This window comes from Mus caroli, unplaced genomic scaffold, assembly GCF_978045245.1.
Source record: "Mus caroli unplaced genomic scaffold, Mus_caroli_1 scaffold_17, whole genome shotgun sequence".
In the NCBI taxonomy this organism is placed as follows: Eukaryota; Metazoa; Chordata; class Mammalia; order Rodentia; family Muridae; genus Mus; species Mus caroli.
In genome coordinates, this window is record NW_028227272.1 from 32,051,616 (window position 1) to 32,195,794 (window position 144,179).

General features: G+C 44.2%; 1 protein-coding gene across 1 annotated transcript; it reads left to right on the forward strand.

Moving 5' to 3' along the window:
* Positions 1-490: 490 nt before the first annotated feature.
* Hacd2 (3-hydroxyacyl-CoA dehydratase 2) lies at positions 491-91,796 on the forward strand. Its single transcript, XM_021185030.2, has 7 exons — positions 491-710; positions 3,905-4,022; positions 24,381-24,399; positions 55,448-55,536; positions 82,341-82,462; positions 84,536-84,714; positions 88,925-91,796. Exons 1-7 carry the CDS (start codon positions 556-558, stop codon positions 89,005-89,007), a joined length of 765 nt encoding a protein of 254 aa, XP_021040689.1. The 5' UTR covers positions 491-555; the 3' UTR covers positions 89,008-91,796.
* Positions 91,797-144,179: the final 52,383 nt, after the last annotated feature.

The window sequence follows — 144,179 nt, forward strand, 5'->3', positions numbered from 1 at the left end:
TCCCCAAGTTGGCTACAATTAGAAGAGAAAGATAATATGTTACAAAAATGCTGGTTCCTTCTGCTCTCTGAACAGGACACGCAGCTTAACTGACGTCAATCACCCTCTAGCTACTTGGGCAACTGTGTACAGGGGTAAAGATATGGTACCTGGGAGAGGCTAAAGTTACCGAGGACCAGGACATATCATTTGGATCCAGCAGGAAGAGATGGTCATAAGATAGCAAATGACCAGAGACAAATTATCCGTAAGAACAGGCCTGGCAAGTGAGGCCCAGGTTCACATTAACCTGATCAAACCTGGCGCTGGATAGCCACACGGATTGTGCGCCGGAAGTTGGGAGGAAATTACCCCTATCCAAGATGGCGGCGGTTACGGAGACCAGCGCCTGGAGAGTCTTTGCCCTCATCCAAGATGGCGGCCCCCGTGGGCGCTGTCCCGGCTCCGCCCCGTGCCGCGGCCCCGCCTCTCCCTCGTCCCTTCCTCCGCCCCCTCGCAGAGCCCAGTCGGGTCTGAGGTGCAGGCGCGAGGAGAGCGGGGCTGCGGGCGCTTGACATGGCGGCAGCGGCGGCGACTGCAGCGACCAAGGGGAATGGGGGCGGCAGTGGCCGAGCCGGGGCTGGCGACAGTAGCGGTGCGCGGAAGAAGAAGGGCCCCGGGCCTGTGGCCACGGCGTACCTGGTCATCTACAATGTGGTGATGACGGCGGGGTGAGGCTGGAGCTCCCTCCCCGGGGAGGCGGGGAGCGAGCTCTGTGGCCCGCGGGGTCGGACCCGCAGCCCGGGGCGGCCGCGGGGCGAGCGTGGGGCAGGCTGGCCGCAGAGCTGCCTGGCCAGGGCCGCGGCGGGGCGAGCGAGCGGGCGGGCGGGCGGGCGAGCGGGCCACAGGTGCGGTGCGGTGCGGCGCGGCGGAGGCCAGCCCCGGGCGGCCGGTCAGCACTGCCCCAGCCCGGCGAGGAAGCCGGCCTGGCTGCGGAGATCATTCATTTAGGCGGCCGCTTTCAAAACCCAGGCGGGAGCGTTCGTCTGGGAGGCGGTAGGAACGCGGTCGAAGTTTTCCGCCAGCCGCCCGAGTCGGAGCGGTCCGAGACCCGGGCGGAGACTTTGGAGGGGGATTACGTAGACTTTCTTGGGGCAAGTTGAGGTAGGGAGAGAATCGACTCTGGGGATGGTGTCTACCCCATTTCAAGTCTGTCTCTTCCTAGCAGGGTGTTTAGTTCCAGTTCTCACACAACTCGCCCTAGGACTTTGAAGAAACCTGCTTCTTTCTCTGGGTCTCTAAGTGGGTTTGGTTTTTTTGTTTTTTGTTTCCCCCCAGTTAGGTAGAGTTGGGCTAGGTGAATCCAGTTTCGCAATCCGGTGGTTTTGGTGAGCTGGATCATCATATAAATTTAAATTGTCAGGAAACTCCTAAGTCGTAAAACTATTTAGGTGCACTTTCTCCTGCCTTCTGTTACCCCTTTCTTCTTTCTTTTCCCGTTTTGTTTTGTTTTTGTTTAAAAAAAAAAAAAAAAAAAAAGACCAGAACTCATTATGTAGTCCTGGCTCGCCTGGAACTTGTGATTCTCCTGCCTCAGTCTTGTGACTGTTGGAATTAGAGGCCTGTGCCACTCTTGACTCCCTAGCAAGCATTCATCCGTTTGTTTACTGGTGCTGGCGATTGAACTTAGGGCCTCACACTTGCTTGTACTCTACTACTGAGCTATCACTATGGCTTTTTTTTTTTTTTTCTGTAAGACTTTCAAGTATACAGAAAAAATTTAAAACTGTATTTTGAAAATCCAGTCTTAATTGTCTTTTACAGTAGGAAATACGTTGGCAGGGATCAAAACTTAAAATATACATCAAATCACTTTACTTGAATCAGCTAATTTTGTATGTTCCTCAGATGCTGGTATTAGCACAGGCCAATAATACATACTTGCACAAACGTTGTAAGCCTAAAGTTATTATGTTGCTTTTTAATGAAGAAATAGGCTTTGGAGGGTGGTAAGCTGATTGTTAGTATTCCAGATAGGAGGTGTTGAAACATAGGCTCAGGCTGGGCATGGTGGATCTCTGAGTTAAAGAACAGCCTGGTCTACAGAGCAAGTTTCAGGATAGCCAGGGCTACACAGAGTAATCCTGTCTCAAAGAAAAACAAAAAGAAAAAAAGAAAAAGAAAAGAAAGGAACACAGGCTTGCATATGATTATACAAGTTCTCAGAATCCCTGGATCTAAACTTAGGTCAATAGAGAATTGTTGCAGATACAAGTTGTTGTTCTCATAAATGTTCCCAGATTTTTTTTTTTAGAAGAACATTTAGGACTCTCTCTATACACATATATGTAAGATTCCTGTTCTAGCAAAGATGTTGGTAGAAGCATTGTATTGAAGAGGGATGTCACAGTCCTCTGATGAGGAAAGACCTCCTTGCTGGGCGATGGACACAAGAATGAGGAGTAGGGTCTTTCTTATTTATGTTTGTGAGTATTCTGTCGCTTTCTTCAGACCCACCAGAAGAGGGCATCAGATCTCATTTACAGGTGGCTGTGGGCCACCATGTGGCTGCTGGGAACTGAACTCTGGAAGAGCAGGTCAGTGCTCTTAACCACTGAGTCATCTCTCCAGCCCAGAAATCGGAATTTTGAGAGGGAAGTTAATGCTTTAATCAACTTGAGCATTAATTTATTATAGACTTGATAATAACATTATATCAAACATTAGTTAAAAACTTGAACATTAATTTGTTACTGCCCATGCTGGCCAGTTAAGCTAGTAAGGAATTTATTTCTTCTATTATAAACCCTTATTTAATGTCCCTCTATGATAGTTTGTAGGCGTAAAACATATATACTGTTGCCTAGTTGAGTGTGTACATTTAGTTGAATCTGCTCTTTCTGAGGTGGGCCTTAATGACCAGGTTCCATTTGCTTCCTTATAGAATTTAACAGGAAGCCACAAGGCCTAATATTAATTTTTGAGGAGGAAGGTCAAGCAGAAAGGTAACACCCACAACTGGATGTCCTGGTGCTTTCTGGTTTCGTGGGTTTCTAATCAATACACTCATTGATCTCTTCTCATTTGGTCTTGAGAAATTGAAAACTATCTGTTTTCAAGGGCAACTTTTATTCATATTTTGTATGTAATTTAAATAAGAAAGATCACGACATATGGACCTGTCCCACTGAGGCACTTGTATAAAATAGTTTAAAGTATTTTTCCGTCTAAATATTATTAAAGACCCTTTAACAGCATAAATCAATTAAAATTGAGCCCCTCGTTCCATTAGGCTTCCTGGGAGCTGATTGCACTGCACAAAGACCATAATAACTTACTCCCTTTGCGTTGGCCTTGTTCTCAGCAGGCAGGTTTATCAGAGCCAAGTTCTAGACAAGTGAGCTGCCGCCATGTAGTTTTATTTTACAGATGCTGTAGGTAGTGTAACACTTATTTGTGTTACAGTGTGGCCTTGGTGAAGGACACTTGATTTCTATACCACACTTGAAATAATCCACATGCAAAAAGGGAAGGTTGGTTTTGGTGCAAAGTTTGGCGATTGCGTCCCGTCTCACAGTTGAGGGCCTCCTTACATTGGGTCAGTGACACAGCAGGGACAGAACTGTTCACCTCATGACCATGCCACAGAAGAGAGAAGGAAAGAGGTCTGGGGTCCCACAGGCTCTGTCAGGGCATGTCCCTGATGACTTAAATACATCTCACTAGGTCTCAGCTCTTAATGGTGCCACCTCCCAATAATGTCACTCGGCACCATGCCCTTCATGTGGGCAGCACACCACAGCACTTGGTAAATCTCGGGTCTTTTTCATTCTTTTGAACTTGCTCTGCTATTCCTATGTCTTTATTGTCTTGAGTCCAGCATACTCTTGTTTTCCTCTCCTAATTGTACTTTGTTTTTTACTAGGTGGCTGGTGATAGCAGTTGGGCTGGTGAGAGCATACCTGGCTAAGGGGAGCTACCATAGCCTTTATTATTCAATAGAAAGGCCTTTGAAGTTCTTCCAAACAGGAGCCTTACTGGAGGTACGTTTGAGATTTTTGTCACTAATTTCAAATGTTATAAGTAGAAAATATGATACTTATAACCATTACTAAGTATGATAAAATATGCTGAAACAGCCCTATCCTTATTGGATTTGCTTTAAATTTGGAAATTTTGTTTTATGAAATTGATGGTCTTTGAAATACTAAGGAAAAAAATTAAAATTCCATGTAATGTATTGCTTGGAATATGTTTTATCGCCAGCTTTATAGGAAATCAAATGATGCAAACTTCTTTGAGGATTTTGAGAGATTCTAGAAGTGCCCTGGGAAAGTGTTGACAGGCTCAGATACTTTCAGGGTCCATATAACAGGAACGGTGAGCATATTTGGTGGAGGTGGTGTATTGATGATAATAGACAGGAGATTGAACTGAACCTGTCCGAGGCATCCACATTATCGAAGGCTTTTGAAGGACACTAGAGATTCGCAGTGAGTTTGGTGGTTCTGTGCTTGCCTTGGTCCTCTTTCCTGAGTCAGTGTAGTCTGCGTTGTAAGTGCAGCTGAGAGAAATCCAACTCAAACAATTTTAGGAATAAAGGGATCTTCTGGTCTGAAGCTGATAAAGAAAACTATGGGCTGGAGAGATGGCCCAGCAGTTAAGAGCCCTCGCTGCTCTTTCCAGAAGCCCTGGGTTTGATTCCCCCAACACCCACATGGCGGCTCACAACTGTCATGTCCCCAGCTCCACGGGATCTGATGCCTTCTTTTGACCTCCAAGGGCACCTGTCACGCACATGGAAAAACAGTCATAAAAATAAGTTAGTAAAATAATTTTTTTAAAAGATAAAATGTTAACATACAAAATGGAAGAAATAGCTCAGTATTGAGAAGCAATGTTTGACTTTGTTTCTCTTTGTGATTGTCTGAGGCTCTGCTAGTGGTGATAGTCATGATGGGAGGAGGGTCCGGTTTCAGAGCATCTGTGTCAGACAGAGCATCTGTGTCAGACAGACAGAGCACTAGGCAGGGCTGCGGTTGGCCCTTTCTATACCAACTTAGACTCTTGCTTGTGGTGTTCAGGGCTTACCCACAGGTGTTGAGCACAGGCCCGTTTTTCTGGACTATAGATTTTGGTAGTGGGAAGTGGGGCTGAGGACAGTTTGAGACATGCAAAATCAAAAGCTCTGCATTTGTTGTGATGAAATCCTTTGGGTAGTCCAGAGGACATGATACACAGTTTTATTTCCTCGTTCTCCAGGACAAACTCAGCGTGACATTTGTGTCTCAATGGCAGTTTAAAACCCGAACTAGGGAGCAGTGTTTAAGAAAAAAATAACTTATCCCTGAGAGGTATTCTCATCCTCACTGTCAAAAGCAGAAAGTAGAAAGTAAGCTCTCTGTCCTTGTGCCTTGTGCCTGTCGGGGTGCCGAGGCCACTTGGGCATCCCCTCCAGCACTCGCACCCACCAGCCGCGGGTACCAGCTTAGCAGACTGGCCTTTTATTCCTGGCCCACCATTTTGATTTGGAAAAGAATTAGGTTGCAGTGAGTTTCTCGGTTTTTTTCCTGCTCAAACAGTGTGAGCCCAAGAAAACCAGCAGATGCTAGTGTGCATCCTCTTTAAGCTTAGAGCCTTGGGGTTCTGTGAAAGGGGGAGAAATAAATAAGTAACACTTTGTCACCTAGTCACACATTGTTTCCTCAGCTGCAGAGATCCCTCACTCCTGAGATCAGGGCCATCAGAAACAAAGAAGGGAGCTGCTCACAGTTGGAGCACTTCAGTGAGTCATGAGGGGAGTTCCTTGAAGATTTATAATATCAAAATACAAGTTTTAAAATTTAAGCATGTCTTAGGGAAAGTAAATAAATAGCATAATACAAATTCACTCCAGAGCCGAGCCTTAGACTTGGATGATTAGCCTGTTCATCTCTGCTGAGTTTTATAATAGGGATTTAAGAAATAAATTAATTTTTTTTCTTTTTCTTTGTCAGTCTCCACTAAAAACTTATTACATGACAAATCCTGGATTTGGTTTTAAGAAAAAAATTATGCCCCAAAATGGAAACATCTTTGAACCCACCCTTCCTTAAGAGAGAAAGAGACAATGGAAATGACTGTGTATAATGAAGCGATGGTTCTAGAGACAAGCAGAAGATGAAGGCCGCAGAGGTCGGTGGAGGCAGGAGCCTCTAACTAGGCTGTAGGGAGAGCCGGCTGTGATGCACTTCTTGGATGGTACTTAAGAAGGGCTTCGTGACTTACAGCAAACATGGTGTAATCATCAGATGTGTGTGTGGCTTAATTATTATACTATACTGCATTACATGATAGGATGAGACCATTCATTAATCTAGATAAGTTAGCTACTCTTACCTGTGTGCTGACTGATGTTCTTTAGTGGAGCCTTTGGGGAAGGGCTTAAAAAAGAAATATAAGTCAGTTGTTCCCAAGAAATTCCAGATCTTTTTAGGAATAAGTTCCTTTTTAGGAACTCAGACCTTCGGAAGAGCAGTCAGTGCTTTTAACCACTGAGCCATCTCTCTAGCCCCCCAAAATAGCTTACTTTCTGAGGAACTTTATTTATGTATTTATTTATTTTTGCAGAATGGATACATTGAATTGGTGGTAAAACATTGTTGTTGTTTTTTTTTAGGAGGTATCATGCACATACCAGGCTAATACTCTTAACACTGAGCTATGTCGTTAGCTCAGAGGTTTTAATAAAATTGACAGAAACCTCAACTTTATTTTACCTACTTATCCAAGAACATGTTAAGGTTTTTTTTTTTCCCAATTTTTTATTAGATATTTTCTTCCTTTACATTTCAAATGCTATCCTGAAAGTCCCCTATATCCTCCCCACACCCTGCTCCCCTATCCAGAGTATTTTTTTAATAAATAAATTTCAAAATTATTTTACAGATAGTATTTAAGTGTTTGGTTAATGAATACTGTGAGCCCTTGCTAAAAAGGAACTAACTTAAAGCCTGGAGAGGGCTCTGGCAGTACAGGCACCTAGCATGCACAAGGCCTGGCATGTATACACTCCACAGCAAAACAGAGCAAGCAGACAAACAAAAGCCTACAGTTTTGTTGGGGAGGTGATTGTATGAGGGCTGTTGGCTGGAGATCAGGGAAACCTCCTCACTTAACCATCAAAAGGGACCTGTTGTCTTTAGCATATTCTATAAATAAAAATCAAGGGCAGGAATGTAGCTGGGCTGCAGGGATGGCCCAGACTCGGGCTGAAACAACCTAGTGAGCCCAGGTGTTCATGCTTCATCACTTTTATCTGCCATTCTCCCTGTGCACGCTGGCTTCCTGTTTCCAGTGCCAGGTGATAATAACAATTATGTAGCTCTTGGAGCCAAGATGAGCACAGCTAGCTGGAAGCAGAGCGTTAGTTCTATATCTTAGTGAGGAGCTAGTGGGTTCAGCTTGGATCACTTGTGATCCTAGATGGTCACTTCTAGGCAGGAAGCAAGACTGCAGTGATGATCCAGAAAGGGAGGAGGGGAAGGGAGGGACAGCTTTTAGAGTAAGATACTAGATGAAGCTAAGAAGAATCTTACTAAAGTTTTCACAAGACACACGATAGAATGAACGTGTTGTATCTTATTATATATAATATATACATGTGTGTGTGTATATATAGATATATACACACACACACATATATATCTTGTTTTGTGTGGAAGGGAGCACTGGGAGTTGAACCCAGGACCTTCCACATACCAGGTTAATACTGTTAACAGTGTTGATAATTATATATAATAATGTTTAATTTATTTATCTATGGAGTTTTGCTGTATTTTTTTTTAAGTGGATTTTCCGGCTGGTCTCCCTGTCCTGGGTTTAAGCAATCCTCTGCCTCAGCCTTTCAAAGCACTGGGCCTGCAAACATACACCATCATATCTGGCTTTAGTATGATTTATAAACTGTAAAAGTTAATAATCAGTATTTTAGGCCAAGAGATCAGAGTACACATAATATAATGTACCTCGGGTCAAGTCTTGAGTCATCTGTGCTGGTTAACATGAGCAGCATCAGCATCCTTTTAAATCCCACTCACAGATTACAAAATGTGATAGATGAATTGTTGGTGGATGAGTTATTGGTGGTGTATCCCACTGGGTGAACCGTGAAGCGTGATGTGAGAGCGGAAGGCAGACACAGCGTCAAGGGATGATGTGAGTCCTTTGACCTGAAGTGTCTAGCACACAGTCTGTAGAGGCTGAAGATTAGTGGAAGTGACTGCTAACAGGTACAGGATTTCCTTTTAAAGGGATGGAAATGTAACTAGTGATTGCACAACTGTGTGACTGCAGTGATCAGAGACACTGAATTGCACACTTAGTTTGGGTGGTTGTAGTGTAGTGAATTATATCTGGCTGTAAAGATGCTGCTTGTCTAAAGTGTTCTGTGGGTTGGTTCTTTCTCGTTTTGGCTTTGGATTCATGGTAGTCACACATTGATAAGACAGAATTTCTCCAGCCTGACCAAGTAGAGACTGAATATTAGCATGGGATAATCGAGTTTATGATTGAGTCCCAGGGTCAGTTCCTAGTACTACACACACAAATGCTAGGTTGGAGTTACAGTCGTGGTAGCTTAGTTGTTGTTTGCTTTTTATCATGTTTTGTTTTGGACTGGGATTGAACCTTGGATCTCATGCATGCTACATAAGCACCATACCACTGAATTTTATCTCTAGCCTTCCCTTTAAAACATTTGATTTGGACAAGCAAGATGGCTTAGTGGGTAAAGACATTTACTGCACAAGCTTGGGGACCTGAGCTCATTCCTGGGAACCCACATGATGGAGGGAGAGAACTGACGCCACAAAGTTGTCATCTGACCTTGACACACATGCTCCTACACACTAATATTACAGTTTTTAAAAAACAAAAACCGTTTCTTCTGAGACAGTGTCTTACGATGCCCAGGTTGCCCTTTAGCCCCATCTATAGCCCAGCCATGCCTCGAACCTGAGGCCCTTCTGTCTCATCCTCATGAGTGGAGAGGACTGACTGTAGGCCTGTACGGGAGGTCTGGCCAGAATGGCAGTTTAAACTGGTTCCTAGGCAAAGCTGGATTGCTGAATGCTTTGGGTTAAAATAGGAGTGCTTGTTGGCTGTGTCCCAGGCCTGGGAGTTTGTTTCTTTGCTTAAACCTGTTTGGCTGGTAAAAGCCATGTTGATTGCTATGCACCTCATTTGTCTACCTCTGTCCTGGTCCTTTTGCCTCCTAGTCCCCTCCGGATCCTTCTGCTGTGTAGAACCCCTTTGTCTACAATAAGGGGAAACAAGTAGGTGTTTTCCTTACCTTTTCTTAGAGTTGATCTATGGCTGGTTTTGAAAAGCAGAATTAGTTTGGGGTGCTGTGAGAGACCGCAGACCTTCTGTCACATCTTGAAACCCCACTGGCACATTCTCGGCTCTACTTCTGTATTCTAGTCAGAGTCTACATGCCTCACTTCTCCCCTTCAGATCCCTAATGAAATTGGAAATGGATTTGAATGCCTTTTAAGACAGAGGAACATCTTAACTACAGTGTCTTTAAAAAGAAGGCTTCAGTTTATCCCCCTGAGTGTTTCTGGTCCTGTGGCTCAAACCTTGTCTGTCTGCTGTTCTCATGTTAGCTTCCAAGGTGTGTCCATAAGAGAGCTACATGCTTCAGGCACATTACCAGTTTGCTTCTGTGAACTGGTCTGGGGATAGTTCACAAGAGACCACTTTTTCCTCTTTGTGGGAACCTGTTGATTTTCCAAAACCAGTTTTATGTCTTAAGGGATGTTTGGAACAATCTGCATACACTTGTTAGACTCCCTTTATTCTGAAGATTGCTTTTAAGAGGACAGATCTCTAAACGAGTTTGGAAAGGCTAGCAGAACCAGTTATGTGGGGTCATCTAGTACAAACTTGTCGAACAACCCAGAAAAACCAGCTTCAGAAACGGTGAGAATGGGATGGGAGAAAACGCACTTGGATGTAAAGTGTCACAACATTTGACAGGAAGAGGGAGTCTGTAGGAAATAGGAGCCCACCCACACAGGTGTCATTGCTTGACAACGGAGCAAATAGAAGTTAAACAATACAGTGCTCACAGAAGCGAGGAAGCTAATGACTTTAGAACAGAGTGTGCTAAAATTAAAAAGGAAAGCCAAAACCAACATCAACTACCCTAAATATATTCACAGTGACTGCAGGGCAGGAAGGAGACTGTAGTGAACTAAGCAGTAACCCAAAGGCTTAGGAGAGTGGTTATTTCCAGTCACAGAGCATCAGGTAAAGCAGGCTCAGAGCAGAAGCCATTGAGAGTTGTGTAGAGTTCACCATTTGAGAGGTAAAAAAACCATCATTCGATCTGGGCTGCCTGGCACAGCATAGATGTGTTATACTGATGGACTGGCTAGGCAGTGCATGGCACTAGATCAGGGAGGCGGAAGTCTGTTAGTGTTAGAACCTGTGTGTCCACAGAACTGACAGCAGGAATAAAACCTTTAAATGAGTAAGACTATCCAAAAAATAGAAAAATTAGAATGTATAATTAAAGTAATTGTGAAAGAAAAAAACCATCCAGAGATGTTTCTGAACTAAAAGGCTGGTTATTGACAGTTTATGGCAAACCACAGAGGAGCTTTTCTGCCAGGAAAGAAAACCTTACTCCTTCTGAATTTCTCTTTAAGTTCTTAAACTTAGAACAAAGGTCACAGCTTTAGAAGGAGAGACTTGGAATGAAACAGTAAAAGCAACTAAGAACCGTACACTTGGACCTTTCAGGAAACAGAATCCATGCAGGGCTAGGTGAGAACGCTAGCCTCCTAGCCTCCTAAGGAGACACCGTCTCCTCCAGGTGGAGGCATTCTCATAGCGCCGGACTCGGGGAGAGAATCCAAGTGCATGCAGCTGTCCACAGAAAGAATACATTCTTCAGCTCTGTGTATCTGAGCTTTCTGCTTAACAGTGTCTCAGATCTGTGCTGTTCAGTACAATAGCCACTAGTCACATGGTTGTGGATGAGGCTTGAGATGAGGCTGGTAGGATTGAGAAACTAAAATTTTTTTAAAAAAGATTTGTTTATTTTATATATGTGAGTACACTGTCCCTGTCTTCAGATATACCTGAAAAGTGCATTGGATCCTATTACAGATGGTTGTGAGCCACCATGTGGTTGCTGGGAATTGAACTCAGGACCTCCAGAAGAGCAGTCAGTGCTCTTACCTGCTGAGCCACCTCTCCAGCCCCGAGAAACTAACTTTTAAATTTCATTTCCATTCTGGTAGGCACATATGACTAGTGAGTGATGTCTGCACAGCCCAGGATAAGTAGATCCTGATCTAGATTGCAGACTGCCCAGTTGGAATTTCCTGAGTTTAGATTCTGCCAGAACAGAAGGGAAGGAAGGATGGTGAATGAGGCAAGGGAGAGGGGACTGCTATAAATGGTGTGTCACTTGAACTTTGGAAGCTTCTTTATTCATATGTTTCGAACAACGGGGCGTATATTAAAATATGTGTGTGTGTGTGTTCAGATTAGGGAAATGTGTAGTATAAAAACAAAATCTGTGGGTGCTGGAGAAGGGCTCAAAGGGCATGTGTCAGACCATTGTGGGTGCTGCCCTTGGGGGCGGGAGGTGCAGGGTCTGAATAAGAGATGTCTGAGTCTACTTTCTGTGCTTTATTATACATTTACTTACCTCTCATATGAATCTTGAAAGACACAGTACAACCTATGTAATAGCATGCAATGGAGAACAGGATAGGTGAGGAAAATAGGGTTAAAACAGTGTAAATAAAGACAGCTTAGACAGATCATGAATTCTGTCTGACATCCTGGCTTGAGAGCTTGGGGTCAGGGACACATAACTGAGATCTGTATTTGCTGCACAGATCTACAGAAGTGGAGAATGACAAGGCAGGGGCTGCAAGTCCCAGGTTCAGTCTCAGCACCCATAGCCCACTTACCTCCCAACTGTTTTAACTGTTTTAACTCCAGCTCCAGATGAGCTGTTGCCTGTACCAGCATCTGTGGGCATCAGACATGTATGTGAAGACTAAATTATATACATGGATGCAAAACACTTATACACAGAAAGTAAAAATAAATAAATCTTAAAAACAGAGAGCATGACAGGAGAATTACAAAAAGCTTACCTGACGACAGACAAATAGCATAAATAACTGCTCTGCCATAGTATATCTGACACCCTGGTTTCAACTCTCAGCGCCACAGAAAGGTAGGTGCAAGAGATGGTTTGATGAGCAAATGTTTATCTGAACAGAGAAACACTGTATAGAGAAGATGTTTCTCTGAATAGAGAAACACTGTATAGAGAAGATGTTTCTCTGAACAGAGAAACAATGTATAGAGAAGATGTTTCTCTGAACAGAGAAACAATGTATAGAGAAGATGTTTCTCTGAACAGAGAAACAATGTATAGAGAAGATGTTTCTCTGAACAGAGAAACAATGTGTAGAGAAGCTGGCAGAAGTGCTTGAGAAGTTGCTAGATATAGAACTCTGCAGACACAAGTGTCAGGACTGTAGCCACCCGCCTGCCACAGGAACTGGGTTCCTGAGTGGGAGGCGGGAGCTGTAAAGGAGGAATCGGCAAGAGAAGAAAGGAGACCAAGACAGATTTCTGATCAAGGCCCAATGTTTAACTAAGAGTCTGTGCTTACAAAGTGGGGGAGGCCCATCCCCTGCCAAGCCAGGCTTCTTGATGCTTTGTTGCCAAGTTGTTAGCACTAATCTGCCAGAGCAGTTAGCATTAGGTCTTCAATTCCACAGGTTGTCAGCTATCTCAGGAATATCTCAGGAAGACAGGTTCAGTTCAGCCTCTCAGCTGGTAGGGGCGCTCAGGTAACAGAGCAATAGAATGGAAGACTCCACACCAGGTGGTCTCATTCACAGTGGCCCTTGGGGAGGCTACAGACTTAGGCAGTTTAGGTTGGTTAGCATGGTGACCTGCTCTCTCTGGGCCTACACGTGTTGTGAGCAGTGAGCACACTGGATTAAATTCTCTGTTTCCTTCAGTGTTAAGTTCTGTGAGGCTTTAGCACTCCACTCTCAGAAAATGAAAAGTAAGCAATTAGTCAAGATAGTGCTACAAGATAGTGAAATTAAGTAACAATGAGAAAATATTGGCAACTAGGGAAATTTCACTTGTCTCCTTCAGTGGATGTAAAAGGATTTTGGAAGAACATTTGGGGTCACTGAAGGTGATCAGTAAATGGGCATTGTTTTCTTCCTGCTTATTTTGGCTTTTTGCTTATGTTCTAAACATTTAGAAAGGAGTTGGATGAGAAGGTGAGGAATAACCTGTTACTGAAGGCCAAGTTGGTAGGCATGCTCTCTGCTCCTTGCCGGACCCTGGAAGTGGTTCACACAACCCAGCACATCCTGGCCTGGACAGATCCATGAGAACCTAGGGTTCTTTTTTCAAGAACTTTTTTTTTTTTAAAAACACATTCATTGTTCAAGATACAGGTTTCATTATTGTTAGGTTTCAAAGCTGGGACAACTGGCCTAATTAACATGCCTAATTTAACTGTACCTAATTAACATCAAAGCAGTCCTCTCCAGGTTCACCCTGCATCTGCACCCTAGCTCAGTAGCAACTTGTTACTGGGCTGTCTGTCACCTGCGGGAAGGTAGCTATACATACTATCGCAAAAGCTATACTTTATTATGCTGAGGGCCATCACATAATGTTCACACTCTGAATTCCTAACTACCGCCTGCTAAGCCTATCTCCCCAAGGCTACTTACCTGTGTGATGCATTTTAGCTGAGGGTCTCTGATTTGAGGGTTAGGGTCCTAGGGGGATTCTCCAGCCGCAGGGCAGATCAAGGGTGATGTCTCTCTAGATGTGCAGAGCAGAGCACTGCTCTTGGTCTGCGTATATACTGTCCAGTAGGCATCATGGGGTTCTAGGACTGTGTCAGGTTATCTTGAGTGAGTGATGTTGTAAAAGGCATCTTTTACTGTGCTCATTACAAAGGCCCTCCTAGCTGGAATACTCCACTGCTGACCCTAAACTCTTTTTGTGCAGGTTGCTGGGCAGCCCTTCCCTATATAATCCAACCATTTTGGTTATCTGTCCTTTATATCTTTGGTCTCCTGGCTGCTGCACCTGGTTTCTCCTCTTCTTCCCGTCCCCTCCCCCTCTCCTCTCTTGATTCAGGGTCATGTCCCTGCCTCTGGCTATGCTCTCCCACAGGTCTACAATAAACCTCCTCCATCCTACTCAGGACCAGTCATGTTCCTTTTTCCTTTTATTTCTCTTCTCTTCTCTTCTCTTCTCTTCTCTTCTCTTCTCTTCTCTTCTCTTCTCTTCTCTTCCCTTCTCTTCTCTTCTCTTCTCTTCTCTTCTCTTCTCTTCTCTTCTCTTCTCTTCTCTTCTCTTCTCTTCTCTTCTCTTCTCTCATTCATCTGGTTTCAAAACAAAGGTACAAAAAGAATAACCAAAATGGTTGGATTATATAGAGAGGGCCCTGAGGGATGCTTGGGAGAACCTGGTGGCCAGGTCTGCTTTGATATGTTAATTAGGCATCTCACCCTTTGTCCTAGGCTGGAGACCTAAGGATACCGGTTCATATATGTGTACCACATATACCCACCCTTTCCTCTCCCCCTGCCCCGCTGGTCCCCTTCTATATAAAGGCACTTTATGGAAATTTCTGCTGAGACTGACACCCTAGTCATTCCTTCCAAATTTATTACCAGTTCAAGTCATCCTTTCCTGAGTTAAATAAAAAAGTGAAGAAAGGCCAGCAAGATTTTGAACAAACTCTGCTCATGGCCACCAGAGGAAGGAAAAGTGCTTCCTTCTGACAGAAGCTGCCATGGACACTCATTGTAAAAAGAGATAGAGCAGAAGGTGCATATTGTGTATAAGCTTCATGCCTGAAAGTTGTTCTGTTACCATTTTGCTGTCTGTCCCTCAAGACTACATGTTAGAGCTGGGAGCATAGCTCAGGGCATAGCACCTACTTAGCATAGGAAAGATCTTGGGTTTATTCCTCAGCACTAGGGGAAAGGTTACCTGTTACTGTTATATGCATGGATTTTAGGCAAAAATGGGATACAAATCTGTATATGGCATTATATTTTCCAAAACGAATCAAATTTTGATAAATGTACACAGTTAAGTATGTGCTGCTGCACAGAGGGAAGGACTCTAATAGTAGCTATGACTTGGGAGTGGCCCAGCTCTGGTTTCTGTTCTGTCTGGAAGTTCTGTCTGCTCTTGAGGCTGAACCCCCAGCACCTGCATGTTGAGCTATAGGCAGTTGAACCAGGAGAGCATACCTGACCCATACTGAGCTGGTCTGATTGTTCCCCTCCTCCCTGGGTTCCTGGTCACCTGACACGTGTTACACTCTATGTAGTGCTTTGTTGTTATTTCCTTACCTTAGATTAGGAATGGAATTGGAGGGGCTGGAGAGATGGCTCAGTGGTTAGGAGCACTGGCTGCTCTTCCAGAGGACCTGGGTTCAGTTCCCAGTAGCCACATGGTGGCTGACAACCATCTGTGACTACAGTTCTAAGGAATATGGGATCCTCTTTTGGCATCAGCCATGCATGTGGTGTACAGACAGACTTGTTGGCAAAATACCCATGCTTATTAAATAATGAAATAATTTTTAAAGATGACACTGTCTTTGTTAGGATTTCCGAGGCAACTTGAACTTTACAGCTTCTTGTTCCAATGTCTGGGATCCACATATAATCTGGGCCCTTCTAAAATGTTTGGGCCACTTCTCCAGCTCCGTCATCTGTAGCTCTCTAGGCTCTGGTCAACTGTGCTCCACTGCTGCTGCTGTTCTTTGTGGTCATCCCATGGTACTGATATCGTCAACACACTGGGGTTTTCCACTGCAGCTTTTCCCCAACAGCCTCTCATTGTCTCTTCTTGGTGCTAACCCTCAACTTCTTTGCATGACCCCATCAGTCCTGGCCTTCAACTGACACAGAGGCTGCAGCCTTTCCTGAGCCTCAGCTGCTCTCCATGACCCCTTCAAAGCCATTAGCATCTGGGTGATTCTTACACATTAACAAGTCTGGCTGCCAGCACAGGCCTATCTCTGGAACACAGCTTCTTTGTGCTCTCAGAAAACACTTTCTGAAAGATTTTACCGCAGTGATACTGGTCTCTTTAATCACTGCTGAATTTCTTAGCTTCAGATAACTAGCATCAGCTTACCCAGTAACCTGTTCTATTTTTGACTCTAAAGCCAAAGCAACATGACCCAAACTGCCAAGTTTTGCTGCTTGCTGGAGCTGGAGAATGGTCCCCTTGTTTTATTACATTTTCACCAGCCTTCTTTCTGTTTTCCAACTCCTTCACTGCCTAAGCTTGGCTCTCCTGGCACTTGCTTTGTAGACAGACTTTGAACTTAGAGATCTTCTGGATGCCTCTGTCTTCAGAGTGCTGGAACCAGAGGCATGTTTTACCATGCCTGGACTTAAGATTTAAAAACAAACAGACAAACAAAAAAACCCTGGGGGCTGGAGAGATGGCTCAGAGGTCAGAGGTCCTGAGTTCAATTCCCAGCAACCACATGGTGGCTTATAACCATCTATAATGGGATCCAATGCCCTCTACTGGTGTGTCTGAGGACAGCTACAGTGTGCTCACATACATGAAATAAATAAATAAATCTTTAAACAAAAAAACCCTGGGATTTGCTCTCTAGACTAATTTTGAACTAAGAGATCTGCTTGCCTCTGTCTCCTGGGATTAAAGGCATGTATGTATCTGTTGTTTGTAGTTTTAAATGCACGCTACTGACTTTGCCAGGAAACTGCAATGGCACTCTGGCCCCTCCTGACTCTCTTTTGTTCATCCCAGCTTAGCTCCGCTGCCAGCACTGACCTGGCTTCTCTCTATATACACCTTTGCTCCGAGGATGAAAAACACTCAGACAGCTTTATTACTTTAGAATTTGTCTGCTAGCACAATTGCTGGACTCAAATACCTTCCGCTTGGAAATGCATGCCCTTAACAGTTTATTATCTTCATCTCTCCTTAAGTCCTAAGCTTAATGGCTTATATCAGCTAGCCTCAGCTGACCTCCTTGGCCATTCACTGGTAGCAGAGGCCTCTGGTTCTAGCTTCCTGAGATCTTACTTGATTGCTGTGTCCTCCTTACAAAGCCTGGCCAAAAAGCTCCTCTTTCCCTGCATCTCCCTTTTCCTATTGGGACCCATAAGTCCCACCTGTACCTTCCATCCAGCAATTGCCTCCAGGCCTTCTTTATTGACAAAATCAAGAACCAATTAGGGAACCAGACCTTAGTATCAGCAACACCCCCTTAATGTAATACCATGCCTGGACCTATGCCTCAAAATCTGAATCAAAAGTGTGTGTCATCTCATGTCCAGATCCAAATTTTAAAAGCCTGTGTCTTCAGCCCCAAGGTCTGGATCATAGTTGTGTCCTCCATTTCTGGATTGTAGTTCATTCATTAGCCAAGTTGACAACCAAGAATAGCCATTGTAATATTTCTGTCTTAGTTAGGGTTTTACCCCTGCAAACAGATGCTATGACCAAGGCAACTCTTATAAGAACCACATTTAATTGGGGCTGGCTTATAGGTTCAGAGGTTCAGTCCATTATCATCAAGGAAGGAACATGGCAGTATCCAGGCAGGCATGGTGCAGGCTGAGCTAAGAGTTCTTTCTACATCTTCATCAGAAGGCTGCTAATGGAAGACTGACTTCCAGGCATCGAGGAGTACTAGCCCAGGCCCACAGTGACACACCTACTCCAACATGGCCACACCTCCAAATAGTACCGTTCCCTTGGCCAAGCATATATAAACCATCACACTATCCCTTGTCAATTTAACATACACTCATAGCTCCTTATGTCCAAATGAAAACAATGGTCAGGTCATAATAACACCTAACAGGATACAATTATCGTTCAACTTCAAATGTATAATCAATAAGCTTATCTGGGTGGGATCTTGCCCCAGGCTACCACACCCTTAATTTCATTTAATATCCTTGAACACAGGATTTAGCTCCATTTCACTTCCTGGTGCCCCTTTAATCCTTGAACCATATATTTTGTATTTTTCCATTCTAAGCTTGCTCCACTACTCATAAGAGTGAATTACAGATAAAGTCTATGCTAGGTTTATTTGAGATTTCCTTTGTCAATGCAATTAATCTAATTTTTTTTTTCTCCTTAGCCTAAGGCAGACTCTTCAGACAAGGGCAAAAAGCAGCCACATTCTTCAGCAAATTATGACAAGAACAATCTCTAGGCAACATCCTAAAATCTTTCTCCTCTGAAACCTCTTGTGTCAGGGCCCACAGTTTAAATCACCCTCAGTAACAAACACTGTCTTCCATGCTTCTAGTAGTATGGCCCATTATCCTCCTCTTGAACATTTCCATTGCTTTGCTAATCCAATGTCCCAGAATCTACTTTCCTCCAAACAAAAGCAGGCCTATCACAGCATTACTCCAGTCCCTGGTACAAACTTCTATCTAGGGTTTCCATTCCATGACCAAGGCAACTCTTATAAGGACATTTAATTGGGGCTGGCTTACAGTTTCAGAGCTTCAGTCGATTATCATCATAGTGGGAAGCATGGTAGCATGCAGGCAAAGATAGTACTGGAGGAACTGAGAGTTCTGTCTTGATCCGAAGGCTGTTGGGGTTGGTCTGGTGCTGCTGTGTATTCAAATGCTAAATTCTGTACCCCAAGATCTGGTTGATCAAAAATGAACAAATTCCTACACAAACCTTTGTTGTGCAAACCTTATTCCCCAACTTTAAAACCATTGGTTAAATAAAAAGTGTTACAACCAATTATTGGGCAGAATAGAGAGAAGTGGAGTTTGAGTTACCTGGTTGGGGGTTGCAGGGAGGGTCCACAGGAGAAGAAGTAAGGAGAGAGAGAAGGAGCACAGAGGATAGAGAGACAGGAGGACTTCATTAATCATGATGGACTAGTGGCATGTGCCGGGGTGTTAGATTGAAATGCTCCCCAGAAGAGCAGACTGCTGGAGCAGAGGTAACCCAGAAAGATTCAAACAACAAGTATTTAGGGAGCACAGTTGGGGAGAGTAGCCATTCTGGCGTTAGAGAATTAGATTAGGGGTAATTGCCCAGTAATCATGCAGAGCCTAGTAAATAAATCATAGTTTAAGTCTCATTCATTTGAAGCTAGGTAGGGATAACCAGAATTCATATATTTTATAGAAGGCAGCCAGGGGAGACTCTGTCTTCTCCAGGCAGCCTGGAAGAGGCTCACTTTACACATTGGAAGGAGCTTGAGCACAGAGACCTCAAAGCCCACTCCACAGTGATACACTCCCTCTGACAGTGACACAGCCACTCCAGCGAGGCCACACCTCCTAATAGTGCCACTCCCCATAGGCTAAGTACTCAAACACATGAGTGTGGGGGCCCAAACCTATTCAAACCACCACAAAATGGAAAAATTTGTTGGTAACTCAAAAATTTCCTCAGTTCAAACCTTAAAAATGAATTTCTAAATAGCTATTGTACAAGATGGCTGTACACCTGTACCTATAATGATCACTTTTATAAACCCATTCTTTAGCTCCCTTCAAGCCTGCATATGTTGGCTCTAAGGCTACTGTCCTAGTAAATAAACTGAAGTTAAAATTTAAAAATACATTTAGTATATTTTTTGTAGGTAGATGTTGTGGCGTTCAAGTCCACTGAGAAAGACCAAAGACTTGACTCAGTTCAAAATTAGAGCTTCTTACTAGGGAGACCACTCACTTTATGTCAAAGTGAAGATTTGTTCTGCCTTTTTCCCCACATCCCTCCAGGCTAGCCTCTCATAGGATATACTAATACTGAAAACCTGTTAGATAAAAGGCTTAGAATGATGTTGGCTTTATTGCTGCCCCCTAAGCTCCACACAAAGGTGTTGGCGTGAAGACATCAGGGAGGCTGGCTGGTTTCTTAGTAGGCAGAATCCATTGCCTTATATCTGGTATTTGGGGTTCTTACCTCCTAGCTGTTGGCTGTAGGTCGTTGTCACTCAGGGACTGTTCTGCAGTCCTTGCACAAGCCCCCCACCTCCAACCCCCCAGCCTGCTTGCGTGCTGTACTGAGTCCATGTTACACAGGCCTGGCTTGCCTTGCTGCCGCCTGCCAGAGAAGACTGATGCTCTTTCAGCTCTCTCTTGTCCTCTCTTTCCAGTTCTGAGACTCAAACTGAAGGTCACATACATGCTAGAAAGCTCTTAAAGTGTGCTAGTGGTTGGGCCATAGCCACCCACACCATCTTGTACCTTAAAATCAGTTGACTTACCATGCCTGTAGTTAGCAACTAGGGAGGGAGCTGAGACAGGAGGATTGCTGCAGATTTGAGACCAGTCTGATTATATAGTGAATTCCAGGTCAGCCTGGTCTACAAAGCAAGGTGTTACCTATAAATTCATTAATTACTTTATTAATTGACATTTTAATTACATTAGCAAAATCTCTATTCTACAATACCTAGATTGGGTTTGTAGACAGATAGCCGTAACCTTGGGAGAATGAGATCGCCTTTAATTCTGTGTGCTAATACCCTGAATTTGAAGACTAAAGCTAGTGAGAAGTAAGTTAGTGCCTCATGTGCTAGGGCATTCCTAGCCTGCATACTTGGCTGAGAATGTTTCAGAGTGCTGGTATTGTTACCAAAAACACAGCCGATGAGACTGCCTGGACATAGGGAGTGAGGGGCGGGAGCTTACTACTTAAGACTTAGGTATTAAATCAGCGGGGTAGCCCCGCTGAGTGCTGCACACCTTTAAACCTAGCTTGCAGGAGGATCTCAGTGAGTTCAAGGCCAGCCTGGTGTATGTAGCAAGTTCCAGGTTAGCCAAGGCTATGTGGTAAGACCTTGTTTCCAAAAAATAAATAAATATGAAAAATAAAAAGTTAGGTACACTTTCTTTGACATAGACTAATAACATTTCATGTTATTTGTGTGATGATGAGAAATTTCAGTTGTGAAATAGAAGTTTTAATTGGAGATAGCTTTGGTTTTTAAATTACTATTGTTATTAGTATTATTTTTGTGGTTATATATATATGTGAATAGAAGTACACATGGAAGCTGGAAGCCAGAGGACATGTTAGGTGCCCACCTTTGTTTTTTGACACAGGTTCTTGCTGGTGTGACACTCAACACTAAGTGTGGCTTTCTTCTCACCAGTTCTTATGCATTTATTTATTCTCTGTGCTCTGGGGACTTCACTGGCCGACCTCCCTTCTCAGCTCGGTTTTGAATAGTTCCTGAAAGTGCCTCCAGCCTGCTTTCTAATGACTGTCAGCCCTGCACTCTTCACTATTTAAAGAATGGCATTCAAGGCATTTTTGTATACTAGGCCCAGGATTTCAGGACAGAAGGATAAATTTTCTACACTTCCTTCTTATTTGACCTCTTGGAAGATTACTTTTATGGTGTTTTTTTTTTATAAGTAAATAAGATGTAGCTAATCTGAAATAAAATTCAGTTATCTATTATCTTTCCTTTTCTACTTATTTATTTATTTATTTATTTATTTATTTATTTATTTATTTATTTATTGGAGACAGGGTTTCTCTGAGTAGCCCTGGCTATTCTAGATCTCATTCTGTAGACCAGGCTGGCCTTGAATTTAGAGATAGGACTGCCTCTGCTTCCCAGGTGCTGGGGTTAAAACCTGAGCCATCACTGCCTGACCTTGCTTTGTTTGGTATGTTTCTGTTACTGCTTATCTTAATGATGTTTTTGTTTCTAGTGTTAGTCCTGTTTGTATTTGTTAGTACTTGCTCAGAGTGATTTCTGGAACTTTTATTTAGTTTTTAAATTTTATTCATTATTTTTGTGGATGTAGACACAGGAGGCACAGTGCACGTGATGGAGTCAGGCCCCTCTATCTGCCTTTCCAGCAGGCCATGGGCCCTGCACAGACTTGTTGTCCAACTTGTACAGCGTGCCCTGACCTGCAAAGCCATCTCACTGACCCCTGGAAATTGTGTTTTTAAATCCAAAAGTATTTATCATGAGTTAATATTGTATCTGGTTGTTGTTATATCTTTATGTCCAAGAGCATTTACATACTGAAATACATATTTTTAATGGTTATTTTCTTTTTATTTCTTCTTTGCGTATCATTGAGGATAGTTTTTGAAATATTGTGTAAGTAGTTCATATCAGGTATGAGTTCATCAGGAAGGTGAAAGGGAACATTGCACAATTGTGTGATGAAAGAGGGGAGGCTCAGCCTGGGAGGACAAGACCTAGAAAACAGGGACGCCAACCCCTGTCGTTTTTCCTGCAGTGTCCTGTCCTTAACGAGCAGCCAGCATGTCTTGTCACACACGTGATGGGAACACATGCTGCTTTCTGTCTTGTCCTTCATTTCATCCCTCATTTTAATCTAGATATATCCTCTAGTTTTTCCAATCTGTGTAGCAGGAGGTATTCACACATTTGAGATGTTCAGGGGTGTCCTTTGAAAGGGATAATATAAGGGATGGATATTCTTCTTTTCCCTTCTCACACAGCAGCAAATTTGTACAAGCTCGGGTTTTTAATCCAGGCTCTCTCCCTATACCCTGCCCCCCTCCTTCCTAAAATGGGATGGGAGGACATTTAGAGAAATAGCAGTCTTTCAGCACAGAATTAAACAGGAACATTTTAGCTAACGCCTGTCTTGTGATGTTCTGGTCTCTGGGCCTTATAACTCACTTGCAGTGAAGCAGTAATAGAAAAGGCAAAGACAAAAATCAAGGCTTGGGTCCTTGCCCAAGCCACTCATTGCTGACCACCGTGGGCAAGCTGTGCAGCTTTCTGTGTCCCTAACTGTCCTGTCTACCTGTCAGGGTGACTAGCAGGATCGATAATAAGTAACCGCTAGAGATGTTTTATAAAAGTGATGACAGGAACTCAGCTGTTATCTTGTAGGAGCCTTCAGATCCTTAGCACCAGTGTTAAAGCAGTGTGGATTTGGAAGGATGCGTTTAGCCGAACGGGAGGGTGTGGAGATAGAGTGGAAATGGCCTGCTCCGTCCAGGTGGTGAGAGTGAAAGTAAGACTGATCTGAGCTGCATCCGCAGGAATCGGAGCCAGTTGAGGCTTAGGGGTTAGGGGAAGTTGGCGCAACAGGCCGGGAGCCCAGTGGCCCCACGCCTCACAGAAGGAGGAAGGAAGTGATGTGCTTCCCATTGAGGTAGCCATTTTGAGAGGCTGATACAGTCATGGAGAAGTCGAAGGTGGTTTGGAACATGGACCGGAAGCTGTGTTGTGTGAAATATTAAAAAATGCAATCCATGCTACTCCAGCAAGTACTGGCAAGCATAGCCGACCTGTTCTCATCTTGTGGAGACTGACTCAGAGCTCCAAAGTCTCTGCACTCAGCTCACTAAGTTCCCCTGCAGGTTGATACCACACCAGCCCCATGCTTCCAAGTTCCCAGTGCCTTTGGCGTGCACTTCTTGCAAACCCTCGCTTTGTTGACATACCTTTCTCTCTGGAACCCAGTTGAGTCACCACATGAAGGAAGACATCACACAAACTTAGTTCAGAATCAGTGATCACTCAGTCACTGGGTGCAACAACAACTAGAATCATCTTGTAAGCCATATTAAATATAAAGCCTCCGGTGGTGAATCTGCCGAGGGCCACTTGTAGCTACCATCTTGTCCTCCTACTCTCCCCATCCCAAAGCTGGTCTCTTTCTCCTGCCTCTTCTCTTTGACCCGGAAATCCTGCCTACTCACCCAGTGGTTGGTTTCTTTATTCATTAGAAGGGTCACATGAAGTCCTGAGTGATTCACACCTCCCAGGTAGCCTCTATTGGGGAAGCTGAATTAATATCAAAATACAAACAGCACCATGGCTATGCACAACAAGGGAACGTGTTTAGAAATTAGATCAGAGAACAACTCTACAGCAAGACTATTGATTGAGGCAAAGATAAGGCCTAGGATGGGACTTTGAATAATAAATAGCTTCACTGAAGGGCCTCCTGGGCAGCAGTCGCCAACAAAGGCACTGCTGAGACCACACTGTGCAGCCTGTGATAGTTGTGTTCTGCAGGTTACAGAGATGCCTGGGGTTGTACTTGTGAGCTGGTGGGTTACAAATGAGGTCACTGACATCTAACAAACCACTGTGTGTGTGAGGATTAAATCCTCAGAATCTCTCCCAGAGAAACACAAACAGAAAGAAGCAAACAAAACTAGTAACAGGTTTTCTTTTGTTTGAATAGCCTGAAGCCGGGTTTAAAAGTGGAATGTCTGTTTTTCAGGCTCAATGTTGCGCCTGGTGCTGCTCTAATCTTAACTGAAAGAGCAATTTATGCGCAATAAAACTGTAATATTGGCCTCACTAATTTTCTTTTTCCTTTTTTTCTCTCTAGATTTTACATTGTGCTATAGGTAAGTAGAACCCCCACACACCTGAATACATTGACTTGTGCCTTTTAAAGTCATAGCTTGATTTGATTCTTAAAACTTAGACCATTTAACTATTATATTTAAAAAATTGCTTGTTAAAGTGGTTTTCTTTTCTGAAATAGCAAGTATTAGATGCCACCACTATATACCATTATTTGTTGTGTCTCCTTTTCTGTCAGTTTAGGAAGTGCCTCCCCTTCTCAGCACAACAGGGAAGCTCCCGTGTTTTGAAGTGTGGTTTGGGTTCCGGAGCTGTGCTGAGTTGGAGAACTTCCCTGCGATCCTTACATGGATGTTCTCTGTGTGTATTGTAAAGCAAAAGCTTTTAACACTTAACTCACAAAATTATACTCAAAGCACACAGTGTGTGTGGGCGCTTGGTTGGCTTCTTTTTGTTGGGAGAGTCATCACATTTTGCCCTGGAACTCTGAGGCATAGCTTTTAGTATGGGGTGAATAGACACCTGTAGTTAGACAAAAGTCAATTTTACAAAGTAGACAGGCCCTATAAAGCGAGCCCACAGCACTCTAGGTTTGTCTCTCAAAGGGACAATATGAAGATGATGTTCTTTGAAACATACCGAAAGTGAAAACTTGAACTGTGACTCTAAACCACTGTCACCCCTCAGTTTAACTCGTAGCTAGCACACTATATTCAGGGTGCTGGGCTTGGTGCTGACAGTCAAGGATGAGCAGTCTTGGAGCTGACAAGGCCGTGTAAAGTGGAGACACAGCTGATGCTGCCACGTGGGTCTGCAGAGGTCTCTGTGACCCCCAGACTAACGTTAAGGAAGGCAAGGTGTCTTCGCTCCAGGGCTGTGCCTCTGCTGCTGCAGAACTTGTTGGGCTAAGCACCTGTTTATTTGAGGGGCTCATTGCATTCATTAGATTGGTAAGACTTTTGGTCCCCTGAAAGGCTTTAGAGCACTGCCTTAGAAACTTTGAAAGATAAATTTGAGAGCTCCTGGGGCTGTTACACAATCTCCTTCCCCAGTTTACAAAGGTATTGATAATTATTACTATTATTGTTAATAAATATTACTTATTAATTGAAAATAATGTATCTCATTTATACCCAAATCTGGCTTTAGAGTCTGCCTAACTTATTTTATCTTATGTGATCTTATATCATCCTTTTAGTCTTTTACCCACAGTTTTGGTTTTTTTTTTTTTTTTTTTTTTTTTTTTGAGACAGGGTTTCTCTGTGTAGCCCTGTCCTGGCACTCACTTTGTAGACCAGGCTGGCCTCGAACTCAGAAATCCACCTGCCTCTGCCTCCCGAGTGCTGGGATTAAAGGCGTGCGCCACCACGCCCGGCTTACCTACAGTTTTAAGGCACTACATTGTAGCCCTTCTTAAATGATTTCGTTTTAAGCATGCAAGCTGACAGTTTGCTCAGTGGGAGAGCACATACACACGCAGAAGACCTGGCGTTTAATTTTTAGCATCTCACAAATTAACAATAAAAATTTAATTGATTCTAAGCATAAACTAGCAGATGGGAAATACATTTGGCCAAAGAGCTCTGGACCACTGCAGGCCTACCCCACCCACATAGTCAGGCTGTGTGTGCTATCCTCTTAACCCTCAGTTGTCTGTCTCTCTAGAGCTTCCTCTACCTTTGATGACTTAACTTTGAATCTATGAGATAATATAGAAGAAGTGTGCACCTGGCTGAAGACTGTCCTTCATCTTTTCTGAGCTATTATGATATTCTCTCTCAGTGCCAAGCAGTGGTTGGAAATGCAGCTCAGTCAGCCACATGACCTCACGGGACAGCCAGTACTGTCCAGTGCACACTATTAAGATGCAAAGTAGTAGATGGCAGAAATTCATTTTCCACTGGTGACATTTTCAATTATGACAGAATTAGTGGTGTATTCCCCATCACCAGTCAAAGCACATCTCCCTGTACACTGAGTGACTTATGAATATCTGTTCCTTCTAATTTTGGAGGTTTGGAATTCCAAAGTCAGATGTCTGGTGAATCCCTGTTCTTCAGGCAGTATATGCTTTCCATTATGATGTGATGAAAGGGCCAGATTGGCTCCCGAGCCTTTGTTGTAGCTGGTCTTTGACCAGTTAGTTTTGTTTTGTTTGACACCAGGTCTCAGGTAGCTCAGACTGGTCACAAACTTCCTATGGAGCCAAAGCTGGCCTTGAACTCCTGATCCTCCTTCCTTCACCTCCCAAGGCCTGCGATTATAGGCATGATAGGCTGTACTGCAAAAGGCAGCCTTTCAAGGATCATGGTCACCTTCATCAGAATCTTCATGACCTAATCACTTCCCAAAGTCCTCACCACTTAATACTATTGTGTTGAGGATTCAGCTATTAAATTGAGGAGTGGGGTACAAGCATTCACACTGTATGTTTAAGTATGCATAGTATTTTCATTAATGTTTAACTGTTTCAATGGCCCCAATCACTTTGCTTATTGTAAAATATACTCTTACACCTCTAAAATTTCTATCCCTGGGAGTAATTACCAATGGATATGTTTGTTCATTCATACAAAGCAGACAAACAAACAAACAAGCTTTATCAACTGCCTGGTGGGGCTGGGTCCCAGCTGCTACATGAGACGTCGGGGTTGGAGAGTGAGCAGCTACAGATGGTTAGAAAAGCCATGTCAGCCGAGGCTTCCATCCTGTGACATAATGTGCCCAGAGGGAGGACTGGTGTCTGTGTCACTGTCTTGTTTGTTTATGCTGCTTCCCTGTCAGACTGAGCTCCTCAGGGAGCAGCAGCTGGTTAACTCCTGCCTTCCTGGGGCCTCGGGCCACCTGATACCTGGGCGGGACTTGCAAGGCCCTTCTTGTGCCTCAAGGACCTTTGTTTTGTCAGTGAGGCTTCCCAGCATTAGCAGTGCTGTTTGTCATCATCTTCATTTTTCTTCACAGTCCACAGAATGAGAAAAGAAAAAGATTTCCAGCTCTTGAGAGGCAGAGAGAAGAGGATTTCTGTGAGCTCTAGGCCAGACAGGGTTACATAATGAGACCCTGTTTAAAAAAACAAAACAAAGTTGAATCTAACCTTTGAGTCTATGGTTTCCTCCTCCTCCTGTATAATCTTCCTCTGACCCTTCATGTACACGTATGGCAGATTCCACTTCCTCACTGCTGTTTATGCCTGCTTACACACAACATGTACATACACACACACACACACACACACACACACACATATGAAAGTAAATATGTAAATATATGTTTTTAGGACTGGCCACTTGGGATTGGCTAATCATTTGAGGGGCTCATCCCTAGGGAAGACTAATTTTCTCTCTCAGCAGACTTTAATTGCCCGTAGCTCTTCATCTGTACATAGGGCCCCCTGGAATTTCCCTCCCCTTGTTCAGATCTTGTTTAAAAACAGCTATATTGTTGATATTCTATGAATACAGCTTCCCTGTCACATCTAGAAGACACAGTCTTGCAGCAGACTTTCTAGTTCCTCTGGCTTTTACAGTCTTCCTGCCTGCCCCCTCTTCCTCAGTGTTCTCTAGGCCTTAGGGTAAGTGTTGAGTTATAGATATATTAATTGGGACTGAGCACACACAGTCAGTTCCTCTCTGCCTTTGGACTGGTTGTGGCTTTCTGTAATGGTTTCTGTAATGGTATATCTACCTTACCTGTAGGTATAAGGTGAGCTCCAGTCCTGACACTTTGATGGCCAGTGCTTCCCCCTCTGAGCTGCGTTCCAGTTCACTCTCTATTTCCTTTCTTCCATGGGTGCCACTGTCTCCATGTCCATAGTCAGTGTCCTCGGGTCCTACCCTCGTTTTCGGCATTGTCTTCCCTTCTCATGCTTGAGTTATGCATAGCACCCTCTTAATTCCCAACCACACCTGTGCCCACACTCTAGACTTGCACACTTCTTAGATCTCCCCTCCTTGATGCACACCGGGACCTGCTCCTCAGCAAGACCCCACATCCCCAGACTCACTCTGCCTGTGAATTCTCTTTGTCAGGGGAGCCACCAGCCACAGCCTTTCAGTCACCCATGCTAGACCTAGAGTTTCTCACAGACACCTCCTTCTCTTGCACACTATCCCCAGACTATTACTCACATTTGTCAATTCCATTCCCTAACTGTGTTTCAGATTGTCTTGTTTTTCATCCCTGTGCAAGAGTTCAGAGCATCTTGTCAGACTCCCATGTGGGTTTTCCTGAGGCCATAGATGCACAGTGTGCATAGCTGCAGCCGGCATTCATTTCCTGCCGTGCTCCACTACCTCTGTGTGTTATGTCTTAACTCTCCTCCCCAGGAACAGTTGACAAGACCCAGTGCTAGATTTCATATCTCTATTCTCACCACGAATGAGGTAACACAGATGGTAACCTTCCATAATGTATGTCTCCAACTATGTAATATATTTTGATGCAAAGGTTGTTTTTAAAAAAATCTCAAATATTCTATTTTACCAATAAAGACGTGGGAGTCAGCTGTTGGGGTGAAAGCCTGCTAGCTCAGAGAGGCAGAGAAAGTACCTACTGACCTGTCTTCTCAGCAGACATCCCAAAAGGAAGTTCTCCCTCTCCACAGCATCTCAAAAACCCATCAAACTAAATATCCATCCCTTCTATTTCCTGTATGTCTATCTATCCTCCTGACTTCCTCCTATTCTTCATTGTTCTCCTATGTTCACTCCCTGTCAGTAGGTGCTTGCTCTGCCTCTTGACCTATATGGATGACTTAATGTAATCCTATTTACAATAAACAGATAGCTCTTGGATTAAAGGTGTGTGGTAGGGCTGAGCCACACCACAACTAGAAACAGGTTTTCCAGTAAATAACACAATCTCGAAGTGCTCCTCCAAGGTGAGATCAACCCTTCCCTGCTCTGTTGCCCTCTCTTCATCCTGGAGACTGCCAACTCACAGCAACAAAGTTGCTGCAGCCCATCAGATGGGCCAAGCCGCTCCTGAAGTGACCTTGGTAAAAGTTGTACTGTGTGTACCTAAAACACCTATTTCCCTCAACTGCAGGCAGCCCTCCTGGGGCCCATTTCCTCCTTTCCCTACATGTCTGCTGTATCTCCCTCCTGCAACTTTCTGGTGCATCTTCCACCCTCGTCATGGCGTAATCCCCTCTTCCTTTTCCCTCAGTCCCTTCTGGGGAATCCTAAAAGTCCCGCCTCTGTCTCCCTGCCAGCCATTGGCTGCCAGTAACTCTTTTGGGTAGTCAAAAACCAACTGGGGACAGTTAAATAATTAATGATAACAATAAAATAAGTTGTTTTAGCATTTACCTAAAGAAAGCCTTTCTTTCTTTCTTTCTTTCTTTCTTTCTTTCTTTCTTTCTTTCTTTCTTTCTCTCTCTCTCTCTCTCTCTCTCTCTCTCTCTCTCTCTCTCTCTCTCTTTCTTTCTTTCTTTCTGCTCATAAAACTGCAGTTAGTTCATTTTTGGAATAGTGGTTTATTTTCTCTTGCCATTTTGGGAGTTTACTACAAGCACTTAGTCTTTTAGAAATTTACAGTCTTAAAATGTTGGGTGGTGGTTGTTGTTGTTGTTGTTGTTGTTGTTCTTCTTCTTCTTCTTCTTCTTCTTCTTCTTCTTCTACTTCTTCTTCTTCTTCTTCTTCTTCTTCTTCTTCTTCTTCTTCTTCTTCTTCTTCTTCTTCTTCTTCTTCTTCTTCTTAATTAATGAAAAAAAAATCTGGCTCAATCAGGCTGGGAGTGCTTGTGAGCTCTGTGGCTTGTGGGAGTAATTCAGATCTTCTACACCTTCATTTCTGTCTGAGTAAAAGGAGCTAATGACCTTGCCATTGTGAATGTCAAACAGGGCAGGAGCAGAGCATGCAACAGTGTCTGTAGGTTGAAAATTACTCAGTAAAGTGATGACTGTTATTATTAATATGAGAATAGTACAGTGTTATATTTTTCTGAATCCCGTATAATAGTCAGTAGTCAGATTATTTAAATGTTAGGGTGATAGCTCAGTAGGGGAGACCAATTGCTGTGAAAGTATGAAGATCTGAGTTCAAATCCCCTGTACTCATGTAGAAAGCCAGGCATATTCGTGCATGTCTGTAACCTCAGCTTCGGGAAACAGAGTCAGGCGGATCCTGGAAGCTCTGTGGCCATCCAGACTACTGAAACGGGGAGCTTCAGGCTCAATGAGAAAAACCCTGTCTTAGACGGATAAGACAGATCAGTAGAGGAAGACATAGGACATCTTACCTCCTCCTCCACCCCACCCCCCACCTCCTACAACCCTTACCCCCCTGCCACATGCACACACACCCACATGCCAACAACAACAAAAAAATTAAGGGCTAACAAGATGGCTCAGTGGATAAAAATACTTGTCAGGCAAGCCTGAAGTCTTTTGAGTTCAATCTCTGGAACCCAGGGCAGGAGGAGAAGCAATTCCTTAAGTTGTCCTCTGACTGCCACACATGTGCCATGATATGCACATCCCAGTACTCACACATCCATCCGCCACCCCACCCCCCCACCCCCTGCCCCATCTCAGTTACTTTTCTGTTGCAGTGGTGAGACTCAGGCTTTCCAGGCTCCACCATGGAGAGCCATATGGGTGATAGGTTGCCAAAGCTAGCCTTCTAGCCCTTTCTGGTACTGCCTTTGCCTTTTACTCAAATGCAGTGGTGGACCAGCATCCTCATTGCATAGCTCCGTCAGAATAGTACTAAACAAACTGAGACCTTTGCCAACTCAATTGCTTCCTTCAGACTACACCGGCTTAGCCTCCTTGTTCTAGTTCATTCTGTTGCTTCCTGATATATTTTCCTCCCATGCCCCACAAAAGAAAAAAAGGGGTGTTGGCACCTGCATGTTCTGCTCCTGTTGCACAAGATTTCCATTCTTGTTCTCTGAATAAACTGCTTCGCACCTCTAGCTTTGCACTCTAGCACCTACTTTGCCAGGAACACCCAGCTCTGCTACTTGTTCCCTGCTTTGCACAAACATGCCTCGATGTGGAAAGAGGGGAGAAGTGGAGTGTGCTCTTTAGGACCCCAAGGCAACTGCTCAGGGCTGTGCAGACTGCCTGCACCTCATGAGCATTCGCTATCCAAGGTCTATGCAAAATCTGGGTGTCTGTGCCCACTTGCAGTTTAGAAGGCCACTTTGTGAAAAGAGCCCAGAAGCTTCCTTCTGCTGCCCTTGAAGGAGAAGCCGGAGTTTGTGATTGCAAACATCTTTGAAGGTATTAAAAATTTCTCCTCCTCCTCATCCATGTCATAAGTAAGGTTAGTTAGTGGTCTGAGTGGCGAGGATGTGCTGGAGGTTTCATTGTGCCCATGTGAGTGTCAGGAAGTGCACTGCAAGCATAGTAGTGTCACTGCCATTCTTGGTGCATTTTGAAAGTCATTTAAGAAAGCAGAAATGGGGTAAAATCAACACTATTTTTATGGTTTTTTTCTCTGTGTGTGTGGTTAGTCTTGAGACAGTCTGGAATCACCTGGGAAGTGGGCATCTGGGCATGCTTATAGGAGATTATCTTAAGTTCATTGAAGTAGGAAGACCCACTCCCTGTGGGTTGTACCATTCCCTGGCTGGGCTCCTGGACTGTGTAAAAAGGGAAGAGTGAGCCAGCCATGTACACCATTCATTGATTTCTTCATCGTAACCATAGTCAGTGTAAGTAGCTTTCCTACTGTGATGGACTATACCTTGAACTGAGACAAAATAAACGCTTCCTTAAATTGCTTTTGTTAGTACAAAATTGTTGTTGCAGAAAAGAAACTGAGACAGTGTGTGCATGTCTTTGGGTAGGGGTGCATACATGCACAGAGAGGACAGAGGCTGACATCAGACATCTTCCTCCCTCCACCTTTTTGAGGCAGGGCCTCTCACTGAATCTGGAGCTAACCAGCTCAGCCACACTGGCTGTTTAACAAGCCCTAGGAATCTGCCTGTCTCCTCCCACCTCAGCGTTGAGACTGTAGGCATCCAGCTCCACACACATCCATCTCCACACCCAGCCAAGGACTGATGCAGTTTTATAGAATATTTTCCACTAGATGGCACCGTTGTTTTAAAAGAGGATACCGCTTATTGGTCTTTGGGAAGTCTTTTCTAATAAAAATGTATAGCATGAACCGCTAGCTGAAGCTGATTGAACAGTCAGCAGAGAGAGGGGGTATGGGTAGGTGCTTTTATATTGCTATCTCTTGAGTCAGTCATCAGTGATGGAGATAATGAAACAACTAGAACTTTGTGTATTATCTGGGAGGTCCTTGTCCAATATTTCTTAATTATATCTTTAAGCTGAACACAGCTTGGTTTGTCTATGAAAGCAAGTGTTCTACTTTAGAAATTCCCTATGAGACAGTTTGTGGCAGTCTAAAGTCAAGAAAACATTCTATTTATATTCTTAGTTTCAAAAGCCAGATCAGACCAGTGAAAGTGGAAACACTGTCCAGAGACCAAAATGAGGCATGTAACATCTGTTGAGTCATCTTTCAAAAAAAGAATTATTGGGGTCAGCAAAATGGTTTAGTGAATAGAAGCACTTGCCACCAAGCCTGACCTGTGTCCAGTTCCTGAAACTCATGGCCTTCCGCAGTTGTCCCTGACTTCCATGTACGTGCTATGTCATGCACCTGTCATCCCAAAAGAAATTATGTTTTTTCAACTTTTTAAATTACTTGCTGTTTAATTCTGTGACAGTTGACTAGATAAATCCTGAAATAAAAGGAACACACACTTGATGTGTGAGCAACCTCTCTGCATCTTTGTTCTTGTTGACTAAAGCAGTCTTGCTGTGTTCCAACTTACCTGACCAGGATTATGATGTTTATTATATTCTTGACGCTTTGGCTGTGAGCCTTGCCTTTAACAACCGAGCCATCTTTCCAGCCTAGTTCATTATATTTTTTACTCAATTTGAGAAACCTTTTATCAATTCAGTTTTTACGGATAATTTTGAAGGAATAGATACTTCTTTGTTTACAGATATAAAGTTCAGTATATATTCTCTTTTTTAAAAAGCTATTCTGTATCATTGCTTATATTTTTTGTTCATTTGGCCAATTAAAGTGTCCTAAAATTATCAATGTCATCTCATTTCCCTGGGTTCTTCTGTGGCTTTTGTTTTAGCAAAAACGGTTGCTGTGGGAGGTAGGAGGATTGCCATCAGCTTTTGTTTTGGTTTGTTCTTCACTTTTTGAGACAGGGTTTCTCTGTAGCACTGGCTGTCTTGGACTTTAACTCACAGAGGTTCACCTGCTGGAAGCAAAGGCATGCATGTGCCACCACCCAGCTTTCTTTTGATCTTGGGGGTTTTATTGCAGTAATAGACACCCTAGGACATTCATAGATAAACATTTATATAATAAAATACATCTAAATTCTGTCTCTTCTCTCTCTCTCTCTCTGTGTCTCTTTGTCTCTGTCTCTCTCTGTCTCTCTCTCTCTCGTACACACACAAGGCTTGAACCCCCCAAGGCTTTATACATGTTAAGCAAGTGCACTGCATTAAACTATATTCTCAGCCTCCTTTTGACTTTGATTTTTAGTGAGGTCTTGTAAACAGTTCTTCCTGGCCTTGTATGTGTGATCCTCCTGGCTCTGCAGCCCACGTCGCTTGGGTTGAAGGCATGCACCACTGCAGATGGCACAGTTGACTGCTGTTCCCCTTTCATTGTACTTTGTCTGGTATTAGGATATGACCTACACCTTATTTTGTTTCCATTTGCCCAGTAGCCTTTGTTCATTCTTTTATTTGTGCCCCTTTAAGTGACTTTTTTCTTATTTATTTATTCACTTACATCCTGATTGTGACTTCCTCCCTCCTCCTCTTCTCCCAGCCCCACCCTCACACACTCCTCCCCCATCACACCCTTCCATTTTTCTTAGAGAAAGGCAAGTCCCCCTTGGGTACCACCCCACCCTGGGATATCAAGTCAAAGCAGGACTAAGTGCATCCTTTCCCACTGAGACCTGACACAGCAGTCCAGTTAGGGGAAGGGGATCCAGTGGTAGGCAACAGAGTTAGGGTAAGTCCCCCACTCCAATTGGTAGGGGACCCACATGAAGACCAAACTGCACATTTGCTACAAATGTGTGTGGGGCCTAGGTCCAGCCCCTGGATGCTCTTTGGTTGGTGATTGTGTCTCTGTGAGCCCCCATAGGCCCAGGTTAGTTGACTCTGTAGGTCTTGTAGTGTCCTTGACTCCTTTGACTCCTTCAATTCTATCCTGCATTCTTCCACAAGGCTCCCCAAGCTCTGCCTGAAGTTTGGCTTGAGTCTCTACATCCGTTTCCATCGCCTGCTGGATGGAGCCTCTCGGGAGACAGTTATACTAGGTTCCTGTCTGGGATCATAACAGAGTATTAGCAGTAGTGTCAGGCATTGGTTCTTGCCCTTGAGATGGGTCTCAAGTTGGATCAGACATTAGTTGGCCATTCCCTTAATCTCTGCTCCATCTTTATCCCTGTGCACCTTGTAGGCAGGATAAATTTTGGATTGAGGTTTTGTGAATGGTCTGGTGTCCCCTCACACCACTGGAAGTCCCTCCCATCTGCCTACAGGAGGTGGCCACTTCATTCTCCATATCTCTCAGCTAGGATCACCCCCATAAACTCTCGGGAGCCTTCCCTGTTCCTGGTCTCAAGCTCATCCCAGAGATGCCTTCCCACCAATTTCTGTTCTCTTTCCTAGCCCTTTCTTGAACCCTACCCCCAACCCACACCTGATCTCCATCCCTGTTTCCCTTCTTACCCCCCTCTCCTACCCAGTTTCCTCCCCCATCCACTTCCAGTGTCTATTTTTTTTCCCTTCTGAGTGAGATTCAAGCATCCTCCTTTGGGTCCTCCTTGTTACTTAGTTTCTATGGGTCTGTGGATTGTAGCATGAGTATCCTGTACTTTATGGCTAATGTCCACTTATAAGTGAGTACATAACAATACTTGTCTGGGTCTGGGGTACCTCACTCATGATGATATTTTCTAGTGCCATTCATTTGCCTGCAAATTTCATGATGTCTTTGTTTTTAATAGCTGAGTAGTAGTTCATTGTGTAAGTGAACCACATTATCTTTATCCATTCTTTGGTTGAGGGACATATAAGCTGTTTCTAGTTTCTAGCTATTCCAAATAAAGCTACTATAAACATAGTTGATTGAGCAAGTGTCCTTGTGGTATGGTGGGGCATCTTTTGGGTTTTTGCCCAGGAGTGGTATAGCTGGGTCTTCGGTAGAACTATTTCCAGGTTTCTGAGAAACCACCAAATTGATTGTCAAAGTGGTTGTACAAGTTTGCACTCCCACCAGCAATGAGGAAGTGTTTCCCTTGCTCCAAATCCTCACCTGTTTAGCTCTGTACCTCATTTTTAAATTGGATTATTTTGTTTGTTGGTGTCTAATTTCTTGAGTTCTTTATATATTTTGGATATTAGTCCTCTAACAGATGTAGGGTTGCTGAAGATCTTTTCCCATTCTGTACGCTGCCATTATTTGCTTTTCATGGTGTCCTTTGCCTTACAGAAGCTTTTCAGTTTCATAAGGTCCCATTTATTAATTGTTGTCCTTAGTGCCTCAGCTATTGGTGTTAACGTTCAGGAAGTTGTCTCCTCCTGTGCCAAAGTGTTCAAGGCAGTTTCCCACTTTCTGTGAGATCTATTGTGTCTGGTTTTATGTTGAAGTCTTTGATCTACTTGGACTTGAGTTTTTTGCAGGGTGATAAATATGAATCTATTTCCATTCTTCTACATGCAGACATCCAGTTTGACCATCACCATTTGTTGAAGATGTTTTCATTTTTCCATTGTATTATTTTGGCTTCTTTGTCAAAGATCAAGTATCTTTAGGAGTGTGAGTTTATTTCTGGGTCTTGGATTCTACTCCATTGATCAACATGTCTGTTTTTATGCCAAATGCTTGCATCTGTTGTTCCTGTTCTCTTTCCTAGGTTTTCCATCTCCAAGATTCCCTCAGTTTGTGTTTTATTTATTGCTTCTACTCCCATTTTCTGTTCTTAAACAGTTTTATTTACTTCCTTCACTTGGCTGATTGCATTTTCCTGTATTTCTTTAAGAATTTATTCATTTTCTCTGTAAGGGCCTCTAAGGTTGGCTCTAAGGTCATCTTCTTATGCTTTAGCTGTGTTAGGATATTTAGGGGTTGCTGTAGCAGGGCACCTGGGTTCTAATGGTGCCACATTGCCCTGGCTCTTACTGTGTTCTTACACTCTCCTTTCCCATCTGGTTGTCCTCTGGTGTTGACTGGATGTTTCTGATACCAGCAGGACTCCCACAGGAGGCAGGCAGCCTGACAGTGGATCCCACGGAACAACATGCTGCTCACCTCTTCTGGCTGTGTGCAGTGTAGACACAGTAGGCCTTGAGTCATGTTTATATTGATACACTGTTGAGTCGTCTTTTGTAAGTCTTGATAAATAAATTGAACCCATTTATAGTTACTGATAGGACAAATTCTGTTTGTTTTTGTTTTTTCTTTTGATGTCAGTTTTAAAAAATATCTTTTATTTATTCTTAGACAAGTTTATACAAGTATATCTTTTTTTTCTAATAGTATCCTCCATTTTTTTTAATTTTTAATATTTTTTATTACGTATTTTCCTCAATTACATTTCCAATGCTATCCCAAAAGTCCCCCATACCCCCTCCCAATTCCCTACCCACCCATTCCCATTCTTTTGGCCCTGGCATTCCCCTGTACTGGGGCATACAAAGTTTGCAAGTCCAATGGGCCTCTCTTTCCAGTGATGGCCGACTAGGCCATCTTTTGATACATATGCAGCTAGAGACAAGAGCTCCGGGGTACTGGTTAGTTCATCATGTTGTTCCAACTATAGGGTTGCAGATCCCTTTAGCTCCTTGGGTACTTTCTCCAGCCTCTTCATTGGGAGCCCTGTGATCCATCCAATAGCTGACTGTGAGCATCCACTTCTGTGTTTGCTAGGCCCCGGCATAGTCTCACAAGCGACAGCTATATCTGGGTCCTTTCAGCAAAATCTTGCTAGTGTATGCAATGGTGTCAGCGTTTGGAAGCTGATTATGGGATGGATCCCTGGATATGGCAGTCTCTAGATGGTCCACCCTTTCATCACAGCTCCAAACTTTGTCTCTGTAACTCCTTCCATGGGTGTTTTGTTCCCAATTATAAGAAGGGGCATAGTGTCCACACTTTGGTCTTCATTCTTCCTGAGTTTCATGCGTTTAGCAAAATGTATCTTATATCTTGGGTATCCTAAGTTTTGGGCTAATATCCACTTATCAGTGAATACATATTGTGTGAGTTCCTTTGTGATTGTGTTATCTCACTCAAGATGATGCCCTCGAGGTCCATCCATTTGGCTAGGAATTTCATAAATTCATTCTTTTTAATAGCTGAGTAGTACTCCATTGTGTAAATGTACCATAATTTCTGTATCCATTCCTCTGTTGAGGGGCATCTGGGTTCTTTCCAGCTTCTGGCTATTATAAATAAGGCTGCTATGAACATAGTGGAGCATGTGTCCTTCTTACCGGTTGGGACATCTTCTGGATATATGCCCAGGAGAGGTATTGCTGGATCCTCCGGTAGTACTATGTCCAATTTTCTGAGGAACCGCCAGACTGATTTCCAGAGTGGTTGTACAAGCTTGCAATCCCACCAACAATGGAGAAGTGTTCCTCTTTCTCCACATCTTCGCCAGTATCTGCTGTCACCTGAAGTTTTGATCTTAGCCATTCTGACTGGTGTGAGGTGGAATCTCAGGGTTGTTTTGATTTGCATTTCCCTGATGATTAAGGATGTTGAACATTTTTTCAGGTGCTTCTCTGCCTTTGGGTATTCCTCAGGTGAGAATTCTTTGTTCAGTTCTGAGCCCCATTTTTTAATGGGGTTATTTGATTTTCTGGAGTCTACCTTCTTGAGTTCTTTATATATATTGGATATTAGTCCCTTATCTGATTTAGGATAGGTAAAGATCCTTTCCCAATCTGTTGGTGGTTTTTTTGTCTTATTGACGGTGTCTTTTGCTTTGCAGAAGCTTTGCAGTTTCATGAGGTCCCACTTGTCAATTCTCGATCTTACAGCACAAGCCATTGCTGTTCTATTCAAGAATTTTTCCCCTGTGCCCATATCTTCAAGGCTTTTCCCCACTTTCTCCTCTATAAGTTTCAGTGTCTCTGGTTTTATGTGAAGTTCCTTGATCCACTTAGACTTGACCTTAGTACAAGGAGATAGGAATGGATCGATTCGCATTCTTCTACATGATAACAACCAGTTGTGCCAGCACCATTTGTTGAAAATGCTGTCTTTCTTCCACTGGATGGTTTTAGCTCCCTTGTCGAAGATCAAGTGACCATAGGTGTGTGGGTTCATTTCTGGGTCTTCAATTCTATTCCATTGGTCTACAAGTATATCTTATATTTTGATCATATTCACTCCCAACTCCACCAGGATACCCCCATGTGTCCCCTTCCTACTTCACATCACTGCCTGTTGTTTTTTGTTTGTAACCCATTTTTGATTGATTTGTGAATGGGCTTTGAGGTGTGCGTGACTGGAGCCTCACTTGAGGTTGGCAGGGATGAGTCCTGATTAGTTTTCTCTTTAGTGTACAGGCTCCTGCACTTGCAGCCCCTTCTCCACTACCAGTCGCTAGAGGGCACCTCTTGCTTTCTTTTTACCCATCACTTCCCAGTAGTAGGGTCCTTTCAAATTTCAGATTGCTACTCCTGTGGGCTCAAACAGACCCTGTGACTGGTTCTGCACTTAAGAGGTGTTTTCTACAAAGAGTGTATTGTTTCCTTCAGAAGTGATTTGAATCTGATTCTGACCCTCTGTACTGCTCCTCCCTCCTTTGAGTCATTTTTCTGAATTCTCTTTCTACAAAGATTTGCAGTAGGAGCTCAAGGTAGTTGTGCTGAAATAGAAGTCTCTTGTTTTTCACCTTAAGAATGATTGGAGCCAGCTGGCCATGGAGTTGTCATCCTCTAATCTCCGTGAGTTCAGTGCCAGCCTGGTCTACAGAGTGAATTCCAGGACAGCCAGGGCTCCACAGAGAAACCCCATGTCAAAAACAAAACAAAAACAAAAACAAACCAACAACAAAAAAGAATGATACTAACGAGTAAAAACAAATACTAACCCATATCTGTTAGTTGTGCTAAGGGTTTTGGGTTTGTATGGTTTTGGCTTTGTTATTGTTGATCTTTGTACATTTAGAATGGTACTCAGTTGTATAGATATGTTGCGACTTGGATTGGTTGGTTTGTTTTGTTTGTTTGTTTGTCTTTGCCAGTGTTGTATTTGTTGACTATGTAGGTGGGTTTTCTTGGTATTTTGTTTTTGTTTTGTGATGCTGAGGATTAGAACCAGTGTTTTGCACATTATATATTATAACTGTACCTGTAGTTGTAACTTTGTCTCTGTTGATAATTCCTAGGCAGGGGTCAAGAGTAATGTCATTTGTAGGCTTTTCCTAGTTCCCTTTCTGCATTTGTCCTCCAGCAAACCCATAAGTGCTGTGCTGTTGATGGGAGTTGTGCTGGCAGTCAATCGAAGGTGCTGAAAAGCAAGGCCCAGCTCACTCCTATGTTCAGGAGACAGGTGGGAAACAAAATGTGACAGACCTTTTGCTCAATGAAATGCAGTGGGCACAGAGGAGAAGGCCCAGAGCTGCTTGGGAGATTTCCACTATAAAGAATGGATATCAGACCCTCCCAAGGATAGACAGCACTGAGGTCTTGCCTGAGGTATGGCCATTCACTCTTATGACGCTTCAGTCTGTCTTAGCACCTGCTCCTATCCTGAGATCTTTCTCCCTGTGTTTCTCAAGGGTTGATGCTGCGTGGGCTTTGGTCCTCAATCACTGTCCTCTTAGGGACCTCCCACTGTGCCCTCACCATTTCTCTGCATCAGTGGCTCCCATTTAATTACTTCTGAGTCACACCTTGGTTCTGCCCTTGCTCATTCTTCAGACACTACAATCCAACTTGCACAGACCCTCCCTCCTTATGCTTCATGCTGGCCTGTTCTTACTCCTGTTCTCTGGATCTATGTGGCCCTACCCATTTCTGCCTAGTTCCCAGTCAGAAGCTTAGGCCAGCCTTTGCCTTTTCTGCCATCTGCTTTTCTCTCTGCCTCTTTCCTTCAGAGAGCTTTGTTTCTTTTTTCTGTCCATAATTTTTATCCTTAAAAAAAAAAATCCATTTCTGAGGAATTGGTGGGAGACTCTGGCTATACAAGTCTGATGGTCTGAAACTGATGCTCAGAGAGAAGCAGCTCCATGTGGTCAGCCTCTGTCCTTCCTGTCAGGTGAGAATGCGTGATACACACAGTAACAACTTTAAGAACCTGTTTGAGCTCATGTCTGCTTTTTATAAAAGCTCTCTACATTCTTTTTTTTTTTTTTTTGTCTTCCCTTTTTTTTTTTCTCCATCTATTTTCTTCGATCTTGCTCATTATTTTCTGTTTCTTGTTGTCTGCTTGCTTCATCATGTGTCTGATCTGTATCCCCTGCCCTTAGACTTTCTCCAGTCTCACTTCCCAGGTACCAGTTTGGTCATGCATGACCTGTTCTTTAGAGAACTTAAGCTCAAAGCAGGAACCAAACTCAAAAGCCAGGCCCAGAGGCCGAGAATGTCAAGTATAGGGTCCTTTGGTTTAGAAACAAGGCACTGTCCCCTTTTCCTTCTGAACCCAAGAGATAGACCAGCCTATCCATGGAGCATGTAGGAGTTCCCAGGTGACACCTCTGAGACACTTTGAAGACCTCTGGTGTGGCTGGGACCCCCCCCCCCCCCAACACACACACACACATACACACACCACAGAAACCTGAAAGCTAATAGAAGATTCCTCAGTGGTTAGGACTGGGAGCTTGAAAGGAATGCCATTCAGTGAGAGTAGTAGTCTTGATGTTTTTATGCCAGTTCTTCACAGCCTTCTGGAGGCGAGGTATGTCTTTAGTTCTTATATAGTTGTAGGTTTGAGAAATATGACTAATATTTTAGTTATTGGGGGGGCAGTTGAGTTGAATAATCTGTTTTGAAATCCTAAGTTGTTCTATTAATGACAGCTACTCAAAGGAGCCAAAGGTCTATAAATAATGGTAGATTAGCACCTTGAATAGACTGTCGGGAATCAAGTAGATAGCTTATTCTTATAGATCTTTGGAGATAGACTACATTGCTTATGTATTGACTTAAAGGAAAAGGAAAAAGCGGTATGTGAAATTTTAGGGCACAAATAATCATTCAGTTTTATATATGTCCCTGGTGTTTTGCTTGTTTTTGCTGTTGTTTTGCTTTGCTTGTTTTTCCTGTTACAGATTGAATCCAGGGCCTTTATGCATGCTGACTACATGGTCTACCATTGAGCTATACCCTGCAGCCCTTGTTTAATTTTTGATAGAGTAGAATTTCAAAAATTAATTAGTTCAGTTCATTATGCTTTTGAAGGGGCATAAGGGATTTGTTGTTCTTTCTGAATTGATCAAAATGGTTATTGCTTCCAGAGAGTGAGCTGACACATGAAGTCATTAATTACACAATTGACAACTTATCTAAATGACTTGTGATTGCAAATAGGCTTCTGATGAAAGCATCTATAGTACTTCTTTTATTTAGCAGTGGTTTTCTGTTGATGTGTTAAAAGTTGATCAACCCCTCCCCTCAAATCATTGCTTAAAACATGTGCTTGCGGTGTTGGGGCCCAGGACTTCATAAGCAGCTTGGCTGGGTTGTTGTAGCTTAGTGTCGTGTTATTTCAGTCAGTGTCTCAGGTCCTGGACTGGGATGGGGGTGTCTGATAGTAAGTGGGTTCTTTTATTGCCTGACCTCTCAAGACAGGACACATTCCTGGAATATCTCTAAGACATGATAATCTGCTTCTTTCTAGGGAGGGAGCCACAGTGGCCTCTGTGATGTAGACTATAAAATCATGTGCTGCTGTCTCTGGTTTTTTCTTTGATAAAAGCATGTTACTAAGTGCACACCACAGTCAAGGGGAGAATTAAATTCTACATCTGAAGAAGAGGAGTATCAAAGACTTGGTGTGCATATTTTAATATCACTTTAGACTTGTTTTGATCTGTGTTTTCCCCTTCTTTTGCTGGAGTTGGGCTTGAGGCATAGAGCATCCTTAGTAAATGATGGCTTCTGGTGGTGCTCATGTGAGCAACAGTGTGGCCAGGTTAGGTTTTCCCTTTCTCTCTGAAGTCATGCTTGGGCTACAAGTCTCCCCCTGTATAGTATGTGTTTTATCTGGAAAGGTCTCTTTGGGATGGATACATGATAAAAGCTAAGTGAACTGAGGACTTGTTACAGAGTCCACTGTGATGGGCAGTCCATGAGAGCTTAGAGCTGGGTAGAGGGCATGTGCTAAATGTTGCTCTTGGATGAGTGTCTGTGCTCATTGCACTTAACATTCACACACTCAGAACACACATATCTATTAAACCCCTTTTAAGTTTTTAACTCTAGGACTGTGATGGTTTGTATATCCTTGGACCAGGGGGTGGCACCATCTGAAGGTGTGGCTTTGTTGGAATAGGTGTGACCTGGTTGGAATGGGTATGTCACTGTGGGTGTGGGTATAAGATCCTCACCCTAGTTGCCTGGAAGTCAGTCTTCCACTAGCAGCCTTTGGATGAAGACATAGAACTCTCAGCTCCTCCTGTGCCATGCCTGCCTGGATACTGCCATGCTCCCACCTTGATGATAATGGACTGAACCTCTGAACCTGTAAGCCAGCCCCAATTAAATGTTTTTTATAAGACTTGCCTTGGTCATGGCATCTGTTCACAGCAGTAAAACCCTAACTAAGACAGAAGTTGGTACCAGGAGTGGGGTATTGCTATGATAGGCCTGACCATGCTTTTATTTGATAAAAGAATGTGGATTTTTGGACTTTGGATTTGGAACTCAGTGGAATGCTTAATGGGCTTAATGGATCATCCTAGTAGGAATATGGAAGACTTTGTTGCTGGGAGTAATTTGAACTGTGTTGACCTGGCCCAAGAGATTTCAAAGGAGAAGAATTTCAGTATGTGGCATAAAGACTGTTTTTGTGGTTATTTGGTGAAGAATGTGGCTACTTTTTACCCTTGTCTGAAAAGTCTGCCTGAGGCTAAGGTGAAGAGACTTGGATTAATTGCATTAATTGCATTTGACAAAGGAAGTTTCAAAAAAGCCCAGCAGAGACTTTGTTCTCTAGTTAAGTCTTATGAAGAGAAGTTTGAACAAGCATAGCAAGCTTAGAAAGTCAAAATATAAAATATATGGTTCGAGTATTAAAGGCATACCAGGAAGTGAAATGGAGCAAAATCCTGTGTTCTAGGAAATAACAGATTAAGGGAGTGGGACCTTGGGGCAAGACCCTACCCAGCTGAATTTAGAACCAGGCATGGTGGTACACACCTTTAATCCCATGAGACAGGCATGCCGATCTCTGCATTCAAGGTCAATCTACAGAGCAAGAACCAGGATAGCCAAGCTTAGGCAGTGAAGGATTCAGAAAATATAAAGCTAGTGATAATGTAATAGTACAAGGGGCTCATGTTCTAGTTCCTATAAGCAGCAGAACTCGGCAGCTTCAGCCATGTGGCTCTGGCTCTAAAGTTAAGAATGGAAGGAAATACTGGAAAAATTGATGCTGGTTAGCTGGAGCTAAGGAATTAGCAGTGATTAAGAAGAGACCAGCATCACTGAGGTGAAATCTTCTGGAAATTGTTTTCTGGGAGCACAAAGAAGCTGTGTTCCAGAGATACCCAAGGTTGTACCTCATGCTGCAGCTGGACTTGGTAATGTGTAAGAGTCACTCAGGTGGCACTGCTTGTGAAGGAATGAAGGGATCATGGAGAGAAGCTGAGGCTTAACACTGTGAGAGGCCAGGGAAGGCCATTGGAGAAGGTGAAGCCTCAGCTGTAGTTGATGGCCCAGGACTGAAGGGGTCATGCAAAGGATTTGAGGCCTGGCACCCTGAAAAGAGCCTATGAGAGGCTATTGGTGAAGCCTAGTTGGAATGGAACACCTTAGTGTATTGGAGATGTCAGTACCATGGGATGATCACCAAGAACAGCAGCTGTAGTGGAGTGGATCAACCTGAGCTTAGAGTGTTACAGAGGGCAGAGCTGGAAAAGTGATGCCAGCCCTTAGGAGGAGTCCAAAAGATCAAGTGGAATCCCAGACACTGAAACAAGAAGCTGTAACATTGAAATTGCCTTGGAGACTCAAAGATGTTAAAGATGCCAGAGCCATGGGATACATGCTGAGGAAAGCTGCTAACAAGGAGTGGAACCAGCCCAGGAGAAAGCAGTTTGTTGCAGTCAACAAAGATGAAAAAGGAGTGGAGATCTGAAGACCGCTTTGACATCAGCCATGGAGATGCAGAGTTTGGAGTTTGCCCAGCTGGTTTCCTGCCTTGCTTTGGGGATTACAGTTAATTAAGTTGAATGAATCTCAGAAGAGACCTTGAACTTTGGACTTTTAACATTGTTGCGACTGCTATAGACTATGAGGACTTTGAAAGTTGGACTAAATGCATTTTGCATTATGCTATGTTTAAGTATGGGCCCCATAGACTCATGTTTTTGAACAAGTCTATGGGGACCAGGGAGTGGAATATGATGGTTTGTATGTCCTTGGACCAGGAAGTGGCACCATCTGAAGGTGTGGCCTTGTTGGAATAGGTGTGATCTGGTTGGAATGGGTGTGTCACTGTGGGTGTGGGTATAAGATCCTCACCCTAGTTGCCTGGAAGTCAGTCTTCCACTAGCAGCCTTTGGATGAAGACATAGAACTCTCAGCTCCTCCTGTGCCATGCCTTCCTGGATACTGCCATGCTCCCACCTTGATGATAATGGACTGAACCTCTGAACCTGTAAGCCAGCCCCAATTAAATGTTGTTTTTGATGAGACTTGCCTTGGTCATGGTGTCTGTTCACAGCAGTAAAACCCTGACTAGGACAAGGGCTCATTTCCTTTCCTGTTACATAAAGTTTAGTGCTTATGGGTAGAAGTTTTTCCTTAAAATAATGAGTGCATAAGGAGGGAGCACTTCTAACACCTCCAACAGAAACAGATACTAAAGGGCAGCCGTCTTCCAGCAACTCAGTTCTAGCCCTCCGTGCCATGTTTCTGTCTTCTGGATCTTAGCCTGGCATTGGGCTGCTAACATTCAGGAAGATGTTTTTAAGTGCTACTCATGGATACCACATGTCAGGATTGTAAAAGGAAGTGGGGTTTTTGGATAAAAAATATTAGTGATGTTTGAAAGATAGGAACTCTTTTACTGATGGTTCTGAAAACTGTATGTCTAGAAAACAAAACCCACCAGCTTTCTACCGTGTTCTCTCCTGGTGGGGCTTGTCTGTTTTGTGTGTAAAGTATAACTGAAGTACCCTTGATTCTGCTGTACTTTTTTACCTTTTGTATCCCCTCAGTTCACTTCAGACTTGGAACTCATTTCCCCAAGGTTCAAGGGCAGGGGGGTTGCATCTAGCTATTGGAGCCAGAAGTTTGACCACTGTGGTTTGAACCACACAGGGATTTGTTTTTCGTAGGTGCGAAGTCTCTCTCTGCTCTGCTGTCCTCACTGTATGGCTTCTGTCTTTGTGCTGTGATGCAGTACTTACAACAGTAGCGATTTATGTGGCATCGTATTCATGCCACAGGCACAAAGTGGCAGTACAAGCAAGCTCTACACAGCTTCCCTGAGCTACAAGGGGTTTCAGGGAAGCTGGCATGCCAGCAGTGCACACCAGTGTGGTTGTGGTGAAGGGAGGCACAAAGGGGAAACAGAAGTGTCTGCCAGAAGGGCTTGAGTTATCGCTAGAGTAGTGAGTTCACAGCAATGTGGCATCTGAGTGGTAATTAATAGAATATAGTGGTGGTATAATGCTCAGTGTGGGTGACTAATCTTATTTGCTAAGCTTTAATTGAAGCAGAGACACTCATCTGCCTTTAAGCGCATCCATGCTTATAAGTAACAGTAATGACCTTGTGTCCGGTCTCATCTTCCAGCAAAGTCCTCATTAGTAGAAGGACTAGGTAATAATAAAGTCTTCCACGTACTGTGCTTAATTTAGGGTTTTTTAAATTGTATGTGTTCAGGTTTTTATTTTTTGTTTAAATGATTGTAAATCAGTTTGTTACTGCTGTTTTCATGAAAATTGTACCCATTTTAGTGTAATGGCTATTAAATCAAGTCATAACATTCTTAAAGGAATAGGCTTTATTTCCAATATAAAATTAACACATACACAATGTTTTAGGAAATTAGCCAATACCAAAACCCATGAAGAATGTGAAAATCTGAAGGGTAGCCAGCAAGCTGGTTCAGCAGGCAGTAGCCTGGAAGCTTGGTGACCCAGGCTCAAACCCTGGAGCTCATGTAAAGGTGGAGGAAGAGAAGCGACTCCACAGCTGTCCTCTGCACACTCTTGTGTGCTGTAGCACACCCTGAATAATAATAACTTAAGAATCATCCCTGACCCTATTACTAAGAAACAATTATCACTGGTATTGCTGTCTTTTAAAATCAAAGGAAACATTTAAAATTATTTATAAACATGTCCAATATGAATAAATATATTAGCTATGCCAGCTCTTGACTCAAAAAGTTAAGAATACCTTGGCTAAATAACTCCGTTTCAACTCCATTTTCAATTCCATTTAAAAGTAAATATAAGTTAATATTGGATTTCCATTATTCATAGCTGAGAAATGTTAAAGTGGCATTTCTGCAAAGTTTGACATTAATAAAGTCTTACTGACTTTGATTTATCTTGTAACAAAAATTACAGCTTCTGCTTGGAGTCTAGGGTTTCTCGTTCTTCCCTGAGGCCATTTGTTTATTCTGGAGAAGCCACAACTGTCAGAACCATGGCAGATGATTGGTGGGAAGGAAGCACCTTTTCTTACAGTGGCCGTTTCAGGCAGGCTCTGTGTGGGTCTTTTGTCTTTTGTACCTGAGCACTCCTTTGCCTATCGTTTTTCAAACTGCAGATACATTCCACCTCGCTAGTTAAAATTAGCGAAGGAATTGTTAGGTTTGAGTTATAATTGCTTTCCCTTCTCCTCACTTCCCAGCCTCTGCAGTACTTTGACAAGCTTCACTCCTCCTGCAAGCTGCTTTCAGTGTGCGTCCGTTATATGCTGTCAACAGGCGCTCTCCATGTTCTATTGGCCTCCTACTCAGGGAACACTACCACCCTCTATGAGTGCTTCAAGGGGAAACAGCTGGCAGAGGCATGTGAACTGTGCACACTTGCTGTGAATAGCCCTCCAGAGACTCTTAATTCCTTAACTGGTTCAGTCAAGCTAACCTCAAGTTGTTCTTGGTTGGTTTTGGGTTCAAGGTTCAAATAACCTAACTTCTTACCATTATGAGTAAGAGAAAGTGAAAATGCTGTTTTCTATATTGGATTGCTATTGTAACATAATTTATTGTACAAATAGCATTGATACAGTCTAGATATGATACGGTTTAGGGGTCTTGATTGGGTTTGGGTTTTTCTGCCAGTTAAAGAATTAAAAGGCAGGAAAGAATCTCATCATAGCAGGTAGCAGCAGAGAAATCTCAGAACCACAGCTAGAATCAGCAGTTAAAGAAAGAAAGGCATTTACTGGGGATTGTGGAGGAGAAAACTCATACACAGCAGACATACATACGGAGAAAAAGACCCTCTCCTCTGCAAAGGTGATGGGAATGAGGGAAACACACACATACACACACACACTCTACCACAGCACAACTCAGAAAGCCAAAACCTAGTCTCTTCTCCAGGCCTGGGCGCTTTAAACCATCTTACGAGTTGCCTTTCCCTAATTTAGGGTTGGTCAGTTTGAACAGTTAGGGTCGTTGATTGCTCCAGAACTGTTGTGCTTGTATCCTGAGCAGGATTGAACTTGTTCAGCCAGCCCATCAGCAGGGGCTGTTGGTGGGAGACAAAAAGTGAGAAAGCCATTTTGTTTTGTTTTGTTTTGTTTCAAGCTGCCCCACTTTTGTCTCAAGTCAGGAGGGTGGGAAAGAAACTGGCCATCTTGGAATGGAAATTTACCCCCTATATTCCCTAGGCCATGGTCCTTCTCCCTATCTGTCAGTCTACCAGGGAGTCTCTTGATATCATAATACTGGAATTTATAAAGAAAAAAAATAACCATAAACTCTGCAATTAGACAATAAATTTATTTTGTTTTTGTTTTGTTTTCCAAATCTGGCCCATGTGCATGTTATTGTTATAACTACACTGGCTACTGAGTGAATTCCAAGATTTTGTTTTCTCACACACCCCCATCTTTACAGTGATACTTACATGAGTTTAATTTTTCAGAAGATAATTCATTTACATGGCACAAAATTCCAATGTTCCTAAGAGGACATGCAGGGAAGTTTCTCCAGCTGCCCAGCGTTCCTACTCCCTTATGATCTCACATGGAGTAGAGCAAGTCAGAGAGCTCAGGACTCTTTATATAATGATACTTATGTAACCGTTCACCTGTCAAGTTTGTTTGGCCTGACAGTTTTACCTTAAAAAAAAATGAGGTGGTCTTATTGGTGAAAATAGACAAACCATCCATATACCAAAGCTGTGATTAGCAGTCTGATATTCACCCGTGTTCTACAATCAAATGGGAACCTGATGTTGAGATGCTGACTTGAATAGGAATTTGAGTAAGCTGTCATGACTTAGAACTAGCTTACAATGTGCTCCTAGTATTTTTACAGCTTTACCTTTTTCAAAATGCCATCCTATTATGTATGGTATCTTCAGAAATGTTGGGGACACATGTACTGTGTTTCATGTTTGTCTTTTGCTCTTATTCCAAGGTTAGATGATGATAGCAGAGACCCTAAAAGTGAGTGAAAAGCTACTGTTTAATGAAGCTGTTAAAGGCTCCCTCCTTCCGCTCAGAAGATGCTGAGCTTTGTACTGAATCCAGTTGAGGGTGTTTTACATACAGGAAGCTCCAGTAAATGGAAGAGTAGACTGCTAGTCACAAGCACATTGACAGCTGCTGTCTGAGGTGGGAAATGGCAACCGAGAAACCAGTGGGGCAGTCAGCCAGTTCAGTATACAAGAACATGGCTCAAAGCACCAAGCCCCTGGTTCCTGTCAGTTACAGGCTGTATTGTTTTATCTTGTTGTATTGGTCAAGTGCGCCCCATTCCAAGCAAGTGTGCTAGCCTCTGTGTCCACATAGGTGTTGCTTTCTCTTATGTAGTTTCCTTTAGCTCAGCCTTCCCTCTATATTTTGGTCCTATGTTCTGGTGCCTTTTCCGCGCCTCCACTCCCAACCCCCTTGTTTCCCTAGTAGCAGGAGGTGTCTACTTCTACTCCAAGAGGCTTGAGAGTAGAGACAAGACAGCCTGGCAGCAGTGTGGGAAGGGCCACTTTTTAATATTAGTGGGGAAATGGATCTCCCCTAAAAATCCCAGGGAAAAATAGTACTCCATGATGCACAGTTATCCTATAGCTGTGTTCCCTAAGTTAGCCTTTGCAATATTTAACCTTCAACCTGATCTTGGCCTTGCTCATATGTGGCCAATCTACCAGCTCCTGTCACCCAGCCTACCTGACAGCTACTGTAGGAAGAAAGATACCCGGGACTTACCTATTCTGCAGGACTTAGGGGCTCAGCAAATCTTCATTTCTCCAGAAATGGGCAACTGATAACCAGGTCCCCTTTATACAGCTTACACACATATTTATTTTCTCTCTCTCTCTCTCTCTCTCTCTCTCTCTCTCTCTCTCTCTCTCTCTCTCTCTCTCACATACACACACACACACACACCCCAACCCTAAACTCTCAAGCTCATAGGCTTCCCTCCGCCAAGCTAGATGCCTATGGATGTTATCTCTTATTCACAATAAAAACCCCTAGGGGAGCAGCCATTCTGGCACTTCTTTTTTTATTTTTTATTTTATTATTATTATTTTTTAACTGTGCCCCACATACAGCTTTTATGTAAGTTTGATACAAGCTAGTGACAGGAATCTCAATTGAGAGTCACCCTACCAGATTGACCTAAGGGAAAGCCCGGGGCATTTTCTTGATTGATCTAGAAGGACCCTGTATACTGTGGGCTTGTGGTCCTGGGTACTGTAAGAAAACATACTGAGCAAGCCAATTAGCAGCACTTCTTCATGGCCCTGATTTCTGGATGATGGCTACAAGGAAGATGAAGTAAACCCTTTCCACTTCAGGTTACTTTTGGTCATGGTGTTTTATCACAGCAATAGAAACTCTAAGACCTTGCTGGCGTTTTTTTTTTGTTTGTTTGTTTCTTTGTTTTTAAGACAAAATCTTAATCTGTTAGCTTAGGCTGGCCTTAGACCTCACAGTCCTCATGCCTCAGCCCCACAGTACGGAGATTTCAGACGTGTGCTGCCAGCTCTTGCTCTTGCTGGCAAGTCTTGTTAGTTGGTTCCTTGCTTTGCTGTTGTTAGGCTGTGCTGGGGTTGCACGTAGGGCTTCGGGAGTGTTATCCAGTTGCTGAGCGAGCCCTGAGCTCCATCCACAGACGCCCTGCTGGCGATCCATCGGACTAGAGGACAGGCATTTTGAGGGTGTGCTTAGAATAGGGCCTGAGTAACCCATTTGCTTGGTGGCTTGTTGAGGTACGGTGCAGTATCACTGAGAGCTGGCATGCATGACACCTTGGGGGAAATGGTAACTGAGTAGTCAGCTGTCTCAGGAGTGCCTAAAAGGGAGGACAAGGGTGTCTTGTCATCTGCCCCAAACTAGGGAACATTAATTAGTTTTTGTTTTTGAATAAGATTTAAATTTATTGCCAAAAGCCTGTGTTCTCAGATACTGCTGATTAGGAGTACAAATTGATAGCAAACTGTTCGGAAGGCCTTAAAAACATTCATAACGTTTGACTTAGTACATCTACTGTTGAGAAACTCCCCCAAGGAAAGAATGTCTGAACAAATCCATGCTCAAAAATTCTAAGTTATTTTTAATATTTTATTCCTTCACTTATAACAAGAAATTTCAGGTAATTTAATTGTCTGACAAAAGGAAAATGAAAATATATTTCACAAAGAAATAGTAGCACTCAAGATATTTTGAAGGATATGAGAGAAAAAAATATATGAGGGAAAACACAATATAAAGAGCACAAGCGTTGGAACTCATGTGTGATTTTAAATATGCTTAAAGGGTCATCAGGAGTGCTCACCCGGCGGATAGAGTGCAGGCTGTACCTGACGGCCTGAGCTCCATCTCCAGAACTCATATAAATGTGGAAGGACGGAGCTGGTCATAAGGTTGTCATCTCACCTCCACACAAGTGTTGTAGCACACATCATACCATGCCATAATAGACACTGATAATAAATAAATTGTTTAAAAATAAAGACAAAGGAAAAGAATAAAAAATTGTTTTTGGATTTCAAATTTTGTTTCTAAGGAAAAAGTTTCTGGTATTTTAATTTAGCATTTTGGAAAGGAAAGCAAATATAAATACTCTTATTTCTTAGAAAAAGATGCTTAGTGGTAGGAAGTGGGGAATTAAGAATCCCTCATTGGGCCAGGCATGGCAGTGCACACCTCTAGTTTCAGCAGGCAGATCTTTGTGGGTTCGGGGCCAGTGTGATCTACCTAGTGAGTTCCAGGACAGCCAAGGCAACATAGAATGACCCTGTCTCAAAAACAAGCAACCAAACAAAAAATCCCTTGTTGGAGACTGGAGAGGTGGCTCAGAAGTTAAACACTTGTTCTTGCAGAGGGCCCAGGTTCAGTTCCCCACACCCACATGGTAGTTCACAACCACCCATACCTCTAGTTTCAGGGGATCCTGTACACTTTCTTACTGCCTCAGATGTTAGGCATACATGTATACATACAGGCAAAACATTCATACACATAAAATATATAAATCTTTAAAAAAAATGAAGTAAAAGAATCCCTTGTGGGCATGGCATGTACCTTTGAGGTAGAGTGCCTGCCTGGCCTGCACAGGCTTGGATTCCATCATTGGTGTGGAGTGGGGAAAGGGGACTCCAATACTCAGTTAGTTCCAGTTTTCTTCCAGATGCTTTATTTAAAGTCACACTTGTAAGCATTCTGATTTTGGCAACAGATGAGAACCTTTACAATCCTTGTCATTTGGTTATTAGAAAGCTATGCCACTGTTACAGATGAATAAATGGATATTTGGATTATTACAACATCTTGCATGGTTTGATTAATATAAGCCAATTTCCCAAAGCTCAATTCTTGCTGGTGAGTAAGATGAAATCAATTTTGAGCTTCTAACTGTGATACAGCAGCATCCTGGAGTGTTGCTAGAAATACCAGCAGCTCAGCAGTACAGCACATTGGTTAGTGGCCAGACAAGAAGGGCAAAAATGCAAGGGGCATAGTTTTATTTAATAAGGTGGTCTCTGAGTAAGAGCAGGAGGAAGAGGAGCTGGAGGAAGCAGCAGCAGTTAGAAATATTCATCTTTCCTTAAGCAACAAATGCTGGCTGCTGATAAAAATGTTAACTCTCCATCTCTCTTGTAAAGCGTACTCGAGGTGTTATCTGGCTAAGTATGTTCACTAAATATTTGGCTCACTGATCAGCATCTTTAGCTGTGTTATATAATTTTATAACCAAGCTTTGTACTTCACTCATTTATTTTTAATAACATCTCTTTATTCAGATATAATCCACCCATTAGCGTGTATAATGAGTTGTGCAACCATTACCACAGTCAATGTTAGAACATTTTCATTACCCCAAAAGGAAATCTATTAGCAGTTACTTCCTATATCCCCCAAAATTCCAGTCCCTGGTAAGCACAGATCTGCTCTCGGTCATCTAAACTGTGCAGTCTTTGCCATTGACTTTATAGCTACCTCAGCATAGTCGTCTTGAAAGGTCATCAGCACTGTGGCACACATCAGTACCTCATTTCCTTTTACCTTTTGTTGTACTCTTAGTTTGTTCTTTGAGGATTTCACTTGTGTATCTCTTTATTTTTTATTTTTATTTATGTGTATGGATGTTTTGTTTGCCTGCGGGTCTGTGTGTCACTTGCATGCCTGGTGCTCTCAGAAACCAGTAGAGGGCATTAGATCCTCTAGAACTGAAGTTACAGGCAGCTGTGAGCAGCTTTGTGGATTCCAGGAATAGAACATGGGTCCTCTGGAAGAACAGCCAATGCTTTTAACTCCTGAGCCACCTCTCTAGCCCTGTGTTTGTTTGTTTGGTTTTTTGTTTTTACTAATTTTTGTTTTTAAGAGCATACCACATTTTGTTTACCCATTCATCTGTTGATAGATACTTATTGTTCCCACTTAAACAAGTTTTTATGGGAAAATAAATTGTGTGTGCGTGCCTTGAGTTAATTTTTTCTTAGGATTTTTTTTTTAATCTATATTGTGTCAGTGTGCTTATGCTACACGTGTGAGAGTGACCAAGGAGGCCAGAAGAGGGTTTCAGGTTCTCTACAGCAGAACTTCCTGGGTAACCCACCTGACATGGGGCTGAGAATCAGACTGGAAAAGCAAGAAATGGTTCTTAACCATTGTGCCATCTCCTCAGCTCCTGAGTCAGGTTTTATGTATAAGTCCTTTGTTCACCTGTAAGTACCCATTGTCCTGGTTTGTTGGCAATACACTCATTTTTCTATTGAACTGTCTGACATTCTTAATGAAAAAACAAGTGACTGAAGGTGAAGGTTCTTTTCCAGACTCAATATCTAGTCCACTTACCTGTCTGTCTCTGCATTTATATTTTCTTCCATTCATTCTACAGAGATTTACTGGACACGTTTGTATGCCAAACACTGTGTTTGACATTCCCATGCTACTTGCTTTGGGGAACCAGGCTATCTTCAAAGCTATAAAGTTTCTTTCTTCAAATCTATTGTTAGCATAATAGTCTGTCTATCTGTCTGTCTGGCTGTCTCTCTCTCTCTCTTTCTGTCTTTTCTTTTTTTCGAGACAGGGTTTCTCTGTGTTGCCCTGACTATCCTGGAACTCACTCTGTAGACTATGCTGGCCTCTGCCTCCCAAGTGCTGGGATTAAAGGCATGTGCCACAACTGCCTGGCTGGTAATAGCATTTCTTAAAGAATTGTAATGTAGTTTCCTGTTGCCCTAAGCCTGTGGTGACATTTGGAACTCCAGCTGACTCTGGCCTGGTCTTTGTCAAGTTGTAACTTGTCCTGTTGTACAAAAAACCAGTATTTTAGTAGTTTAGGGAGTCTGAAGAATAGAGATGGTGTAGGATAGACCAGTGACTGTGCTGAAGATGAGGTTGGGTTTAAAGCAAACACATTGACTGGGATGGTGGCTCCTGGCAGGTACAGAATTTCCCAGGTTCAATCTCAGGGGTCTATCAGGTTTAAGAATAGGCATTGGCAGTTGTCCAGAGGTCAGGGACATTGCTGGCTTCCAAATCTTATTTCTAGAAGCAAGTCCTTGATAGTTTAAAGTCACAAAGAGAAAAGAGTGTTTCTAGATCATGGGTTATTTGGGCTTTTAAATAGTTATAGGAGGCAAGCATGCTACATGACAGTGGTTATTCATGTCTAGGTAAAGATTATGGTTGTAGCATTTGAAGCCAAAGAAATATTAGGTTAGCAGATTTTGATTATTTAAAATAAAGATGATCTAGTGTTATAAACTAATAAGTACATTGAAGGAATAAGTTGAGAAAATCTGTTTTAAAGATAATAAACTTTGATTTTGCTAGGCTTGTTGACAAAATACTCAAGGTTGATGATATCCAGGAACTTTCAACTTTGTTAAATACTAGTTGGACTGACTTCCTGCTCACACTTGCTTAGGGATCGTGACAGCCATATTGGAAAGTGAGTCATCAGTATCTCCCTGGTTAGTGGCTTGGCTTTGTAAGGATTAAAAACCCTGTAGGCTTAAAGAAAGAAATGTAGCTATTCCTCAGTTGTCATGAACATGTTTGCTTTGTGTTAAGAAAAAAGGTTTTAGTGGTGACTATATTGCCAGACTTAATTTCTAGCCGCATAGGTAAGTTCCAGTTGCTAGAGATGGTATTGACTGTAGACATTTTGATTTGAAAGTTTTGGAAAGCATATTATGTGATAAAACTTAGTCTAGTGCCTCTATTTATACATCCTAAATTTCTTTCAGGGATTGTGCCATCTTCTGTTGTCCTGACTTCTTTCCAGGTGATGTCAAGAGTTTTCCTAATATGGGCAGTGACACATAGTGTCAAAGAGGTGAGTAAAATTAACATTGACAGTCACCAGGGAGCTTTCTCCTACCTGTTTGCTCTGGCTGAAATCAGATCTCCAGATCATTTCAAAGTAACCAAGTTAAAGCCGATAGCTGGTGTCTACTGTTGCAATTGGGTCCAAAGTGGAAGACACACCCCTATCTGCATTGTTGCTCAATAGAGAGCTGGATCAGAGTGGAAGACCTACAGTCTCAGTTCCCATGGAGGTAGGGTGTGCACAGCATCACAACCCAGTTGTATTCTTGGTGTCTGTCTGTAGCCAGTGTGTTGGCTTCTGCATTTGGAGAGAATGGGGCACTGGCTCACTCTCAGAGCACTTCTGTTTTCATGGGACCAGGAAAGGTGAGCTTGTTTCCAGCCCGCTCAGTTGGGCTAAAGGTATTGCCATGTGCACCAGGTATGGATGGCTCATACAAGAACACCCAGTGTCAGACAGAACCTGGGGGAGAAAGCCATCATCCCCTCAGGTGTGATCTATAACCAAGCTCTAGTTTGGGTTCACGTTGTTCTGAGAGGACGCTGCTGTCCCCAGTGTCAGTTTTCTCCCATGTTACCTGGAGGAGAGTTTTGGCAGGTACAACATTCGTCTATAGCATTCAGTCTCTACACTTGTCAACCAATGTCAGCATTCGATCCCTTTGGGCTCTAGAGACCGTTTATCTATTAATATTAATCTGTGTATTCTTTGTCCTTTATTCTGAAATTCTTGTTAAAGCTTGGCGTTTGTCAGGATTTATTTTGACAGTTCTGTTCATATTTCAACTAATAATTTTTTTAAAAACTTTTTTTTAATTGGCCCATGAGATACCTGTAAAAATGTACATATCTAATGAGTTCTTAGGCAAGGTTTAAACACTTGGATTGATAAGCTGTCATTTTGTTATGGTCCCATGGAATTAGCAGGTCCATGGACTTGACTTTTCAGTCAGTCTCTTGTTCCTTGAAGATGTCTAAACTTGCTATGCAGGAAGAATGCAAAATAATTGTGTACCTACTTTTAATAACCACATTTTTAAAAAATAAAACAAGAAAATAAGTTCTAGTATTACATATAGCTTGTTGCTCTCATTCTTAGCTCTTACAGTTAGAAAGGTGTTACTTATAATACCACAGAGTTCTCTTTACACATATTTCTATGTGTATTTCTTCCTATACTTATTTGTTTATACTATAATATTTTTCATTGTAACCAGTAACTCCTAGTTTTATTTGCCAGTATTTTCAGTAACCTAAAGTCTTTCCTCATTGTCTCTCAGTTGCATCCTTTTGTCTCCAGTGCTAGGGATTGAACCCAGAGCCTTGTGCCTGGTAGACAAGCCTTCTGCTACTCAACCACCTCCCCAGCCTCATGTCACCCTTGCATTCACTCATCCCACATGCTCCTTGAACCCAAGCCTCCTGAATGGTTAGAAGTACAGGCCTGTAGCACCAGGCCTAGCTCCTTCCTTACATCTTAAATGGGCAATCATGTGGATTCAGTAAGTGAGATGCAGCTGCTGACTCACTCTGCTGATACAGGTGGATATTGATTATTTCAAGATTGATGCCTCACCTGCTTCAGGGACCACTCTTCTGCTTATTACGATGGCAGCCAAAGCAAGTGGGCAAGCACCCAAAAATGTTTGCAGTTCAAACGAAGCAATTCTACAGATTCCAGATTTCCTGGACAGACCATTGAAACAGATTGTCTATAAAGCTATTAAATGTCTCTGTGGATTACAGGTGCTAGACTTTGCCATCATCTCCAGTAACCACTCTGCCTGCCAGATGTGGAAACTTGACATTTAGCAGGTGGTTTCTAATATACTATCACACTTCAGTGTTACTGTATGTATTCATTACAGATGCATATTCACAATTGTTTCTCTGCAGCCCAAGTGATCCAGTTTTTCTGCTAACATTAACATGCCATGTTCAGAAGAACCTAGTGTAGTAAATGTCACCATCTCTTTGTCACCTCTTGGGGCTCTGCATTTCAGTGTCCTTTCTTTCATTCACTGCACCTAGTTGATCAGCTGACTTACAAGTTTCTTGAGTAAATAGAGTTGGTATTTTTGCTGACCCAGGATCTCATTTCATTTCTCTGGACAGAACTGTTCATTTGTCATTTTGTTGATTCCAGTACATTTCCAGCCCCAGTTTGCCTGGACAGCTAAGTTGAAAAGCCTGTGTTTTCTGGAGCCAGGCTGCTTGCTCTTTGTCACCTGTTCCTAAGCCCCAAGTATTAGCCAACTGCTATGTTGCTGTCTTAAAGTTCCCAGAAACTGTAATTCTATTTGCTGTGTCCAACACTGCCGATGACTTACCTTCCATTCTCCTGAAGAATCTGGAAAATAACTCTTGGTCTTACCCAGCTCTGTGCCTGTGACCATGCGAACCATGTGACTAATGTGTCCGCTTTTTTATCTCTCCGTCTCCGTTTCCTGTCACCTTCTTCTCCAAAGGGGACAGCCAGTATTATATTCTGTGGGCTTGATTCCTTCTGCCTTCTGTGCTCATTCCCCTTAGTATTTTGTTTTGTTTGTTGTTTGTTCGTTGTTCAAGACAGGGTTTGTCTGTGTAGCTCTGGCTGTCCTGAGATTCACCTCCCTCTGCCTCCCAAGTGCTGGGATTAAAGGTGTGTGCCATTGCTGTCGGCTCCTCTTGGTTTATTGTTTTGTTTTTGGTTGTTGTTTTTATTGTTTGTTTGTTTGTTTCCTGTAATTATTTTTGTGGTGTGCTAAAGTAGAGCTCATAAACCTTTCGAGATCTAACTTTTATATTGAAGTATACCCCTGCCCCCTCCCCCCATGTGCCTCTCATTCCTTTTTAAAAAACAAACAAACAGGCTCTTATGCAGCCCAGAGTCAAACTCCTGCTTCCACCTCCCAAGGTGCCACCACATCCAGCTTGAGGATTTTTTCCTTTAAGAGACCTTATAAGACACACATCCTTTCGTGTCATTTTAATTCTCTACCCGGGGGATACCAGCTACTTTGGTGCTGTAATGTACATTGTGGAACTAAAGGTGATCAGAGAGTTTTCTCTTAAAAACAAAGACCCACTCTTCCACTTGACACCATAGTAATACGGATATTAACATAAATATCTTAGGTAGGCCTGGTGGTGCTCTACCCCAGTGATTGGAAGGCAGAGGCAGGCTGATCTCTTTGAGTTTTAAACTAGCCAGGGTACATAGAGAAATCCTATCTAAAAAAAAGTTTGACACTGAGGCCTTTCCTTTACCTAATGTAGCAAATATTCTTCCAGCATTTCCTTTTAACGAGATTGTACGTATGAACAAAGAAAAGCTGTGGCACGGCAGCCAGCTCGGAGGGGAGAGGGGAGTTAGAAGAGGCAGTCCACAACTCTAGCTGACCCAGAGTTTCTTCCTGTCCCAGATCTGAACTGGCTGATTCAGCATCTGGCCTCTGCAGGTACTTGCTCCCCCACTCTCTGTCTGGGTCTGAGTGTGAGTCTTCTGATTAAACTGAGTCAGGAACAGCATCTTTAAAGTGAATTGGAGTGGGCATGTGTATTAGTTAGGGTTTTACTGCTGTGAACAGACACTATGACCAAGGCAAGTCTTATAAAAAAACAACATTTAATTGGGGCTGGCTTACAGGTTCAGAGGTTCAGTTCATTATCATCAAGGTGGGAGCATGGCAGTATCCAGGCAGGCATGGTGCAGGAGGAGCTGAGAGTTCTATGTCTTCATCCAAAGGCTGCTAGTGGAAGACTGACTTCCAGGCAACTAGGGTGAGGATCTTATACCCACACCCACAGTGACACACCCATTCCAACCAGGTCACACCTATTCCAACAAGGCCACACCTTCAGATGGTGCCACTCCCTGGTCCAAGGATATACAAACCATCACATTCCACTCCCTGGTCCCCATAGATTTGTTCAAAAACATGAGTCTATGGGGGCCATACTTAAACATAGCATAATGCAAAATGCATTTAGTGCAACTTTCAAAGTCCTCATAGTCTATAGCAGTTGCAACAATGTTAAAAGTCCAAAGTTCAAGGTCTCTTCTGAGATTCATTCAACTTAATTAACTGTAATCACCAAAGCAAGGCAGGAAACCAGCTGGGCAAACTCCAAACTCTGCATCTCCATGGCTGATGTCAAAGTGGTCTTCAGATCTCCACTCCTTTTTCATCTTTTTTGACTGCAACAAACTGCTTCCTCCTGGGCTGGTTCCACTCCCTGTTAGCAGCTTTCCTCAGCATGTATCCCATGGCTCTGGCATCTTTTTTTTTTTTTTTTTTTTTTTTTTTGGTTTTTCCAAGACAGGGTTTCTCTGTGTAGCCCTGGCTGTCTTGGAACTCACTCTGTAGACCAGGCTGGCCTCAAACTCAGAAATCTGCCTGCCTCTGCCTCCGGCTCTGGCATCTTTAACATCTTTGAGTCTCCAAGGCAATTTCAATGTTACAGCTTCTTCTTTCAGTGTCTGGGATTCCACTTGATCTTTTGGACTCCTCCTAAGGGCTGGCATCACTTCTCCATCTCTGTCCTCTGTAGCACTCTATGCTCAGGTTGATCCACTCCATTATGGCTGCTGTTCTTGGTGATCATCCCATGGTACTGACATCTTCAACACACTGGGGTGTTCCACTCCAACTAGGCTTCACCAGTAGCCTCTCATAGGCTCTCTTCAGGGTGCCAAGCCTCAAATCCTTTGCATGACCCCTTCAATCCTGGGCCATCAACTACAGCTGAGGCTTCACCTTCTCCAATGGGCTTCCCTGGCCTCTCACAGTGCTAAGCCTCAGCTTCTCTCCATGATCCCTTCATTCCTTCACAAGCAGTACCACCTGAGTGACTCTTACACATTACCAAGTCCAGCCGCAGCATGAGTATCTTGGGTATCTCTGGAACACAGCTTCTTTGTGATCCCAGAAAACAATTTCCAGAAGATTTCACCTCAACGATGCTGGTCTCTTCTTAATCACCGCTAATTCCTTAGCTCCAGCTAACCAGCATCAAATTTCCCAGTAGTTCCTTCCATTCTTAACTCTAGAGCCAGAGGCACATGGCTGAAGCTGTCGAGTTCTGCTGCTTACAGGAACTAGAACATGATCCCCTTGTATTATTACATTATCACTAGCTTTATGTTTTCTAAATCCTTCACTGCCTAAGCTTGGCTATCCTGGTTCTTGCTCATTGACCTTGAATGTAGAGATCAGCATGCTTGTCTCATGGGATTAAAGGTGTGTACCACCATGCCTGGATCTAATTTAGCTGGGTAGGATCTTGCCTCAAGGTCCCACTCCCTTAATCTTTATTTCCTAGAACACAAGATTTTGCTCCATTTTACTTCCTGGTACTCCTTTAATACTCAAACCATATATTTTATATTTTTCCTTTCTAAGCTTGCTATGCTTGTTCAAACTTTTCTTCATAAGACTGAACCAGAGAACAAAGTCTCTGCTGGGCTTTTTTGAAACTTCTTTTGTCAATGCAATTAATCCAAGTCTCTTTACCTTAGCCTCAGGCAAACTTTTCAGACAAGGGTAAAAAGTAGCCACATTCTTCACCAAAATACCACAAAACCAGTCTTTATACCACATTCTGAAATTCTTCTCCTTTGAAATCTCTTGGGCCAGGTCAACACAGTTCAAATTACTCCCAGCAACAAAGTCTTCCATATTCCTACTAGGATGACCCATTAAGCCCCATTTAAAGCATTCCACTGCTTTCCAAATCCAAAGTCCCAAAATCCACATTCTTTCAAATAAAAGCATGGTCAGGCCTATCACAGCAATACCCCACTCCTGGTACCAACTTCTGTATTAGTTAGGGTTTTACTGCTGTGAACAGACACTATGACCAAGGCAAGTCTTATAAAAAAACAACATTTAATTGGGGCTGGCTTACAGGTTCAGAGGTTCAGTTCATTATCATCAAGGTGGGAGCATGGCAGTATCCAGGCAGGCATGGTGCAGGAGGAGCTGAGAGTTCTATGTCTTCATCCAAAGGCTGCTAGTGGAAGACTGACTTCCAGGCAACTAGGGTGAGGATCTTATACCCACACCCACAGTGACACACCCATTCCAACCAGGTCACACCTATTCCAACAAGGCCACACCTTCAGATGGTGCCACTCCCTGGTCCAAGGATATACAAACCATCACAGCATGACTTGACTTTCTGTTTCTCATCATGATTCCCCATGAAAAAAAACCCACATATCCTTGCTTGTTCTGGAACAGTTATGCTTGGCCTCAGATTCCTAGACACACAGCTAGACCACTGTTAGGGTCTATCCTGACTCAGCCCTCTGCAAAAGCCACCTCAAGTCTTCCTGAATCTTCAGAGTAAGAGCACCATGATGCTCTTCCAGGTCTTCTGTGGGAAACAGTTGGAAGTTCAAGGGTGCCAGCCAAGGATACTTTACTGGAGGTGATCTTCGTAAAATAAAACTAAACCTCAAAGATAGAGCTTCGACTCCGGTTCTTACTGTTTCCTGCAACCAGAACAAGGGCTGTTACCCCACACTCTTTGGTACCTCTTTGTGGCATACTACTGGCTCCTGGCATTTACTCTACTGTTCTTGCCATTCATCAAGGGGCTTACAAATACACTGAAGTCAGAATTAAGAAATTAGTGTGTGATGCCGTATTCCTGTACTGATTATTGTATGATACATTGTAACTTACAGAAGCTTTAACATTTATTCTTGGCTACTGTCCCTTGAGGTAGGTTGGGCTCTCCATTAGAGTTCGAGAGCTAGAGAGGCAAAGTTGGACTTCTAAGTCCTTGATCTTCTTAACACATCACAGTTGACTTCCTGCCACAGTTTGGAAAGGCTGCATGTGTTGTCCTCATTGTCCTTATGCTGACTTGTCATTGCCTGGTGGCATAGAGAGCCTCTGCCGAGGATGCTGTCAGCACCTCATTTTGCTGAGTGCATAGTGAGGTGTGCTTCTTCTATTACATCATTTGCACACCTCACACAGATCAGTAGTGAGCCTCCTCCCCAGGCTTACTTGCAGCACGCTGCTTTGGGGGTTTTGTTTTGTTGTGTATTTTGTTTCCTTTTTTGTTACAGGGTGTTTAATTAATTCCCTTTCTGTTGCTGTGACAAAAATACCTCGATGAAAGCAGCTATAGGGGAAGGGTTTCCACCTATAGTTCCAGACAGTGTGCTGACACTGAGGGTAACATAAACAGGAGAACAAATGAGAGCAGCTTTCTTGTACTCAGCCAGCTGGTGCTACTCACAGGGCTTCAGCTTCCCTCATCAGTAACAATCAAGACAGTCCTCTGTAGGCATCTCCACAGGTCGGCTTCATCTAGACCTTACTAATGCTGGAACCCTTTAATATAGTTCCTCATGTTGTGATGACCCCCAACCGTAAAGTTGTTTTTGTTGCTACTTCATAACTGTAATTTTGCTACTACTATGAATCATAAAATATTTTTGGAAATAGAGGTTTGCCAAAAGGGTCATGATGCACAGGTTGAAAACTACTGATCTAGACAATCCCTCACAGAGACTCTTCTCAGGGGATTCTAGGTTCTATAAAGTTAATTAACTGTTAAACAAGGTCTCCTGTCTCCCAAGCTGGCCTTAAATTCCTACATAACTGAGGGTGTCCTTAAACTCTTCTCCTTCCATCTCTACATTGAGAATTGTGATCTCAGGTTTGCCGCCATGCCTGGTGTTCTACAGTGCTGGGGATTGAGCCCAAGCTTTCAAACACGGTAGGCAGACACTCTCCTAACTGAGATATAGCCCCAGTCCTACTTCTCAAGTTTTGTTACTGCTCTCATGGCTCACTGGCTGATTCATTGGCTGATCTGCTTTAAAGTATTAAGACTTTTTACATTTAGTATTCATGGACCATTTGGACCAGAATTACCAAGATTATTTATTTAAAATGTAAATTTCAGGTCCCGCTCCACACTTGACAGAGGATATCTTAAACCAAGTCCAAGGAATGAACATTTTTAGATAATCTCTTGAGTTCTAAGCTTTGGAAAATGCCCTAAAAATACCTGTGTTCTGTTGAGTTCACCCTCCTGTTTCAGTTCTCATTCCCAAAACCAAGGGGGTGGGTATTAATGGAGTTCACTGTAGAGGGGCAGCAGGCTGGTTGGTGACTGGAGTACCACTGGCCATCTCTTTTTTTTTAAAGCTTGTATATATAGGATATTTTTTATTGAGTATCAGCAGATAGACATTTTTAAATGCTATATTTGAATCATACTAGAAAAACTGTTTTTTAGATCAAAACATCTAGTAAGTTTTTCTCAAATTCTAGTGTGTGTAAAAATAGACTAAAAAATTTGTTAGAATTTATATTTTGATTTATAGAATTTTTTTTCTGGGTGTGTTCCTAACCTGCTCTCATGTGCATGGCCGTACACACACACACACACACACACACACACACATAGTTTTAAAAAATTTTTAGCAGATTCATTTAGGTATTTTATGTGTGGAGTATTTTTGTCTGCAAGTGTATATGGTGTGCACCACATGTATACCTAATACCTTATGCAGGTGAGAAAAGGGGGTTGGATCCCCTGAGACTAAGACTGTAGGTGTTTGGGTGCCGCCGAGTAGGTCCTGGGAATTGAACCTGGGTCCTCTCCTGCAAAAGCAAGTATTCTTAACCATGGAGCCACCTCTCCAGCCCCACATACACACCTTTTTAAAACATAAAATAAGAGCTTTCAAAGCTTTCATTCTTTCCAAAGCTTTCAAAGAGAGAGCTACATAATTCTGATATAAGGTAGCACACAAAAGGAGGAACTGGGGCATACAGAGGAGGTTTGGGATAAGAACATACTGAAACTTTGCAAGGCAAACATCTGGTGAATGTGAGAGCTACTTTGAGCATCCTGGTTTGTGGGGGAGGGTTCTTCCCATTTGTAGCTCATTTTTAATCTCTTGGGCTGGCTCCACTGCACCTTTTCTCAGCAGGCATCCTACATTCCTGGTATGTCAGTTAACTTCTGTACCACTGACAGAAATAACTAGGAAGTCAGTTCTGTAATTCTCCAGTATCACATCCCTATACGAATTCCAGGCATTCAGTCTCCTTAGGAGAGAAGACAGTGGCTGGGGCTAGGAATGTAGCTAGAGTGCTTATGGAATGAGTCCAGGCCATAAACTGGGTATAGCACTTTATGCATGCAGAAGGATCAGAAGTACAAAATGGTCATCAGTTAGTTATATAGGGATTTGCAAGCTAACCTGGGATACTTAAGATCCTGTCTCAACAACAATAAAAGATCAGTGGTGGGCTGGAAAGACAGCTCAGCAGTTATGAGTACTGGCTACTGGGCTGGAGAGATGGCTCAGTAGTTAAGAGCACTGACTGGTCTTCCAGAGGAAGAGTAATTCCCAGCACCCACGTGGCAGCTTACAACTGTCTGTAACTCCTATTCCAGGGATCCAATGCCCTCACAAAGACAAACATGCAACAACAATGTACATAAAATAAAAAATGTAAAATTATATAATATATATGTGGCTACTGTTCCCAAGGACGTGAGTTCAGTTTTCAGTACCCTCATGATGCTCACAGCCAGTCCCAGAGCCTTTCCACGGGTACTGCATTCACATGGTTTATTCACATCCAGGTGAGCTGTAAAATAAACATAAATAAACTTTAAGAAAAAAAAAAGGGGGGTCAAAGCTGGAGAGACAGCTCAGTGGTTAAGAGTACTGGCTGCTCTTCCAGAGGTCTTGAGTTCAATTTCCAGCAACCACATGGTGGCTCACCATCTTTAATGTGATCTGATAGCCTCTTGTGGTATGCAGGTGTACATGCAGATAGAGTACTCATACATAAATAAATCTTTAAAACAAACAAAACAAACAAAAAAATGTGGTCAGTGGCCACATCTTTGAATGGCAACAGTGTTATTCCCCTGCTTCCAGGGTATTCTGGTGGCCTCCCTAGGGATTCCTTCCCACCTGCAATATTGGTAGGATACAAAAGGGCAGAGGCTGCAACAGAGCCATCTGAGATTCCCAAGTGAGGGACACCATGTAGAGACAATCTTAAGTTGGTGGACTCCAGAGTTCCCTATTACATATTTAAAGAGTTACAGAATCCCTAGAATTCCTTTAAACCACTAAGTGTAACTCCTGGGTAGGTTCTGGCATTTCCCCCATTTGTCTTTTGCTGCTGAACAGTTAAAGGAAGCTGAAGAAGAAAGTTGGGGCATCCAGAAGAGACAAAGCACCCTCTCATCTGTTTGGTGATAAGGTGTGGGGAACACAGCTGTGTCACACTGAGTTCTGGTGTTGTAGAACACAGAGGCTCCACATGTGTCATGCACATGAGGAGGTGATGACCTGTCACCCAGGCTTTTCTTGTCCTCACAGTTGTGAAGTAAGAGTGTGTGAGAACACAGTTGAGGTAGTGAGGAGTCAGTCGGTCACTAGCTCATAGAGGTGCAGAAAGGACACTGGGAGTGAGGCTCATCCTGGAGGGAGTTTTCTCTTTCTTCCTCCCTGGCCCCCTTCTTTTCTATTCTTCTTTGCTGATCCTCCAGCTAGGTTCACAGAGTGCCGATGCTGCCCATGCTGTCACTGGAGGGCTTGTAGCTTCCTTCCTGTGGCTATACGTGTTCCTTGGCCATGTTGTATCATTCCCAGCAGGTACCACCCACAAGCTTAGTGAGTTAGGCAGACAGCAGCTTTGTATCTTACTGTTCAAGGAGATGAGATACTGTGTCTAGAGTGTGCCACTGTCTTTCTGAATGCTGTGCCTGGACTATGCCAGTCTCTCTTGTGCCCTTCCCACAGTGATGTTCTTCTGTGCATCTCCTCTGCTCAGATACTGTTCAGTATCCTCTAGTCCCCTTGAAAGCTAGGCATCCAACATTCCCCCATTCCATCTATTTCCTTACTTTCTATTTTAGACACTCCTGTAGGTGGGTGCACATCACCTTCACTTTTAAAATTAGCCCACTCCTAAAGGCAAAAAACTTCATTCTTTGATTGTTAATCAGGCTCTGTCAAACTTTAGACAGCTCTTGGGTAAAGGCAGCACACTAGAATATCACTTCTACATCTTATAATTGTGGGCACTTAGTGATTATGCTTTTTATCTGTTTGCTAAATTGTCCTTTTGCCATTGCCTATCTGGGATGATTGTGGCAAAATCAGAATGTCTAATTTTTCTCTGAGTTTTCTGCTTACCAATTTCCAATATTGTACTTCAGTATATAAAAGATACTTAGATCCATTATGCTTGGCCAAGGTTCACTTCTGCCATTTCATGATCTTTCTCTTTCTCCCATGGTCTTAACCCCTCAGCTCCTGTCAGACTCCACTAGAGCACATGCCATTTAAAATAGGATGTCCTCTGATGATAGTTCAGTCAGTTGTTTGTTTAAAAACTGCATCCATCTTTGTAAAAAAAATTTGAAAGTTAGCCTCACTCCATGCAGAGGGCAGCCCTCCTCATCAGCTCGTAGCTGAATAAGTTCAAGCTCATCAAGGCAGGGAAATGACTAAGTTTCCTTAACATTAGTCTGTTTCTGTTCTGGAGTCCACACTGCACCCCACATTGTCTTCATCCTGGTGACTTCCCCTAAAAACATCTGTTACATGAAGTTCCTAACACCAGAGTAAAATCTGACACACAGCATCCCCGGTGTCAGGGAAGAGACAGCTACACTGGGTCATTTCTCTGGAAACTTATACAGTTGTCTTCATTCTGAGAAATGCCATTCAGAGGAAGAAGGTCTGGGGCTAGCAGGGAGTGTCCTGCCCATTTTGCTGAGGTCTCCTGAGAAGCGGCCTGCTCTGTCCAGGCAGTTCCAGTCCTTTCAGGTTGAAGAATAACCTGCTTCTTTCTCATCGCTTCTGGTCCTAGATTTTAGGGTATTTTGTGCATTTTATATTTTAGTCTCTTAAAACACTGATGGTTCTTCCATATAATGGATGTTATGGATGCACCTGTGCAGCACCCTGCATTTTCCCAGGTTTTGACAGTTACAGCAAAATAGCTTGTTGTTGAAACATGTTTTCTTCAAGCATATGCGCTATTGGGTAGTGTCAACACATGCAGTGTAGCTATCTGTTAGTAGAAGACAGTGTTCAGGACAAATCTGGTCCCTTGCAGTCCTCAGACTACCAAAGATGTTCAGCTTTTGACATCAGGGACACAAGAGTGACAAAAGAAGTGTGACTTGGACTTAATACTCTCCCAAATAAACAAATGAAACTTACTGTCTGGGGGCAGCCTGAGAGACAAGGCGTGTGTCACAGAACAGTTGTGATGTCAGTAAGAGTTGTTAGCAGTGAGCTCCAGTACTTGTGTCCTCATGGCAAGTGGCTTAAGGTGCTGCCTTAGAGACACATGCATGCTGCAGTATGCTCCATTCTCTTTACTTCATCCAGTTAGATTTTCATGTGCATTTTCCTCATGCTTTGTAAATGACTATGACACATTTAAAAAAAAAAAAAGCAGTCAGAAAACACAGGAGTACTTGGTATGTTGTTCTTCAACTTAAGGACTGCTAATTTTAAACAGATCCCCAATAGTGGAGGTGGCTTTTGTGGTCCTCTGCCTGTGTGATGCAGAGTTGGATCTGATGGCCAGGGGCAAGGCCACATAGGCCTCACCCTTCAGAGAGATTGTTCACTCTGACAGCATATCCCAGATGCACCCTTGCTGAGAAGCAAGCCACATGCCTCTCCGGGTTGAGTTAAATGGTACCATGGAATACAGTCAGCATTGTTAATATCTGCATGATTTAGAGAGCCGTGTTTCCCACTGTAAAAGTTAGGTGATTGGCATGCATCGTGAGCATTGCTAAAATATGTCAGCAAAGTCAGGAGAAGTTAAAAGGTTTGACCTATAAAGTGCTTTTAAACAAGAGTGTTCTACAGTACATTGAATGGCATTCTTAAAGCATTGATTAATATTCATTTGGAAACTTTTATATGTGGGAAGAACTCTTTCTTCTTTGCCAGAGCAGTCCCCTATATACTGTAGCTTTTTTAAAAACGCATTTATTTTGAAGCATGAAGGAAAACATCGTAAGAATCCTGGTGCTTTCTACCTCCTAAGAGCCATCCTGCTCAGCAAACAGTCAGTCTGTTGGCCATCCTATGGCCCATAGGGGACCCTGAGAAGTTGCTCCTATTCCTATGCTTCTAGAAAAGACGTATGAAGTATACACTCGTGTTTAGGAAAGAGGGCCCAGTAACGATTTTTTACTTTTCCTTATCATGTTCAAACTGTCGTTATAAGCAGTGGTGTATCATAAAAGAACTAAGGCACTTTACTAAGTTGTCTGCATTTTCCAGAGAGGACCTTTTTCAAGTCTGGTGTAAAACCCCGGTAAGATGGACTTGATACTTGTGTGGCTGTGTGTGTGTGTGCATGTGCAGGGCCTGCTTTGCCTTAAGTGGGCAGACTAATCATGAGTATTCTAGGTTTATACATGGCCAAGCTTTACCTTGGTTCTTTTCCGCTTGCTGCCATAGATGTTTGTTTAAACCCACCACACTTTCCTGCTTCTCCCTCCTACCCTTTGCTTTGCTCTGGCTCTACCAAAATAGCCAGAGTTTGGAAGTTCTGTCTCTTGCCTTCCTTCTGTGCTGGTGGCTGTCTTACTGGGTCAGCTGTAAAGGCTAGCCCACTTTAAGTACCCTCTTGGTACTTTCATGCGTTCTAGAAAATGGGCTGGATACCTAGAAAGCCATAAAGCTAGAGATGGAGGAGCACTTTGAGCTCGTGACTTCAGGGAAAGTGCTTTGTATCTCTGTGGAGCCCAGAGCTTTTCAGATGTGCGCCATTGCATTCCCTTACCATTTGGAGTCAAGGCTCAGCTGGTGACAGAGGGACTGGTAAGTGCAGGCCACCTCATAAAAGCTGGCCTCAGCTAGTCATTGCCTGCCAGATCCAGTCTGAGTTTCTTAGGAAAAGGTAAAAATCCAGACATTAACTTTCCCATTAAAATGTAAAATTAAAAAATTAAAACAAAAAACTAGTTTAAATATTTTTAATTCACTGTACGAGTCAAACTGAGCAGCCATGGGCAGAGACAATGGGTGCTGTTTTCATCTCTGCTCTAAGAGCTTTTATTTATATTTTCTATCTTTTGAAACTTTTGTCCTTACTACACTACAAGGAATAAATACTGTGGCACTCACAATGTATGTTGCCAATTTGATGTAGTCTAGTGTCCAGATGTTATGTGTCTGACAGTGATAAAGTCCCTTGAGAAGTACAGCTGGCAGGCTGTGGGGTAAGTGTTCCTCAGCTCTTCCTTTAGGGTCACAGCAGCCTGATGTGGGGAACATTGTTCTCTAAGCTATTGTGGCTGTACTTACAGGAATTTTAGTTCACAGGTTACTTATTGGATTAGATTGCATGGGTCGTACTGTACTGAAGGTGATAACTGTATGAGAGCTTTGCAGTTAGTAGCACTCATTGGAAGTAGGAGACTCATCTAGGACTAAGGAAAAATGTTAGCAAAGGCCAGCAGCCAGTGAGAGCCCTACAATCACTGTATGACTCCAAAGGCAAAAGTCTCCATATGAGGAAACCAAGATTCAGAGAGGGTGAGTAACTTGCTCCAAGAAGTGCATCTAAGAAGTCTGACGGTCCTTTTCCTTCCAGAGTTACAGTTGGTAACAGACTCGATGACATTGTGATGAGACTAGCCCACTTGAAGTACCCTCTTGGTACTTTCATGCGTTCTAGAAAATGGGCTGGATACCTAGAAAGCCATAAAGCTAGAGAAATGGGGGAGCACTTGGACATTGAGAGCTGCACGCCTGGCTGTGCCGTAATGCAGAGTGAGTTGTGAGGTGCGTGTTGAGTGCATGTCTGTCATGGTTTTCTTAGTGCATGCTCTGTTTAGAAAAGTTGATTTCATACCCACGATGACTTGGTAGACCAAGAGCAACATCCCCATCAGAAGTATCCCACTGGGCTGATGGCGCGGCTTAGTGAGTGCATGGTGTTGAGAGAACGGATACTTGGAAGTTCTCCTCTCACCTCCACATACACAGACTAAATAAATACATAAACTCTTCTCCTTGGTTTTGTTTGATTGTTTTCTTGTTTGTTTGTTTTTAAAGTAGTCCTGGGCTGGAGAGATGGGTAGGCGGTTAAGAGTCCCAGTAACTTTTCCAGATGACCCAAGTTCAATGCCCAGCCCCCACATGGCAGCTCACAACTTTCTGTAACTCCAGTCTTGGGGGATCTGAAGCCTTCTTCTGCCCTCTGTAGATAGTATATACACATGCTACATGGGCATACATGCAAAGTACCCACACATATAAAATAACAAATGTTCTGGGCTGGGTGTGGTGGGTCATACTTGTAATCCTAACCAACACTTTGGAGGCTGAGACAGGAGGATTCTAAGTTTGAGACAGCTTGGGCTATATAATGAGACTGTGTCTCAAATTGCTGCCAAGAAGAAAGAAGAGGAGGAGGAGGAGGAGGAGGAGGAGGAGGAAGCTCTGTTACTGTGTTACAATGGTAAGAATGCCTTGATTAGTCTCCTTTGTTACTGTAAGTTAAAATGTGTATGCATAACAACGCATTTTTCTCACCTCTAAATGGGGTAAATAGGGATTTTTTTAATTACTTAGTTCATGTTTTCTATTAAAAATAATAGTATTTTAGCCAGACATGCTGGCACGTGTCTTTAATCCCAGCACTCAAGAGGCAGAGGCATGTAGATCTCTGCGAGTTCAAGGCCAGCCTGGTCTACATAGTGAGTTCTAAGATAACCAGGACTATGCAGAGAGACCCTGTCTCAAACAAACAAATAAGCAAACAAACAAACAGAAAAGGTATTTTCTGGTTTGTCATGTATCCTGTCATGGATTTAATCATAAAGAGTACTTTAGTATATGAAATTGTCATGTTAAAAGATAAAGAATCCAGATGTCTGTTTTTAAACCACCTTCTCAGTATTTTTATATTTTACTAAGGATATATATATATATATATATATATATATATATATATATATATATAAACATCTCAATGAGTTATTTTTTTATTCAAGTTAAAGAAAGGATGGAGACTGTCCTTATTGTGTTCTTCTGTCCTAGTCCTTCAGCTGGTGTAAGTGGCTGGGATCAGTACAGGGCCTCGGGATCCTCACTGCCTGGCAGGGATCGTTCCTTAGTGAAGCAGAGGGAGTGAGGTGCTCTGACCACTTGTCCTGCCTCAGTTGCTCCAACAGAATGATTACATGTTCTACTTCCTAAGGAGCCCCGCCCACCTCCCACACTCCCGTCCTTCATAGAGCACACTGGGAGCTAACATATACAAAGTACTCAGAGCAGCCCTGGCACTTAGAAGGATCCAGTGAACTAGTGTGTTGACCACATACCTGCCATCGTGTAGCCCAATCCTTTCACAACAGTGTTGTGATGACGGTCCATGAAACTGTCTTGAAGACTTTTCTATGTCCTAAGGTTTCTAGCAGAAATATAATTGACTTTTCACATAGAAAGGAATATGTTCTTTATACTTATTAAAATAGTTTCACAGTAACTGGTGAAATTTTCTACATAATTACTTTTATCCTGCTTAAGGAATAATTATCCCTGCTAATGGGAACTATCATTATCATAATCATGATTATTATCCTAATCTAAAGCATTTATTAAGAATTTGATTTTGGCTTCTAACTAGGCTAGCCCTTCTTCAAAGCAAGTTTGTGGCCTACCCTTGAGGTTTTTATCCTCTAAGACAATAAAAAGGCTAGTACAGCTCAGGGCCAGCCTTCAACCTGTTAGTCTTTCTCAGAGACCCTTGTTGTAAGTTTTCTTTAATACATGTTCTTGTCTTTCCTAAGACTGTTTCATAACCTGTCTCTCCAGCACATCCTGAGGCCTTCTCCATAAGCAGTGTACAAGCCTGGTAGTAACTATATTTACTTCTAAAGTGGACGCAGGCAAAGCTTAGAGGACAACTTGGGGGTGTCAGTTCTTTTCTTTCACTCTGTAGGGTTCCCGAGGTCAAACTTGGTCTTCAGCCTTGGTGGCAAGCGTCCTTACCTGCTGAGCCATCTCACTGGACCTTTTTTTTTTTTTTTTTCCGTTTTGGAGACAAGGTCTCCAAACAAGTAGTTCTAACTGGTCTAGAACTTACTAAAGGTCAGGCTGGACTCAGCTTGTAGCCATCTTCCTGCTTCTACCCCACTATAGCTATAAGAGTTGTTTTCCATTTTCTCTCATGTGTGTGGTATGTGTATGTGTCTGTGTGCCTGCAGTATGTGTGTACACACATGAGTGTGCCAGTATGTGTGCATATGTTTCCAGGTGCTCGTGCATGTGGAGGCCTAGGGTTGACGTGTCTTCCTCAGTCTCTGTCCACTTTATTCTTCTGAGGAAGCTTGTCAGTCAAACCCAGAGCTCTCTGGTATGGCTCATCTCACTAGCCAACCTGCTCTAGGAATCCTGTCTGTCTTTGTGTCCTTTGCCTGTGTGGACACCCCTACAGCTTGCAGCTAGATGGATTTCATATTTTGTTTATTTTATGTCTTTTCATATTTTGTTTATTTTATGTCTTGGAGACAGTTTCACTATGTGTCCCTGACTGTCCTGGAGCTCACTCTGTAGCCCTGGGTATCCTCTCACTCACAGAGATCTGCCTGCCTCTGCCTCCTGAGTTATGGGATTAAAAGTGTGTGCCACCATGCCCAGCCCTCTGGATGTTTTTGAAAAGATTGTTTATGCTGGGGGTGTGCTCAGTGATACAGTTCTTGCCTAGCATGCACGGGACCCTTGGTTCAGTCCTAATGTTTGTAATTAATTGTTCACATAGAACTTAATATGTTCTTTGTGCTTATTAAAATGATTTCATGGTAACTGGTGAAAAATTTTACCAAAGAAAAATTTATTTTGAAATCATTTCAAGCTTACAGAAAAGTTGCCACAATAATACAATGAGCTGTATACCTGTAGCTCAGATCTTTCTCTTGTTGATATTTTACTATATCCATTCTATTTATATATGTGCATATGTGTATCATTGTTTTTCTTCTTCTGGACCTTGAGAGTAAGGTGTGCATGGCATCCTCTTGCATCCAGATGCATAGGTGTGGGACTCACGAACTTAGTGCCTGTATGTAGCCCTCCAGATGCTTAGGTGTGGGAGTCATGGACTTAGTACCTGTATGTAGCCCTCCAGATGCTTAGGTGTGGGAGTCATGGACTTAGTACCTGTATGTAGCCCTCCAGATGCTTAGGTGTGGGAGTCATGGACTTAGTACCTGTATGTAGCCCTCCAGATGCTTAGGTGTGGGAGTCATGGACTTAGTACCTGTATGTAGCCCTCCAGATGCTTAGGTGTGGGAGTCATGGACTTAGTACCTGTATGTAGCCCTCCAGATGCTTAGGTATGGGAGTCACAGACTTAGTACCTGTATGTAGCCCTCCAGATGAGGAAGTCAGCTTGGTTTAGCAACTGCCACCTATTCCATAAGGCCCACGCACACTTCACTAACTTTCCAAACAATGCATGCATGTACAAACAATATGGTTCTATACATACTCTAGATGCATGCACTCATGTCCAAGGAGGTTTGCTGTCTGCCTCAGATACTATGATAAGCACAACACAGAAGGGAAGGAGGTAAGGTGACAGGTGTCCATGTCACCTGTCAGGCCTCAGAAGCCCCTCCGTCTTTGGCATGTGCATACCTGTGTTCACATCCTTGACAGTAAAGAGCATAGTTTATAGTGGCCTCCAACCTAGATCCATCCAGAGTTTCCTGGTGACAATTCAAGCTGTTTATTCTTGGCAGGAAACCTACAGAAATGGTCCCCTGTGCTCCCTGGGAGGTAGCATGGCAGCCTCCCTGGTTCTTTCGTCTTACTTCCACCCTTCAGAAATGCCTTACGTTATGCAGTGAAAAGTTCCCAGACTACCTTATCCTTCCCTGCCCTTGCCCAAGGAGTCCAGGTTCCTTCTGGTGGTGAGTTGCATTAAGAGTCATGGTCTGAAAATCCCCACATGCAGGACAGTGAGCACAAAGCCCGCCCTAACCAGGAGGTACTTAGTGTTGATAGCTGCGGGGTGAGGGAAAATCAGCGTGGCCAATGACGTGACACCTCAGGCCAGGCCATGCTCAGCAGTGGTTGGTAGTATAAATCAGACCATGGGCTTTTACATGCTTTTTTTGTCTTTTGGGTTGGGGTTTGGGGGGTGGGTTGTTTGGTTTTTTTTGTCTTTGAAAGAGAAAGAACAAGACAGTAGGTGGGTAGGAGATGGAATATCTGGGAGGGGAAATAATATGATTAAAATATATGACTTTTTAAATTTTAAATTGCACTTTAAAAAGAATTGGAGTTTGAGCAGTTGAAGAGCTTACAGCACCAGAGATGCTATTGATTGGTTATGAGCTCTTTAGTATAGAAAAATTAAGGCATGCTTCCCTGTATATATGCATACATGCACTCACTTACATTGAAAAGCACTTCTATAGCTAACTTATATGAGTATGTGAATATATGTATATGTCATGAGGTTAGACTGGTTCCTCCAATACTTGAGTCTAGTGCTCACATGTTTGCAAATATTTCCACCAAAAGCAGGAAGCCTAAAGTATGCATGCGTGCAAGTGTGTGTGTGTGTGTGTGTGTGTGTGTGTGTAGCTCTCTGGATTTCCTGGTACTAGAGTGCCATATGGGTACAGGGAACTGAAGACCCATTGTCTGCAAGCATAGCAAGTGCTTAGCCGCTGAGCCGTCTCTCCAGCCAGAAGAACCCTCTTTTTCTTTCTTTTTTTTATTCCAAGTCCCTAGTTTCCCAACTGAATTGGCCATTTATTTCATACATGTGTGGCCCAGAACCTAGAAGGCATATCAGAGATGTTGAAGGTTAAGGTTGGATTTTCAGAAGTTTACTCTCACTGTAAGATGGGAATTTGTGAGGCAGTTTATGCACAGAAGCATTTGGCGTATTAGAGCTTAGACCTTTGATATAACAGCTTTAGTGGTGCCTATATAGCTATTGAAAAGAATAAGCAGAGAAGTTGAATAGGCATTCATCTTTCCAACAAAGAGGAACAAACACAATAAGCACAGGCTATCCTGAGATGCTCTGATGTGAACAGCCAGCCTGTGCACGCCTTTCCCACACTGTCTTGGCTGTGGACGTAGTCTGTATCACAGACCATCATTTTGGTCTATGATACAGCACAGCAGGGATCACAGAATGGAGCCCAGTGACTCCTGTGTGGTGATCCTGATGTAGGCGTTCACCTGATGAAAGTGCAGCACATCGGTTAAACACTCTAGATGTGCATTCTAGTTTAGTCTAGTTTATCACTTAGATTTATACAAATGCACTGTGCTGTTTGCATGAAGAAATGACCTCAGGACATCATATTGACTGTACTCCTGTCCTTCAAATCCAGCCTTTAAAAGGAATGCAGGAGAAGGATAACAATTTGTGTGGTAAGAGGGGTCCTAGGAAGGGCAAAGGTGAGCAGTTAAGTGAACCTATTATAGATTGAGCCTGCAGGGGGGTTGGTGGAGTTTGGTGGGGTGGGGTTGGGTTGGGTTGGGTTGCTGTTTCGTTTTTTTGTTGGTGGTGAGTTTTTGTTTGTTTGTTTATTTGGTTGGTTTTTGGTTTTGGGGGTTTTGGTTTTTTGTTGTCTTTTGTTTTTTAGTTTTTTTTTTTGGTTTTGGTTTTTTGGTTTTTTTGAGACAGGGTTTCTCTATGTAATAGCTCTGAACCCTGGCTATCCTGGAATTTACTCTGTAGACCAGGCTGTCTATAGAGCCCTCAGCTCTGTAGGATTAAAAGTGTGTACCAAAACTCCCTGCCTTTTTTTTTTTTTTTTTTTTTTTTTTTTGAGACAGCCTCGCTACATAGCCTTGTTTGGCCTGGAACTTACTATGTAAACCAGGCTAGTCTTGAACTCACAGAGATCCACCTACCTCCTACCTTTGCCTTCTGGGTCCTGGGATTAAAAACATGTGCCACCATATCTGGCTGTTTTACATTTTTTTAAGGAGTATAAAAAGCAACCAAGATTTCTTTAAGTTTTCATATCATGCACAACCAACTTATTTACTCTATAGGTCCTCTTACAGAAAACTACTTGTCTTAGAATATTGTTATGGACCACATAGTGCCCCTGCCTGCATCCATGCCAAATGCATTGTCCAGATGCCTGTGTTGAAGACATGATCCTAGCGTTGATGGTATATGGACAGGAGCCTTTGGAGGACAGTTGCATTTATCCCAGGTCATAAAAAATTAGCTCCCTTCTCTACCCTCACGTAAGGCTGCATCAGGGAGGTAGCTACCTGCACGCAAGTCAGGACAAGCTCTCGTCATAGCCAGTCATACTGCCTGCCACCCTGGTCCAGCTATGAGAGAACTGACTTCCATTGTCTAGGGTGGGCAGTCTGCTGGGGCAGACTAAGAGACAGACACTCCAGTCATGAACAGCCTCTAGTTCCATCCCATAGTTTACTGTAACCTTGTCACATCACTTCTTCCCCTCCTGTCTTCTCTTTTCCCAGGGAAAGGGGTATTAAGAAGAAGAAAGAAGGCTTGCCATAAGCTTGGTCTCAGAAGTTCTTTGAAATGAGTGGAGTGATAAACAGCAGGTTTCAAAGTACTAAGAAGAATGGGGTTTCTATAATAGCGGCTTTCTTGTGTGCACCATCTGTTTTTCTTTGAATGTAACAAAAGTGACAGCTTTCCATGTGCTGATAGTCCCTGTGCCTTTTAAAGTCAAACATATGATGCTATTTGTGCGTAAAGGTTTTTCTCTTGTGCCCATTTGTTTTTCCAGCTTGGATTTCTATGTAAACTCCCTTGGCTAAACCACACAAGCCACCTACACGCTACCTCCTTCCTGGCTTCAGATCAGGGAGAGGAACCAGTGCCTGTGGTGTGCAGTGGGATCTGTCTAGCACACTGCACCAGTGAGGTGCCTCTGCTAACCCTGTGTGCCTTCTTATGAACATGCATCTCTGACAAAGGCTGCCTGCAAGACACTTGGGGAACAGGGAAGCGGCTCAGTTAACATATTGTTTGTTTGTCTAGCATGTACAAAGCCCTCAATTCAAACCCTAGCTTCATATAAACCAGTATAGTGGTACATGCCTGTAATCCAGCATCCTAGAGGTGCAAATGAAGGGTCAGAAATTCAAGGTCATCTTCAGCCACATAGGGAGTCTGAAGCCAGCCTAGACTAGAGACCCTGTGGATGCCTTCCCTACCCTGCTCTCTGTCCTTTCTAAGCCTTAATAAATCCCAGTTATAACTCTTTCCCTCCTTCACCTCATGTGACCCCTTCCTCCTTAAAAATCAGTATTATTTATTTATAGAAAATTTTGTTTTTTAAAACAACTTTATTTTTAAATTTAATTGTAATTTTTAAAAATTCACCGTTTTAGGTATCTACTACTTTCTGACAGATTTAGCAAGTTGTGAAAGCTCCATACCTTAGTCTAGTTTAGAACATCCTATCTCCATAATATGATGCTTTGTGCCCACTGGTGCTCTCAGCCCCTAGCAATCATTTTTTGTCTCCAAAGTTGCCATTTCTAGACAGTGGCCACTTAGAATGGGCTTCTTTTACCCAGCGTGGCTAATGTTTTTGTTGGTTTGTCTAACTCCTCCGTGTTGTAGCCAGTGCTGATTTCCTCCCTTCGTGTTGCTGAGTCATGTTCCGTTGGATGACTACATTATCTGTCCCCAGTTACTGGATATTTCAGCTGTTTCAACTTTTTTCACAATTAAGAACTGTGACACTTCCATGAATATTTGTACACACTCTTCTCCCTCCCCCCCCCCTTTAATTTTACTATGTAACTTAGGCTGACTTCAAATTTAGGATGCTCTCACCTCAGCCTTCTGAGTGCTAGGATTATAAGTGTGTGCCCCCATACTCAGCTTTAAATCTCTTAATCCTTTTTTTTTTTTTGGAAAAAGATTCTTTTCTCCTACAGTACATCCCAGCCACAGTTTCCTTCCCTCCACTCCTCCCATCTCCCCTCAGCCTCCCCTCTTCCCCAGACCTCCTCCCTCTTGGTTTACCTTCAGAAAGGACAGATCTCCAAGAGACAACATAGCCAAACATGGCAAACCAAGAAGAAATGAGACAAGAAAAAGGCCCTCATAGTGAACCTGGACAAGGAACCTAAGGAAAGGAAGAGTCTCAGGAGCAGCAAGAGCGCCAGAGACACACCCACTGCCACTGTCAGAAGGCATAGAAAAGCACCAAGCTGACAGCCGTGACATACACACACAGGACCTGCTGCAGACCCTTCCAGGCCCTGTGCTTGCTGCTTCTGTCTTTGAGCTCATCTGATCCCTGCCTAGTTGATTCAGTGGGCTGTGTCTTCCTGGTGTCCTCCATCCGCTCTGACTGCTGCAGTCCTTCCTTCCCCTCTTCCATTGGATTCCTCAAGTCCCAAAGGGAGGGACTAGACAGAGACCTCCAATAAGACTCTCCAAATAATGCTAGCTTTGAGTCTTTGCACCCACTTTCATCTGCTGCTAGAGGAGGCCTCTCTGATGATGATGACAAGGCGCTGATGTATGAGTGTAGAGAATATCATTAGTAATCATTTCATTCTTTGTGTTGTTGTTTGGCCCATTGTGTTTGGTTCTACCCTAGGTCTCTGGACTGTCCAGTATCTATTTCCTGGCCATCCATGCTGTGGGTTCTCTCAAGTTAAACCAGACACTGCTTAGCCACTCCCATAAGTCTATGCTACCATTGCCCCAGCACATCCAAGGCACTGCACAGGACGCCCTGCCAGCTCCCACTCAGGTCACCCATTCTCTGTGGAATTCTTCTTTGGTCCAAGGCCCAGAACCCTGCAGCTTTAGAAGGTAGCAGGTGTTCTTGGCCAGCTGGTTTGTTAGGTTGGTTTTCTTATTTCAGACTAACACCAACATCTTATTCCTTTTTCTTTTATCCATTAGTCTCATATTAATGGTGTCCTTCTTACATACTTTAATGTACATGCTCTGTTTCCTGTCCTAGGCTAAGCTCTGCTAGTTAGTGCAAGTGTTCTTTTGACAGACTCTGCTTCCTAGCTGAGGTCTGATGTATTTAGAATGTAGTTATGGAGACAGAATTGTAGTAGTAACTGGCTGAGCGTGTGTTTTATACCCTCATACCCTGTTGGCTCCCATCTCTTGGGTTCATAAGCCACAGTATTCTCTAGTCTGTACTGAAGTCATTTTTCTATTGAATTATAGAAGACTTTATATTTCTTTCTGTTGACTTTGACATAATTAGGTTTTTAACTTACTTTTATTGTGGTGAAATATATATGACATTGACCGTTTGGGTCATTTTTGAGTATGCAATACAGTTTTACTTTAAGTGCACTCCCATGATTGCCTTCCATCTGCATCATTTTCTTCAACTTTCCAGAGACTCTACCACTTAAGCAGCAGTTCCCCTCCCCCCCAACCCCGCCCCCTCCTGCCCCCGCCCCGCCCCCTCCTGCCCAGCTCCTAGCAACCTTCTGCCTTTACTTTTCTCATCTATGTATCGACCACTCACATGATGCATGTGAGTGGAGTCCAACAGCATTTGTCCTTTGCAAATGGCATATTTAACTGATGATAATCTTCAAAGTTCATTCATTCATGTTCTAACATGCATAAGAATTTTCTTAAGGCTTAATAATATTTCATATTATGTGTGTGCGCACACATGCATGCAGTTGTGGATCCTTGGCTTTCGTCCACCTTTTGACTGTCATGACTAATACTGTTGTGGCATGACTTACCGATACCAATTCAGGTCTTGTTGGTCCTCTTGTTGATTTTAACCCATTATATTTTGCCTTTGTTCTTTGTTGTTGAATAATTTCTACAAATCAGAAAGATTTACCTCTGACTTTATCCAAATCTCTTGTTTTAATTTTAATTTTATGTATATGGGTGTTTTGCCTGCATGTATGTTTGTGTACCATGTGTGTCCCTGGTGACAACAGAGGACAAAAAATGGCATCAGATCCTCTGAAACTGGAGTTAAGGATGATTGTGAGCCACAATGTAGGTACTTGGAATTAAGCCTAGGTTCTCTGGAAATGCTCTTAACATCTAAGCTGCCTTTCTACCTCTCCAAATCCCATCTTGATCACAAGGATGTATTTATTATTGATCTGCAGTTATAACTGTACAACATGGCCATTTTCCTAATCCTGACCTTTGAAAGAGTTAAGTGTAAATAAAGAGTGAAGTGTAAAAACTGCCTGTTTGCCTGGGTCAAAAGCGAGAAGTTTGAAGTCTATCTGCTTGTTTACTACCTGTCTATGTGTAGGCCACTAAGATGACACAAACCAATATTAGGTATTAAAAAGAAGGGAACTGGGTCTTAGAGTGAGCTGAGTCGGTTGGATCCCTTTGCTTCACAGATAGTTGCAAAGCTTTTTCCTGTGGAAAGCATCAGGTGCTTTAGGGAAACAAAAGATGAGTTTATACACTCGGCTTCCAAGGTGAGCTAGAGTACAGAACACTGGAGGAGCTGCCTATAGGAAGCCTTTAAGAGGTTTTAGCCACAGCTGTAAAAAATAATACTGATAAAATAAATCTATAAAAAACGTACATCACTGTCAGATAATGAGGGTTACAAAGTCCATGAAAAGCAACATATCCGATAAACGTAGATTTTGGTATCCGATAGGCTTTAAGCAAAGCTTCATGGGCAGACTGGAGCCCTCAGTGTGAGCTTTAAAGGTACTTAGCTCTGGCCTTAAAGCAAAAAGTACTCCTGCTCTTGACAGTATGAAATTCTTATTATTTTTAGAGAATAGTAACCATGCATTTATGAAGTTCTTTGTCAGGGCAATTTAGTTAATAGCTATGTAAATGACTACTTATTTCACTGTGTAGGTGGATCACTCCATGTACACTTTCTGAGAAAGAATGGAAGTGCTAAAAGCTGTTGGCTCTGCAGATGGAGAGAAGCAAAAGTGACGGCAGGGTTGCTACACCCTTGTCACTACAGGCTGGGATGAGACAGAGAAATCAGCACATAGTAGTCTGCTCAGTTTACTGAGTAGGACTTCTAACTCACAGCCAACTCACCAACCATGTAGGACAGGGGAAACAGGTGAATCGCAGTGCAAGCTTGTCTGTTGGGTTTTGCTCACAAAGGATCTTTATAAACTCAGAGTGGGATGGAGGGGTGCTGGAGTCTGTATTACAGCCATAAATTCCCCTGGAACAGCACCTACCAAACACATAAGGGAACTTCACCAAGGTTACCCTTTCTCTAGCATAAGACAGTCAGTGTCAAAGTCGTTCTGGTTCTAGCTGTCTCGTGTGAGCGAGCAGGCCGCTTGTCTCCTCAGGAGGATGCCTGTCTGGTATATGGCCTGTGCCTCTTCTTTCCTGAGCTCACCCTACCCACCGTGCTTGAATCCTCACATTTGTGTTCTGGAAGTGTCCTCAGATTCCCCGCTGTCACACTAATTGCACACAGATTCTTGGTGATGAGCCCAAGCTTCCCACCCGCTTGTCCTCCTAGCCTCCTCTCCCTACCTACTTCTGACTCCTCCACCTCACTTTTCCCTTATCAGAGCAGCAAAGAAACTTGCTGTGTTTCCCTCTTCCTGAGGGATCCTGCTCATCCAGTTCCCTTCCTTGCTGCTCCCACTGATCCACAAACGGAGTCTCCTGTCACGTGCCTCCGCAGAACTGCTGTTTGATCAGCAAGCCCTTTCTAAGCTGTGCTGCAGCCATTTGAGGACAGGGATGGGTGGCTGTGGCCGGGCAGCCCTGCAGGCAGTGCACGTTATAAAATGCCTCTTGTGCATGTTCCTTTGTTTGTTCTTACATCTTTTTTCTTCTCCTCCAGGTGCAGAGTGAAGACAGTGTACTTCTGTTTGTTATTGCCTGGACAATCACGGAAATTATCCGTTACTCCTTTTACACATTCAGTCTATTAAACCATCTGCCTTACATCATCAAATGGGCCAGGTAAAGAAGTGCACACAGCAAGTACTAACTTTGTAAGAGCCCACACTGTATTTGCCTTTTATTGCCTGACTATTGCCTCCAACTTCCCAAAACTGAAATTGGATGAGATGGGGATTTCACCAGAAGGGTCTTGACTTTTATCTGTAGAAACACTGTTCTAAAGTCTTCATGTTTTACTTAGATTATTTTTCTTGAACTCTGTTCTTTTCAGTTAAGTTACTCAACAGAGACTTACTATATTATCTGTTTTTATCCTTACTCAGTTTAGCTGATGAAGTTGTCCCCTTGTGGTCCGTGTCTACATCTCCTAGTATTGTTTTGTCAAGAAACTATGGCATGTGAGGTTATTTTACTTAATAGCAAACATTACATGGTTTTCTCAGCTTATAAAATTTATTTTGCTTTGAGTATTTTTACCAGTAATATTCATTAAGAATCAGGCATGTGAGGCTGGAGAGATGGCTCAGCAGTTAAGAGCACTGACTATTCTTCCAGAGGTCCTGAGTTCAATTCCCAGTGCCCACATGGTGGCTCACAACCGTCTGTGATGTGACTCAGTGCCCTCTTCGGGTGTCTGAGGACAGCTACGGTGTACTTACTTACACTAAAGGAGAACAACAAAGAAAGAATGAATTCAGGCATGGTGATTCACCCCTTTGTAATCCCAGAACTTGGAAGGCTGAGGCAGGAAAATTGCCACAATTTCTGGCCCCAGAATGAGACTCTGGTCTCATTCAAACAACAATAATGAAATTTAATTGTGACTTAGACAAAAGGCTGATGGCACATCTGTTTATCCAGTTGTGATTTTGTGCATGAAGGACTGTGGGGTGAGGACAGAGCAGAAAGGTCCAGGCTGACTTTGGAGCTAAGACACCTCATTTCCTAAAAAGAAAACAGTTGTTACTACACAGTTTATGAGTTTAGCGATTGAATTAGGAATGGAATCCAGTTTCTAGCATTTCAAGGATATGAGCCTTTTGCTTTTTTTTTTTTTTTAATAGTTCTATATTTAGGAGGAAAAGAAGGGAAAACTAACAGCTTCCAACCAGCCTGCACGGCCATCATGAAGGCTGTCTGTCTGTGGGGACACTTGTTGCACTTGTTGGCCTAGATTTGGCTTTGTTCTCAGAGAATTCTTTGGCTTATTTTTCTCTGTGGTCTATGGACAGTTCTTCTCCACTGCCCTGCCTAATGATCTAGGTTGGCAACAGGGAAAATGACTTGTTTCTGGGCAGATGCTTGTGCCTGGAAGCTTAATCCAGGTTAATTTTGAGCCGTAAATGGCTACAGTTTCTTGAATTTGAGCTGACGATTTCCACAGGGATGATGGTGCCTCATGTATGTACATGTTTGGTCTGCAGGTATCTGTGTCCATGTACATGCCCGCTGCCTGCAGAGGCCAGAAGACCTTTTAGTGGCTGTGAGCCACCACATGTGTGCTTAGGAATTGAACCCTGGTCCTCTGCAAGAGCAACAAGTGCTTTTAAACACTGAGCCATCTCTCCTGTTCCCTCTGAATTCTTTTAAAAGAGATAAAACTTTTTAAAAATGAAAATAATTGTGTGAACACCTCATGAAATAGTAATTTATTTGTGTGGGTTTATTTATAAAATTCAAAGCTATTAGGAATTTTCTAATGTTAAAATTAGTCAAGATTTTATTTTCACAGTAGTTTGTACGGGCATTTTGGAAATAGCAGAATGTAGCTGTGTAATGTTCTGTTTCCTTCAGTGTGCATGCAGCTTGGCATGCCTTAGGGATTCCTGGATAGCTACTCCATCTCCTTCCTCTCTGTCCCCACAGGGAAGGAAGGCCCTTGTTAGAGTTTAATGCCCTACTCTACCGTTCTAAAGCTGCATGTTCTGAAGGAGCCAGGTTTCGAAGCTGACTGACAGTTACTTTGCTTTAGACCATTTGGAAGCATTGGGAACCGACAATGGCCCCTTTCAAAAACTGGCATATAAAGGCTGAATAAAAACGGGGGATGGAGCTGCAGACACGAGCTTTCTGAGAAGGCGGTGCTTGTAAATATGGCTCTGAGCGCTCAGTGAGGGCTCTGTTCTGTTTCAGGTACACACTTTTCATCGTGCTGTACCCAATGGGAGTGACAGGAGAGCTCCTCACAATATACGCAGCTCTGCCCTTTGTCCGACAGGCCGGCCTGTACTCTATCAGCTTACCTAACAAATACAACTTCTCCTTTGATTACCATGCATTCCTGATTCTGATCATGATCTCCTACATTCCATGTAAGTATATCTATGTGATAAAGGTCAGCTCTGCGGTAACTAGAGTTACATCTTTGCTCTGTGTGTAATATAAATCACATTTATGGGACGCTTTGGTTTTTATTGACCACTGACTTTCAGAGGGAATTTTCTCTGGCAGTAATTGGATAAAGATGAACCCTTCTCTGTAGAGCTGCAGTGTGTAGGTCACCGCTGTGTTAGGCCAAGTACGAAGGAGAGAGCAGAAAACCAGATGGCCTTACCTTAGCTTTATTTTTCTGTCTCTTCAGAATTGCTTTATTATGGTTTGTGAAAAACATTGTAAGGAGATGTTTGCAATGCTCAATATATCAAAATGGGCAGTTTCACTTCACTTTAAGAGACCAGTAGCTGATCAGAAACAAATAACCAAATAAAAATAGATATATTGTTTTTCTACATTTCTCATTTTCTTGTTGAGTACAAAACCCTTAGAAATGGACACAGTGTTCCCTGCAGTGTGGCTTCCAGTTATTCTAATAGAACCTCTGATGGCTTAAATGTACGGAAAATCAAATGTACCTCTGAACGCACAGGAGCAGAACAGAAAGGGCACATTTGACAGTGTTGTCAGGGAGTTCTGGTTGCTGATCATGAAGAGTGTGTCTTTTTCTCGGATTCTGCGCAGTTGTAACTCCTGGTTGATTTCTGTATTCCAAAAGGATCTTGTTAGACCCAAGGACAAACCAAGCTCATTTGGCTATACTGTAGCCACTGTAATTCTTAGTCTTCCCTAAGCCCCACTAAGTTCAAGCAGGGATAAATTTCTTTCGCCCCCGGCATTATCTGAGTGAGTCACCCTAACCATCATAAATGACATGTTTGTGTCCCTCTGTAGAAATTGCATTTTACTCATTGTAAAGAAAAAAATTCTGTGCAGATTTCATCTGAACATTTATCTTGGAGAAATTCTTGGACACAGTCCTGCTTCATGATTCAGTTTCCACTCTATTCATTACCAAAAGCTTCCTTTAACACCGAGACCTTGGTGACTAACAGCCATTTTTCTTCAGAAAGCGTGCTGGATGTTGAAACAAAAGGCAAATCTGGAAGAGTGCAAATGTACATGATGCAAAGGCATGGATTGTCACCTTTGAGGTTTGCCCCCTAGAGCAGCAAGGCACAGCAGTGACTTTACTACTCTGAGAATAGCACCCCTTGGGCACCTCGGTATTTGCTCCTATTCTGATAAGCAGGAGATATGTCCCACTCTGAACGACTAGAAGGGGCAGGGAAAGCACCACACACTCACACCTCCGCGGGGACTTCACCCTGATGACACTCCAGTCTGACTGCTGGCCAGGCCTTTATTCCAGGAGTCGTTCTCAAGGTGTCCTCCATCTTCTCTCCCTGGCAACCAGCCTGGCCAAGACTTCCTGCTGCCTACTGCTAGGCTGATTGTCAGGTCAGACACAGCAGCCCTCCATGACACTGGGGCCCCTACTGGAAAACACAGCCAACCTGTGTTTTCCATCTTGACCTTCAGGGAGAGAGGATCAAGCACAGGCCTAGGTCAGAACTCTGCCCTCATTTTTTTTTTTTTTTTTTTTTTTTTTTTTAGCAGTGAGATTACTAGAAATGAACCCAGGGCCTTGGGCATGCCCTCTCCCACTAGCCTGTGTCTGCAGCCCCAGAACTCTTTGTTTTTCATTTATGCTTACTTATTTGTTAGGAGAATGTATGTGCATGCACACATACCGCAGCACACATGCGGAGGTCAGAGGAAAAGTTTAGAGTCAGTTTTCTCTTCCCATACATATAGAGATCAAACTCATGCTGTCAGACTTGCTTAGCAAGTGCCTTTCCCCACTAAGTCAGCTCAGGTTTATTTATAATTTGAGTGAGACATGTGTGCGCACATAAGTACATAAGTTCAGATCCCTGTGAAGGCCAGAGGCATCTGATCCTCTGAAACTAGACTTGGTTAAAGATGCTTTTAGCATCCCACATGGTGTTGGGAAGCAAATGCGGTGCTGTGCAGGAGAGGCCTGTGTTCTGTATAGCTGGCCTGCGTCTCCACCACAGAGCTCTGCCTTCCCAGCCGCGGCTCTTCCTCCTCCCGCCTTCTGCTTTCTAGTTCAGGCCCAACCCAAGGTGACTGACTTCTCAGCTGCCTGTTCAGGTTAATATTGTCAGGGCTTTCATCAGCATGGCTGGATGGGCTACATATGTTAGGAGTTGTTTGTGCCGAAAGAAGTTTCAGTGCTTTGGCTACCAAGAAGTCACCACTGGAACTAAAACACAGTCCAAGAGCATCCAGTGTCCCCTCCCACGTACATCCATGTGCCTGGAGCACTAGGGGCCTCTGCAGACTGTAATAGAATGAAAAGGGCCACACCTGGGCCAGCGAGGTGTCTCAGCAGTTAAAGGTGCCAAGCCTGGGACCTGAGCAGCATCTCTGGAACCCAGATGGTTGAATGAGAAAGAACTCCTGCAAGTTTCCTCTAACCTCTATCTGCACATGCACCACAGCACGTGCACACTTGCACGCGCGCACACGCACACACATCTGTCCTCATTTCTGTAGTGTGACTCTGCTGATAGAGTTGGTTCTTTCCCTTAGGACTGAGGGGCCTATTGATTGAATAGCCCTCAGTACCACCCTCTCAAGTAGCCACTGGGACATTACCATCATCTGTGGGGTAAGGCAGTCACAAATGCACCAAGGAAGGGAAGTGTCCTCAGCATGCTTAGCTCTGAGTCCCTTTCCTAAGGGAAAGCTAGCAGTGTGTCTGGCCCCGCATTTTCAAATGATTACAATTAGCACTCCTTATGGCTTAATTATATCCTTACTTCCAGTTTTTAGATTATAGAGCTTGTCAAATTTTCTGGCTTTCCTACCAAAATAGTTCTGTCACTGTTGAATTCTCTTCATAAGCTGAGCCTTTTCTGTGAGTAACTTCCTCACAGTAACTGAGGGCAAGTGGCAGTGGCCTTGGGGCTGTTGGCTATATCTCTGGCTACCTCTGACAGCTTGATGTTCTTTGTGTATGTGGGGGAGGAGGGCACTGAAATTTTAATCAACTTGGAGCTAGATGTGGTGGTGCATGATTTTAATCCCAGAACTTGAGAGGCCGAGACAGGCAGATGTCTGAGTTCAAGGTCAGCCTAAGTTCCAGGACAGCCAGCGCTACAGAGAAAAACCCTGCCTCAAAAGGAAGGAAGGAAGATTAAGTTGGAATCCATTTGAAAAGAAAAGAAGAGACTATCCCAAGAGAGCTGGCAATAATAGAAGCCACGTGCCCTCAGATACAGACTACCCTGAGAGAGATGGCCCCACTGGAGAAGGGGAAGAGGAAGGGACTGAAGAGGAGTGATGTGCTGACTGACTGTCTACTTTGCAGGAGCCATGTGAAGGCCAAATTGCTCAAAATTGCTCAAACCTGCGCTTCTCCACTGGGCTTTGTGGTGAACAGGTGTTAGTTGGGGATACTACACTATCCCTGGTTTTGTATGCTAAATGCCAGTAATTCCAACCCACTTGCTAAATACTCTCTAGGAAGGCAGTCCCTCTTTGAAGAGCCAATACCAAGCACAGGAGACTGTCCCATACCTGATGTCCAAGATACTGGCTTCTTTCTATAATGGCTTTCTCTGCATTCCAACCCAGCTTTGTTATGTTTTAAGTCAGAGTTTGTAGCCCTTCTCTCCCTCCTCATTCTTGCCATCCAGGGAGCAATCTTTCTCAGGAAGTGCACTGGGGTAATTGCTCCCTCCCCCCATGCTCCCACCTCCACCCCAAGACAGACTGGCTAAACAGTTAAGCCCAGGACCTGATCCTCCCCAGTTCTCCGTGACACCCTAGAAGTGTGTGGTTTACCCTCTCTGGGCCTATAATTCCTCCTCTGAAATAGGAGTGACTCCATCAGAAGTCTCTCTCTGATTGTTCTGAAATTATCCAGAATAAATATGAAGATAAGCAGAGCGCCAGCAGGGTGGGTACCTGTTCTCAATATCCAGCACAAACGATAACAACTTTATTTGGTGGCCTGTGTCCCTTGACTGTTATGGCAGTGAAGATAGTGTCTGCCACTGCATTACTCAGCTGAAGGGAGCAATGTGCCCCTCCCTCTCCTGTTGTATTGCTCCCATTGGTCACTGGATGAGAAAGCAGTCGGGATCAGGACCGCACGCTTTGAGCAAACAGAACTTTCAGAGGCCGGCTAACCCACTGTTCTTTCTTGTCTTCCAGTGTTCCCCCAGTTGTACTTCCACATGATACACCAGAGAAGAAAGGTCCTTTCTCACACCGAAGAACATAAGAAGTTTGAGTAGCGCTCCACACCACCCCAAACCAGACTTTTCAATGATCAAAATATGCTGCAGACTTTTTGAGTTCCCAGTAAGAACTATTTTTAAAATATTAAATATAAAACAAAATAAAAAACCAAAATCCAGTGTCACACAGGCCTGGGATTTTATAAAAAAATAAAAATAAAAAGATTAAAAATGCAAAAGTCTGTTACATAAAGCATCCTAGCTGGTCCTTTCAGCATGCTCTGACCAGAAGTTGCCAGTTCCTATGATGGCGCTAGAAGGGGGTTGGCCTTTATCTTCTCTGTGTCCTCCATTCATCTGGCAGTACAGAGTGTACACCCAGTGCCGAGAGCTGCCGTCTGAGGGCCAACCGTGCTCCAACTGACTTCGTGGCTTGCAGCAGAAGCTGGGTTGCAGTCTGCGGTGTGGCTAACCTTCCCCTTCTCAGAGTGCTTGAGTGCGTGCTGGAAACTGCTCAGGAATGCTCTGAAGTTCTGGCTAGGACTTAGCCCCTCATATCTAGTGAATGCGTTACGAGACGTATATGGCTGTGAAGCTTTGGGGAGTGCCTGTAACCAGAAAACCACTAAAAGCCTTTCATTTGTTTTTGATTCAGTCGTTGCTGCCTGCCGTTGAGATCTGTGCTTGAACTTAGTAAGCCTGTGTAAACTATAAAGACCCTTGCGTGGAATTCGGCTTCAGTCAGATTCTAACAAGCCACGGTGAGGGGGAGAGCTGGGTGCCTGGGAAGTGCCTTCCATGTACCTTCCTCAGAGCACAAATGTGTACTGGCCAGCGAGAGCCTTCCTGACAGACTCAAAGCCTGTCTCACCACACAGGAGGAGGAAATCTGTAATTAAAGGCCCTTGGAAAGGCTTGCTTTACCACCATGGTCCACAGAAGGCATTCAGAGATAGATTTATACTTACTTTTTATTTCACTTTTTTACTCTTCTGTTTAGGTATCTTTCCTGATTGTGTTCCTGTGTAATTCTCACCAAGTTGTAAGTCCAGAGACAAGACGTGTTCTAGGAAAAGCCAAAGGTAGTACTGTCCCCTCCACGCATCACAGCAGCCGCCAGCTGCTTGTCACTAGCCCTGTCTGACAGTGTCTTCACAGCACTTCCTTGCTCACCTATGTGTTAAAGTCCCCTTAGGATAGGCTTGGAGGAGACAGGCAAAGCCGAGGCATGCCCAGCTCGCAGCTCCCACAGTGCGCACGGCAAACTCCTTTTGAAAACAGAAAGCCAGGTTCGGATGAATGCCGGGACCAAGTTTAGATTGTGCTCGATTTTAACCAGTACCTTCTGAATAGGATCTCTCCCCTCATTTGCTTTGTTTTTCTTTCCTTTTTTGTTTATCTTTAAGACTTTAAAAATCTTGCCATTGTCATTTAGAATATAATTGTTCCAATCAGAAGAATATAATGGAAACTACATTTTCAAATGCACATTTTCATAGGAGCTTGAAAAACTAATGCAGGCAGGTGTGTAATAAGTTATTGTCAAGCTGAACATTAGAATTCTGCTTCAAGTCAGCTCTCTTGACTTGGCTGTGTCAAAATCAGAATCTATTCTGGTATTTGGTAGACAAATATGTGGGAAATATGTCTTTTCAACCTTTTCTCCCTTTTTATTCCTCCAAACTGTATTGCTTCTGTGAAACAGAATTAGCTTGGGTTTCGTCCGCCTTTTTACTGTATCTGAGATTGTTACCATTGCATTGGAATGAATGCCCAAAGAAGGTGGCCTGAGAAGCAGGTCATGCAGCCCGAGAGACCCCTGGGCCTGCCTTCCTCACTGCTACATCTGCTGGCTGGATTGCATCAGATTGAGCTGCACTGATGAGAACACAGTCACCAGTTTTCCTCACAGACAGGGTCTCAATCCAGTGCCTGCTGGACATGTGCTCTAAGATGCAGCAGACAGCAGGGTGTCCTTCTGTCGCCTCTCGGGAGCTGGCTGTTAGGTCTTTTTTATCCTAACATGATTTGATTTCTCTGTTGAGGTAATCATGTTCTTTTATAAACTGAGAACATCCAGCCTCCTCAGGTGTGACATCTAATGAGGTGTGAGCACGGAAGGTTCTTTTTTTCAGTGGCTCTTTTGTCAGAACTAGAGTCAGCCATCACCCTCCCAGCACCCACCTGACTGCAGGTCAGATCTCCCCTAGGGGCCCTCTGCCAAAGGGACAGAGTCTTTGAGGTGCACAGTAGCCCGCTGTAGACTTGTATAGCTAATCTGCGTCATGTGAGGCTGGGACCACCATCATAAAGGCCCCACGGAGTTAGTCATGGAGTAAAGCACTGTCCTCCCAGACAGGAAAGTCTAAAGCAAACTGAACAAGAGGACGGTGTGGACGGTGCCCGGCCAGAAAGACAGGAGGCAACCGTGCCTTGCTTTTCACTTGTATTGGCTTTACATTTCTGTTAAAAGCCTGGTGTTGCTGAGGTCCAACCTGAAAACCATACTCAGTTCTGAGTTTCAGATAAACCATTATAAAACATCAAAGTCACTACACACTGCTCCTTTGAAATTTGGGTAAAAAATTATACAACCATATATATAGTCATTTTGTATTTTTTCTATGTTGTGAAAACCAAAATTGTAATTTTATAAGTCTTTGATTCACTAAAATTATATAATTTAAATGTATTTTTTGTATATTTAGAAATAAGGAGCTCAAAAACTATGCTTAACTTTCTACGCATGCACTTGAAAGCTGTTTTTATCTGATGTTAATGTAGTAAGTTATACTCATAAAACACTGATACATGTTGCATTCCAAAATAAATTGGTGTGTGCTCTGCCTGGGTCTGATCTGGAGCCATGTTGCAAGAATGTGGAAACTCCCATTCCATTAGGGACTCTGCTTGTTCTTTGATGATTTTCAAGCCTGTTGCTGATATTACTGGTTCTATACTTAAAGGAGAAATAGGCTTTATTAAGCGGTTTCTCTCTGCCAGTTCGACGTCACACTCACCAAGGCAGGCTGCCAACATGCCGACATGCTCACAACATGAGCAACCCCTCCTCCCAAGGAGCCGGGGATCTAAAACAGCAGTCAGAAGAAGACAAGACCCTCGGTCCCACAATGAGGGTTTGGTTTTGTTTGCTCCGGGCAGTTTCTTAGGGGCATTTCCTTTTCAGCCTTCTAATGTTTCGCTGAGCCCCAACCCGGCAGATGAGTGTCTCCCAGTAGTGTCTGTCTTTCATAAAAACTACATGTACCTCACCTAAAAATGACTCCCAATTCCAGAACATTCCTGGGAGGTTTTCACAATGTCAAACTCAAACATAAGTGCTGGAGGGACCTGGGTTAGAATGTCCCCAGCAGGGTCCCTTCTGACCCTCCCACTCTGGATCCCAGTGTCTTTCCCTAGAGAGGTCTCCATGAACAGGCTCATCAGGCCGTTTGACTACACACGACCCTTTGTTCTCACTTAGGAAAACCGACTCCGAGCAGCAAAGTGGCAAAGCCAGTGGTCAAGGCTGCCTGTGCACAGCCTTTACAGTTCTAGCATGGTGGTGGGAGCTGGGTTGTTCTGATCACCATTGTCTACTTTGTGGCAATTTGTGTGTATGAGCCTTGTCGTGGAAGAATTGCCTGTAATTAGGAAGCCGCCTGCCTGTTCACAGTGTTCCAAAAAGGCCGCTGGGTTCTGTTCCTTTAACAAGAGTAAAAACTAGCATTGCAATTCATCATATTGGTTTTTTTTTTTCTTTTTAATCCCAGCCTTACAAATAGCCTGGCTCATTGTCAAGCCATTTGGTAGTGAAGAAACTGTTATAAGTAACTATTACCAAAAATAGCCATACCTATTAACATTCCTCTCCTCGAATCTAAGAGCCAGACTAGGGGAGAGCCGTGAAGTTCTTTTGTGGGTTTTTTTTATACCAACACTTTCTTTGAAAAATATGAGGGGCTATTCCTTTTTTTTTTTTCCTATTTAGTGTGACACCCATGGTATTATATGGAAAAAAAAATCTCCATACCAAAACTAATTTTTCCCACAAAAGGTAAATTTGCCTGGTGACTCCCATTGTGTCACAAACCTAAATCAATGAGAGGTTTTGTGTTGAAGTCCCTGATGCTCCCTAATTCTAGAGCACAAACTCCTTTCCACAGCAGGACCTTCACATCTGTATGGCAGTGGGTGGATGGAATCCAGATGTCCTGCAGTTGCAGCCTGGTTGAACAGTCTGGAACACCATTTCCACCTCCATGATGTGCTGGCCAGTCCTCCCCACCAGGGGGCAGCACCTCCAAAGCAATATGGGCTTCAGGAACCAGCCTCAGCCCAAGCAAGGATAGGAAGGGGCAGAAAGGCACACAGATGAAAATTAGTCACGCATCTATTGTCCATATAAAGCAAAGACAGGTTTGGAGCCCATTCTGGAGGCGTACAGAGAGAAAGCAGCTTGGGCGCACGCTTTGAGGGTTGCGTGTCCCCTCCCCCCCTTAGTGCCCTCCTGTCAAGGACTGTGCTGCCCAGAGCTTTGATGGGGGAAGAAGGGCTGCCTGCAGGTGTTTGCACTGCTCAGCAGCAGAGCCTGCATGTGATTATTTCAAATGCCCCAGGAGAGCCTTTCCCACTCTTGCTGTCTCTGGATATTTTTGGAGGGCAGTCTGGGCCATGAGAAAATGTCAGGCCACCTTATAAGGCGGTGTCTGGACCCGAGAGTGCTGTCTGCAGCTTGTTGGGTACACTGTGCACTTAAGTTAACACGACTCTTGGACTGTGGATTTTCTCACAGATTCCAAATACTCTGTCTCTGCCATGAATTATTCTCTTTAACAGACTGTAGATCTGCCTCCAGAGAGAGCTGTTTAAATGGCTACCATACTGAAGGTACCAAGCAGGTCACCGGAGGCTCCCTCAACCACACTGTGCCTGTCATCCACAACAGCCCTGAGTGGCAGGAGTGGGTGGATATGGGGGTGGGGGGCGGTGTCCGGTTTAAAACACGGAGACAAAACGAAAGTTTTCTGTTCGCTTTCACTCTTATGAATGTATTTTGAGTCTCCAAGAGGGGGCGCTGTGCCAGACTTTCCAAACCTGTTCACACCCCCCCACACACACACATACACACACACCCCAAGGCTTCCTGAACACACCTTGAAAAACATCACTGTAGAAGGCCGCTTTCCCCACCCAGGGGGTAGCCACCCCTTTTTGGGGATGATGAGAGTGGGGCTCAGCCTGAGATCCAGGAAGCCTACTACTTTGGTTTCTACGTGGTTCTTGATGCTTTAGAGAAACCCCCCTCGTGAAATAAATAAGCGGATCCTTAGATTAGTGGCGCACGTGTGCTCAGCCCCAGATGGAGTGTGTCGGTTGCTGTTTTCCAGTGGGTGTAAAAGGCGTCACGGTCACACGTGAATCTGTTGCAGAGACAGGTAGGGATCGGCAGCCCCAAGCTGAGTTCAGTCCGCTGCACCTCAGTATTCTCAAGGCAAGGCTGGCTGCACAGTGTGTGCCTAAACGGCATCCTCCTCAAATCCTCGGGATGTTATCTCTGATGCCACCCAGGCTGGGCATGCTCACGCCCGTAATCCCAGCTGAAGCAGTGGATTTCTTTGATGAGGCTAACCTGAACTAGAGAATGAGACCCTGCCTTGGGGAGGTGGGTGTGGGGGAGGGGCAGTCAGAAGCAAACCCTCCAGTTTTTGCTACCAAAATTCTAAAGCTGATTTGGGAACGTGCTTTCCATCCTATCAGCCTCTCCCCAGGGCTCATCCTCTTGTGCTTCAGACAGTCCAAGTCTCTTGGTGCTTCCTCTGAGCTCTGGCCTCCCCTGCTCTCCCTGTCCCCTGCTTCTCTCTTGGTCTCCTGCCATGCTGTGCCACAGATGGGGTTCTCTCAGGATTACTAGTGGTCATCGGGTTATGGGACACAGGGCACACTCTTTTTTTTTGTTTGTTTTTTGTTTTGTTTTGTTTTTTCGAGACAGGGTTTCTCTGTGTAGCCCTGGCTGTCCTGGAACTCACTCTGTAGACCAGACTGGCCTCGAACTCAGAAATCCACCTGCCTCTGCCTCCCAAGTGCTGGGATTAAAGGCGTGTGCCACCACCCCCGGCTAGGGCACACTCTTTAGTCCTTGTCTTAGGGCTGGGCACCCAACAGTCTTGACTCTAGAAACCATGATAGGTTTTGGAGTAGATGGGGAGGTTCAACAATGGCCGATGCTAGCCCAAAACCTCTTGGTTTCTCCTCAGTGTGTTTCCCAAAGAATTCATGGAGAGTAAACCAGAAAGTGTTGTGGCTAATCTTTCCAGGGTGGAGTCCCTCTAGGATTTGAGAGAAAAAGCCTCAAAACATTCCTTCTTAAGCCAATGAGAAGTGGTCACATAGACTAAAGGAAATTATGAGACCTTCCAGACTCACTTTAAATCCCATCACTCTCCCCTCCAGCACCAGTACTGTGAGGGGAAGACAGGTGGAGCGCCTGTGCCCCTGTGCACCAGCCTGGCCTTTGCAGGTGGAGGGCTAGATCAGGAAGGACAAGGCAGTTTCCAAGGAGAGCTAGAGAGAGCAAGCCCCACTCCTCTCTCCACTTAAGCCTGGAAGAGGCCCCAGAGATTACATCCCTGTGCACCGACCTCTTAAGGCTCATCAGCTCTGCTTGCTCCCATAGTGAATGTAGCTCCATCAGAACCATGAGACTCTGCATCACGATCAGCATCCCTCTTCCTTGGGGAGGGGCTGATGTGTAGGCATCTCCCTGGGAACCAGCATCCTCCCTCCCGTCGGCAGCCATCTTGTGGCACTGTTCTGTGTGCTTTAGCCTGTGCTGTTTTTCTCCTGTTTTCTAGGCCATTGTCTTCCGTCTCCTTCCTAACTCACTTTCTCACACACCTGGGTATGCCTCAAGAAGAATGCATGAGTCCACTCTGGGCTGCCCCTGGACCCATTGAGCCTGTGATGCTGACACCTGGAGCCCATGTTTTGCTCACTCCCGTCCGTGGTTGTATTTGTAGGACCATGTGGAGTTTGACAGTGGGTGTGTCCACAGCATGCTTGTGGAAGTCAGGAGGACTGGGGTAATCCTTTCTCTCCTTACCCCATGTGGTTTCTGGGGATTGAACTCAGGCAGTCCTGATTGGCAGCAGCCATTGCCCTTACCTGAGAAGCCATCTCCCTGGCCCTCTTGTGGAGAATTTTGAAGAACATTGTAGGACTCTTGATCTTGGAGGTTCTGACTCAGCTTCGAGTCTCATTCTAACCCAAGAACTCTGGCCAGCAGGGCCAGAGCAGATCTAGCCTGGGAAAAGGTTTTGCTGGACACTTGCCTTTTTTTTTTGAATCAATTGCCAACAACTTAAAACTGAAAGACACCATTTAGTCTTCAAAAGGCAAAGCGTCAGGAGTGGACATTCCCCATGAGGCCTTGCTGACACCCAGGGAAGACTTCCCGTGTTGGATCTGATGCTAAGGGAAGGAGCAAGCTCTCAGCCCAGTGCTGTCTGTATAAAGCCACTCTGCCTGGCACTGACCACCCAGGTCCTGGAGGCCACTGGAGCAGGTACTAAGACGGGGAACTGATCTCAGACTTTGAGCTCCATCTGTATGCCTCTCTAACCTCCACCGGGAATCCATAGCCGTTCATTCACCCTTCCCGACGGAAACTCCTCTCTTTCCCTTACCATCATCCCCTACAGCCCTCCTCTGCTCCACTTCTCCCCTCTGAATGGCCTCCATCAGACAAACCACACAAGGCAAGCCCTAGAACCATCTCCTCTCTTTTGGGGCCTCACCCATCCTTACTTTACTCCGTTGTTAAACCCTGTTGATGTTACCTCCTAGGGATCCACTGAGTCTATCTACTTCCTCACTGACTCCTCCCTGTCTAAGCCAACATCGATGTTGTCTGGACCACTCCCTCTCAATGAGAAGAGAATAGAGGCCTCTGAGCTCTCCTGCTCCCCACCACCACCATTGCCCACAGAGCTTCTTAAAAATACAAATACGTCCCTGTGGCTGTTGCTGATAAGGTGAAGAAGAGACCCCTGAACACAGCCAGGACCCACCTGTGCCCTGTGCCCGCTTCTGTCCCCAGCACCTCTGCTTCCTACATTCTAGAAGCCTTGCACTGTTCCCATGTTCCGTTCTCACCTGGCCTGTTTTCCCACAATCCCTCAAGGGTTGATGTTCACTCTGTCTGCACCCAGATAACCCTTTCCCATCCTCAGCTGTCGGCTGTGGCCTTGCCCCTCGAAGTGCCTACCCAGGTCCAAGACCAGTGCTGGCATTTCTCCCAAGCACCCCAGTGCTGGCATTTCTCCCAAGCACCCCACAGTGGTAAAGTTGCCAGAACGCAACATGAAGCCAAAGACCCAATCTACTTTAAAATCAGATAAACAGTGGGTGTTCTGGCGAGTCTCCTGCAGGGTGTTTAGTTTCTAAATTACACGAGCATACCTATTTCAGATCACTGACCCCACCGCTGTCTCTCCTCAACTTCCTGTGCAGACTGTGGGCTCTCTGACAGAGGACCCTTCCCAGGCCTGTGTTGCATTATGATGCCTGCCTGCCACTGCAGCTAGCTGGTCTCCTTACTTTGTCTATAAGGTGAAATGCCCAAGCCACTGACAGGTAATGCCCATCCGTACCCTTACTGGAAGGCATAGAGGCTCTTGGAGCCTGATTACAATACCAGCCACACCTGGAAGCTCAGGAGATGCAGCTGTCTCTGTGCCCACCAGCCGTGGAAGAGCTGCAGGCAATAGGATGAGAGATGCCTGCTGTGATCCTTGCAGAGCTTCCTAGAAACCTGCTTAGTTGTAGAGCTCTCCCTGGGCCTGTGAGATTCTCCTGAGGCCCAGTCAGCACTTAGTCAGGAAAAGAGGTCTCTGGTCTCCTTCCGGAGTCAGCCTCAGATCCTTTCCCCCCCCCCTCCCCCACTGGAGAATCAGAACATGGGGTACTCCGTCTCTTGTCAGAAATCTCCATTCCAAGCCAGGCAGCTGTTTGGCTTGGCTGATATATTTAGAAAAGTCAGACTCTGGTCGCTCCCTGCCCGCTTCCAAAGTGTGAACTGCACCCATCACATGGAAATGTGATTCACTTCTGAGCTGCTTCCCACCACCTCCGAGCAGCTCCTCTCCCTGCCGCACTCGTCCCCACTGCGTCCTCGTCTCCTCCCTCTGCTCCCAGGCTCCCTGTGCAAAGAAGTCTCTGGCTGGTAGAAAGCACCAATGACCAGCAGCAGAATGGCCCTTTTGTGTTTGGAGGTGCCAGGGCATTGTTTCCACTCTGAAAAATATGAAAATCTCATTTTTTACACACACACACACACACACACACACGGGGCTCTCCTATGTTTCTTTAGAGCCCTGCATTAACTCCACAGCAAGGCGGGAGACCCTCATACGAACAAGCACGCCAAAGCTTGAAAGTACCTTCTGCCTACCGGCATCTTTTACTTTTCTAAAATATTTTAGTTGTCTTTTTTTTTTTCATTTTAAAATTATAAGAAATCACCTTTTAAAAATTAATTTCCTGCTTCTCTTGAAGAAAGCTGTGGGGTTCCTGTCGTTCCAGGCCCTGCTCATTCACTTCACAATGTCTCTCTGGGGACAGAGACCTGTCATTTTGAGAGAATGGGTCCCTAGGTCACCTCATTACACCTCTGCTCATGTGTCTCCTGGGGGGCTCTGGGGGTTTGGGGGACAGAAAACCCGCACATCCCGGGCCTTTTATGGCAGCAGGTAATGAGAGGCATAGGGACATGAGGGAGGGCATGTCTCCCCGGTTTCCTTGTGTCTTATTTCTCATTCTCTATGTCCTGCAGTCTTCTGAGAGTCTCCCCTTTTCCGCTCCTCACACCCCGCTCCTGTGCTCTATATTATTGCTGTTCTATTTAAACCCAGAACCAGCCTCCCCAACCCTGCCTGGTTCCTTGGAGAGAGCAGTGTGGGGCCTTGGAGTCAGGCCTGGGTTTGCTTTCCTCTCCGATTTCTGCTCTTGACACTTTCTTCAATCTCTTTTACACATAAAATAGAGACAAAAAAAAAATGCAGGCTATCTGTGAGGATTGGCTAGAAGTTAGCTCATTGATTACCACGGATGTTTGGGCTTGCCTCGGAGAAATGCTGAGCAGAGTCCATGGTCTACCATGCAGGCCCTAAGGAAGCTCTATCTAACTCGGGTTCCAGGAAACAGCTCCTGTACACAGGCCGCCCCTTAGAAGAGCCAAGAAGTGACAATGTGTCTTAGCTATTATTCTATTGCTGTGAAGAGACATCATGAGCAGGGCAACTCTTAGGAAAGGAAACATCTAACTGGGGGGCTGGCTTACAGTTCCAGAGGTTTAGTCCATTATCAGGGCAGGGAGCACAGTGACAGCTAACTGTGGTGCTGGAGAAGTAGCTAAGAGCCACATTCTTATTCGTATGTAGGCTGAGGGGTCGAGGGCCAGCTCTGCAGGCAGTGGACGGAGACACTGGCCTGGCCCACTCACACTGACACACTTCATAAAAGGCCACACCTCCTAATCCTTTTCAAATAGTGCCACTCCCTAATGTCTTGACATTCAAATATATGAGCCCATGGGGGCCATTCCATTTTTGTTTTGTTTTGTTTTGAGACAGAGTTTCTCTGTGTAGCCCTGGCTGACCTGGAACTCACTCTGTACACCAGGCTGGCCTCGAACTCAGAGACCTGCCTGCCTCTGCCTCCCGAGTGCTGGGATTAAAGGCATGCGCCACCACTGCCCGGCTGATGGGGGTCATTCTTATTCAAACCGCCACACCACGCCTCTGACTCTTGAGAGCAAAAGCCTCATTTTGTGAGAAATTTCACGAGGCTGAAGAGGTTGGTCAGGCCTAGGGAGTCCTCCATCAAAAGGCCAGACCAATTCCCCTAGCCCAAAAGGGCTTTCTCAGACTTCCCTGGCCAGAGGAGTGCACAGATGAGCCTGGCCCAAGAGAAAGGAATACCGTCAGGGTTAATAGTCAGGGTTTTACTGCTGTGAACAGACACCATGACCAAGGCAAGTCTTATCAAAAACAACATTTAATTGGGGCTGGCTTACAGGTTCAGAGGTTCAGTCCATTATCATCAAGGTGGGAGCATGGCAGCATCCAGGCAGGCATGGCGCAGGCAGAGCTGAGAGTTCTCCCTCTTCATCCAAAGGCTGCTAGTGGAAGACTGACTTCCAAGCAACTGGGGTGAGAGTTTTAAGCCCACACCCACAGTGACACACCTACTCCAACCAGGTCACACATTCCATCAAGGCCACACCTCCAGATGGTGCCACTCCCTGGTCCAAGAATATACAAACCATCACACCGTGCTACCAGGCTGAAGAGATGGACTGGCAGTTAAGTATTTACTGCTCTTGCAGAGAACCAGGATTCAGTTCCCATATGGCAGCTCACAACTGTCTGTGACTCTAGTTTAAGGAGATCTGACACCCTCTGCTGGCCTTCATAGGTACCAAATACACACATGGTGCACAGATATACATGCAGGAATGGCACCCACAAACACACACACATACACACACACACAAAGTTACACTATCACCAGGTCCGTCAAGGTGGGCTAGATTGAACAAGACTCTGGTTCAAGGGGCCCCTTCCCAACCCCAAACTATAATCCCAGTGTCAACATAAGAAGGCCAGGAGTCTCTGTAGCTGACAGGATTCCAAGCATAATCCAAGCATAATGAGACGGGTGAGGGCGGGGGAGGTATCTTCATCAGCAGACTGCTCGCCTAGCATGCACAAGGCCCTGGCTTTCATCCCCAGCATAAACAGTCATGGTAGCACATGCCTATTGTCAATACCTGCACTCCAGGAGTGGAAGCATAAGGGTCAGAAGTTCAAGGGCATCCTCACTATGTAGCAAGTTTGAAGCCAGCCTAAGCTACCTGAGACCCTATCCCAGAAAATATACAAAAAGCTCTCCTTCCCCGGAAAGGTGGTTTCCCGGGTCAAAGAAAAACCAAAGCGCCTCCTCCATGGGCCCGTATTCCAAATGTAGAGAGGCTCGCCATGTACGGCCCTCAGGCACAGAGAAGCCCAGGGATCATCATGCTACTGTCTAGCCCTTGCTATATGTCAAGCACTGTATATGTTCCTCATGCATATTAACTTAGCTGGCTCCCCCAACACCCTACCAAGTCAGTTCTGTCAGACTCCCATTCTACAGATGAGGACACTGAGGCACAGAAAGGTTAAAACCTACCCAAAGTTGGGAATTTTGTGAGTGGCAGAGCCGAGTCTTCTAGAACCTGCACCTTTTGTGAGTTCATTAACCAGGTTGTGTTTACATGGCTACAAACCCCAGAGTGAGCTCCCAGACCCACTTGTGATACCTTGAACCATTTCTGGCTACAGTGACCCAGTTGGTCACCAATACCCATCCATGACAGCATGGCCCAAACAACAAAGGCATCAGTAAGCGCTTGGTTGTGAGGAAGCTGCTCCTCTGGGCTTCAAGTCCAGCTCTTGATAACAGAGAAGGCAAGAATTTCAAGAATGCACTTTCTTGTGTTACCCGTGAGAAAATGGAACACCCCCGTCAGCTCCACAATGCATCTATGTTCCCTGGCTCCTCCCTGTTTGATCTTCTTGCTTAGCCCTACCCAAGAGGAAGGAACGTGAGTTCTGGAGGTAGCTGCTTTTGTACTTGTAGCTGGAGTATCAGTCACTGGGGCTCATAGGGTCACTATGCTTTTAAGATGCAAAAATAAACTTTCAGTAGACCTCTGTGGGAGCTAGTGTTCGTTGTCAACCTAACAGAATTTAGAATTACCTGGAAGACAAGCTATTGGGCCTACCTGTGGGAGTTGCCTTGTGTCAGTTGCGTGGAAAGACCTTAATTATAAGTGGGACCATTTCCAGGGCAGGAAAATCCAGATGTATGAAGTGGAGAAGGCAGGCTGAGCTCAGGCACAGCGCACACACTCTGCCCCTGCTCCCTGATGCTGGAAGTGATCTGGCCAGCTGCTTCCAGCACCGGCTACCTGTCTTCCCCGCCATGATGGACCGTGCCTTGAACTGTGAACCTAAGTTAGTCCTTTCTCCCTTACGTTGCGTTTGTCAGAGTACTTTACCACAGCAACTGAGACAAAGGTTGGGACCGCCTCATTTCCAAACATAATTACCCCCCTTTATTCGTGAAAGATACATTTTAAGACCTCTGTCCATAGTCATCTGACACCATGACCTTAGATATTGCTACTTTTTCCTGTAAACACATACCGATAGTGAAAGTTAATTTATAAATGAGACACAGTAAGAGTTCAACAAAAATGATATAGTAAAAAAGAAACGCTGTGATGATATACTGAAATAAAAGTGCCAGTGTCTTTGTTCTTATGCCCTGAAGCTCAGTAAAATAAATACCACTTTAGTGTGGCTTCTTGAAAGTCTATCTGATAAGTTAGATGCCTATAGATAAATTATGGGAGGGTAGTACAGCCAGGGAGGATACACTGCACAAAGGGGGCGGGGTTTATAATCTGGGCAAGACCGAAGTAAGAGGCTCAAGATTTCAACTTGCTATTATGAATAAGTACAATTTAAAAAGTAGTATAGCTAGACCTGGAGGCACCAGCCTGTAATCCCAGTTATTCAAAACTCATAGGCAGGAGGATCAAAATTTCAAAGTATGCCTGCCCTACTTCCTTCTCAAAATAGAAAGAGAAAGGGCCCAGAAGTTTCTCGATGGTAGAGCACTCGCCTAACATCTGGAAGGCTCTGTGTTCTATTCCCCAGTGCAACACCAACACACACACACACATACACACACATGCGTGTGTGTGCAACCAAACTTATGAATTGCTTATTTGTAGAATTCTCTATTTATTATTTTTAGATTGCTGTTGACCACAGGACAATAAAACCACAGAGGAAACACAAACACAGGGAAGTAGAAAGAAAAACGTCAAATGAGAGGAGGCATGGAGCTACTGATCCTTAAGCTTTGGGCATATATCTCTTGGCATGGGACACAGCACAGACTCTCTCCTCAATTTATTCTACTACAAACTCAGGACCTGTCACACCATGTCCATGAGGATGCAGTGGGTAACGGTATACACATAGCCTCAGCACCTGCCATATAAGAGTTCAACCAACGTTATTTCTTGTTTCCTCACCTCAATAGATGCCACTAACTAAAAGCTGGTCCCAAGGGTCTCTGCATGCCTTCTCTCACACAAGCAAAGGAGACTGTCTACACATCCACAGATATTCATAATCTTACCACAGTGCCATAGAAGCCTTCTGGCATTATCTGGTGCTGTTGCAAGGAGCTGAAACTAAACTGTTTCCTTCTATCAGCCTGTGGACTCCTATAGATCAACAACAAAACCTTATTTTCTTTGTTTTTTTTTTTTTTTCTCTCTAGCACCTGGTATAGCTTTATGGAGGAGGGGCACACATTGAGTGCAGGTGGCACTCTGGAGGACAAAGGAGACCTGATAGAATAGCTGAAAGTCCCCTTGGCAGGGGCGAGGGGCAGGCACAGGTCCTGGGCTTCTCAAGGACCAAAGACATGGGACACCTGGGACACGAGAGCTAAGTGTGAGGCGTGCCTAGGAGTCACCCAGGCAAATGCTCACCCCAGGCCCCAGCATCCTAGACAATGAGGTACCAAGACCAGGAGGCACCTGGTTGGAGTCTCTCAGCCAGGCTGAGTAAGAGGTGTCTTTCACCTTGTTTTATGTAAACGGTTTGCTCTTCGTGGTCAGTTACCACTCAGCAGAATAGCAGGGAGGTCTGCAATTACTTCATATAATTACCTTCATTTAGCGGTACTACGCAACTCTCCACTACCCCCAAACAAGAACAAGGCGAAAACACGCGGATCCCACTGTGGCCACTCCTCTCACAGTGGAGAAGGGGGTGGGATCCCGGCCAAACTTCCCCCAGAGGAGAGACTCTCCTAACCAGAGCGGCTCTGTCCTCTGCTGCTGGTGAGAGACATATTGTCCCCAGCACCTGCTGGGCTGGGCTTGGAGTCTCACCATCTCCAGGATCACACAGAGGCTCTGCAGAATGCCATTTAAGAGCTCTCTCTCTCTCTCTCTCTCTCTCTCTCTCTCTCTCTCTCTCTCTCTCTCTGTGCACACTTCTAGCTATCTCCCCAAGGATCATTCCCTCTCATTTCCTGGCCCGGGGCAGGAGTCACCTGACTCTACATCTGGGGCTTGTCTGGAAGTCTCTCTGAGCCCCACTCATGTGTCTGAATCTAGTGCTGTGGGCTCCTGTATCCTGCACCCCCACCTCCCCATTGCCTATCCACCTCGTGCTCATTAGCTCTCTTGTTCTTCACCCTCACCTTCCTTCTCTCCTGTTCTGCCTTGTTTGTCCTTGGTTTCTACAGTGACAAACACCACAGAGATGGTCCCTGGCTCTTTTGAGCCAGCAGGGAGCTGAGAGGAAGTGGAAGCTGCGAGGAAGTAGAAGCTGTGAGGAGCACAGCCAGGCAAGCTCTGTCGTGAGGTTGACTTTGCCAGGAAGCAGAGAAGAGCCTGCTGGGCCCTTAGGCTTCTGGAGATGCAGCCTTGTGCTAACTGGGTTTCCTTACCTTGACACAAGTGAGAGTTCTCTTGGGAGAGGGAACCTTGGTTGAAAATGGCCTCCATCGTCTACGGCCATACCACCCTGAACGCGCCCGATCTCCTCTGAAAATGGCCTCCATCAGCTTGGCCTGTAGGCAAGACAGTGGAAGACATTTTCTTGATTAAGCGATTGATGTGAGAGGACCCAGCCCACAGTGTAGGAGGTGTCACCGCTGGACGGGTGGTCTTAGGGTATATAAGAAAGTAGGTTGAGCAGGCCAGTGAGAGGGTTCCTCCACAGCCTCTGACCCAGCTTCTGCCTCCACTTTCCATCATGACTTCCTGTCTCTTCCGCGTGGTACCCTGTGATACTGGATTGTAAGCTGTATGATGAAATTAACCCTTTCCTCCCCCAAGTTGCTTTAGGTCATGTTGTTTATCACAGCAATAGAAACTCAACCAGAACAAGCCTCAAGCTTCCAATACACCCTTGTCCTGTTGCATGTAGCTTTTTGCTACCCCGCCTTGGTTCCACCTGTAGCTTTTTAGTACCCTGCCTTAGTTCTGGGATCAGGCTGCGCTACCAGCCCCATCTCAGCTCCCTAGAATCCAAGGATAAAAGACACAGACATACACAATTTGCTTTCTTGGGCCAATTGCTGGACGGGAGGTACAGGAGGAAAAGGGAGACACAGGGAAAGAGAGGTTCGCCATGCTTCTGATGGAGAAGGGTTGAAGAGCCACATGAGATCTCAAAAGGGAGTGGCCACACAGGCCGCTCCTAAGGTCCAGTAGCCAGGGGCATTTAGCAGGGGCTAGATGGGACTAGTCACTAAAGTTTAGGACAGGTGGGAAGTACATAACTACGAGTAATGATACGGGCACGTTTTCCAGCCAACTGTACTAAGAAGGCAAGTTGAAAATGAACAATTGTGTATGTGTCTTTTATCCATGAATTCAAGGGAAGCTGGGTGGGGGCTGGGAGCACGGCTCATTCCCAGAGCAAAGGCAGGTTGTGCACAAGCTGCATGCAACATCATTCCCAAATGCATCCGATGCATCCTTACCCCACACATCACTCTGGGCATTTTCTTTGCTTATGGGCTTTGGCTGCTAGCCTCAGTCCTTAGGAAGGCCATTCGACAGTGGTCAGCCTTTACAAGAAGGAAGCCCTTTGGAGACCTGAAATCATTGACCCACCCAGTTCCCCCACCCCCCCCAAAGTATCTCCAGGCTGCATCTCTTGGCTCCTTCAGTGGTAACATTATACCACCTGACAGTTCACCTACTCTCTGCTCACCCCAACTCCAGCCATGGCCTCCGACAGACATCCTGAGGCATAAGTGTCCTTGTTCTGCCCCTCACTGTGGCCAGGGATTTGGGGAGACTCGCAGTCCCTGTCTGAAGCCCACACTATCTTGCCAGAGCCCATGTGCAACCTCCTACCTGGTCAGTGAAGAGAAAGACCCCATGAGTTTCACCTTGAAGCCCGTTTGTGAACTGGCTGCTGAGCACCAGACCATGGCAAGGAACCCAAGAGACATTGTGAGGTTCACAGAGCCAGGAGTGCAGGCCCAGCAGGGGTTTGTGCACTCTGTGTTCTCCTGAGGCTTCGGATAGAGAGGACTAAGCATAAAGTATTCCTGCCCAAGAGGCACATCGCCCATGATGCCCTACACTCAGCATGCCGCAGTGACAGCTTCAGGTGAGATGCTGGGGCTGGGCTTCAGGGGAGTGCTCAGTCTTCCACACCCTGAACCTAACCCTGGCTTGGCCTCTCTGTCCCTCGTGCCTTCCCCTCTCCTAGTTAACTCTGTCTTCCAGGGTTTCTCAAGCTCTACATCTCATGGAACCCCAACTCAGTACCATCTCAGTTTACCTCCAAGCCATCACCCCTGTGTCTCTGTATTTTTTTTTTCCCATCAAAGCTCATGCAATGCAATTGAAGATGCCTGTGAGGTGTGAGGTCTGTGTCTGATACCTCACCTGTGTAGGGGCTTGACTTGGGCCTCTGCCTTCCAGCTGGGTTTGATGTACAGGAGACAGAACCCTCAGTAAACAGCGAGGGTTGGAAGGCTGGGAGGGGTGTGTGCCAGGGGAAGGGGTATGTGCCAGGGAAGGAAGAAACTGAAGAACAGTCAGACTTGAGGTTTGCAAGGCCTTTCCCCATTTAGGAATTGCTCAGCTCCTGTAGGAATTTCACAGGCTCATGGAATTCTCCAGCATGAAATCCACCCATTTGCCCCAGCTGGGCACTGACAGTGTCTCCCTCAGCCAAACTCTTCTGCTATTCTTCTTAAAGGTCCCCACAAAGCAGAATTCAACAAGCTTCCCTTCCTTTTGGGGTGGTGGTAGTGAATTTCTTCCGCTCTTTGTGGTCAGGGAAGTTCTTGGAGCCTGGATCTTACATTTCAGACGCCATTTCAACCCCCACTCTCCTCCGACTTAGTCAACATGAGCTAGCTCTCTCAGTACTCGACAAGAGCTTAGAGATCAGTCAGGAAAGTAAGTGACTTTTGAAGCCAGCTGTGGTGATACACACCTATAAAAGCCAGGATTTCCAAGGCTGAGGCAGGAAGGTTGTCCTGAGTCAGTTCATTTGAGCTAAGTATGAAAGCCAGTCTGGCTGAGGCCACATAGTAATCTGTCTCAAAAGAACGGAGGCTGGGCTGCAGGGCAAGGGGGGCGGGGGAAGAGAACACTGTGTCAAATTGTTGCTGTTTTCTAAGTAGCAAAATCCCTTTTCCAGAAAGTAAGATTCTGAACTCTAAAATGTAAGACGGGCAAAACAGGAGCAGATCTGGTTGCCACCAGAGGTGGGTGTTCCCACCCAGCAGGGTACAAGGAACCCAAACTGAACCCCCTAATCAGGTCCAATGGATCACTTTCTGGATAAAAAGACTGCAGCCAAGGGAAATGGCCTCCCCCAGACAGGATCTTAGCCCTAATCGTTCCTGATATGACATCTCCTGGCAACGTTGTTGGACCTCAATGAAAACTGATAAAGTTTATGTTCTGAAGATACTCTGTTAATTGATCGATTTAAAGATGGAGGGCTCGCTATGCTGCTCAGACTAGTCTTGAACTCAGTTTTATCTATTGTATGTATGTGAGTACACTGTAGTTGTCTTCAGACACACCAGAAGAGGGCATTGGATTCCATTACAGATGGTTGTGAGCCACCATGTGGTTGCTGGGGATTGAACTCAGGACCTGCAGTGCTTTTAACCTCTGAGCCATCCCTCCATCCCTTGAACTCATAAACATAACCCTCACACTTCAGCCTCTGAAATAGCTGAGACCTCCTCAAATGGCGCCATTATGTCTGATTCAAAGATGTATTTTTGTGAGTGTGTTCTGGTCTCCTTGGTGGCTATGTGGTTCTTATTTTCTTCTTTATGATATTTGGTACTTCAAATGCCAAAAAAATTTCAATGAGAAGTTGGCAAAGGGGTTTGTACAAACATGTTTCACAAATCTCCAGATCTTTGAACTAAGATGGTCATCACATTTTTCCAAACATCCCCACATAGCGCTGTGGAGCACGGCCCATCTTTTTCGTGTTATTTACTCATTTATTTCTTTTGGAGCGCAGTTGGAGCACACAGAGAGCGATTGCAGGAAAGATCCAACTGGAATGAGAAATGGCAGTGCCCTTTGTGCTGGGACTCATTAAGCATCCTGCCCCAGGGATCTGGGAGGCCCATGGAACGAATTTCCTTCTTGAGATTGTTAACATAATCCTTTCTTCAGAGGGTTGAAGGTCCTACTAGTGACTGGTGCAGGAAGCCTGGGTGGGTTCTGCAGGGGCACATTCCCAGGCACCGGGACCAGGCCTCCTCTCAGATTTCCCAAGAACTCCTTTACCTTCCTCACTCACAATCTCCAACTGGTTCCCACACCCCAGACCAGGGGATTGAGGGAAAGATTGACTTTAAGGAGTAGGATCAACAGAGTTTTCTAGGACAGCACCTCACTTTCTATATGCCTCCTTGAGAGCATTAGTCAATATGTGCATGTATACATATATATACATATATGTGTGTAGGTGTATGTATATATATATATATATATATATATATATATATATGTGTGTATATATGAATATTTGTATATATGTTAAGTGGTGTGTGCCATATATGCATATATGTATATATGTGTGTAAGTATTGTATGTGTATGTATGTATGTTGAGTGGAGTGTGCCAGGTATGTATGTATGTATGTGTGTATGTATGTATATATGTTGAGTGGACTGTGCCAAGTATGTATGTATGTATGTATGTTGAGTAGAGTGTGTCAGCTATGTATGTATGTATATATGTGAGTATGTGTGTATATGTATGTATGTTGAGTGGAGTGTGCTAGGTATGTATGTATGTATGTGTGTAGGTGTGTAGGTGTGTAGGTGTGTAGGCGTGTATGTATGCATGCTGAGGGGAGTGTGCCAAGTATGCATGTATGTATATGTGTATGTGTGTATGTATATGTGTGTGTGTGTGTTTGTATGTATCATGTACATATCCTGAGTGGAGTGTGTAGCCATTTACAAAGGTTTAGTATAAGCTGGACCCCCTGCAGTCCATCCTGTCCTGTCCACGGTGACAGTAAGCATTGTGCTCACCATTGAAAGCACTGGTCTGTCTTTCCCAGGGGCTTGGGCCAATGTTAACTCACTTCATCTTTGTGTACATTACTTCATCTCATACTAAAAATAACCCATCCAGGGCTTGGTGCTTAAGAATACTGGCTGCTCTTGCAGAGGACGTGGGCTTGGTTCCCAGCTCCCACATAGCAGCTCACAAATGTTTGTAACTCTAGTTCCAGAGGATCTGATATCCTTTTCTGGCCTCTTTGGGCATCAGGCATACACAAGGTGTGTGTGTGTGCGTGTGTGTGTGTGTGTGCAGGCAAACACTCATACATACAAAATTTATTTCTCTAATAAATCTTTAAAAATTAAACCAAACAATAATGAATTCTTTTTCCCCCTTATTTATCTGGTGTTTCACTGTGTTTATCTCAGCTGCAGTCAAGCAGCTAAGATTACAATCTGTGCCAGCGTCCAGCAAATAGTTAATTCTTACTGAATATCCAGTGTCAGCTAAGATCTCCCCATCACCACAACTTTATGGATTTGGTTACTATCAGCATCAGCCGATTTTTTTGTTTGTTTGTTTTTCGAGACAGGGTTTCTCTGTGTAGCCCTGGCTGTCCTGGAACTCACTTTGTAGACCAGGCTGGCCTCGAACTCAGAAATTCGCCTGCCTCTGCCTCCCAAGTGCTGGGATTAAAGGCGTGCACCACCACACCCGACTAGCATCAGCCGATTTTGCATACGAGGAAACTGAGACACAGAACTGGTCGCTTTGTTCTTCGTTGTATCCTCACTTAGGCTGGGATGCTGTTCTTCCACATTTCAGGTATGGTATGATAGAATAGCTAAGGACGGGCTTTGAAGGGCTAGAGTGTAGCTCCATAGGAGATCAGCATCGACATGGTCTGGAGTTTGAGTCCAGCACCACAGAATAAAGAGCAGACCTGAACTTTGAAGTCAGGCTCACCTGAGCCTGCCTCACCACAGACAGGCTGCGTAGGCAGATATGTTAGCTGTCTCTTGCTACCTAGTACCTTAGCTCAGCACCATTTCAGAAAACTTGAGAGAAGTTTAGCAGGCATGGGGGTATGGGGGGGGGGGGGGCGAGTATCACAAGGTCATGGCCACCTCAGAGCTCAGCTGGGAAACTCATTCCAAGCTCTGTCACCTGGACATCTCCTTTGCACAAGCTGGCTCTGTGATATGGTAGCTGGCTTCCCCAACTGAATAACCCAAGAGGGCACCCATGAGTAGGCCACTGTCTCTTTGTAACTGACTCTCCAAGGCTATAGGCCATACTTCTGCCCCGTTCTACCCATACCAAGCCAATCAAAAAACTCCTGCCTGCACAGAAGTAACAAAGGGGTCCATAAGACTGTGGAGACAAAGCCAGATGTGGCACATGCCTGTAACCCCAGCATTTAGGGGGCAGAAGCAGGAGGACTGGTACAATTTTGAAGCCAGTCTTATCTCCATAGTGAGTTCCAGGCCATTCAGGGCTATGCAGCAAGACCCCATCTCAAATGCACATGAAGACAAGGAGGTGGGAAGATAAAATCCCCAGAGGCTGCCCACGAGACCCTTTAACTTCTGAGCTTCCTTTCCCTTGTATGTAAAATGGGGGGGTCTTAATGTGTCCAGCTCAGAGTTAAATCTAAGGCTTCAATGAGGCAATGCCATGAAGCCAGAACAGAGTCTGCAAACCCTGAGCACTCAGTGGAAGTCAGTGGTTGTAAAACGCAGCTAGAAGCTCGCTACTCAGTCATGGATGCCGCCTTTCTTGATACTGGCTGTCCCTCCACTGCCTGCCTAGCTCAGTGCCTGGCACTTCCTCTCCCTACAATGCCATCAAGCACTGGCAGTGTCAGTCTGAGAGGAGGAAAGAAAGAGACCTTGCCTGCTCTCACAGAGCACGCCTGATACACAGTCATGATATGTCCCGCAGGCATCAAAGGTTTCCTCGGGGGCATATCCAGAATACAGGCTCTGGCCTACCCCTGGGCACTGACTCCTGCTGCCACCAGCCTCATCTGCTGATACGCTCCAGAACCACAAACAACTCCAGGCCCCCATCACACTGCTCCTGTGTGTCCTAGACTACCAGGTTCCCCTCAGATATTTCCCTGTTGTTCCCCAGAGAGGCTCGCCCAAGGGCAAGCACAAGTTCCAGAATTTTCAACCACCTCCCTGTGGCCAATAATAACTGTGACTTCCTGAGGCTTGTTATCAAGGAACAACACGTTGCCCTTGAGGGTGCTTGGCCGCACTGGTCACTGCTTGGCATTAAGGAGAGTGGAGCAGAGGACCACAGACAGGCTGTGGACCAGGAAAGGATGGAATTCCGCAGAGGAGCAGTGGGCTGTCCTAAGAGTGCCTGCTTACCGTAGCCACATATGGGCTGGAGTTGGGCTTCACAACTTGCCTCATTCTCATTGCTTGTGAATGGAGTCTTATCTGCCCAGTGGGGTGGACACCCCACTACCCTGCCAGCTATCCAACCTCAACCTTTAAAAACTTAACTCAAGAGAAATATTTACAGAGCTGGAAGATGGCTCCGAGGCTGAGAACACCAGCTGCTCTTGCAGAGGGCCTGGGTTCGGTTCCCATCACCCACATAGCATCTCACAACAGTCTCTGACCCAGTTCCAGGGGACCCAACACACTCTTCGGACCTTCATCAACACCAGGCACCCATGAAATATATATACACATATGTATATGCAAGCAAAACACTCATATACATGAAATAAAAATAAGTAAATCCTTTAAAAAGAACCATTTTCCCACTTGCAAGTTAATTAACAGGAATATTTTGTTATAGTGACGGCAAGATGGCAAATATAGGTGGTATCCCAGGGACCCAGCCTGTGGGCACCCCAGCTCTCCCAATGATTGTCTAAAGTTCTGAGTCCCTGTTTTAAATTCTGTTCTGCTAAAATAGCCCACGTGATTGTTGTGCCTACACTTAAGCCTCAGCTGATAATACTGTGGTGTGCTCACCCTATCAATTCACGACAGAAAATATCCTTTAACAAAACATAGGAAAAACATAATCCTAAAATAAAAAGATGCTTAGTGAATTTTATTAATTCAGTCTCGCTGAAAACTTCAAAATGAAGAAGACAGTTCCTAAGAGAAAGAACACAGGGAGAAAGGAAGAGCAGCCCTGAACTGTGGCAAGAGAATGCAGAGAAGGATGCGGCTTCCACTGACAGCATGTTTAACCACAGCACCAGAAGAGCTACCAGCCTGATGTCCAGCATATGCAGAGCTCCTGTCAGATGCCATAGATCATGTGACTTCTTTTACCCTGGCCCAGACTGGGAAACAACAGAGTTCTTGAGACGGAGGGCCTGTCTCAGAGAAGTAACCTGTGTGATCTATAGTAAACATTTGTGTACGTGTGTGTATCCATGTATGTCTGTGTGTGAATGCATGTATCTGTGTGTCTGAGTGTATATATGTGTATCCATGTGTGTATGTGCATTGTGCATGTGTGTACTTGTGTGTATCCATGTGTGTATGTGCATGTGTGTACTTGTGTTTTTCATGTGCTTCTTTGTGTGTGCATGTGTGAATCTGTATATGTACATGTGAGTGCATGTATGCATGTATGTATCATTGTGTGTTTATGTATGCACGTGTATATTTGTATGTATATGTGTGTGTATCTGTGTATGTGCATATATATATATACATATATATATATCCATGTGTGTATGTGTGTGTACATGTGCATATGCATGTGTGTTTCTGTATGTGTATGTGCACATGTGTATCTATGTCTGCATGTATGTGCATGTCTGTACGTGTGTCTGCATGTGTGTATCTGCATGTGTGCATCTATGTGCATGTAGTATGTGTGTGTGTGTGAGTGTGTCTGTGTGTTTTGTTGGGAATAAAACACAGGGTCTTCCCCTACAGTCCTAGAGTATGATTTTAAGTGGAAACAGGTCTCAAAGGAAACAACTGAGAGGAGAGCAAGGGGAGCTGGGAAAGGAGTTGTCTGAGGGGCCACAGCAGAACAGCCATGATGTAATAAGGCTTGTTAGGACGTCTGGCTTGATGTTAGGGACCACAGAATGTTGGCCAGCAACCCTTGCTCTGCCGGCCGTGGCTATATTAGTGCTGTGGAAGCTTCGGTACTTGGAGCTGAGCCTGGCTGAGGAAGGCACAGGCTCAAGGCTGGGAAGAGGGGCTGCCACGGTAGTAATTCTTAATGGGCTAGCCTTCTGGCTGGTCAGGCCTTGAGAGTTCCCACCTAAAGTCACAGATAGGAACTCTAGAGATAGGAATATCCTCAGGAGTAAGAGATGTTTTCCACTTCCCCTCCCAAGTTTATGATGAGGGCTGGAGAGATGGCTCTGCTGTCAAAGTCTAGGCTCAGAACCAGAAGTTTATAAAGGAAAATTTCAACATACACAAAACCAGAGAGAATAGCACTGTGATCTTCTGAAGGCCACCATTACCCAGTGACAGCAGTCACCCATCATGATCTTCTGAAGGCCACTCATCGCCCAGTGACAGCAGTCACCCATCATGATCTTCTGAAGGCCACCATTACCCAGTGACAGCAGTCACCCATCATGATCTTCTGAAGATCACCCATCGCCCAGTGACAGCAGTCATCAGCCCGGCAATGTCTAGAGCAGTCTTTGACTTCTGACCTCCTGCATGTGTGACTGCGTGAGACTGGGAGATATTAAGTCTAGTTCCTTTCCTTTACTCTGTCCAACAGCAGCAGAGGGACTGGCCAGCAATCCCTAGGGAAGCATGAGGGGTTCTGATGGGAACTAAAGAAAGAGAGAGAATCCCTGTAGTTGATCAGAGCTGTAAACAAAGGTAGTTGAGGTTGGCTGGCCAAGGACACAAAAACCTCATGTCCAACACCTCAGGAGCTCAGGTGTCTGGGGTCAAATGCCAACACATTGGGTAGAGTACATGTTAGCCCTCTTCTTGGCTTGTAAAGACCATCTTCTTCCTGTCCCTTTATATCATCTTTCCTCTGTGCTGGGTCCATATTTCCTCTTCTTAGAAAAGGCGCTTCATAGTGAGGGAGAGCGAATCCTAATGACCTATTTTAGCTTGACTGTCTCTTAAAGATCCTCTCCCTGAAAAAGGTGCTGGGGGTGAAGACTTGGCATGTGAAATTTGAGGGAAGGGAAAGAAACGTTGAATGAATGCCTTAGGAAAACACAAGGCGTCCAAAGGATTTCCTCAGGTGAGACATGGGCTGTGGGGTGAGGAGAGGCATGTTAGCCAGCTCCTAACACACACCCGTGTTCTAGAGGTGTGTTCCACGGGTGGCACGAAACCTGAGACAGTAGGTCCACAGGGGCCTCTGGGTGGAGACGTGATTTGTTACTGGACATCTTAATCCCAGAAGTTAAGCATGACTTGAGAAAAGAACCCACAAAGGATTTGAGGTGAACATTTTATTCAGCTTCTAATAATGGATCTTGGGAGTTCAGAATTATTTTGGAAAATTGGATAAGTTAAAATTTTGATATTTCTGGGCTGGAAAGATGACTCAGAGGTTAAGAGCACTGACTGCTCTTCCAAAGGTTTTGAGTTCAATTCCCAGAAACCACATGGTGGCTCACAACAATCTGTAATAGGACCTGACGCTCTCTTCTGGTGTGTCTGAAGACAGCAGTGGTATAGTCACATATATAAAATAAATAAATTAAAAAAATAGATAATTCTGCATCCCTTCAGTTAAAAGAATGATACTTGCCAAAATAAGGTGAGGAGGCTGGACTGCTCTATGGGAGCACACACGCCTAGCCTGGGCCCTTGACATCCAGAGACAATTTCAAGGACTCGGGATACACACATGCACACATACACACACAAATACACAATTTCAAGGGGGCTCAGCCTGAAGCATTTAGGGCCCATGCCTGCCCCTTATGTAACGTATCATGCCCCTGAGGTTCAGAAGAGAAAGCTTGCCCTTAGACAAACACAGACATGTCAGCAGTGTAGGAGCCTCAGGTTCTTTCAGGATGTCCCCATACATTTTTTAGGAATAGCTTTGTTTTCTATCCCCAGAAGGCGTTCCAAATTCACCTTGTCTTTTTCCTAGTTTGGAGTAAGCAATTCATCAAAGGAGTCCTGGTTTTAAGAGTTTTAGAAGTAGTTTAACAAAAAAAAGAAAGGAAAGGAAGGAAGAAAGGAAGGAAGGAAGGAAGGAAGGAAGGAAGGAAGGAAGGAAGGAAGGAAGGAAGGAAGGGCAGACTTAAGGAGCAACGATATGTTGTGAAGAAACCACCACAAAATGTGTGCTTCTTTTCATAGGATTTCACATTGTATGACGAGATCATTCTCCCATGCTGGAGAAATTCCTGTATATAGAAACAGCTGAGACCTTCCACGTCAAATCCGTCTCCAGAATTATCTCACGCATCCCTTTCTGACTCACCTGGAGAGATTGGCTTCATTCTCTGAAACTTCACTCTCACCTGCAGAGAGACTGCAACCAAGACGGAGCCAAGCCTACCGCAGCTCAAGAAGAGACACTGACAGCAATGATGCCTTTGCTTCCTCTGGCTGCATGGGAGGGCAGCCGTGACCTGCTGACAGTGGGAGACCTCATCATGGCCCTTCACATCACACAATGGCAACATGATGATCGCCTGTGGTCAGCTAGAATGAAGATAAGTCTTTAGAAGACAGAGAACGGCTGCCACAGCCTATTGTGTGAGAATGAGGGACATAAAACCTAGGTGTACGTTGGCTGCTTCCAGCAACACAGAATGTCTAAAGAAGTTAAGAGCTCAGGGTTTTTTCTCCCTTTAAACAAAAAGAGATTTATTAGCAGGCTGGGGTAATGGCATAGCTTTATTGAGCTATAATTGGTACACATAAAATATCCATACTTAAACAATTTGAATCAATTTTAACATGTTTTATACAACTGTCTCTCAATATTTATGGAGTTTTAAAACCAAGACACTCAAATCTATAGATGTCCAGGTCCCCTATATAAGTGGGGTAGCGTTTACATATGAGCAATGCATAACCTCCTGTATACTTTGAACACTTTCCATTTTATAGCATCTAATATAGTGCAAATGCTATTGAAATGATGGTTCAACTATTTATTGTCTAGGGAGGAAAGACATTTTAAAATCTGTATATTGGGACAGATACAATTGAGTTTTTAAAGGTTGTACAAGTAGGGATTTCTTTATTACATTTTCACACATACATAGAGTGCCTTTTGACTGTACTTATCCTCTCCTTCCCTTTCTCCCCCCCACCCCCTCCCCCCTTTCACATCCCAGATGTTTTCACTCTCAAGTCCTCTGCTCCCCAGCCACCCAGATTCCATGTTGGAAAGCCAACACCTGATTCTCGTCGTCCTGGGTCTGTGTTATTTCATTAATAACGATGATCTCCTGTTCCAACCATTTTCCTGTAAACAACACAATTTCACCCTTCTTTATGATCGCCCAAGGCGTCACTGGGTGTGTGTCCCACAATGTCTTTATCTGTTCATCCCTTGGGGGGTACCCAGGCTGCTTCCAGATCCTGCCTATTGTGGCGAGTGAGGTAATGAACACAGATAGGCAGGTGTCCCTATAGTAAGTTGACTTTGCATCTTTGAAGTGTATACAGAGAAAGTACAGCTGGATCATAGATTATATGCTATGGAGGACTAATTTAGATGTCTACCGCAGTGTGTTATAGTTCCTTCTCACCAACTTTTGTTATCCATGCATCTGCCCCTCCCTCTCTCCCCCCTCCCACCCTCCCTCCCTTCCATTCTTTCTTTTATAATAACCACCATCCTGAGGAGAGATGGAAATTTTTAATTTTAAAAACATTTTTAATTTAATTACTTTATTTTGTATATGTGGGTGACTTCTCTGAATGTATGTCCGTGTACTACATCTATGCCTGCTACCCAAGGAGGCCTAAAGAGGGCATTGGATCCCCTGGAATTGGAGTTATAAATGGATTTGAGCTAGTGTGTGGTTGCTAGGAATTGGACCCAGGACCTCTGGAAGAGCAGCCACTGCTCTTAACTGCTGAGCCATCTCTCCACCCCAGATCTTATTATATTTTGATATACAATTCACTGGTAGCTAAATTTAATATGTATTTATTACCTTTCTTTCTTTTTGAGATAAGATCCTGGCTGGCCTGGAATTCCCTCTGTAGATCAGACTAGCCTCAAACTCTCAAGGATCCTTCTGTCTCTGCTTCCCAAGAGCTGAGATTAAAAATGTGTACCACCACTTCTGGCTCTTTCTTTCTTTCTTTCTTTCTTTCTTTCTTTCTTTCTTTCTTTCTTTCTTTCTTTCTTTCTTTCTTGTTTCTTCCTTCCTTCCTTCCTTCCTTTCTTTATCTTTCTTTTTTTATTTTTATTTTAAATGGACTTAAAACACCCTCTGTCCATTTTCAACAAATGGTGCTGGCACAACTGGTTGTTATCATGTAGAAGAATGCGAATCGATCCATTCCTATCTCCTTGTACTAAGGTCAAATCTAAGTGGATCAAGGAACTTCACATAAAACCAGAGACACTGAAACTTATATAGGAGAAAGTGGGGAAAAGCCTTGAAGATATGGGAACAGGGAAAAGATTCCTGAATAGAACAGCAATAGCTTGTGCTGTAAGATCGAGAATTGACAAATGGGACCTCATGAAACTGCAAAGCTTCTGCAAGGCAAAAGACACCGTCAATAAGACAAAAAGACCACCAACAGATTGGGAAAGGATCTTTACCTATCGTAAATCAGATAGGGGACTAATATCCAATATATATAAAGAACTCAAGAAGGTGGACTCCAGAAATCAAATAACCCCATTAAAAAATGGGGCTCAGAACTGAACAAAGAATTCTCACCTGAGGAATACTGAATGGCAGGGAAGCACCTGAAAAAATGTTCAACATCTCTTGCGCGAGTCCGACTCGACCAGCAAGAACGACGCTGCAACAGGATCCTTCTGCACGCGTTTGTTGGGAGAGCTTGATTGCAGAGGCGAAAAGACCCTCAGCCCAGCCCTGGTGCTGCTTTATATAGGCCTAGGAGAGGCGTGTCTCACACCCGGATTGTGTTGTGTTTGGTTGATGCTTACAACCTCATTTGCATTCCTACATCTGATTGGTTACTTTCTCTCTTATCTGATTGGTTACTTTCTCTTATCTGATTGGTTACTTTCTCTCTCTTCTGATTGGTCAATTTCTCTCTCTTCTGATTGGTCAATTTTGGTCAATTCTCAAAACCTCATCTTGGCAAAAAACTTTCCTGCCTATGTATGCGTGGTGGCCAGCAGAAGCCTGTGCCACTCTGCAACGGCACATGTGTCTTCCCACATCTCCCCCTTTCTGTTTTAATAAAATGAGGCTGGACTAGGCCTGTGCAATTATGTCCATCTGCTGTGGCTCCTGTTTTAGGTCGTTCCTCCAATGTCACAGTCTTTTCCCGTTGTAGGGTAACCCTATCGCCACCGGGCCCCGTGTCTTAGGTTGGCCTGTGCATGAGGAAAGTTGCCCGTCTCTGGATACCCCAGTGCTGTGTGACAGTAACTGCTAAATGACCTAGGGCGAACTCTGCAAAAGAGGCCAGCCAAAAAATGAATTAGTGGGGAAATCATGATCACCCTGTCGTATGCATCAATGTGCAAGGGCTGATCAATGATTGTTGAGTCTCTCTCATGCGCAAGAGCAGAGAACTCAGATGCCGACTAATTCTTGAGCATAGATAACCAAATTTTGGGGGAGGCGCCGTTTTCAATAGTGCCTGAGTTATAATCACCTTGTCACGTTTTTGTTGTGTTCTAAATTTGCATACCAACCAGAGCATGAGCGCCAGTCCACAGCATATGGCAGCACCAAACAAAATCACTCCCACCCATTCCTTAAAGTAAGAGAAAGCAGAGGAAAGCCAAGAGGTAAAGTCTCCAAAGGTCACAGGTTCCACTCTGGTTCCATTAAGGTTCAGGATCTGTATCTGCAGCCTCTTCTGCAGCCTGTCCAGCTCCTGCGACCAGTTTCCCTTCAGATAATTCGATAGGTCTGTACTTTTAATAAAAGAATTATTAATATACCTATTGGGAGTAATGCATACATGCAGAGTGGATGCCACACAACTCATTTGAATGACATCCATCATCTGTTCCATGTTATGCTGTAAAATATCCACTCTCTGATTCACTAACATTAATCCTGAGGCGAGATGAGAATCCACCCTTTGCAGGGTAAGCAATGCCTCAGACGTTTTTTCTGCTATCTGACTTATGGTATCAGCACTATTAACTTGATTGGCCATAGCAATTCCTGCGGTAACCGCTGATGCTGCAGACACTACAATGGCAGTGACAATGGCAGCTGTGATTCCAAAATCTCTCTTCTGTCTAATTAGACTCATTATTGGGAACTTCTCTGGATCTGCCTCAACAGGTACAGGGACCAAGATTGGTAGCTGTACCACTAAGGCTAAGGATTTGGTTCCATTCCAGCATTGCGTCAAAAAACAAGTGATATTTGTACAATCTAACCATTCTGTATCATTTTGAAATTCAGCCAATATAAAGAAAAATGGAGGACTAACACAAACTTCTACTGGAGAGGTAGTCATATTTCTGATAACTCTATTAGTTGTCACATTATCTAAATGAGCAGAGGTATTGGAAAGTGTGGCAGAAACATTCAGTATCTCATGAAAGGTGCCAGTCAGCAGTGCAAAGGCTGACAGACTGGTACTAGCACCTGCCTCATTACTTAAAATCCATTGGTAATATGGCCAAATATTTTCTTTTCCTGTAGCATCTTCCTTATCATTCATTACAGAAAAATCTAAAGGAGGTGACAAAGCAAAACCCTTTGCTATTTCTTTTCGAGGAAAAATTTTTGATTGACAAGGTGAAAAAACTATAGGAAATGTGAGGTCCGGATGACACCAGGGCACGCTGCATTTAGCAGTAGCATTGCCAACAGGCCATCGTGATCTTTTGGGAATAGTCACCTTTCCCTTTATCATAATAGTGGTGATGTTTATAGGTGAAGTTATATTATTTCCAACATCACCTGAGCCTAATTGCTCTCCTTGGACGACTTGCGTTAAAGCATTAAGTAACACTTCAGAGCTCACTTTATTTTGGATAATGGGGTCTGCCCAATTAGAGATAACCTTTTTCTTTAAAAATATACAGGGTGTAAAAGGTCTATCCACATCATGCACAAAGCATAGTGTATAATTTAAATGAAAACTCGTACTATTATACACCCGTGGCTCTTGAGGAGTTTGTCGTGCACAAGGCGCATCCAGAAAACATTCTGTTGCATAAAACAAAGGCAAGGTGGAAGAATTGGAATGTACCGGTAAAGGTACTGGCCATGATCTTACTATGGCCCACAAAGGTATACTTATCCCGGTCTCAATCATCAGGAGCAGGAATAGCAGGATCATCTTGGGATTCATCTTGCTCTTTCACGGTCCTTGTCAGTCGCGTCGGGACCCAAAGTGGATTTTCTTCACCCTGTGGAAAAACACAAATAGCTCCCCGGGATCTGATTAAGATAGGATCCGGGCCATACCATTTATTATCAAGGACATTTTTCCATTTGACCATTTCATTGGGCGATTGAGGCCATTGTCCGTGCCTTTCGGTTGGTGATCTTCCAGCATCATCCAATTTTAAAAAATTAAGAGTAAATATTGTAAGGGATAGAGCCATCTTTGGCGTCATAGCCTCTATTCCCCCTTTCTGTTTTTGCAAATATTGTTTCAAAGTACGATGAGCTCTCTCAATGATGCCTTGGCCCTGTGGATTATAGGGCAGTCCAGTAATATGTTTCACTTGCATTTGTTTGCAAAATTGGCTAAATTTAGAAGAAGTATATGCAGGACCATTATCTGTCTTTATCACTAGGGGCTTACCCCATGCAGCCCAAGCCTCTAAGCAGTGAGATATGACATGAACTGCTTTTTCCCCTGACAAGGGAGAGGCATGTAGGACACCAGAACTGGTATCGATGGACACATGTACATATTGTAATTTCCCAAAAGCTGGGATATGCGTGACGTCCATTTGCCAAACATCTAGGGGTCGCAATCCGCAAGGATTAACGCCCACGGAAGGTGCATTAATGAATTCTACACACCTACCACACTGGAGGACAATATCTCGAGCTTCTGTTCGTGTGAGCTTAAACTTTTGTTGTAATGTAGAAGCAGGGACATGATAAAGTTGATGAAAATTTTTTGCACTTTCTATAGAATTTTGTGATAGGAAAACCATATCTCGAGCCGGGCGTGGTGGCGCACGCCTTTAATCCCAGCACTTGGGAGGCAGAGGCAGGCGGATTTCTGAGTTCGAGGCCAGCCTGGTCTACAAAGTGAGTTCCAGGACAGCCAGGGCTACACAGAGAAACCCTGTCTCGAAAAACCAAAAAAAAAAAAAAAAAAAGAAAACCATATCTCTGGTGGCTGAATCAGCAATTGCATTACCCTTAACCATAGGTCCAGGTAATGATGTATGTGCTCTAATATGTTGAATATAAAAGGGATGCTCACGCATCAAAATACAATTTTGTATTTTCATCAAAGTTTCAGTTACTGGACTAGACTGCTTAAAATTTCCAACAGTCTCTAACATTAGTACAGCATTAACCACATAAACAGAATCAGAGATAATATTTATGGGCATAAGAAATCTTTTAAAGACTTCTAAAACCACCAAACATTCTACCAATTGAGGGGCTCCTGGTGTAAATTGCAACCTTACAGCCTTTTCATTAATCACATAACTTCCAATTCCTGTTTTGGATCCATCTGTATAAATATCAATGGCTCCCTTTATAGGAGTGTTAGCCGTTACCTTTGGAAATATCACTGGATGTAATAACAGAAAATGTAATAAAGGATGTTTAGGATAATGATTATCAATTAAACCAGAATAACTGCATCTAAGAATAGCCCATTCATCTATAGTCGCACACAATGTTTGCATTTGTGCAGCAGTATAGGGGACAATTATGCTATCCGGCATTTTTCCAAAGTGAGTAATTGAACTTTTTATGCCTTTATGGGCCATATTTGCCACCATGGTGGGATAATGCTCTATAGTCTTATTAGGGGATATATGTGGATGTATCCATACTAGAGAACCATCTTGCCATAATACAGCAGTTGGCAAATTTATGGTTCGTAATATGCATAGGCAAAAAGGTTTTTGCTCATTTATACGATTTAGCTGTGCTGTTTGGATCGCTTCTTCTACCTTCCTAAGAACATCAGAAGCCTCAGGTGTTAATTGTCTCAATGAGGTAATATGTGATTCTCCTTCTAAAATTTGAAATAGAGGTTTTAATTCCGAAGTAGGGATCCTTAAATAAGGTCGAATCCAATTTATATCTCCTAATAATTTTTGAAAATCATTTAATGTCTTTAGATGATCTTTTCTTATACTAATCTTTTGTGGGGTAACACACTGTAAAGTAATAGTGGCTCCTAAAAATTGACTAACATTAGACTGCTGCACCTTTTTGGTGCAATAATCAAGCCATTATTTTTTAAAGTTTCATTAAGAAAGCCATAAGCTCGCTGTATACTTTCTTCTTCGGGTACACAAATCACAATGTCGTCCATATAATGACAAATTTTTAAGGAGGGGAAACCATCTCTAACTGGTTGTAAAGCTTTTCCTACATATAATTGACATATGGTAGGGCTATTTGCCATTCCTTGGGGTAACACTCGCCATTGATACCTTTTATCAGGCTCCATATGATTAACAGAAGGTAGGGTAAATGCAAATCTAGGTTTATCTTTCTCGTTTAACGGAATGGAAAAGAAACAATCCTTAATATCTACTACTATAATTTTCCAATCCTTAGGTAGAGCTGAAAGTAGGGGGAGTCCTCTTTGTACAGGACCCATAACTTGCATTTGTGCATTAATGGCTCTGAGGTCATATAACAATCTCCATTTACCTGACTTTTTCTTTACAACAAAAATAGGGGTGTTCCAGGGTGACTGTGTGGGTTCTACATGTCCCAAGTCTAATTGTTCTTGTACTAATTCTTTAGCTGCTTTTAATTTCTCAGAGGATAAAGACCACTGAGGCACCCACACCGTGTCCTCTGTACACCACAGAATGGGCAAAGGCTCCTCAGCGGCCCCTAGAAAAAACCCAGCCCTTTCTTATCTGCTTTTACTGTGGCTTTAACTGGTGAAATTCTACCTTGTAAACTTTTTCCTAGACCTAGTCCAGGTATATATCCCATTCCTTTCATCATTTCCTTGCTTTTCTGAGAATAATCATTAGTCAGTATAAAGTTCATGGCTGACATCACATCTCTTCCCCATAAGTTTACAGGTAAAGGGAGTACATAAGGTTGAAAAAGCCCTGTCCTTCCTTCTTTATCTTTCCATTGTAAGGATTTTGCACTTATAGTTGGTGTAGCCTCATATCCTAATCCTTGTAAGCTATGTGATGATTGATTAACAGGCCAAGAAGCAGGCCACCAATTACTAGATATAATGCTTTTATCTGCTCCTGTATCCATTATACCTTGAAAGGTTTTTCCTTCTATTTGTAATGGTAAAGTGGGACGATTATCCAAATCTAAAGATATGTATGCCACATTAGTTCCTGTAGAACCAAGTCCCTTATCTCCTCGGGAATCCTGGCTACTAGGGAACATGTTATGCAAACTAGGAAGAATGAGCAATTGAGCAATGCGATCTCCAGGAGAAATGGCTACGATACCTCGGGGTGCAGAACACATAATCTTAACTTGTCCCTCATAATCTGAATCTATAACTCCAGGGTGTATCATTAATCCTTTCAAAGCAGAAGAGGACCTACCCAACAGTAGGCCCACTGTATCCTTTGGTAAGGGACCTCTAAAATCTGATGAAATAGGTTGGCATCCCATTTGAGGTGTAAGAATTACTCTGGAGGTGGCACAGATGTCCAATCCTGCTGAACCCGGAGTGGCTCTCCTCGGTCTCTGGGTGGCCTCATAGACACTGTGGTCTGGAGTGCCCCATACATTTGGGGGCCCTGGGGACGGGGGCCCCTTACTCCGTTTTTTGGCTGTTGTACTTTAAACTGAGGTATTGGCCTTCCTTTTATATCTCTGACTGATCTACATTCATTTGCCCAATGTTTTCCTTTCCCACATTTTGGACAAATACCTGGTCCTGTCTTTTCAAACCTACTCTTCCTACCCTTTGTACACTGCTTTTGCATATGACCTGTTTGTCCGCAATTATAGCAGGTTATTTCTTTTGTTTTTGCCATTAAAACTGCGGCAGCCAGCCCTGCATTTGAAAGTGGTCCTCCTATTTCTCTACATGCTTTCATCCACGCCTGTAGTCCTTTCCCTTTCCAAGGCGTGATAGCATTTCTGCATTCTTTGGTACATTGCTCATAAACTAATTGTTCAATTAGCGGCAATGCGGTCTCAGAATCACCAAATATGCGCCCTGCTGCTTCTATCATGCGAGCCACAAATTCAGAGAATGGCTCATTAATTCCCTGAATAATTTTTGTCAAATTACCAGATACCTCTCCTCGATTAGGCAATGCTTTCCAAGCTTTCACTGCTGCCTGATTGATTTGATCATAGACCTGCACTGGGTATCCTAATTGATTGTCCACATACCCTGACCTGTAAGCATTTCAAAGCTCCATGCTGGTTGCCCTGCAATAGCATTAGCACGGGCCTGACTCAAACACAGATCATGCCATATAGACTTCCAATCTAGATACTGTCCCATCGTAAGACATGCCTTTACCACACTCATCCAATCCGAGGGAGTCATGGCATTGTGAGCCAGTCTTTCAATCTGGGACTGAGTAAATGAGGCATTAACTCCGTAGGTCCTTACTGACTCTACTAACTCTTTCAATTGTTTATGCGATATTGGCTCATAATACCGCTGTTGAGCTTGATCCTGAAAAACAGGAAAAGCCTGACATATTTTTCGCAACCCTCTAGGAGTGCAAAAAGAGTGCCCATTGCCAATTGCTTTCTTATCTGTATAAGGTGGAGGTGGTGGGGGAGCACCAAAACTCCTCCCTATTGTACCATATCTTTCCACTTCATACTCTGCAGCAGCCTCCTCCAAATCTTCCTCCTCCCCTGCTGATAATTCCGAGTCCTCTGAGCAAGATAATTCTAATGACTCAAAGTCCTCAAGAGGAGGGTAAATTGACTTAATTTTCTGTTTCTGTTTCTGACATACTTTCCTGTTGCTCCTGTAAAAGTCGCTGCCCTTCCTTAACAGCTAGCTCACATTTCTTATCCTGAATACAAGCCTTAATTAATTTCCATAACGGCCTTGTTCCTGCCTTCACTTTCCCTTCTGCTTCCTCTCTTGCTATATCTCTCCCTAACTTTTCCCAACTAGGTAGCGTCAGCGACCCAGTGGGGGCAAACCAAGGAGCGAGTCTGTCTATCTCTTTTAAAAACCTGCTCACTGTGCTTTCTGAAATCTTTAAACCTCTTTCTTTAAGCAAGGCTTGCACCGGCCCCACTAAAGGAATAGACTGGCCAGTACCCATGATCGTCCTGGACTAAGCGTTATCTGCATGAAATTATTCCCAGCAGATACACTCGTGCCCTGGGCGGTGACAGTTAAGGCAAAGGCAAATTATCAAGGCAAGAAAAAAAGCGAGCAGCACAACCCCAGCTACAATTATCGGATCTATTCCATAGGAAAGCATACCTCTCAGAGACTCATATCAATTTCTTTATACTTACCGGTACCACCGTTCCTCAGCTGAAGAGTTCTGAATCCGTGCGGTCGAATCCTTCTCAGCAGCCTGTTTTGCAGGAACACTTTATTAACACCGCTCCCCAGCTGAAGAGTTCTGAATCCACGCCGGATCCTTCTCAGCAGCCTGTTTTACGGGAACCTTTATTAACCGCTCCTTCCCCGCGATGCAGTTCTGAATCCTCCCTGTAGCAGGGGGTCTTCGCTCGTGCCTGAAGATGTTTCGTCCCAGGTTCTCAGCACCACTTCTTGCGCGTCCGACTAGACCAGCAAGAACCACGCTGCAACAGGATCCTTCTGCACGCGTTTATTGGGAGAGCTTGATTGCAGAGGCGAAAAGACCCTCAGCCCAGCCCTGGTGCTGCTTTATATAGGCCTAGGAGAGGCGTGTCTCACACCCGGATTGTGTTGTGTTTGGTTGATGCTTACAACCTCATTTGCATTCCTACATCTGATTGGTTACTTTCTCTCTTATCTGATTGGTTACTTTCTCTCTTATCTGATTGGTTACTTTCTCTCTCTTCTGATTGGTCAATTTATCTCTCTTCTGATTGGTCAATTTTGGTCAATTCTCAAAACCTCATCTTGGCAAAAAACTTTCCTGCCTATGTATGCGTGGTGGCCAGCAGAAGCCTGTGCCACTTTGCAACAGCACATGTGGCTTCCCACAAACATCCTTAATCATCAGGGAAATGCAAATCAAAACAACCCTGAGATTCCACCTCACACCAGTCAGAATGGCTAAGATCAAAAATTCAGGTGACAGCAGATGCTGGCGAGGATGTGGAGAAAGAGGAACACTCCTCCATTGTTGGTGGGATTGCAAGCTTGTACAACCACTCTGGAAATCAGTCTGGCGGTTCCTCAGAAAACTGGACATAGTACTACCGGAGGATCCAGCAATACCTCTCCTGGGCATATATCCAGAAGATGTCCCAACCGGTAAGAAGGACACATGCTCCACTATGTTCATAGCAGCCTTATTTATAAGGCTTATTTATTTCCAGCCAGAAGCTGGAAAGAACCCAGATGCCCCTCAACAGAGGAATGGATACAGAAAATGTGGTACATTTACACAATGGAGTACTACTCAGCTATTAAAAAGAATGAATTTATGAAATTCCTAGGCAAATGGATGGACCTGGAGGGCATCATCCTGAGTGAGGTAACACAATCACAAAGGAACTCACACAATATGTACTCACTGATAAGTGGATATTAGCCCAAAACTTAGGATACCCAAGATATAAGATACAGTTTGCTAAACACATGAAACTCAAGAAGAATGAAGACTGAAGTGTGGACACTATGCCCCTCCTTAGAATTGGGAACAGAACACCCATGGAAGGAGTTACAGAGACAAAGTTTGGAGCTGTGACAAAAGGATGGACCATCTAGAGACTGCCATATCCAGAGATCCATCCCATGATCAGCATCCAAATGCTGACACCATTGCATTCACTAGCAAGATTTTGCTGAAAGGACCCAAATATAGCTGTCTCTTGTGAGACTATGCCGGGGCCTGGCAAACACAGAAGTGGATGATCACAGTCAGCTAGTGGATGTATCACAGGGCCCCCAATGGAGGAGCTGGAGAAAGTACCAAAGGAGCTGAAGGGATCCGCAACCCTATGGGTGGAACAACATTATGAACTAACCAGTACCCCAGAGCTCTTGACTCTAGCTGCATATGTATCAAAAGATGGCCTAGTCGGCCATCACTGGAAAGAGAGGCCCATTGGACATGCAAACTTTATATGCCCCAGTACAGGGGAACGCCAGGGCCAAAAAAATGGGAAAGGGTGGGTAGGGAAGTAGGGGGGAGGGTATGGGGGACTTTTGGGATAGCATTGGAAATGTAATTGAGGAAAAGATGTAATAAAAAAATAGTTTTATATGTAAAAAAAGAAAAAAGAAAAAAAACCACCCTCTGTCTCCCCTCTTTCTATCTCTCTCCTCTCTCTGTTTCTCTGTCTCTGTGTTCCTCTCCCTCTCCCTCTCCCTCTCCCTCTCCCTCTCCCTCTCCCTCTCCCTCTCCCTCTCCCTCTCCCTCTCCCTCTCCCTCTCCCTCTCCCTCTCTCTCACTCACTCGCTCTGGATTGAACCCAGGGCCTTGTGCCCCATTGAGTTTACACCCTCAGGTACCACCATTTATACTTCCTTGAAAATTTGTCAATCCTGTTGCCTGTTTATCAGTCGGATCATTTTCGCTTTTGGTATTTACTCTTTGGAGTTCTTAATCTCTGGTGTGCATTCATGCCCTGTCATATGAAGAGTGACAACAGGTTCTCTCCCAGGCTGTCTCCTCTTTGTTTCTTTGGCTGTATTAAAACCTTTTAATTTAACAGACACAATCTTTATAGAAAAACATTTTATTGGGTTTTTTTTCTGCATTTATGTTTAGGTGTGGGGAGAATATTATAAAGTGACAGCCAGAGGACATTTTTGTGGAGTTGTCTCTATGCAGGTTGTGAAGTCACCAGGTACATAAGTCAAGTACCTTTGCCCACTGAGCCATCTTGCCTACTGTCAAAAATGTAAGGATCCAGTGAGATGGCTCATAGGGTTAAGACATTTGCCATCAATTTCTACCGTGTGTGTGTGTGTGTGTGTGTGTGTGTGTGTGTGTGTGTGTGTGTGTGTGCGTGTATGGTAGAAGGCTCCACGGATCAGAAGTTAGGGCTTCAGACAAGTGGTTCGGCCACTGAGCCGTCTTCTCAGCTCAGTTTGTTTGCTGTTCACTTGTTTATGGATAGTTGGATTGTTTCTAGTTGTAAACAGAACTGCTATAAATATCATCTCAGAGGTCTTTGGAAGGCAGTCATGCTCACCCGGACAGCACAGAGGCCTTTGTGTGGATATACGCTTACGTGCTTTCACTTTTCTTAGCTAAATACCTGAGGAGGATTGGATGCTGTCCTGGCTAGTTTTGTGTCAACTTGACACAAGCTAGAGACATCAGAGAGGAGGGAACCTCAATGGAGAAAATGACTCTATAAGGTCAGGCAAGACCATAGGTCATTTTCTTAGTTACTGATTGATGTGGGAGGGCCTAGCCCATTGAGGGTGATCCTGAAATGGTATAAGAAAGTAGGCTGAGCAGCCATCAAAGTGCAATTCCTCTATGCCTAAGACCATCAGAAAACACAGACATTTAATTATGATTCATAACAGTAGCAAAATTACAGTTATGAAGTAGCAATGAAAATACTTTTTTTTTTTTTTTAGGGTTGGAGTCACTACAGGAAGGTATTAAAAGGTCATAGCATTAGGAAGGCTGAGAATCACTGACACAGAGTGACCCCGTCTCAAAAGACACAAACAACAAAAATAAGAGCAGCAAGTGCTCTGACTGCAGAGACCTCTCTCCAGTCCTAAACATGTCTTCTAAAAAGAAGCTTTGTGTGTGTGTGGTATGTGTGCATCATATGTGTGGTATGTGTGCATGTGTGTGGTGTATGTGTGGTGTGTGTGTACATGTGTGCATATGTGAGTATATGTGCATTTGTGTGGTATGTGTATATGTGGTATGTGTGTATGTGTGTGTGGTATGTATGTGAGTATGTATGTGTGTGTGGTGTGTGTATATGTGTGTGTGGTATGTATGTGAGTGTGTATGTATGTGTGTGTGTGTGTATGTATGTGTGTGTGTGTGTGTGGTGTGTGTATATGTGTGTGTATGTGGTATGTGTGTATATGTGGTGTGTGTATGTGGTATGTGTATGTGGTATGTGTGTGTGTGGTGTATGTATATGTGTGTGTGTGTGGTATGTATGTGAGTGTGAATGTATGTGTGTGTGTTGTGTGTATATGTGTGTGTGTGGATGTGTGTGGTGTGGTATATATGTGTGTGTGGTGTGTCTGTGATGTGTATGTGTGTGTGTGGCATGTATATGATATGTGTGTGTTATTTTTGTTGGTTTAGAGTCTCACTTTGCAGTTCCTGGACCCCCTGTTTTCCCCTCAGTTCCAGGATTATAACCACCGCACCACTGCCTTAGTTAGGGTTTCCATTGCTTTGCTGAATCACCATGAAAAGCAAGCTGGGGAGGAAAGGGTTTATTCAGCCTATACTTCCTCAGCACTGTCCATCATCAAAGGAAGTCGGGACAGGATCTCACACAGGGCAGGAACCTGAGGCAGGAGCTGATGCAGAGACCATGGAGGGGTACTGCTTCCTGGTTTGCTCAACCTGCTTTTTTATAGAAGCCAGGAGCACGGGGCCAGGGATGGCACCACCTACAGTGAGCTGGGCCCTCCCACATAAATCAATAATTAATGAGATGCCCTTCCAGTTTGCCTACAACCAAATATTATGGAGACATTTTCTCACCTGAGGCTTCACTTCCTCTCTAATGTCTCTAGCTTGTATCAAATTGACATAAAACTAGCAGGTACAACCACTGGATCTGGCTACCAAGCATTTTGTATTAATAAAGTCTAATCCATCAAACAAAACAAAACAAAACACCAAAAACCAACTGTGAAGGAGCCTGGAGAGATGGCTTAGCAGTTGAGAGCACTGCTTGCTCTTCCTAGATTAAACTCCTAGCACCCCCACAGCATCTCATAGCCATGTGCAACTTGGGGATCTGATACCCTCTTCTGACCTCTGTGGGCACTACATACACATGATCCACAGACATACAGTCAGGGAACATTGAGGGTCAGGGAGATGCCACCAAACCTGGCAACCTGAGTTCTCCCTGGCACTCACGTGACAGACACCTTCAAGTTGACCTCTGACCCCCATGTGTTCCAAGGCACGCGTGCCCCTACACTAAACAAATAAAATTCTAAAGTGTTTAATAATATTGAATAGTTTTAAAAAAGACAATAAATGATGTTTTTAGTGTTTTGTCCAGGAAATCTTTGCCTAACTCAAAGATGTGCTTTGTTCAAATCTAGAAGGTTTACATTTCACATTTAGGTCCAAGAAAATTTTGAGTTAATTTTTTTGGGTGTATGGTGCTAGGCAAAGTTCAGAATACTTTTTTTTTCTTTTCTGGAAACATCAGACACTAAAGACTTTACTCCTTATGGGTTGTGCGATCCCTCACATATGTTCAGATCTGTCATTGCAGTGCAAAGGCTGCTGAGACACTAAGTAATGTGGTTGTTTCCATAAAACTTTATTTATGATAACAGCCAGTGGGTTGCATGTGGCCCCCTAGTCTGCATTAATGAGTCTGTCTTGTAAAAAAATTCTACATCCCGTCAAGCCTTTCCTGGAATCAGGGGCTGTCCCCATCCACACCAGTTCTCTTGAATTTGCTCATTTGTTCAAAGATCCTTAACAAAAAGAACCTTATGAAAGGATGCTCATTTTTTTTTCTCACGCCTTGTGCTCCTTCCTCTTCCTCCTCATTGGTTCCAATATGCAAATGAGTGCATCTTTCCATGTGTGCAGTGAGACTGAGGACCCAGCGTGTCTCCATGCCAGGCTCTCAGGTTCACGTGGCAAACCTCCAGGCCCCTCAGCCTCGTTCTCTCTGCCTACTTCGCAATGACCAAAATGAAAAGACAAATGTGTTGAGCCAGATTCTCCCACTTCTGTGTGATCTTAAGCTAGATCTCTCCTTTCTCTTTCGCCGATAGGGGAAATTACTTCTCCTAATCTTTTCCATGTTAGTGTGCAAACAAACAGAGGTCTCTCCTCATGGACCTGGCTCAGTCTCCACCAGGCAATCCTAGACTTAGCCCTTCCTTGGACAGTTTTTAAGCTCTGCTTTCTTTCTTAAAACAAAACAAAACAAAACAAAAACAAAAACAAAAACAAAAACAAAAACAAAAACAAAGCACGATGCTAATGTGAGGAATCAATATTATTTTCTCTTTGAAAGTAATTCTAGAAAGCTCAGCCCCAGGATTTTGCAATCTGTCACAGTCCCTCAGTGGCCCAGCCTGTTGCCAGGGAGAGAGATTACCTAGGTTTGGGGAAGGTCAGCCAGCCCCAGCAGTCTCTCACCCAGCCTGGCTTGCCAGTGCTCTTCACAGAGGCAGCGTCATCTGTGCTCAGCCTGGGTAGGACCACTCCAAGGCTAAGCAGAGAGGCCACCGAGAGGAGAAAGAACACTTAGCACCACTCTGGCCCCCTCCGGGCTACTCTAATCACCACCCACGCCTGTGGAGGACACAGCACAGTTCGCCAGCAGGCATGGCAGGCAGGCTGCTGGCCCGCAGCATCCTGGAAGCAGGAAGGTCTTTTAGAACCAGAGACTTCATCTGCAAGGCCCTGGGGGCCCTGCTTTGAACGCAGAAGATGAAAGAGCAGATCTCTAGGCTACTAGAGGGGTGGCTACACGCGCAGCACAGACATGGAAATATTTATCACAGTCCTCTATAAATGTATGCAAGAGCCGGAGATCCTGAACTGCACCTCACTCCAGCCTAGACAACAAACATTCGGATCTGTCAAGAGTGGATTTATTTGTTCGTTCTTATTAAGAACATTTCCCACTTGGCATGGGGGGGGGTGGGGACGCGGAAATCATTTGAAAAGGACTTTCGGTCCATTATCCTCTTCATAACAAGTAACAAGTCATCACGGGAGGGGGCCTCGGAGGGAGCCTCGCTGGCTTGGCAGTTCTAAGGCTGCACAGCTGGAACTAGGGGAGAGCTGTGTTGTACAGGATTATCCTCTGAGACAAACAACCACCATCTTGGGGCAGTCAGCTGTGCCCTGCTTGCAAAAGATCATCCCAGCTAGACTTGTTGACAGTTTACACCCTTCGCGGAGAAATGGGGAGGGGCATGAGACCCCCCCCCTCAGCTTCCCGCTAGTCCTCACTACCTGTGTGTCCATATGGCCTTGAGGCGGGGCCAGTGTATATAACTCTGGGAAGCCTGCAGGGGGGGGGGGGGTGGCGTCCATCTTTGTGGCTATGGAGAAACCGTCATTTCCACTGGGTAAAGACTTTCCAGTATAGGCTTCGGTGGGGAAGCACCCACTCTCCGTATTAATCCCCTCTCCTATGCTCTGTAAGGAACCCCAGTAAACTCACTGTTTTTAACCCAGTGAACTTGGGTGGAATTGTGCCTCAGTTGGTCACTGGGACCTCATGAGGAGGAAGAGATGTTTTTATCTCCCTCAGGGAAGGGAGTTTAGCAAGCTGGAGAGATTTTCCAGTTGTTCTGACTCCTAGTTTAGTGCTCATCCCCTGAGGTCACCTCTGTGTGGACGCGTGTTTTGTCATCAGGTGGAAAGCTTTAGTAAGGATGTATGAGGAGGAGGAGGAGAGGTTAGCTGGAGTTGACTCGCAGAGTCAGCCCCGCAGGAGCTAGCTGCTAGCGCCAAAGCGCCCCCACCTCCGCCCCCGCAGCCTCAACTCCGCTCCACTTTCCTCGGAATATGTCCCCCAAGCCCCGATAAGGGGGCAAACATCTTAAGATGTAGGCTTTGTCGAGAGCTTTGAATGGTACTCTGCCCCCTAATATCTAAAATAGGGCTCAAACTATAAAGTGATATGTAAGCATAGTTTAAGGAGACTAAACCTGGGGTGCTGGTATCTGGTACCAGGTCCACACGATAATCGTTGAAATAAATGGACACAGGAAACAGAATAGAAAGACCTCTAAAGAGGTCAGGATCCTGGCCTGGGATTCTCTCTGTTCTGTGCTGAGTAAGCTGTGGGCTCTCCCTGTGAGAGCGAACGTGTGTACTTTCGGAGCGGCACTTCCACAGTGGGGAAACCCAGTCTTTTACCACCAAGCCTGAAGTTCGATGTCGCTGCCTTCCAAGAAGGTTGCCTTTGACTTTTCTAATGAAAAATTAATAGGCACTTACTTGCTGCTGCCTTTAATTACATTTGCCTGAGACGAGTGTCTGCCAACTAGCAAGGCTCTGGCTGCCTTCCGTGCCGCGTCCACTCTCAGAAAAGCTTATTTGGTTTGGGAAGAAGAAAGGTGCCCTTTTGGCGGAGCAGCCTGAAGAGGCAGCAGCATCCTGGGATGGGCGTGGTATCGGATGTTTTGATAATAGGGTTTTATGCATTAGCCTGGCCTGGGAGTCCAACCAGACAGATCTGAGGAAAGTATAGCAGGCGTCAAAACCTGGGGACAGGGGTGGGGGGGGGGAAACCTCAAGACACCAGGTAAACCTTAAAAGAGGCCCACAAAAGCCCAGAATGTATAATGTAGGCCTCGTGGACAAACTGTCCCACTGATACAAAACTACTCTTCTTAGTGAGATTGTCAAAATATAGTCATTTAGCTTAATTACTAAATTTATAAGAGCCACAAATTATGTATTTTCTAAGATAAAAGAGTGTATATATAGTAGTCACATGTAGTGGCATATGCCTATAATCTCAGCACTCAAGAGGCTGGGGAAGTAGAATAGAGAGATTGTAGTTAGCCTGGGTGACTGTAACAAGATACTGAGAGAGAGAGAGTGAGAGAGAGAGAGAGAGAGAGAGAGAGACAGACAGACAGACAGACAGACAGACAGACATATATACTGCTATGGCTTTTTTTCATATCTCCACAAAATTCACATGCTGAAATAGTAATCCCTGAACAGCAGTATTGGGAGGTATGGGAGTTATTTTCACACAAAGGGTAGAATGAATGAATGACAAATGTGCCTCCTAGCACTTGAGTTAAAGGAACATGGGCCCTCGCCAGATGTGTCCGCCATCTTGATTTCCAGCTTCCAAAATGGTGGGGAAATAAATCTCTTCTTGGTGTTGATGCAAAACATGGCTCTTGCTCCAGAAGGAACAATATATAGTTTATTCTGAGCCAAATATGAGTAACCAAGGGTTGTGAGAATGGACCCAGGCTTCTCTGAATGGCATATTCCATCATGAAAGAGGTTGTACGAATTCTCATGGCCACAGAATAAAAGAACGCCAGAAATCAAAGCCTTACCACATAGTGGAAAAACATAGGCAGGGACATCAAGCCGCTGCGGAATAGATGGTCTGGGGTGGGGTGGGGGGTGGAAGGAATGGGTGAGGGGTGGGTGTGGAGAGTGGGGATGTGTGAGGGGTGAGGGTGGGGGGGTCTCTTCTGTAGGTTTCAGACGTTAGAGCATTCTTAATGTTAGAGAAGCAATAACGGCCCATTAAGGAAAAAATTCCTTCTAGTCAATATAATAGAATGTCTGTCCTGAGTGGAAACCTGACATTTCTGTTGGGCTGGGTAAATCACCTCGCTAAGGGAATACCCCCAGAAAGGTGGGAAGGTGGGTTCACCATAAGCCAACCATTCTAAAGAGATGGGTAAAATGATTATACCCCCTTTTGAGACAATGAGATGATTTAAACATTTTTTATTTATTTTATTTACATGAATATACTATAACTATCTTCAGACACACCAGAAGAGGGCATCGGATCCCGCTAGAGATGGTTGTGAGCCACAATGTGGTTGTTGGGAATTGAACTCAGGTCCTCTGGAAGAACAGTCAGTGCTCTTAACCGCTGAGCCATCTCTCCAGCCCATAATAATGTTCTTTTCCTTCCCCAAATTCCCACTTCCTGGTGCAGTCCCTACAAGCTGGGATGCCTGGCTCAGAGAGGTGTGACTTTTCTTTCTTTCCCTGGTCAGATCTGAAGGATACTTTGTCTGGTACTCCAGGCTTCCATGCTTTTCTCGACAGTCTCACTCTGGGATGCGCGGCTTGCTTTAACTCAGGCTGCCAAGCTGCTGATCTCTGATGCTTTAACTCATGCTTTTTTTCCTTCTCTCCTCCATCCTCTCTTTCAGGAGCAGCAACTGAAAGTTTACAAGCTTGCCTGCCCTTCAGTCTTTTTTCTTTTACATGTTAGTAAAACTGTCCTCTGGTTTCTATTTGAGTCCATTCTTTAAAATTTCATTTTATTACTTATTGAAGCTAAGAACCCTAAGAGGGGACCCCAATTTTCCCAGTATCATCTGGCAGCCATGAAGGGACACCCCCTATGTGGTCATATTAGCTTCAAGGTTGGTGGAAGTTAGCTAGCTAGTAACACATCTCATAGGCTTATCATAATTACAAAACGTGAGGTCAGGAACAAAGGCAATGGCTTGTAAAGGGATGAAAACTAGCTCAGTATAGTTGAGTCTTCATCCGGGACAGTCCACCTTTCCAGTCACAAAGTTCTAATCAGTCTGAAGATTCTCTAACACAGGTGTGGCTTCCTTAGTTCACATCTTCACAGGTCCCTCAGCCTCGGGTGTTCTGTTACATAGAGCAAACAGACTAAAGCATGCCAGGGGCTTTGACATTAAAAACAAACAAACAAACCTAAAAAATGGATCTTTGGGCAGGAAAAAAATCTAAGAACTCAGGGCATCCCATCTTTAATTGTGAAGAAGGACTTTTGAAGTATTTTAAAATACCCTCCCCCCATTTTAAACAGCTTTAAGGAGAAGTATTTGCATGCCATACTCTAGGTTCAATTAATGTGCGGTGATTAATTTTATTAACTATATGTATGGGATTGTGGATCCATTATCATAATCTTTTTTATATATATGTAATTACACTGTAGCTGTCTTCAGACACTCCAGAAGAGGACGCCAGATCTCGTTACGGATGGTTGTGAGCCACCATGTGGTTGCTGGGATTTGAACTCTGGACCTTCGGAAGAGCAGTCAGGTGCTCTTACCCACTGAGCCAGATCTCGTTACGGATGGTTGTGAGCCACCATGTGGTTGCTGGGATTTGAACTCTGGACCTTTGGAAGAGCAGTCGGGTGCTCTTACCCACTGAGCCAGATCTCGTTACGGATGGTTGTGAGCCACCATGTGGTTGCTGGGATTTGAACTCTGGACCTTCGGAAGAGCAGTCAGGTGCTCTTACCCACTGAGCCAGATCTCGTTACGGATGGTTGTGAGCCACCATGTGGTTGCTGGGATTTGAACTCTGGACCTTTGGAAGAGCAGTCGGGTGCTCTTACCCACTGAGCCATCTCACCAGCCTCATTATCATAATCTTAAAACAGTTTTCAGCAGCACTCCATTGGACTCATTGGGTTTGACTCCCTGTCTTCCAGCCTGAAGTAACCACTGGTCTACTTTGTTTCCATTGATTGGCTTCTGGGTAACCTCTGGTGTACTTTGTTTCCATGGATCTGCCTCTTTTGGTTATTTTATACAAATAGGATCATATCTTTCTGGTCCTTGTGATTAGTGGAATGTTATGAATCAGCAGAGTGAACACAGATTTCTGAGAAGCCCTGTCTGGCTGTGAACAAAAGACTTGTAGGATGAGTCTATGTCTGCAGAGACTGATGGATCACTTGGAACTTCAGTAGTGTGGGGAGATTAGAATTTTGCAGGTTCAGAGGCTAATTACTTTATCTTGGACTAGTTTTAGCTTCTGGAACAGCCATGCCTTGCCCCACTCAGTGTTGGAGCTAACATCTTGTGATAATTAAAGAAAAACCTCCTAGAGGCTATTAACTTAGCAGAACACTAGCTTTGGCCAACCCAAGAGCTAAGAATGTCATGTTATTCGAATAACATTTTGGGCCTATAAAGTAACTCCCCCTATCTTGTTGTATCTGCCTGATTTAATCAGCATTCTAATGTTGTGAAGAGACACTATGACCAAGGTACCTCTTATAAAAGGAAGCATTTAACTGGGTTACAGTTTCAGGGGCTTAGTTCATTACCATCGTCATTGGTAACATTGAGGTATGCAGGCAGGTGCTTAAGCAGTAGCTGGGAGCTCTACATCCTGATCTACAATGGGGGGGGGGGCAGAGACAGAGAGAAACAGACACACACACACACACAGAGAGAGAGAGAGAGAGAGAGAGAGAGAGAGAGAGACTGGGCCTGACTTGGGCTTTTGAAATTTCAAAGCCCACCCCTAGAGACACACTTCCTCCAGCAAGGCCACACCTCCTCATCCTTCTAATCCTTTCAAACAGTTCTACTCCCTGGTGACCAGCCATTCAAATACATGGCCTATGGGGACCATTCTCATTCAAAATAACACATGTACCCACCAGTGCATTTTAAACTTGCCTTGTTTTATGTCTTTCTTTGTTCTGTAAAACTATATATATATATATATATATATATATATATATATATATATATAAACACTGTGAAACTGCTTCCATGTTGGAACATAAAATTTGGTGCAACCCAAATCTATGTTCCTGGGTCATGGTCACTCAAAGTGGCTCCACGATAAAGTGGCTCTTTCTTAGTTCCTTTAAGATGAGAGCTGTGGGTTGGTTTTGTTTTTGTTTGTTTGTTTGTTTTTTCCTCAACAATCTCTCTACCTAACTCTTGTAAAGACTTTCGGGCTCCCACACATGCCGATTTCTAAGCTTTTCTAGATCACTCTGACACACAGGATTATTTTTCCTATTAATGTGCTACCCCCTTGTCTGGATTACGCTAGAAAAGCTGGGCCTAAGTGGCACAGCCTGAGTTTGTGATCAAGAGATCTTGATCTATGCTCTTGATCTCCAGTTTTCCCTCAGTTCTGACTTTTGGGGAGGCATCTTCTGATGCCCCCAGGTCCATGGTACCTAACAGTCTTCTCTTCCCGTGGGTAAAAAGCTCCTGTTGAAAGAATCAATGACTCGTGAGGATGTTTCCAGATTTCTAGGTAGGAGAGATTCAGAGGAAAGGAAAGCCAAGGCTGGAATGTGTGGGCTCCAGAGTTCAAGGGCAGAAGGGTTGCAGGCCTTGTGCAGAGATGCAGGGTCTTTTAAAGGTCCTGGGAAACAAAGGGTCTTCCACCTACCTCCAGTAGCAATTTGGAACAACCTATTAGTCACTCCTTTTGCTGGAGGCATTAACCGCCTCCATTAAAATGCAAATGTCAACACCTGGGAGCGTGCAGGATCCCGCTATTATCAGCCTTTTCCAGGCTCTGCTCTGAGCTCTGAAGGGCTCCTGCACTCCAGAGGCCAGCAAGTTTAAAGGTGAGGATAAGAGGCTGAAGATTGGAAAAATCTAGGTTCTCTCTCTCTCTCTCTCTCTCTCTCTCTCTCTCTCTCTCTCTCTCTCTCTCTCTCTCTCTCTCTAAGTGCACACTCTCCATCCTTGGTTTCCAGGGCAAAGAATAAAGGCAACATCCTTTTGACTTCTCAGAGTTCATGCTTGCACACAGGCTGGGAAACGAGGATGGATCCAAGGGACATAAGGCATTTGTGGCTGTGGGCTAAGACACTAGGAACACATGATGGTGTGCCCTTCAAACATCCAGGTCTTGATGTCCTGCCCTTCAGACATCCAGGTCCCTAACGGTTAACCTACCCCAACACGGGCAGGGGGGTGTTATCCCTCTATCATCCAGTTTGAAGCATTTGTCATTTCTACCTAACTAGGCATGGGGTGATCTTTAAGATCCTTTGCATCCTGGCTGCACTCAGAAAAATGATTCCTTAAAGTCTGATGCTCCAGGGAGATGAAAGTTTTGACCTAACTCAGACCTCAGGTCTCCCTAGCATTCTGTCCTCAACCCTTACCACTTCCCTTCTTGCCTGAGGCAGGGGCTTTCTCTTTAGTCCCTAGGCTGATCACCTTGGAGGAAAAACTAGAGCAGTAACCAGATGAATTTGGTCCTGGGGCACTGTCTGTTCTCACTCCCAAAAGTCAGGTCCCAGTCCCTCTCCCTTTTGAAGAGGGTGTGTAACCCCTTGTATGCATTTCATACTGTGAATAAATGTTTCCTAGTAAATGTGTATCCAGAAGGGCTGGGAAGTAGCATAGAGCCATTATCTATATCCATGCTCTGGTCTCTGGGTTTGGTCCTGAGCCATAAAGAAAAACATTACACAAGTAGGAATAGTACAACAAGGAGCACTTGGAAGGTTGAGGCAGGAGGATCAGGGGTTTAAAGCCACTCTATTCCATAAGGAGTTTGGGGCCAGCTTGCCGTGAGACCCTATCTCCAATAAATAAAGGAATGAATAAAAACGAGTGCCTTTTCTCCTATCGTCTGCTTGTCCTATTTTTATTTTTAAAGGGTTAATTTTATGTGTAGGGGTGCTTTGCCTGGGAATGCCAAAAGAGGACAATAGATCCCTTGCAGCTGGAGTTACAGACAGTTATTAGTCCCGTGTGGATGCTGGGAATCAAACCCAGGTCCTCTGCAAGAGTAGCCAGTGCTCTTAAGCGCCTGTCCCCCGCTCCTTTTTTTCTTTTCTTTTCCCTCCCTCCCTTCTTTCCTTCTTCTTCCCCTCCCTCAAGACAAGGTTTCTCTGTGTAGCCCTGGCTGTCCTGGAACTTACTCTGTAGACCAGACTGGCTTTGAACTCAGAGATCTGCCTGCCTCTGCTTCCTGAGTGCCGGGATTAAAGGGATATGTCACCACCTTTAACTTCAGCCCCTTAGTTTTCATTTTGAGACAAAGTTTCACTATCTCCTTAAGGCTGGCCTGGAATTCACTGTAGCTCAGACTGGCCTTGAACTCACTGCAAACCTCCTATCTCAGTCTCCTGAGTGCTGGGGTTATAGGTGTGAAACACTACACTCAGTTTGTCAGTTTCTTTTATAGACTCAATTTTCAAACCCCCGGGAGGTGGTAAGTTCCTCCTGGCCTACATGCTTGAAAGAGCCCTGTGATCTTAGAATTTCTAAGTCTTTTTGAAGAACTCAATCTGAGGCTGGTCTCCTGAAAGCATGCAGAAGAGAATGGTCCCTTTTATTTTCAGACAGGGTGTCTAGCCCGTGCTGATCTCACACTTGTGTAGTTGGGGATGAGCTTGAATTTTGATCTTCCTGCCTCTGTCTCTCTGATACTGAAGATTACAAATATGTTGGATCATGCCAGGTTCATGTAGTGATCGGGGTAGAATCCAGAGCTGCAGGCATGCTAGGAATCTTAGAGTTTCTATTACTGTGATAAATACCACGGACCAGAAGCAACTTGGGGAAGAAAGAGTTTATTTCACCTCGCCATTCCACATCACAGTCCATCACTGAGGGATGTCAGGAGCTGATGCACAGCCAATAGAAGAGTGCTTCTTACTAGTTTGCTCCTCTTGGCTTGCTCAGCTGATTTCTAATAGCACTGAGGACCACCAGCCCAGTGGTGATACTGCTCACAGTGGGCTATGCCCTTCCACATCAATCACTAATCCAGAGAATGCTCACAGACTTGCCTACAGGTAAATCTGGTAGGAACATTTTTCCAGATGACATTCTCTCTTCCCAAATGATACTAGCCTGTGTAAAAATCGACATTAAAAACTAGCTAGCATATTAGGCAAGCACACTACCAACAGGGCTATCTTCAGCCTTGGAAAATTCCATTTTGATGCTGAGTTCCTTCCTAACAGCTCTTCATTCCTGCCCTTGATTACCCATTGCTCTCCCATGCAGTGGTTTTGCTTGGCTCTGAGCCTTCTCTTCTTCCTTTTCCTCACAGCTCCTAAGTATTAAGGACGTTTGAGGGCAGGACATGTGCTGATAATACGCATTCACACCAACTGCTTATAGTTTTTCAGACCCACAGTCCTGCCCAAATCCTTCAACATATTAAGAACACTTGCATTTTTTAAAATTACTGTATGGAGACAGAACTTCCAAGAGGTAGTTTATTATATGTGTGAGTGTGTCTATGTGCATGCACCTGCATATACACTTGTGTACAAGCGCCATGAGAGGCCAAAAGTGGATGCTGGATCTCCTGATGTTGGAGTTCCAGGCCATTTGGGAGCTGTCTGATGTGGATGCTGGGAAGCAAACTCCAGTCCCCTGGAAGAGCAGCAAGTGCTCTTTAGTGCTGAGCATCTCTCCAGCCCCTGAGACAGAACTTTGGCACCACAAAGTGCACCCCAGTCACCGAGTTATGTGCACTGCCACACCCAGAATTTATGTGAGTGCTGGAAATCGAATGTTCACCCTCATGTTTGAGAAGCAAGTATTTTACCCACTGAGCCATCTCCCCAGAGATTCCATTCTGTAATTCAATGGTTTCTAGTATATATACAGAGTTATACAATCATCACCATAATCTAATTTTAAAACATTCACCACCCTAAATCTACCCATGAGCTGTCACTACCCAGTCCTCTTCTCCCCTAGGCCTCAAAACCCACTAATCTATGTTCTGTCTCTGGATTTTCTGCATTCTTGTGTGTGTGTGTGTGTGTGTGTGTGTGTGTGTGTGTGTGTGTGTATTAGCCCAAAGTATGACACTCCACTAGTGGGATTTTAAGCTGAGTAGGTAAAAGAGTTTGTAAGTAGGAGAATACTATCAGAACTGACTTCTCTAGGAACAACTGCATATTCTAAAGCACTTACATTCTAATATTCTGATTCTAAAGTAGATATATTCTTTGAAAAGAGCAGTCTGGAATATTGTAGAATCAAGTCTTGAAGGGTGACAGAGACATAAGGCGTAGGTGGCCAGAGTAGATGTGATGGTTTGTATATGCTTGGCCCAGGGAGGTATGGCCTTGTTGGAATAGGTGTGTCACTGTGGGCATGGGCTTTAATACCCTGTCCAAGCTTCATGGAACCCAGTCTCCTGTTTGCCTTCAGATAAAGATGTAGAACTCTCAGCTCTGCCTGCACCATGCCTGCCTGGATGCTGCCATGTTCCTGCCTTGATGATAATGGACTGAACTTCTGAACCTGTAAGCCAGCCCCAATTAAATATTGTCCTTATAAGAGTTGCCTTGGTCATGGTATCTGTTCGCAGCAGTAAACCCTAAGACAGTAGATCTGACTACAGACACATTTTTTTTGTTTTGTTTTGTTTTTGTTTTGTTTTTTTCCAAAGGCCCTTGGTGCAGTGGTGAACAAGTGCTGAGATTCCCACTGGCAAAAGTGTGAGCTTATTCCAGAGTGCCTCAGACTAGTATCCTCTACCTCTCCTGCACAGCCTGGACATCCTTAGGAACTGCTTTTCCACTCTGTGGTCCTGGCTTTCCTGAGTAATCTCCTGAGCTAAAGGACTCCTCCCCCACACAGGGAACAATCCTTAGACTCTTCCATCCAGTGGTCTTATTCTTGTGGCTGTCACTTCTGGTCCCAGACTACATCTGCTCGGAAATAGCTTTCTGGTTTGTCTATGGTCTTGAAAGATCTCTTTTCACTGCCAGAGGTTGCCTCCTTCTAACACCAGGGCACTCCTGGCCTCAAATGCATGCTTTTCCAGCATCTGGAGAGGCCAGAGGCTGGTCTCCATGTCGGTTTCTATGTTCTGCATCTTCTTTTTTTGACAGGTCCTCTTAATGAACCTGGAACTTGCTGTTGTGCCTAAGCTGGCTGGTGTTACAGACTGGCTTTTATGTGGGTGTTGGGGATCTGAACTCATGTCCTGGGGATCTGAACTCATGCCCTCAGGCTTGGGCAGCAAGAACCTCCATAGCCTTACTTCCTTATTTAATGTTTTTGTAGGTTTATTATTTTGTGTCATTGTTTTTGTTTTTGTTTCTCTGAGACAGGGTTTCTCTGTGTAGCCCTAGCTGTCCTGGAACTAACTCTATAGACCAGGCTGGCCTGGAACTCAGAAATTCGCCTGCCTCTGCCTCCCAAGTGCTGGGATTAAAGGCGTGAGCCAGTTTTCTTGCATGTATAAAATGTACACATGTGAGCCTGGTGTTTGAAGAGACTACAGAAGAAGGAGTCAGACCCCTGCGACTGAAGTTACATCAACTTGTAACTTGTAGGTGGTAGGAATTGAATCTGGGTTCTCTGCATGGGCAACAAACGCTGTTAACTGCTGGGCTAGCTCTCTGCCTGCTCCTCCTTTGTCTTCAAAACCGCTTCTCTGTACCATGCTGAAGCATGCAGACCAATGGTCCATCTCCACTTACCATGGCAAGCCCCCTCCACACTCACACTTGAGGCCATATCCTGCTCATTACTGGACAACCATGTGTCAGGGACCAGGCTTAGCACTGGGTACAGAACGAACAATACTAATTTTGCAGGCTGTGCTTCCAGGTCTGTAAAAATGTCCAAACCATGTGCTGATGCAAGCAAGGTACCCTGGGAGCAGAGGAGGTGGGAGTGCTTATTAGCCCCAGGGCAGGTACAGGAGCCTTAAAAAGGGCTTTCCCCAGGTGTTGATAACTTGCAGAGGAAAGGGCTAGTATCCACAGCGTCTTGTGGAACAGTCCAGAGGCTGGGTAATATTAGAAGTGATGGGGGATGAGAGCTGCTGTGTGGATGGTTTTCAGAGAGGATACAATAAGATAAAGTGGGCCAGAAGTTGTCTAGGCATGGAGGGGGACCATCTGGATAAAGGTGGTAATGAGGGTGCTGAGGAAGAGACAGATATGGACAGATTGCCACTCACAATGAATTTGGGCACAGTCATTCCACTGTCTGTGAGAAAGCACAAGGGGCAGTGAGCTACTTGGGAGATGACCTAAGTTTTAGTTAAAAGGAATCAAATATGGGTGTGTGGCCCAAGAGCATCCAAG

What these genes read in the sequence shown, in the direction of transcription:
- Hacd2 (XM_021185030.2), top strand. Translation starts at nt 556, where the DNA reads ATGGCGGCAGCGGCGGCGACTGCAGCGACCAAGGGGAATGGGGGCGGC. An exon ending in AATGTGGTGATGACGGCGGG is followed by an intron (nt 711 to 3,904) that starts GTGAGGCTGGAG and finishes GTTTTTTACTAG; the next exon opens with GTGGCTGGTGATAGCAGTTG. An exon ending in TACATCATCAAATGGGCCAG is followed by an intron (nt 82,463 to 84,535) that starts GTAAAGAAGTGC and finishes GTTCTGTTTCAG; the next exon opens with GTACACACTTTTCATCGTGC.